The sequence below is a fragment of the Polyodon spathula genome, chromosome 4, assembly GCF_017654505.1.
Source record: "Polyodon spathula isolate WHYD16114869_AA chromosome 4, ASM1765450v1, whole genome shotgun sequence".
In the NCBI taxonomy this organism is placed as follows: domain Eukaryota; kingdom Metazoa; phylum Chordata; class Actinopteri; order Acipenseriformes; family Polyodontidae; genus Polyodon; species Polyodon spathula.
Window position 1 is genome coordinate 15,949,359 of NC_054537.1, and position 144,179 is coordinate 16,093,537.

General features: G+C 36.7%; 3 protein-coding genes, 2 long non-coding RNA genes and 2 pseudogenes across 6 annotated transcripts; 5 read left to right on the forward strand and 2 right to left on the reverse strand.

Moving 5' to 3' along the window:
- Positions 1 to 24,554: 24,554 nt before the first annotated feature.
- LOC121314217 (eukaryotic translation initiation factor 1b) lies at positions 24,555 to 28,196 on the reverse strand. The gene is made up of 4 exons (XM_041247245.1): positions 27,990 to 28,196; positions 27,183 to 27,346; positions 26,781 to 26,882; positions 24,555 to 25,799 (listed from the first exon to the last, which is right to left on the reverse strand). Exons 1-4 carry the CDS (start codon positions 28,018 to 28,020, stop codon positions 25,755 to 25,757), a joined length of 342 nt encoding a protein of 113 aa, XP_041103179.1. The 5' UTR covers positions 28,021 to 28,196; the 3' UTR covers positions 24,555 to 25,754.
- Positions 28,197 to 28,938: 742 nt separating this feature from the next.
- LOC121314218 lies at positions 28,939 to 31,497 on the forward strand (annotated as a pseudogene).
- A 3,587-nt stretch (positions 31,498 to 35,084) lies between these two features.
- On the forward strand, positions 35,085 to 38,138 carry LOC121314219. The gene is made up of 3 exons (XR_005950084.1): positions 35,085 to 35,316; positions 35,552 to 35,608; positions 37,280 to 38,138. It is a non-coding gene; the product is annotated as an uncharacterized LOC121314219 (long non-coding RNA).
- Positions 38,139 to 45,212: 7,074 nt separating this feature from the next.
- LOC121314220 lies at positions 45,213 to 55,262 on the forward strand. Its single transcript, XR_005950085.1, has 7 exons — positions 45,213 to 45,797; positions 46,162 to 46,272; positions 46,743 to 46,866; positions 47,478 to 47,548; positions 48,661 to 48,766; positions 50,507 to 50,670; positions 53,954 to 55,262. It is a non-coding gene; the product is annotated as an uncharacterized LOC121314220 (long non-coding RNA).
- A 1,547-nt stretch (positions 55,263 to 56,809) lies between these two features.
- On the forward strand, positions 56,810 to 66,304 carry LOC121314221 (protein disulfide-isomerase A4-like). The gene is made up of 10 exons (XM_041247247.1): positions 56,810 to 57,166; positions 60,077 to 60,245; positions 61,429 to 61,634; positions 62,054 to 62,192; positions 63,150 to 63,355; positions 63,676 to 63,834; positions 64,059 to 64,210; positions 64,384 to 64,540; positions 64,806 to 65,039; positions 65,571 to 66,304. The coding sequence occupies exons 1-10, from the start codon at positions 57,085 to 57,087 to the stop codon at positions 65,987 to 65,989; spliced, it is 1,923 nt and encodes a 640-aa protein (XP_041103181.1). The 5' UTR covers positions 56,810 to 57,084; the 3' UTR covers positions 65,990 to 66,304.
- Positions 66,305 to 68,236: 1,932 nt separating this feature from the next.
- On the forward strand, positions 68,237 to 76,985 carry LOC121313774 (annotated as a pseudogene).
- Positions 76,986 to 89,761: 12,776 nt separating this feature from the next.
- Positions 89,762 to 137,405, reverse strand: LOC121314222 (progressive ankylosis protein homolog B). 2 transcript variants are annotated; one of them, XM_041247249.1, is made up of 12 exons: positions 136,917 to 137,405; positions 119,739 to 119,955; positions 117,903 to 118,021; positions 115,142 to 115,225; positions 113,555 to 113,725; positions 112,202 to 112,336; positions 110,059 to 110,151; positions 108,449 to 108,544; positions 95,397 to 95,526; positions 94,737 to 94,860; positions 91,949 to 92,048; positions 89,762 to 90,982 (listed from the first exon to the last, which is right to left on the reverse strand). In XM_041247249.1, exons 1-12 carry the CDS (start codon positions 137,010 to 137,012, stop codon positions 90,860 to 90,862), a joined length of 1,488 nt encoding a protein of 495 aa, XP_041103183.1. In that variant the 5' UTR covers positions 137,013 to 137,405; the 3' UTR covers positions 89,762 to 90,859. The 2 variants fall into 2 exon arrangements, with proteins under 2 accessions (XP_041103183.1, XP_041103182.1); XM_041247248.1 differs by having other exon boundaries at positions 89,762 to 90,985.
- Positions 137,406 to 144,179: the final 6,774 nt, after the last annotated feature.

Below are 144,179 nucleotides of genomic sequence, written 5' to 3' on the forward strand. Positions count from 1 at the left end.
ATAACTTTAAAAAAATGTAAGTGTTATTTTTCATAACTAATAAATATTAATCAGCGTTTTACGATGTGTTGAATGTAATATTGGACTATTATGTATAAAGTTAACTCTGTGTTTTGAATCTTGTACAGTTGCGCTGAGTTAATATTAAACATGTTCATGATTCATGGGACACCCTATATAACCACCATATACCACAAAAAGCATGTTTACATACAGGCTAGTATTTTATTATTCCGTATTCAAAATAAGTACTAATAACTATAGCATATTTGTAATAAGATCAGCAGTATTTCTAAAACATTACCCATTTATAAATAATTTGTTAAATGACACAGTGTCCTGCACCAAGAACATGGTCATGTTTCTCATATTGTTACGTTTTATTTTTCTGCACCTTTGCTTCTTTGGCAAAGCGATGAAAGACATTTTTTCTTGGGATCACATCGAGAATTGGACACACAGTAATGCAACGCCATATTTTTCTCACTCCACTGCAGTTTGACTCTGGCAGCCGGTAGCTGATCGCTGCACACCCAGCCTTGTTTTGAGTCTGTTGTGAATAAAGTCTATATAAGAGAGAAGTTTATAAATGGAGAGGTGCCTCCTCTGAGAAGCCAGAACTGCTGTTAATATAGGAATGCTAAATCTAGGATTTTAGTTAAAATGTCATTTTTTTCTCTAATTTTAGACAATATTTTAGTTTTATTGAACATTGTTATTATAATGCTACATGCTATATATATATATATATATATATATATATATATATATATATATATATATATATATATAATATATATATATATATATATAGGGAAAGGGTAAGAATTCAATTCATTCCCTGTGGACACGTAAATAAATAAATAAAAACTTGCAATAAATAAATAAATAAACTGACCACTCTGTCACAGCATCCCTAGTATAAGGAAGTCATTAAATGTCAAGTGTAGTTTCTTTCAACCATGTAACAGAAACATTTAGTCCACAATCAAATTCTGTGATGAAGGATCCAAATACAGGTATGAATATTTTTGGCATTTCATCTTGTGCATGTTACACATTTACAGTTATATTTCTGCCAGCCTTCCTGTTGCAGTGAACATTGTTGCATGTGTCCATTCTGTAAATGCAGGCATTAATACAAACATCCTCTCACTAACAAACAATACAAGATGAATTATGTTTTTTTGTTTAGACATACATAGTAAAAAACCGTCAGCTGGGTTGCCAGTAATATACCATATAAAAAACAGTACTATACTATACAAAAAAAAAAAAAACTTTAAAAACCATAAATTTACAGTAAAATATTATAAAAACAAATGATTAGAAAATTAGCTCTTAATAAAAACAGTTTATATGCTTTACAAAGCTGCTCCTCTTACAGCAAGTTTCAACCAGCAATAACTGCGCTTCAGATTTACCTGGTAGGCTACAATACTACCAGCATTAAACTCAACATAGAATAAAGATATGAATAGAGGGGTAGCCCACTCCAAGATCTGACCTACCACAAGATGGTGACCACACAAACCATGATCAAAACACATAAAATGGTGAGGGAACACAAATGACATGTAAATTTAAATATAATTGTGAAACCGCACAACACATTTAACATACAATAACACAAATAACACAGTTAAAACAATACTATTTTCAATCAGCCTTGCAATGGATTCTGGGATTCAATTTTTAACGTAATTAATGTAATGTTTACAGTATTTAACCGTCAAAAGATGTGGTCTGTTAAAACAACGGAAAATATCTGTTTTTTAAGGAAATGTTGTTAGTATGAAGGTAATTTGCTGTTAAATCTAAGGTAAATTGTCATTTTATAATAGAAGGCAATTTACCTTCACTGTTTACTACAATTTTACCGTTGAATTTGCGGACATTTTTTACAGTGTACTAAATAGTGTATACTGTAGTGTACTCTATAAATAGGGCTTGGAGTTTGAGAGCATTCTAAGATTTCTCAACTTTTTAATATTTCAGCTCATTGCAAAAGTTTGGCTTTTATCTAGTACTTATAATTTACTCCATAATTATTTGTGTACAATTAAATGACCCCACAATAGCAAGGGACTTGAAAGGAAAAGACTTTCTACTGGAAATTAGTATTTCCACAAACTCACTTGGTCAGATGCCTTGTCAGGTTTACAATTATGTGCTGTGTTGTACTGTATATATAACCCCCATTAAATATTAATTTGGTCAATGCTTACTACAAATTAAATGTCTTGTTACATAGTATACAGCAGACGTGCTCGCTGTTAACTTAGAGAGAAGGCACTCCAAAAATCACATTACAAATTCAAACTCTTTAAAAAAAGAATCAGAATTTGTGTAAATATAAAGCAAAGTGGGCTCTACTCACTTAATTTAAACATCAGTGGATCTAAATATCGCCACTGTTTAGATTATTAAAATAGGCCTGTAAAAGTAAAAGAGTACTGTACAGGAAATTTGACAATTTCAAAACCAGTTCACATTCATTAAAGATTGTTATAATATAAGTTTTTTTTGTTTTGTTTTGTTTTGTTTTGTTTTAACACTGCTGTAGTTTGTTTTGTTTCCGTATATATTGTAAAATTGTAAGGTAATTAGTATGGAGAGTATTAGCTAGACATGCAAGTACATTTTATTTTTATTTTATCAGGTTGAAGCATTTTTTTGTTCTTTGTATACAAGTGGTTCAATTTACTTGCAAACTACAGTGTGGTCTATGATGCTATGTAGCCTACACCTGCTGGAAAAATATTTATCCTAATTCTTCAAGTGGTTTATTGTGTGAATATTTTCTTTTAAAGTAAATTACTGTTTGCAGTTGTCAAATCTAGCATACACAAGACTATAGAGACAGAGTAATTGTGTGGTATCGTTTTCAAGACCTTTCACATTGTGTAAATTACTTGTGGTCACTTACTTGTAACCAGTGGGTCCTCATAATTGCAAAAGTTCATGCACTGGTTAAAATATTTGTGTAAATGTAAATCAGATTACAGCCAACTCAATTTGAAATGTCTGTATGAGACTAGGAGTGTATTATTAAAGTTTTGTAAAGATTTGTGCAAAATTAAGCCAATTAACTTCTTCACCATGATATGATTAGGCAAAATTATGAAAGAGGAAGACTGAAGTGACATTGTCAATACAGGTATGTATCAGTGAAAAAGCAGCGTTGCAGTTACTGTGAGCAGTTCAAATTGCCATTCCTGTTCTCACGGTAACATAGGTAAACACATAAAGATTGTAATATTGTATAATGGCAACATACTGCAGAAGCACGTGTACAATAGTAAAACAAAAACAGCTTGGAGCATTATCAGTGTTTATAGACTGTCAGCTGATAAGAAAAACTGCTTCCAGGTCAGGTTTTGGTTTTGGGTACAGCATGTCTAAAAATGTTTTACTTTATTAGTAAATGTACAGGTTTTGTTTTTACATTTTGTAATGCAGCACACAGTCATTGCATAGAATGAGTATGCAGATAATGCAGTTTGAAATTGCTTGTGTGTTCATGTTTTACTTTAGGAGAAATTGAGAATTCTCTAGAATCTGGATGCTATAATATTTTTTTTTTTTTTTGTTTTTTTTTTCTGATTGCCAGCCCTTGATTTCTGAGTGCTGGTACCCTGAGGCAATGCTGCCAAGCTGCCAGTTTGGAGCGTCACACCTTACTGCCTTTAAAGATTGCCCTGCAGAGATAGAGGAAAATGGCAATTTTTACATGATGCAGCCTGGCCACCCAAGAGATATGAGAGTCAGAAATTGTGCCAAGATGTACCCAAGAGAGCAGGAGGACTCTTAAGAAAAACACAGACCTGGGCTAAAATACAGGGATGTGCTTAGGAGCCAGATAAAGATTTAACATTTTTTTTATTTTTATTTAATACACATTAGATCATGAAGATGCATTTGTTGTAGGGACTTTGTATTGAAAAAGTGTGTGTGTGTGTGTGTGTGTGTGTGTGTGTGTGTGTGCATGTGTGTGTGTGTGTGTGTGCATGTGTGCATGTGTGTGTGTGTGTGTGTGTGTGCGTGTGTGTGTGTGTGTACATGTGTGTGTATGTGCGTGTGTACATGTGTGTGTGTGTGTGTGCGTGTGTACATGCGTGCAACCTGTGTGTGTGTGTGTGTGTGTGTGTGCGTGTGTACGTGCGTGCGTGTGTGTGTGTGTGTGTGTGTGTGTTTTAATCTACAAATCACAGTAGATCGCAGAATGTAAATGAGATGGTTATTACACCAATGTTCATCAAGCTGAGCTGGAAAGACTTCAATAGCCTGATGAATATGCATGCAAATTTGTTAATTAAGTTAATTATTCTGCTGAAAATTCATTTGTCTTCCAAGGACATTTTTGCAATGATTTTAACATGCTTGTGTCATTAGTCATGCTCCATGCTATTTAAAACCTCTTTTTTTAAGTTTACTTCAACAAAGAGCTGGTTGAGAAACAACTGTTTTAAATTCACATTAACCCCTGCGCTTCTGGGGCAAAACTCACACGCCTGTGTGTCTCTGCCTGGTACGCATGTCTTAGCAGAGCCAGACTTAATTGGCCGAGTTCTGTGTAAGTCACTTTTGCCACTGAAAACAAAAGAGTTCACACTTTGCATATTTAGATGACGGTCATATTCCTAGTGGCATCTGCATCGCTCAGTGATCAGAAAGTATTAATAACCCCAGCAGCATTTACCAGCACTCCCTCCCTTTAATCATTTATTAAGGCAGTTATTGAGCGTATGCCCATAAACTGCCATTTTAAGTGAAAATTATTGGCTGTACACAATGCCAAATTTGCTGTTTCTATAGGACCTGGGATAATGATCCAACCATTTTAAATAAAAGGTCTGAGAAACAGTTTAAATGATATACATATTGGTTCATTGAGAAAAGTATTTTAAAATACTAAACCTATATTTACATATCAATGTATTACCCTTTCCACAAAAGGAACGCAATCTATTTATAAAACCAGGTAACAGCAATTTCACAATGTGATCAAAACAAACCAATCAAGTGCGACCAAAAATCTGCAAAAATAAATCTGAACTCTCCTGTTTGATTAAACTGGTCTGATGCTTACTGTGTTTGTTCGGTTTTTTGTAGAATACAAATCAATCAAAACAACGCAATTTAGTTTTTAATCTTAACAGGCTTTTCTTATGTGCAGTCAGAAACAAGGGAATCAGGATAATACCAGTTGTTTTGCATGGCATTTAAAATCAATTTTATTTTGTGTCTTAGAAGGTTACCATCTGTATACAGCATTTATGTTGCTGGTATTTGCCTAATACATTAAACCTGTAACTTTTTTCATCATCTCTAGCATTCCTAGCATATCAGTTTTATTAAATATAATGCAAGTGCTACGGTAGTGTCATGGAATATTACAATTAATATAAAATGTAACATACTTCAAAATATTTTACAACCGAAACCATCAGTGCGAGGTATAATCACAGACTCCAATTTATAAAAGTGTGGTACATATTTACTATTTATTTAATTACAATAAAATGTCTTACAGTATATGGAACTTTAAATAGAAAAATAGTATTAAACACCATTCAAAACGAAGCATTATAAAATGATTTTTTTTCATTGGACAACTGGTTCCTCTCTTCGCCTTAATCACTGCTGGCATGTAGACGATAAGGGATTGGATCCACTCCATACCTTGTTTAATCAGTCTCATGGGCCATTGATTCCTACTAGGCTTCCTTTTAACAGTGACTATATTAAGGTGACAAAACATGTGAATATTTTGGTGAAAAGCAAGTTAGTTTTGGATGCAATGTTCATGGCAATTAAGATCTAGATTCTAATTACCAGAAGGCTTTACCAAGTCAGTATGCATTGTTGTTTTACACTGGTACAACCATTTCTGCATAGAAATCACTTCTAAAATGGCCGAAGTCCACTTCAGCTTGAAGTTTTTGTTTCACTATTTCTCAGTAGTTTTTTTTTTTTAGATCCTTATACAGAACTCCCAGTAGTGTTTTACAAAAATCACATGACTTTTTCCTTTGTTGAATCCCATGTTTTCCACATATTCCCCATAGTTAACACTTGCATAATTCAATTACTATTAATTACTATGGATTACTATCAAAATCCTATCACTAGAGGTGGAGGACTTTTAGATGGTAGTTTTTAGTATTATTCTAAGCACTAACCTATCTGTTATGCATTGAAATGAATTGCATTGAATATGGAATCAGAAGAAGAAAACAGCAGGTGTAAACTTGATTTTGTATTTATTCAAAGTTATTTGTTCAGTATTAGATTACTGAGTTGTCACACAGCACCCTCAGAGCCTGACTACAGCAAAGAACTGTGTTACACCAAAGTAAAGCGCAAAAAAGAATGGAAAATAAAATGGCTCATTTAAAGGTACAGAGATTTTCAACAGTTCAAAAATCAGAGCACAAGTTGTTCCAGCTGTTGTATGGTTTTATGATAGGCATGAATGTCTAAGATACCAAAGACTATATCTTAAATAATAATAAACTCATTCATAAAAAAAAAAAAAAAAATGTATACTTTTTTTGTTCTGTAACTAACTTTACAGGATATTTGCATCTGTTATGGGTAATACTTTGCATTAAGTGTCTCTAATTACTGTGTATTTGCACAGTAGTTACTTAGTAAACACATGCTTACTTACATACAATTACAATGTTATTATGCATAGCTAGAAAGTACTAAATGTGTAAATCTTTTTGCACATATATGTAAGTACACAATTGTATCAGGTTATGGTTATATTGTGCAAAGTACATTGTATTGCATAATGCATACTAACATTGTAATTATGTACTTTTTATCAGCTTGCAACGGTGGGAAATCTGAGCATGTATATATTCAGCATGGCATCTCTGTTCTTTATTTTTGATTTCTTTGATTTTTGTTCATCTATTTTGGCTAGCTCACAATTGTTTTCTGGTGTTCATCATAATTAATAAATAAATTATTTAATTCAGTAGGAATCACAACCAAATCCAAGTGCTGAACTCAATATTGGAGTCTGCAGAAAAATTAAAAAAAAAACATGGGTGGAGGCACAAACTGGTTTTAACACACAAGACAATAGCTTAAAGGTATACTTTATGTCATCTACACTATTTAATTCCTTATCAGTTAAATGTTTAACAAAAATTTGTAGATGTTATTATTATTAGTTTATTTAGCAAACACCTTTATCCAAGGTGACTTACAAAGACTAGGGTGTGTGAACTATGCATGAGCTGCAGAGTCACTTATAAGAACACCTCACCTGAAAGACAGAGCTCAAGTGACTTGCTCAAAGTCACAAAGAGAGTCAGTGAGTGAGCTGGGATTTGAACCAGGGACCTCTTGGTTACAAGCCCCTTTTCTTTACCCACTGCAACACACAGCCTCTAGCTTTATTAACTAATGTCCTTTTCCAACAACAGAGGCTGTTTCTGAAAAACGTATTATTTAGTAAGTGCTAAACAAGAATCTAAGAAAAAAAAAACAGCAATAGAAAATTATTCAAATCAAACATAATAAAATTAAACATTTTAATAATGTATGGAATAAAGTATCCCTTTGGTATAACGTATTGCTTTAATCCCTATGTCACTGTATGTAAATGATATGCTTGTTTCACCTGTAGGGAGCAGAGTCCATTAAACACAGCAGTGTGTCACACAAATGGACACAGAACTTGACAGTCCCTTGATTAGTGGTTCCTGATCACATCACATGCGAGCTAAGGTTTGTCATTGAACCTATTACAGAGAACCATGTTTTTTTTTTACAGAACCTAATTAAAATAAGGCTTCAAGATAAGGCCCTATAAGAACCTATTACAGTAAGGCAGGCAGTGGTTATTGCAGAGTAAACAAAGTGGACAAGGAACAAAAGCCTGCCTGCTGTTAAGAACCTGAGAAAGGACTGCATGGAGCTGATGAAAGTTGGCAAGTCACAGGTTAAAAAGAAAGAAGATCAGGTTAATTGGTAATTGGTTAATTGGGTAACTGGGTAATTGTACATTCCATGCTTTCAGAAAGAAAGGTGGGGGACTTCATTAATCAATGATCAGGTAGGAGGATATACAAAGTCTGTTTGTAAGGGTGTCAAACTCAGTTCCTGGAGGGCCGCAGTGTCTTCTGGCTTTCATTCCACCCGAGCTTTCAATTATTTAATTGGTCTAATTATTTGATTAACTGGACACATTCAACACTTATCTTCAGGCCTCAAAATGTTTCATAGGTCATGTTCCTTGAATCAAGTGCATTTTTAAAACTATCAACTGTAAAAGACCTTGAAAAATATTAAATATGTCAAACTGAACAAATAATTAGATCAATTATGCTAATTAAGAGTTTAAGTTGGAATGGAAACCAGAAGATGCTGTGGCCCTTGAGGACTGAAGTGTGACACCCCTGCTTTAGACAGATTGAGAGGCCATGTTTGTGGAAAGTAGTGAGTCACTGTGGTAATGGTGACAGAACTAAGACTGAACATATTGTTAATGTTGTAGTAAAACAATGCTGTAAAGGTTCATAGAAAAAGCTTAGTAAAGACAAGACAAGTATAGTGAAGGAAATAGTTATACTTATTGTGTGATACCGGGATGCATTTATAAAGCCAGAGGGCATGTTTTAATAACCATTAATGTGTGTAATCTGTATTGACATAAAATCGATATTAAAATGAGAAAATATTGGCAGCTAGATGGCAGTACTTTCATTGTGTGCAATAGCTGTGAGTGGTTCAATTATGACTGCATTGATTAAAACTTTGAAATTGAAATCTTCCTCAGTTCCTTTTTTTTTTTTTTTTTTAAAGACTGTCGTACCGTTTGATGAAAGTAGAAATTTGCACATCTGTGTTAATGTTGTGATTTAGAAATCTAAAAGTGTTGTATGAAACTATAATGCAAAATGAAAGTGCCAAGTTGTAAATAACTGACAGTGGCTGTAATATCTTATGTTGAGATGGATTTAAGCAAAGAAAGGTAAAGTTTTCAGTGAATACTATTATAGAAAGTTTAGAAAATGACATTAGGAATATTGTTATAACACAACGCCCTCAATGATATTCTATATAAAATAACAGGCCCTGATATGCTAACAAGTTACTGCAATGGAGTACCAGCATGTGTGGGTTCATACTATTATGCACCCTGGGAAGCAGGTAAACCAGTGCTGCCAGCAGAATGGAGGTCAGTTTGGGAAAGAGTGGTGATAAAGTCGTTGCAGAACCCAACATCATAATGAAAGCTTTAAAGTGTTACAGAACGCTCTACAGTGCTTACAAGAAACGTATTACATTATCTTCACCGTGTTCTGTTGTTTAAAATATGCAATCATACATCATGGGTCACAAATCAACTGGAAATGCATTTCTCTACATTTACTCAGGAGTGTTCACCAGGAGAAAGAGAATTTCTCATAGAGATCATTGTCACTGTGCATCCAGGTCATGCTCCCTCCTGCAACAATGCTGTTCCCACATTTCAATCAGAGCACCAGCTTTGTTGCAGGAGGGAGCATGATTTGGATACACTGCAACAATTATAATTAAATGATCTTGTTTTTGGTGAATGATTCAGAGTCAAAATTAGAAAAAAGTAATTCCCTGGCTGATTTACCTATGATGTGTGAATAAAATCAGGATCACATTGAAAAATATATATATTGCTGCAATACGGACTACACAGGACACAGCAAAAGAAAAATAGTGTGCTTCTTGTAAAAAATGTCAGGGGATCTGTAACTTTTTTAGAATAGAAATGTTAAAAAGGTTATAACTTAATTGCAGGAAGGTAATTAAGGAAACCAAATCAGTTTCTGTTTCATAACTTGTTCAAAAATGTTCAAATAAAAATCCTGTTATGCTTTCAGAGAAATATGGCCTGTGTTTTTCACTGCTGTTTAGAAAGAGTTCTTATCAATCTCTGTTTTTTTATGCTTCGATGTCAGATCTTTTATTTATCTTACAAAATGTGATTTTCAGTTTGTAACATTAATAATCTCCTCTACAGCAGGATTGACCTTTCTATCATTGAATGAGCCTCAATTTTGCATTAAGCCAACATATTAGTCCAAGCACTTCTTGTCAAAACGTCTAATTTTATAATTACAGTTTGGTTTTCGTACTATCTGGGGACTGAAATATGCATTTGTTAGATTCTCTAAGGGGATATTGGTGGACATGTCTATATTAACTACATTATAAAATAGGACATTTTACTTTATAGTGAAAACGAAATAAATTAATTTTCTCCCAGAGCTGCAATATTCTATTTAGTTTCTTAAAAAAAAAAAAAAAAAAAAAAAAAAGGAAACGTCAATGAAAAAGATATCACTGCTTGTTTTGTTGCTTTACAGCATGTGGAGCAGCTGTGCAGCAATGTAGGCCTCAGATGGTTTAAGTCACAAATGAGTGACAGTGTCAGTGTGGAGATATGATATATGATGTTCCATCTCTTTCTGAACACCTGTCACTGCGAGACTGTGGCACAGGGGGTGGTCATTCATATCTTGTCGTGATTTGCACAATAATAAACTAGACTACTCACCCGTTGATTTGTTTATACCACAGGATGTTTTTCACCTTACGGTAGTGAACAGAATGATGAGCCCACCTGCTGAATAAATAGCTGAAGATGGCCTCCAGATCATCCCCAAAATCTAATCTGCACACGTTTAAATACTGTATGATGGGTCATCGCTCACTAAAATTTGAAAGGAATTCATTCAGCCATTATCGAGAGGAACTTAAAAGGTTAGGAGACAGCTAATGTATATTAGATAGGAGTTTTAAGTGGCTGCTCATTGGGCCGCTGCAGATAGGGTTGTAATATTGTACCCTGTACATAGCCAGTGTATTATGAACATGGAAATGCTACGTGTGGAGCTGACCTGTTTGTCATATGAACAGCTAGAGGAGCCTTTCCTTGTCCCCCCCAAAAAATGTTACAGAACCAATATCACATATCAACTATATGCAACCCAGAAATCATGAAACAGTGTATCACACGTCTATGGTATGGGTACAGAATATCAGAGTTACCCTGATAATGTACTTCTCAGTTGCAATAAACGTGCCATTTTAAAGCATCGCCACCATTACATGCAAGTGCATCTAAATTTAACACAGTCTTCAAGTAAGTAAACTTTTCTTTATCTCATCCCAATGTTTAATTTTGGTATGCACAGGTATACATTATTGCCACTAGGTTTTCCTTTACTTATCATAGTGATCTTTAGTGTCCAGTCCTAACAAAATTTGTAAAAATGGTCATACAGAGCAAATGACTCTATTAACAACTAAACCTTTTCCCTGGGAATTTAATAAGGTTGTATTTATCTGTGACTTTATTACTCTAGAATTTCCTTCTCTGTTCATATTAGTTGCAACATATGGGTTCTTGCAAGAAATTGGAGAGCCATCAATATAAACACAGGGATACTTACCCTTGCAAATATAGAATTAACTAAATATGCAGTGAAATTATTTTAACTAAATATGCAACTTGTTATTTGTATATATATATTATATATATATATATATATATTATATTATATATATATTATATATATATATAGTATATATATAATTTGATGCTATTCAAAGCTGTATTTTTCACGGGACCCAATGAATTGTTGACAGATGAAAAAGGTCAATGTCCTGACACTTATTAAATATGTTAATTGGAGAAGCATCCTTTTCCCTGTAAAATGCAACACTTAAAGGAACATATTGCCACATAACAAAATTTGGCAGATATTCACAGTAGCCACTAAAGAACATATGAACCCATGAAAACATAGTGCCCCCTGTTTACAGGTTTAATTATAATTATGTCAATCTTATTAACACAGGCCTCCACTCCCGTTTCTCCTTAATGCTCTTTACATTCACAGTATCCCTGGTGCAAGCTGTCATCTCCCTACAGATGTATTGTTATTATTATTATTATTATTATTATTATTATTATTATTATTATTATTATTGTACCGTGTAAATCCAATTCTTAATGTCTAATATGTGCTGATTCACATGACTCGCTTGCTTTTCACCTTTGGAGTTTAAAATGCGCTTTGGTCATGAATGAAATTAGTTTGGTTTTATTAATCTTGCTTCTGGTGGACATTAGTCCACATCACAAAGCCAACACACTGAGTTCAGAGCATATCCCTCATCTCTCTGGAGCGCCACTTTCAGGATAAAGTAACTCAACACTATATTCAGTTAGTATAATAATGCTACAGCAGTTAAAAATCGGTTTACTATTGTTTTTAGAATATACATTTTAAAAAGGTTATAACTTCATTTCTAGAAGATAATTAAAGACAAATTGGTCTCTTTGTTTATCTGCGTGATCTAGATTTGAATTGTACAGTTTAGATGACAGGGATTGGAGGCATCAGTACTATTTTGATTGGTGCAAGAATGTAATACCAGCATTTTACCTATTTCTAGAAAACGTGTTTTCCTAATAAAATAGAGAAATAAATGAGATAGATAGCTAGATAGCTAGATAGATTGATAGATAGATAGATAGATAGATTAAATCTTACATATTAATTTTACCTGAGAATAATGTGAATGGCAGCAAAATTGAACAAACAACAAGAAATATGCTTATTTCTCAAAAGTTTATTTATTCAAAAAGATCACTTGCACATTAGCAGGGATAATTGTTTATCCAGGCAATGTCATGAGATGGGATTTTATTTTAATCAGAATTAGCAAGAATAGTTTGCCATCTAGAGGTGATTAATGAAAAAACGTAAGAGGTAAAAACAATTTGAAATATCTTTAGCTCTAATAATAATGTACCTAAACCTAATAAATACAGGTGTTTTCATGTGGTCAGGATGAATTTAACCACATAGTAAGTAAAATATAGTTTCGTTCAGTGAAAAAAAATGTTGTTACTGCTTTTTGCAATTCAATTTGCATTAGCTGCTCATCAGATTGTATCACGTTAGTGAGACAAAATGTACTTTAAAATACAGGGTGATCTGTACATATTATCTTATAATAAATCACCTTTGCTTAAAAGAAGAGCGTGTCATGCATATTTTCTTAACAATTTATTTATTTATTTATTGTGTGTGTTTTTATATTTTACATTTCCCAGGAAATTGATTTTGATTGGCTGTAACTTGAGACAGGCAACGATTAATATCGAAGGTTATTTGACTTTGCAAAGATGTGACGGAGCTTTAAAGAAAGCGAATTAAGGTTTTACATTGTGCTTTAAGCATCCAGAGCTCTATATGTAAATAGGAAAAATAATCTAGTAGTTCTATTTATAAAATGATTTAAAAAGTGGCAGACATAAATGGCTGTTCTAGCATTGCATACACCTTTAATAGCTATAATCGAAATAAGCATTGTTAGGTGTTGGTACACAGCAAGAAACAAGATCATTGCAGCGAACCTGGGAGGAGGGGAAGAATCAGAGTAGAGTAGAGGGTGTGTGTGCAGGGGTTGCATGGTGGGTGTATGCGTGCAGTTGCATGTTATGTGTGTGCATGCAGGGGTTGCATGTTGTGTGTTTGTGTGTGCGGATGTGTGTGTAGGGGAATTTGGGTGCACGTTTGGCTCGAAAGATGTGGGGGAGGGGGTCTGAGTAAGGGACGGAGAGAGCGAAGGGGTATAAGGGTGTGCGTGGAAAAGACCTAGCGTGATGAATGAAAACATGAGTCAGCATATCAAGCTTAATAAATGTGTTTTACTTTTATTTTACTGACATAACATATATTACACATAAAAATACAGTGGCTAAAAAAACTAATAATGCGACCGGGTGAATAAATGCATTATCTAATACCAGGATCACCTAATACCAATGCAATGCAGTAAATGTTCTTCATTTTGGTGACCGTTATAAAAAGTGAGATTCCCTGGCCTTTGGGAATTGAATGTTGTATCAGTTAAAAATGTATTAAGCTATATTTGCGTTAAACCTGAGTAATATGAATAGGCACTGTATGACATGGTCAGAATAGCACTTTAGACCATAGCTGCTGTCATACTGCAAGAAGACAGAAGTGTGTTTTGTGTTCACTGTCATGCTTACCAAGGTGTTGGCTTGTAACATGTCACAGAGGCTGTAAATAAAGTACATTATGGTGTTTTTGCTATTACAAAAAAGCATTGTGTTTTCTGTGGTAAACACCTTGATATGTTTTTCATTGGCCAGTTGTGCTGGTCGGTTGAACTTTCTGCAAAGGTGTTTGAGGGTAGCACACTAGTGCATGTATTATAATGGTGACTCAATGAACAATGACGTTAGGCAGAGCTAAAGTGTTTTAAAAAATCTCAGAGCTCTGAAACGAGCATCACAAGAACAGAGAACTGAGGCATAGAACTTCATTCTTTCTTTTGCCCTTCTAACAATGAATGTAATCTGATTGGCAATCTGGAATGTGGTAATAGTCTTTCTTTATCATTTCTTTGGTTTCAGTTGGACACATTTTTTATGGTTCATGTTGAATTGTAATGTGCTGTCATGTCTTCGAATCATCAATATAAATGATCAGTGCTTTACCTGGTGCATTAACAGATCCACATGTGGCAGGTCGTTCAGTGGCCACTGTGCTAAATGCCTTTATGTTGACGAAAGTAACTCCTCTCAAGATGTTGAGGTTGCAACACACATATTCCAGCTGGAAATATATTTACTTGTTCAATTAATTCCACACCTGGACTGCTAATTATTTAACTTAATTAAGTACTGTGTTGTTGTAAGCAAACCAGCATTCTCCATGGGAGAACCTAATTAAGTAAAAAAAAAATATTGATTCTTCTCTCTCTCTCTCTCTCTCTCTCTCTCTCTCTCTCTCTCTCTCTCTCTCTCTCTCTCTCTCCTTCGCTCTCTCTCTCTCTCTCATAACCAATAAACTAAGATACCTTTAAAATGACATATGTTGTGGCTAGGTTTTGAATAGATGGTTAGGAAAGATTTAGAAGCTATTAGAGAAAGGCTACCAAATAAGGTAGTTTAAATGTGTGTAGTAGTTTTCACCCAGCTATATTTATGTAGGTCAGAGCTTTGTAATAAAACACATATTTCAATCAATGTTTTCAAGGAAATAAAACAAAAAAATAATGTTAAAAAACGGCAACATCTGAATGAAGAAATAATCTGTTTAAAGATTAAAAGTGATTTTTAATGTGTTACTTACCATCATTATTTAACAAATATATGCAATAAAGGAACGCAAAGCAGGTGTAAAAGTAATACAGCACAAACAGGTACCAGTGAAAGAGGTGCCAAGTCCAAAGCAGCAGTTACGTAAGACAGTGCTGTTACTACATGAGCTGATCACTCCCTCTGGTGGATAGATGCATTATTACACTTTGTGTGGCTGCTACTCTAGATTTAAAGGGACAAGAAAACATAGAGTATATCAAACAAACTTTGAAAATCTAGTGCATACCGATATATTGTACTTTACAGACATACAATACAAAAATGAGAAAACAAGAATTACCATGGACTAGAAACAAATTTGGCTGTATGGAAACTCTCATCAAGAAACCGGTACAAAACCCTGAGTAATTTCCTCTGTATTGCTTTTTTTTATTTCTTGAATCATTAGAAAGCACCAATCTTAAAAGCTACAATAAAAGCTTCTTATCATTCCCTTTAGCAATCCCCGGGAGTGTGTGTATATGGTGCTCAGATGACAAAAAGAAGCATGTGGTTATGCAGTACTGATACAAAAAGATTAGTAGCATCCATCTACAAAAAAACAAAACAAAAACAACAGCTGGCTACCTGCTGGCAAAAAAACAGTACCGCAAGAAAAAGAAAAAAGAAAAAAAAACAACAACAGTTAGCCATTAAATAGATAAGTTACAAAATAAATACAATTACAATATAAGGAGGTTGTATTTTCTATAGAGTTATTTTATAACCATATTTTATCACAGTAAGGCAACAACACATTGTACTATATTCATTAGTTGCATAACACCAAAAGAACTACAGCATGTAAATTTGAATTGCTGGTGAAAATGTATTTCTTGAATTATGGTGCTGTTATAATGTAGATATTCTAGGTGACCTCTTGTGACATTTTATGAACTGTGACATAAAAATGCCACTATAGCGGGACGGTATACCGGTATATCACGGTTTAAAACTGTGAATTAATCAAACAGTCCAAAAAATGTGATACCGTCATTACCGCGATGACGTCATTACCACCGTGCATTGGGAGCCTAGATGGAATTCCCGACTTGTATTTTATCTAAAAACAGGTCACAAGCCAAGTCAAACGTCGAGCCAAATACTTCAGAAAACAACGATGACCCTTTCCCACCTGCTAAGGAGATTAGGTCGTCTGCGTGAACATATTTTGGTTAGAAAAAGACAGATGGTATAGTAAACTTGAACATTAAGAGTAGCCTACTTAGTTACAGTCTGACACAAAATATTAAAACACTGTCACTTGTTTATCACGTTAAATTGAATGCAGACGCAGCCACGTTATATTACATCATTGTTGAGTTTGTTTTGGCACGAGTGCAAATAAAAATGCAGTAGTCTGCTTTCTTCAGTATTCACACGCATTCAGATAAATGGAAAACAATGCGTACATTTAAAACTGTCCTAGTAAAAAAATTAATAAATAAATTGCAATGCTTTGCTTTCAAATTGACACCAAAGTTGATTTATAAATGTATACTTGTTGTTTTACTTTGTATTATTGAATTGTTTATGTAATTGTATTGGCCAATAATTAAAAAATATTTCCCAATATAAAACCAATGTTACTTTATAATAATTGATTCTGAGTTTCAGTGTTTAAAAATAAAATATCAAACAGAACGAAATTTCAATGTACCATTTGTAATTTGGTAATATGAGAGAATTGGTCAGGGGTCTGAATACTTTTGCAAGTCACTGATATTTACTGACATATAATATTTTCTAAACTTTCTATCAAATAATATTAGTAATAATAATAACAACAACAATAATAACAATAGTGTCTTTGCTTTTTCAGGGTCAGACAGACAGTAAAGGGAGTGGTAGCTCATCCTTACAGTTCTTGAGAGAAGAAAGAAGCTAGAGGCCAGTTCTAGACACATGATCTAAGTTCTGCAGTAGCTTATTTTATAGAAAAAGACATGTCTTTTCAAATAGTGGAGAAACCAGGATTCAAAGTGTTAATGGCAACGTTAAACCCAAAGTATAGTTTACCTTCTAGAAAATAGTTTTCTGAGAAGGAAATATCAAATATGTATATTGATTTAAGAAAGCAGGTTCAAAGCTCAATCTCTGAAGCAAAATATTTTGTATGTACACCTGATCTTTGGACCAGTAGTAGTGGACACCCTTACATGAGCCTAACCATTCATTACATTTCACCTTCTTGGGAGATGGATGCTTTTTGTCTTGAAACCATTTTTATCCCCCAACACCACACTGCTGAAAATGTCAGAAATATATTTGAGGAGCTTCTCAGAGTGGAAGCTGGAAATGTCCAGCCTTAGTTGTGTCACCACTGATAATGCGGCTAATATGAAGAAAGCCTTTACAGACTTAACATGGCTTAGCTGTTTTGGACATAACTTACTCAGTTGGAAAAGCCTTAACACAGTGGTTGGGGCAGTCAGACTTTGCGTAGTCCCAAGCTTTAATTACAGTTGGAAAAGGAAATGGGAGCTTGTGAAAAAACAGGCTGAACTAAATGTGCCACAGCATTCCCTTATTGATGATGTTGTTACAAGGTGGGGCTTTACTTGCTTCATGGTATCTAGATTCATAGAGCAACATTAAGCTGTGTGTGCTACTCTGTTGTCTGACCGGCGCACCTGGCACTTGATTCTAAAGGCAACACACATTTCTACCTTGGAAGACCTTTGTAAACTTCTGGAACAACCGAAAGCTTTCACTGACTCTCTGGCTGCAGAAGACTACATTACTGTCTCAGCCCTGAAGCCTGTCCTCCATCACTTAACCAATGATGTGCTGAAAGAAAAAGCCAATGCTAGTGAGCTGGCTAAGAACATGAAGGTTCTAATCAGGAATTACCTTATTGAAAAATATTCAAGAGAAAATGTGACAAGAACATTAGATATTGGGCATCATGTCTTGGGTGATTTGACCCCAGATTCAAGGCCAGCTTCAGTGAAACTACAGCCGACATTGTCTCCATCACAAAGAGAGAGGCAGTCATGAAGTTTCCCAAGTTCCTGATCAAATGACATTGCTTCAGCAAGAAGTTACTGTTGGATCAGACAACATAGCACCAAGGGGCCAGTTTGGGCTACTGAACATTATTACAATGTAAAAGCTGCAGGAGAAACATCAGAGTGAAGAAGCCTCGAATGAAATCAAAGTTTCAAATGAGATCTCTCACTATTTGGCTTTGTCAAACATCACTGCTGAACAAGATCCACTGGTGTGGTGGAAACATCATAACACAGGTATGCCAATTTTAGCTAATCTAGCAATAAAATTGCTCTGCATCCCGGCTACAAGTGTACCCTCTAAATTGGTTTTTAGCTCTTCTGACCATATTCTGACACCTTTTCAATCAAGCTTTAAACCACAAAAGTTAAATATGTTGGGGGATTTTGCACAAAAAACATGAAATAAAAATATAAAATCACATAAAAAGAGCAAAGGCAAGTGGTATCAGCATGTGAAATGACATCTGTCTCAGATTAATAGTTGAACATAAGAACATAAGAAAGTTTACAAACGAGAGGAGGCCATTCAGTCCATCTTGCTCGTTTGGTTGTTAGTAGCTTATTCATCCCAAAATCTCATCAAGCAGCTTCTTGAAGGATCCCAGGGTGTCAGCTTCAACAACATTACTGGGGAGTTGATTCCAGACCCTCACGAAACTTTGTGTAAAAAAGTGCCTCCTAGTTTCTGTTCTGAATGCCCCTTTGTCTAATCTTCATTTGTGACCCCTGGTCCTTGTTTCTTTTTTCAGGTCGAAAAAGTCCCTTGGGTCGACATTGTCAATACCTTTTAGAATTTTGAATGCTTGAATTAGGTTGCCGTGTAGTCTTCTTTGTTCAAGACTGAACAGATTCAATTTTTTTAGCCTGTCTGCATATGACATGCCTTTTAAGCCTGGAATAATTCTGGTCACTCTTCTTTGCACTCTTTCTAGAGCAACAATATATTTTTTATAGTGAGGTGACAAGAACTGAACACAGTATTCAAGATAAGGTCTTACTAGTGCATTGTACAGTTTTAACATTAATTCCCTTGATTTAAATTCAACACTTTTCATAATGTATCCGAGCATCTTGTTAGCCTTTTTTTATAGCTTCCCCACATTGTCTAGATGAAGACATTTCTGAGTCAACAAAAACTCCTAGATCTTTTTCATAGATTCCTTCTCCAATTTCAGTATCTCCCATATGATATTTATAATGTACATTTTTTTTTCCTGCATGCAGTACCTTACACTTTTCTCTATTAAATGTCATTTGCCATGTGTCTGCCCAGTTCTGAATCTTGTCTAGATCATTTTGAATGACCTTTGCTGCTGCAACAGTGTTTGCCACTCCTCCTATTTTTGTGTCGTCTGCAAATTTAAAGTTTGCTTACTATACCACAATCTAAATCATTAATGTAGATTAGGAATAGCAGAGGACCCACTACTGATCCCTGTGGTACACCACTGGTTACCACACTCCATTCTGAGGTTTTTCCTCTAATCAGTACTTTTTGTTTTCTGCATGTTAACCACTCCCTAATCCATGTACATGTGTTTCCTTGAATCCCTACTGTGTTCAGTTTGAGAATTAATCTTTTGTGCGGGACTTTGTCAAAAGCTTTCTGGAAATCTAAATAAACCATGTCATATTCTTTGCAATTATCCATTATCAATGGTGCATCCTCAAAAAAATCAAGCAAGTTAGTTAGACGCGATCTCCCTTTCCTAAAACCATGTTGACTGTCTCCCAGGACCCTGTTACCATATAGATAATTTTCTATTTTGGATCTTATTATAGTTTCCATAAGTTTGCATATAATAGAAGTCAGGCTTACTGGTCTGTAGTTACCTGGTTCAGTTTTGTTTCCCTTTTTGTGAATCAGTATTACGTTTGCAATTTTCCAGTCTGTCGGTACCACCCCTGTGTCAAGAGACTGCTGCATGATCTTTGTTAGCGGTTTGTAAATAACTTCTTTCATTTCTTTGAAGCATTGCATAGTAAAGTTTTTTTTTTAGTAGTTAACGTTGCAGTAAAAGAGAGGTCTCAGTTTTATGAAGACCAAAATACTTATCTTTTTTGAGTGTTGCTAATTTGGAATTATGTTTTTGATATTATTAATAGAAAATAAACTGTCATGGTGTACAATAAAGAACATTATTAACCACAGATTTGTGTTTGTGTTGTGTGCATTTTAAACTTTTCTTTGAAAAATTGCTTAATCCCGTGAAATTATGATAACCGCAGTATTATTTCATACTGTCCCACGCCTAAATGACACATCCATTTCTATTTTTATTTTTGTTACGATTTGTATTTCAGGAACAAAGCTGGGTCTTGTACTGTATATTCCCAACATATATAATAGCTAAAACAATTATATGAATCTGGTGGTTTAAGGTAGTTTTGCAATGTGAACTGTGGGCATCTAAGAGTTAAAAACAGTATTGATGTTGAGATATAGTAGCGTGGATTATTTAAAATGAGCATATGATTAGTTTTGGTAGTATATTTAAAATATGATTTACAGAAATATGCAGAAAAAATATGACAAACTTTGTTTGACTAAATTCATATATGAATTAGTTGCCTGGTGGTATTCTAAATACTAGTTAACCTGTGGCTATACTGTTTGTGACTGTTCTTCAAAAACAAGACCAAGACATTGCCAAATGGCCTTTTCACATTGACAAACACAATTGCTAATAAATAAATAAATAAATAAATAAATAAATAAATAAACAGGCTTCCCTTACAGCTCAATTAGTAAATAAACATCACGGTAGGAAGACACAAAAAAAATTCCCACAATTCAAACATTACAAGTACATTAGGAAGAGAAGAAAAAAAGAATCTGTGATCCAGGTGACAAGTCTTTAGTAAGAAAGATGCACTGTCACTCTTACATAACTAACCCTGCATATACTGTATCCTGAATATGTTGGTTCCTGACTCCCACCTCCTCAGACTATGCCACAGCAGAGTTGGTAGCAAGTTCAAGGATTTTGATGGGTTTGAAATGCCACATAAAGTTGTGGGAAGAACCAGTACTACACATGGCATGAAATAATGTTTTCTCCCTTTATATGACAATACTATATAGTTAATTATTCATAAACAAGATGAAAAGATTTCAATCTGCCACTTTAGATCTGTAAAACAGACCCTATAGTGCTTCAAATTCATTTTCATAGTTATGGAGGCTCTCCTTTGGTAAAAGTGACCATTTCAAACCAACTTAGATTCGTCCTCTGTGAAGAAGGGTCTGGTCAATCTAGTGCTTGCTGACTCTCCTGACTTTAAAAGGATCACCTGTAATGGCTCCAAAGGTGACATTAGCTGTTGCTGGAAATCTTTGATCCCAAGCCAGAATAAACACTATACAACATTTGTTAAAGTGCCAGCCAAGGGCATCCTTTTCCAGCCACAGTTCTTCTGAAACACACACACACACTAGATTAGGATGGTGGAACACTTAGATTATTATTCTTACTTAGAATATAGTAATGTGTTACTATTTTGAGAGATTATTTTAGGCTAAAACCTAGGCTAATAAAAAAAAAAAAAAAGCCTGATTGCTTTCTGGAATAACTTAATACAGACTCATTATATCCCTGTATTCAAATATATATTTCCCCTAAAATCCTGATTATGCGATGATGTCCTTTGTTTCTATGGTAACCAGGCTAGTCAGGTTATAGCTGGCAAATCTGTGTTCAGTAATGTAACGCCCATTTGTGTTTAAATCTATTATTTTCAGGTAATATTAAAGCTTCCAACTGTTCTGTGATAATCAGTACTTTACAAAAATATTTATGTCAGTACACCCATTTATTTTGGAACAGTGTGTTATAAAATAATATGGTTTTAATTGCCTGCTTTGTTATTATTGCAATTAATTTTATTTGTAATGAGAAGTGCTAGAATTATAGCAATAATATCACAGGCTTGTTCTGAGAAACCAAAGGGAAGAATACATTCCCTGTTCCTCAAATCATTTGTTCCAAAACGTTTAGTCTATTTGTGATCTGGACAACTGTCAACTGAGTAAGACTGCCAAACCCATGTCACTTGTGACCGAAGACCACATTCATTTTTGGATATTGTATTACATGTATTTAACTTTTGAAACCCAAATATCACCTCTGTCTCAAGAAGAACCTCAGAGCTTCTGCAGGGAGAGATCAGTGAACATTATCTGAGACTACTTCTTAGGTTGTAAAGCAACACAATAGGACTTCCAATACCTTCAAAATGTAAGATTTATTACTATAGGGCAGTATAGATACTCAGATTTTCCAAGTAAATCCCTTGAACATGTTTTAGGTTGATCACTAGTATTGCTACCTTTTGTTCAGTTTCATGTCATCTACTGAACATTCTGAGATTTAAAAGTTAGCAGTGGGATCCCTGAGGGGGCTCACCTGGTAAATGGACGGCCAGACAGTGTGCAAGGCATGTCAATAAACGTTGTTTATTTGGCATATTTAAGCACGTTTTGTACAGTGTAACCATCCTCCTAAAAATTCAGATAGTGAGGGATTTGATGAAAAAGATGCATTTGTCATTTGACAAGGGAATGCACAGCTCAATTGAAACTTTATCCTAAAATAGAACCAAACACTACACCGTGTAACAATTTTTTTTTTGTTCCTGGGTAGTGTTATTTCCTAATTGCTTATGCCTCAAAAGTATAGAAAATGGCTATTATTCCCCACAAACTTTGCTTTTGTGACCAGGACAGTGATATTTTGAAATATCACTATTTCCAATGAGAAAACGGGTGCTTGTGTGTCTTTTCGTTCACATAAAGTCAGAAAAAAACAACATATGAATCCAAATTAACATGTATTTATACTAAAGTAATAAAAAAATGACTACAAAAGATTTAGAAGTGAGTAGTTTTTCGAGCTTTACGATTATACTGTAAATACAGTATAATCGTAAATCTCGAAAAACTACTCACTTCACAAAAATTGTGTTACATAGTGCTATCATTGGAGGATTAGTTCACCAAAGGGATTAAAACATATTTTACTTTTCCTCAGACAAATAGACCTCTAACACTAAGCGGTCCACTTATTCAGCGCTTGTCAGGGCATCACGTCCAATTTATTTTCACACGCTGTTTATTTTATACACGGTCGGAGCAAAAAGTTTAAAAGGCTCTGCGCAGCAAAAGGTCATCAGTACTGAATCTCCAGCCAAGCCCCACCCCTTGTTCGCTGTATTTTTCACATCTCTTCATAGTCGTGCATACTGATAAATCCTCTCCCGATCACCATACCACCATACTCAATAATGCGATCCAAGTCATTATTTAATTACTATAATATCTCAAAAAGCTCTGCAAATGTCTGTGATATTCTTTGAGCATTGGCTGCGGAAGCAGCTATCTTCTTTGTCTGTTAACTCTGTGGTGCAGGGGCTATGTGTATTGCACAGATACGCCACCCCCTCCCCCCTTCCCCCTTTTTTTTGGCTTCATTCAGCTCCTATTGGTCTCACTCAGCCATTGAAAGGCTTTCTATGCTTTTTCCGAAGAAAAAACAACTACAGACCTGTGCTCGATATCTTTTTGATGTTGGACAGGGACCGACGTCGGACTGGAAAGGGAAAATTGTAATGTCGGACCTGGTCCGACATAGGACCGCAAAGGGTTACGTGACATCCCTTTCTTTAAATTTAGCATTTAAAAATGAAGTGCTTGACAAGATTGTTCTGGAGTGGGTAGAGCAGTAATCCGGTTATGAGAAATGTAAAAACCTGGCAGTCTTGTCAGACAGGTGAAGGAGTAGTGCGGTCAACAGTTGTCTGGTCCATTAGCACCAATTTCAAAATGCTACATATAACCTCAATGATGTAGACAAGAACCCATCAAATGCAAACCGGTGCAACTTATACCTTAGTAACATTACCTATATGACGTGTGATTAAGTAAATGACAACCACAGGGTTCAACTTCACTGTGAATTAGCAAGACAGGGTGGAGAGGGTTACTAATATATTAAAAAACGAGGGTAGCTAGAATGACACCTATTACCTGCTAATTTCACCTTATATAGATTTTATTTTTTTTAAATGCCAATGTAGCCTACAGAAAGGGACGGGAGAGTAGTTGTTTAGACCCTACATTTATCAGGTTTTTAAATTTAATAAACATTATCTTTTTCTGGTTCCCCTCTAAATGAGGGTAACATTTAATTATAAAAACATAGTGCAATGTAATGTTAAGCATCCCCCCATCACCCACCCTGAATATGTTAAGGTGTTTATAATTGACATATTAAAGCTGGACAAATACTGAAGTCTGGAATTTTCAAATCAAGAGTTTGCAAAGGACAATAGCAATAATATGGCAGACATAATTCACACCTGACTTTATTTGTAAATTTGTTTATACAGCACAGGGTTCAACACATAAAAATAAAAAGGGTGGAAATTAAAGTCAGGACTAAAACATGGCTTATAAAAACAAAAAAAAAAAGAGGAGGGGCTAGTTCAAGTGCCCATCTTACTGCAGTTCTTATCCATTACCGGCCTACAAGAAACACATCTTCCATAGTCATGCACACTGGGTGTCAAACACCAAATGTTCACAGGTTTGATATAGCCAAAATATACTGAACAAAAAAAAAAAAAAAAAAAGTTTAGCAACACTCAATTTCGCATTTGTATGTACTGACTATCAAATGTAAGTTTATTGCTGTGTGCAACATATGAAAACATTCATTTTACCAAGTAGTTCAAAACATAAGCTCTATTGCTCTGCCAACTGCAATAGTATTTCAGTCACCAGGGTGTTCTGGAAGTCCCACTTGCAGTTGAAATAACTGAGCTGAGCAGCAACATCACATTCTTTTGACGAGTCCCTGGACCCAACAAAGAGGAATGGCATGTCACTCCACCTGCAGGGTTTGTCTCAGAGTGTGGAGAAGTGAGGATGGCATCTAATTCTCTCCAGTGGGAACAAGTCAGGAGATAGCTCTGGCCATGGCAGGACACTTCTGTTTGGCAGGAAGTGACATGCATCTTGAGGAATACTTTACAGGTCTCTTTGCCAGTAGTCTAGCTTGTCTCAGTCTGTTTAGCACCATCTGTGGAGATACACGGCTTTGAGTAGCTATGCAAAGTTGTGTGTTCAGGCCTGCTGCCAATCTCTGCTTCCTGGAAGCAGTCACAGGGTATTTGTGCGCCTTCACTGGGGTGGCACATGGATGCTGCACATGACCATTTTTCAGAATGCCAAGTGCACGGTTACGTTCACTTGTGAGCAAGCTTCTCCAATGTGGCATGGCTAATCCGCAAAGCTTTCAGTTTAACCTACTCAGATTGCTGGTGAAGACACATAACTCCTACAAAGGGCAGACAGTGTTGCAGAACCCAAATATAAATCACAGCTTTCAGTCACCCCTGGCTGGATGATAGCTCTCCTAGAGGATGAACCTACAGTATGTTTACAATTTGGCAAATGGTGTTGTTTGTTTATTTATTTATTTTTGTTCAGTATATTCTGTTGGCCAGTCCTGAAGAAAAATCTTTACTGCAAAAACATTTGCATAGTTTTAAAATCCATGAACCTTCAGTTGCTCCTCTTTGACAATGCCGACCTGCAAAACAGATTAACATTAAGTATGGTAAACGACCTTCAACATCAAGAATTCTAGTTACTGGACAGATCCCATTTGTGGTCTAAATACTGTTGCGTCTCCTTTTTGCACTGAAGCTTGAACTTCGTAATTTTCCCAAAGAAATGTTCAAAGCCATACACCTATTATTTATTTCTTCTACCATCATTATGCATAAGGTGCAACTAAACCAAAGCCAAACAGCAGTCCTTAAACTACAAGGCTATAGTCTTCCACAACTAAATCTTTATGGTCACAGGCATTGTTTTGGGGTTTGTGGGTGTGCGCACTACCCATATACCCACATATAATATATATATATATAATATACTGTATATATATATATATATATATATATATATATATATATATATATATTTTTTTTTTCACATTTCACCACAATTTGCAATTCTGTTTTAAATCCTATGTATCTTAACTGTAATGCAGTTTTAAATCCTGCAAACAAGACTCCATTCCTAATTGTAATCTCATTTTAAATCTTGCAAGAAGTGTATCCACTAGAAATGTAGGAATGTGCTGAGGGTTTAAAGTATTCAGAATGAATCAATGATATATACATGTCAGGAAGGAAGGTCATTGCCCAGCTGCAAAGAGGGAAAGAGGTGGTCAACATGGAGTAACCATTCCACTGTTATTTTCATTGTATCAGGGGCATTATTGGTTTCTACCAGTTAAAACCAAAAATCAGAAGCCATAACTACATTGCATTTTAAGTGCAACAGTCAACATGAGAACAGATATCCAAATTTCAAATGTGCCCCATGTAACTATTGCCCTTCCTCCAATTCCAGGTGGTCATGTGTGCAGACCATTAGAAGCCAGAAAATACCAGAAACAGCAAGCCACATTATGCATTGCATTCATTTAAAAACTCTGTTAACCACACTACACACAAGAGATCCTTAATTAACATCTTAAATGAAATACAACAAAGCAACTCACCTCAAGGAGGAACTGGCAAATGTTCTTTCTCTGATCACCTTGAAGCTGGATCACTTCACCGTATTCAGGATGTTCAATCACAGTACCATTACAAGCAAATTTCTGCAAGCCAATACAACTGTTAAACATTTACTGCAACACGCATCATAAAATAGGGATCAGTATAGAATCATAGAAATTGCAAGATGACAATCCTTAAAACCACCTCATACACAAACTGAAATGCATTTACTAGTACTGCGTATAACCTTGTTTCAATTTTCAGATTAAGTACAAGCTATAAAAATGGTAGAGCACGACAGAATCGGTACCCACTGATGTGAAATTAATTTGTTGTTAAAACCGAACTAAAAAAAAACATGTACGTTACTAAATATAACCTGCATGTGGTACTTTAACTACCTTTTTGAAAGCTTTTACGAGTTTCTTTTTATCGTAGTCATCTGCAATTCCCTGAACAGTAGTCAGCGTTTTACGGCCGTTACGTTGTTGGATCCTTATGTGAATGTATTCTTCAGTCCCTGCCGGGAGTAAGTCGTCACCCTTAGTTGCATCAGCAAAGGGATCTTCAAAACAGATAACAAGGTTTAACAAGCGACATGAACAACACACCCAAGTCATGTACTACAACGTAAACTGATTCAAACAAAGTAGTCCAAATGTGGTCTCGTTACACGTTAGTTGCCTAGCTTACTTCTAATAAATAAAGCAAAGTTAGTTTATATATATATATATATATATATATATATATATATATATATATATATATATATATATATATATAATCCTTAGGAGGAAAGGAGGCGGACTCCGCCTTTAAGTCAAACAGTGCAGACTTGAAAGCTGGTAAGACTATGTTCATTAGTAAAGGGCCAATTACCAGTTATGCATTAGATACAAACTATAAACACTACATTTAGCCATAAACTGGGAAACCAATACATATAAAACGGAGCGATGCAACTTGCAGTGTGTAGCTTTCCTTACGAAAACAAAACAGTAGGCCCAAAACAATTTACTTCCAAGCCAGACTTGTCAGAACTTATTACTATAACCCAATTAGTCATTCGTTTATTAATCAAGCGTGGCATTTGTTATTCTTCTTTAAAAATAAGACGATGAACAAGATATATTACATATATTTGTTTTTCTATCTATTGGGTCAGACAAAGAAAGTATAAAGACCTGCGGCAGATCCCAATGACTTACCGAAAGATTGGAGGTTCTGGATAGTGGACATGCGATATTAGTACGACAACTGTGTTGAGATGAAATGTCTCGGCGCGTTGATGCCGTCCTTGTTGATCTGCAGCAATAAAACAGACAAGAAGATAAAAAGCCGAACTGCAAACCAGCAAGACAAGCCCGAAAGCTCTGTACTGGCTTCACCAACAAAATGGCCGAGTGCAGCTAGTTCTAAATACTATATTCTCACTCATTGTGACGTGAGGGAGGAGGGGGTTATTGGACCCTTCGGTGGTCATGGAGATAGTAATAAGCAATACCCATCGATTCCTCTGTTGCTGCTTGCTAAGAAAAAAAAAAAAAAATCCGTAATTCAAGGTAGTACTTAAGAGGTTATTTGGCTCCTGTCTGTCGTTTGTGCAAAGCAAATAGAGTGGCACCATTCTAATACACACCGTATATAAACTAAGTGCCCAGTATATCATTTACCGATGTTTGGACATGGTGTAAATTAATTCAGTGTAGTGGTACGATACGAGAAATAACTCGTGACTTCTGTTTTTCTTAAGGTTGCCAATACGTGCAGTAATATTCATCAAGGTGGCACGACTTTCTCTTGTAGTATTGGTTGCATAGCAGTTTCACGGCCCATTACGGGTGTTGTTGCTACGTGCGCAACGTTAAGCCACACAGCACCTCCTGTGGCCTGTTTGCACTATGAATATTACAGGGCGTTCTTCAGATTGACTATTACATGGAGTTTTCAAGTTTCTTCAGAAATGGGACACAGATGAGATAGAGACAGTGTCCATTCTAAAAGGAAACTCATCCGACAAATGGCGTTTTGATTGAGGTGGTTTGTGAACGGTCAGAAGAGAGTTAGAAGGTTTTATTACTATGTTACAAAATACAACACAAACTCATACTTCTAGAGTACTTGCAATTTTTTGTCTCAGAAATATACTGTGCTGCTGTTGTCCAAATATTTCACAGAAAAATATCTTGCTACATTTTCTATGCTCAAATAACGTACACTTTTTTGTCCATCTTTTCTTGTTTTAAGTGGCATTTAACGTTTTATATAATTTTCGATGTGCACCAAGGGTATTATTTTTTTTTAAATAAAACATTTATTTTCCAATATAACCGTATTAATAAATGTTCAACAGGTCCAATCAGCTTATTTATTTATTTGTTGTAGGGGGGACTCAAATGAGTGCAGCACAAGTAGCGCCATATTTTGAATGGTCCTGATAAAAAAAAAAAAAAAAAAATAGACAGTACGCTCATAAAATAAATCTGTTTACAAAACAACATAAAAATGAGATTTCGAGCTAAAATGATGGACATAGGCTGCCTTAACCATTTTGCACGTGAGTGAATTTGAAAGTGTGTTTATGTAAGTACTTCACTGCAGGTGGGTTGTGGATGTGGATGTAAATTTAATGTAATTTAAGATCTAAGCTACCGGTATGTTAAAATATGATACAGTAACAATCGCATTAACATTGGCCTATAATGGTTTCTTGTGTTTCGACGTACACTGTACTTGTACGAGGTCGGTGGCGACTAGAGGACTTCCCTCTTGACAGTCGGCATTTCATTTCATGATTGCAGCCTCAAGCAATGAGAAGGGACTTTTATACATCTATGGTGTCTTTGCCCAACTCCAGGGCATATATATATATATAAATTACTTTATATTCAATATTTATTCAAGTCTTCCATAAACAACAGGATTGCAACAAGTCCCTTCCATTTAGTTATTAAAATCATTCTCAGTATGACCAAGAATATTTACATGTATTTGGAATGTGACATTGAAGATGCCATCCAAAATTGGAATACACTTCAGATATGCTGGGATACTGTCTATGGGAATTATTGTGGGCCTCTGTTTTTCTTTCTTTTTTTTTTTTTTTTTTTTTTTGGTCCTAGGTGTGGTGAATACAATCTCCAGACTAACCAAGACATGCACACACTGGGACTCACCACAGACAAGTTGTATTTCATCCTGTCTGATACAGTTGCGAATGGGGGTGTCAGCATGTGGTGTGAGTTATCCCAGGTAATCTTATTATGCGCACGGCTGATTAGTCAATATGATGTATTGATCTACTGAAGTGTCTAATGCAATTTTTAGACTTTGCAAACACCATTAATCCCTCAGGCCTCCATTTTTCCTGCAAAGAGATGAATTTACAGTGTCAGGCCCATAATAACATGTGCATTGATCAGTTTCTATTTGTATTGTTTAGTTGGTAGCAGTGTAAATGATGTGCCAGAGGTCCATCGGTTAACAGAGGGTATTGTATCTTACAGGATCAGATATAACAGCTGCTACTGTAATAAATCTCTGTTTTAAGGACATGTGTAATTTTCAAACAAATAAGGCCATTCCACTTGTAATTACCTTTATTCTCGCGACAGGGAAACTTTTTCGATGAGTTTCAGCTGGAGGGGATATCGACTGAACATAATGAGATCTACATGGATTTAGCTGCTGAGAATCTTTCCATGGCTTGAAAACATCCCACAATGACTAGTCACTTAAGATCAAGCTGACAAACAAGCATTGCCCTTGTATTACTGTGGCTGTTGAACTGGTAAGTGCAGTAATAGCTGAAATCTAGCTTAGTGGCTTTTTTTGCCACCTGTAAAAGAGACTTCTGTGGTCTGTGAGAGCCAGACTATTTAAATTTGCTAGATAATCAGTACACATTTTCATTTAAGTGTTCCACAATCTGTATAAAGTAACTACAAATGATCGATGATGAATTTTGATTGCCCTGCCCGATAAAAGAAACTGGAGGTTTTCCTTTAGCCTCCTTCTAGTTGTAGAAATGCTTGTCAAATGACTTTTCATGTAGTTTCACTGATGAGTGACTGGTTGGATGAATTGTACTTAAAAAACTCACCAAACCTGTGTAAACTTAATTAAATGTTCTTATCATGCCTGTAAGACTATTTATGCTGTATACCTAAGTTCAAGTTCAGCCATTTTGCAGTAATACCTGAGTGCTAATAGAAGTTTCTCCTCCCAAAGCCATCCCTGTCAAGAGTCAGTCAAGTTGTCACGCATGACATTCCTGTGGGCGTTATACCAAAAAAACTTTGGAATTAATTCAAGGAGCCGAGTGTGCCAGATTTAGATGTGAGTGATTGGCGTCATTCTCAAATTGACTCAGTTAAGCCCCTTTGTTTCATTTTGATGGTTTCTACTTGTAGTGTAACGGTCTCGATAGGCCTTAAAATGTTTGTAAAAGTTTCAGTTTTCGTGCAGGTGTTTAAAAAATAAATAAATAAGTACAATACTTCTTGCTCTGAAGTGTCGTAAAATGAGCTCCAGCTATGGAGCAAAATGTACCTCTATTATGATGGGCATAACAGATGTTATTTTTTGCTACGACAGGCAAAACAGACGTTCATTTTTGCTATGACACATCATAAGCACAAGTAACATGGTTTATCCCTGAACATTCTCACACGCATTGTGATATATACAATATATATATATATTCTTGATATTTAGTCTGCTCTCCACTCTCCTTATAATTTGAGCCAATTCAGGTACTTGTATGAGCTTTTGTTACACATTACATGTCAATTAACGCTCAGGCACATTCTGAAACCTGTGAAATGTGTTAAATGATTTTGTTTTTATCAACCAAGGTTTTGCAGGATTAGGAGTTTTATCTGGCTTGAGTTACAATGTGATAACTGTTTTGTGGTTGACTCAGGTCAATATAACCTTAGCCCACTCATAGTAACTACTGTAATTGAATATACCACAGAACCCTGGGCTGGCTCTTCAGGCACCTATATATATATATATATGAAAAACTGTGTAAGTCTACAAATAATGTAGCCTTGATTATAAATCAATGTTCATAGTTTGACACTTTATTCGCTGAGTACTCATTTTAAAGGGTGCATACTGAGTAGATGTTCAAGTAACTCTGACATACAGCAACATGTACATTTCACATTTCCATTTTTTATAGTTATGATTTATCCTGTGACATGCACAATTGTAGCAGTTTGTTAAATATTCTTAGTTGAGCAAGGTGGCAGAACAACGTTGGATCATGAGCAATATACAGTAATATAATAATTAATAATACTTTATATTCATTAATATATTAAATGTAACTCCATCAAAGATTTTGGGCTACCAGTCTGCTGTAATTGTGGTTGATCCCAGCTATTAAATTTGACTGAGACTGTGTCTAATAAAACTCCAGTAATTTGTGTAGTCTTGGATATGGAAGCACATGCCAAACAAGTCCCAGCTCAGCTCTCCATCAGTCTGTCAGCTCTGCTGTCTTGTCTTATTGTGAGTAACATTGATTTCCAAATGAAGTTTGTGTATATAGCAATTATAAATAAAGCATGCATTTAGTGTAAGAGGAGATAACAATGTCCTTCAACTACAGGGAACAGTACAATCTGGATAAACAAACATCACCAAAAAAGGTCTAATCATCAAAGGAAGTCCATAGCACTTGTCACATAGTAACTATAAGTGGTGATACTTTGCGTGTACTTTAGACATACATTTCCCTCACTAGTCTATAAATGTCAGCTGCATTCTCATATTTGATCCACTTCTAAGTCTCTGTACACTTGAATATTTAAATATACACTAAACCGAAAATAATGCATGTTCTCATTTTCATGAGAAAAAGATTCTGAAATGTGTTTGACTCTGTACTGTGCAGTATTTGATACTTTAACATGATCATTTTGTTTAATTCTTTTTTGTACTGAAAAAAAATTGTTCCCCTCATCCCCAGGCAGTACGTTCTTTGACCACAAAGACACTGCTAAGGTTCAATAAACTTGGAATGGAGACAGTACAAGATAACCTTAATGTAAAGCATACAAACCTTCAACCTAGTATAGTACTAGATGCATATTTAAAAAATGAAAATGTATGTTTACAACCAAAAAAAAAAAAAGTTTTTCTTTTAAAAATGCACATGTGAGACCCATAAAGCAAATATCAAAGTATGACAGGTAAGATTTATGCAACAGTTTCTATTTTAAAGCCAGGCTACCTATCCATACTACAGTAAATAGCTGCATACAGCCATCAAATGATTATTGTCTATAATATGATTGTTGTCAATGGTTTTTAGCTATACTGTTGCTAATATCCCAACTAGGAACTACTTTCTCTTCCTCTGATTTCTGATTTAGCAATATAAGTGGAAATGTAACACTTCACCTGGAAATCATGGCCTATTTCTCTAATAAGAGTTGAGGGAGCTGTTCTGTCTCCATGCTCATCCAGTTCTTAGCCTTTTATAAGTGTCGCCTCCCCTATGCCATTTGTGCCTTATTTTTGTGTTTTTTTGTTGTTCTGTTCACTGCATAGAGAGCTAAGCAATTTTAAAAATTTTAATTCACTGTGATAGTAAATGCTCGAAACCGGGTGGGAAGTATCTTAACCAACACCAGTGTCTCTGTCCTTTACAGAATGCAGTGTATGTAGCACTGATATCTGCCTATATATAAAAGGGATGGCACACAAGCGCTAATATGTTAAGCAAGATGTTGATAAGAGATTTAAACTGGTAATGAGAATAGAGTCTGTCACCCTGTTTTTATTAGTTGCATTTTTTTTAAAAGGGTGAATGCTTCGCCAGTGGAAGGGATACTGAGGCTTGAAATATCTAGTTCTTGCTATCTAGGAGTTATTATTATATAGGTGTTAAAATAAATACATTTTTAGTAGAAATATGTAATAGTAAAATAAATAAATTGTTTAATATTGGCAAGTGTCACCTGTTATTGTTTTACAATCAACAGATTATCAATTTTTTCTTATAGCTGTTCAGATTTATACAGACAAACCCATCTATGCAGCAGATACTGATATTATATTTGCTTATAAAAAAGCTGAAACCGGCCTGTTGGAATTTGTGTGGTACTTTGGGGATAAACCACCAGTAAGGACAACGTCTAAAAGTATATCCACAGGATATTACACCCCAGACTGGTATGGCTTGAGTGAAGAGTGAAGCTGTTTTTGATTGAGAGAATTGTTGTATCTGGATTTGATCTAATCGTCTGTGAAGTGCACTAGAATGCATTTGGCATGGTGGCACTATATATCCAATTGTCTTCCTTTTTGATATGGCACTATACATCTATATATTATTTGTTCTTTTCAATAAGTTCTCTCTTGATGATTTCCACTTGTCTTTTTTGTTGTGCAATGGCGTATTCAATAGGATCTCCTGTATCAGTACAGTTTCAGCATAGGAAACTCTTCTCGAAAGCTTTTATATGAAGGATGAAATGTGTAGAATTACTTCAACCTTCCGGCTGGAGATCCATCTGACGGCTATAAGGGTATGGAAATAAAAACACAGTTGTCTCGTTTGATGTGGTCTTTGCGCAACTGCCACACAGTAAGTAAGTGCCTCACTGCTGTGTTCACAGTTGATGTGTTCAGACTAGAGCATCCAACCAGATACTCTTTAACCTCATGTACAGTAACAGGTTTCAAGTTAGTTTTATTCTATAAATGCTGTTGTATGTCTAAATCATCGATAACATTATATCACTATGTATGTATAGTGGTCGTATACAACCCTGATCAGTAATGTATGTTGCCCAGCATGCATTGCATGACAATTACATCAACCACTCTGCCCTCTGGTGGTGTTATGCCAGTTTATATTGTACAGCATCCATATTCTGTATTGGCAAATTTGGGAATCATATAACAGACTTACATTTATCATGTTTTATTGCCATTTTTTCAGTTACCATTTATACTGAGATTAGTAATAGATTTGGTGCAAGAACGAAACCATGCCCAGTAAGAGTGACCGTCTTGTCGAGTTTTCAGAGCAACCTGTCCTCCAGCTGCAACCCTGATGAAGAACTGTAAGTAATGTCTTCATGCAAACAATGCAACAAACAAAGTGTTCAGTCCTAGTAGTTAAAAATGGTTAATATTCAGGTTTTTTTTTTTTTTAATGGTGAAATTATTATTTGTAGAAAGGTATATTTTATATTTTAAAAAGTAATTTGAAAGCATATACATATTTGTTTAGTGTTTTATGGATTTAATAAGAGCATTTTAATACGTGTTTATACCAGAAAGGTGACCAAAAAAAAAAATCTTCATATTTTTTTGTAAAGATATATTGATGGCCTAAAAAACCTTTCAAAGCTTTTGCTCATGGGATGTGACCTAGAGATTCTAAACTATGTCATTTTGTTGACCAATGTTCTGAACCGCCTGAGTTTGGAGCCTGGTGCCACAGTAGAGCTGCAGACACGAACAAGGAGTGCCTTAATCGCTTCAGTGTGTGGACTCCACCTCACTCACCAGGTATGAGCTGCACTGGAGTGACATCTCAAGTACTTTAATTTAAACAATGGTGGTGTTTAGATCTTCCAGTGTTTACATTAGAATAGACTGGAGTCAATCAACAAAATAATATAATGTATAATGTGTAGATGACCTGCAGTGTGAAAATAATCATATACTGATAAAGTTATGACTAATGAATGACAGTGGTAAGCTAACTCTTTGTAATAGCATTCTTTTTTTCATCCTCCTCCAGGGAGCACTGATTGATAAGCTGTATATGCTTAATGATTTAATAGAGGTTAAATAGCAGGTAAGTAGTTCTTTAAGGCATGTTGGAGGTGCTTGTTTGCACTTTCTGCACCTTGTATCTCAGACACTAAGATACTGACATTCTGTGCAAACCACATGGTTGCTTCAGCCAATCATTGCACAACAGTAAAAATCCAAACAGCCATGCAGGTACACTGCTAAACATGCAATGCAGGTATACTATAACAATTGATTCAACTTCTGTGCAATAGTTCAGCTCAAACACAGCATGTATAAGTTGAATACATGCCACCTTGCACTGTGCTGGACCAGCTGCCACTGAGCTAGCATCTTTACATCTAAAATCGTACAGAAGTTACTTCATCTTTAATATCGAAAGTGTTGCATCAGTGAAATATAATCAAGCACCATCACCTTGTGCTTTTGACAACGATTACACTCATCCTTCGGCCTACTAATGCTGAGTAACGCATATCACAGAAATACACCTGAATGGTTAAGCTGCTAAAGATATGTCTTGGGAATTTAACTCTGGGAAACTCAATCCCTGTTATATATTGTTGGTTACTGTTTTGGCAATGGAGCTGCATATTCACAGTACAGTGCACTCAGTTTGTAAGAATTACTGATGTAAGAATCAACTGCAAATAGTGATCAAAACCACTGGCACAAAATCATTCCTATATTAACAATGCAAAAATAATCTGCTTATAAGAATCAAGCAATCCGCTCATAAGAATCATTTCGTGGCAAACTGACTACATGTATTACGATACTGTATCAAGTGCAATGACGTGTACAACCAATAAAGCTGTTTTTGGATCTGAATTTGATCACATCTCGCGTGATTAGGCATGTATCCAGTGTGTGCAGTATAATCCCTGGTCCGCAGCGACTACCAGTATAAAAAAAGTAAGTTGTGCAGTTTATGTGTGTCGACATGGCAGGAAAAAGAAAGACGCGTGACTGCACTGCAAAGGCATTTTTTGTGTTCTCCGTTAATGAAAATGTGTTTTAATAAAGTGAATACACATTCGTTGAATACATACATCTTTGTGTGATATGCATGTAGAGGGAGTGGGATTGCGGCGCGGCACGGTGAGGAGGAGGGGGGAGGAGGATTGCAGAGCTTTGCATCTCCGCTTAGTGAAAATCTGTGAGATTTGCATCGCAACTGAAAAAAATCAAGCCACAGATGCTTAAATGCAGTGGTTGTTCTGACAGTAAAATACTGTACTGTAATGTCATTTTAATTCAAAGGCCAATATACATAACACTGCATGACAGTTAAACTAGATGATCGCTTCTCAAGTATACTGTAGTAAAATAGGATTCGGTAGACTTGAGTAAATATAATCATGATCATATAACAAGCTGCTTACCCACGAGGACTTGTTTTGATGAATTTTCCTCAGTGACTGAGCACCATTAATATTTGTATACTGCATTTAAACTGCTGATGCGCAGAGGCACGCTTTGCTAATTGTAATCATATAGTCCACTTTTAAGAATCAACTGCTTATAAGAATCAAATCATCCCGGTTGGGTGTGATCCTTATAAACGAAGTGCACTGTACTTTGTTTATTTGCAATGTGTCATTGTCCTCGAAAAATGATACCCTTGCATATGTATGTCTGATATTGGTTTGTGAGATGTATAACTACTACAGGGTCTTTGTTTGTTTGTTTGTTTTTTTATTCACCAACAAAGATAACCTTCAACAGTGCAAAGCTGGTCGGTCATGTCAATGATCTGTCACAGCACTTCCAGGAGCCTTTTACCCCAGGTAGCTATTATTTTTGGATGAATGGACAATAAGGATCCTGGTGAGTCTGCTGTCGAATGCCATTGAAGTCCGTGACAACACCACTGAAGAGGCATCGAGTTCATCGCTGATGGGACAAGGAGGACTAGAGAGCTGCTGCTGGTGAGTCCCTTTACTAGAACTTCACAGATACCCTCCCAGATGACAAACAATGGTGATGTCAGCGGTGAAAAAAATAATCCATTGTCACGCTGTAAGCCTATGGATTATTCATTACTCTTAGTTGTAAAAAATAAAAACTAAAGTACAACCCTCTTCCAATAATACTCTAAAAATGCAAGTTTGGTCTTTCTTTTTTTAAAGATCTGCATTTTATTCCCCAATATCTGATGTGGATCAAATTTCAACAGTTTATCATGTGTACTGGTAATGTGCATGTTATTTGAAAAATTGTTTATTGAAAAAATACTTTTAACTCTAAGTGCTTTTAAAAACATTTCAGAAATATGTGATTTTTATAAACAACACTTAGTTTAATGGAACCACCAGTCAGATGGAGCTCCAGACTACTCAACACTGCAGCTTTCAGAATGCAGTGGAGGGAACTGGCTCCACAAAATTTTACTTTCCTGACATTTTAAACAAGCACATAACTGCACAGACTGGCAGGAACAGCACGTGCTATAACAGTCAGCTTCTGTCCTTCAAGCAAAATCTTACTTCTGGGGAACAGCACCTGTTAAGGTAAGAGTTATTTAAAAAAAAAAAAAAAAAAGTACAAAGTACTAAAAAGAAACATTTTAACTAGAAGTAGTTATTAATGTATTAATTCATATAGCTAAGTTTCAATTTTTTTCAGCACTTCTGTAATGTATAACTATGTGAAACTATAAAGATGTGCAATGAATTAAAAGTGCTTTCAGATCAGTGCATTCCTGTTTTCCGAGTCAAAAATAAGTAAATAAATTAATCAAATATTTGTACACTTAACAGAAAAACAGTGACACCTGCCGGCCATATAGGTTGGTTGCATAGCCCTGAACAACTGGGTTATTCTGTCATTTTTTTCAGAAATACAGGATCCTGTTTACAAAGCTTTAATTTAATTTGTATTTATAGATTGTTTTTTAAAAATGTGTGTTGAATGTGTGTTGAAGAGCTTGATTACTAGAGAACTGGAAACAAGCCCTGTCTGTGGTAAAAGTCTATTATAAATCTTCTTCTTCTTCTTCTTCTTCTTCTTCTTCTTCTTCTTCTTTCTTCTTCTTCTTCTTCTTCTTCTTCTTCTTATTAATAATAATAATAATAATAATAATAATAATAATATTATTATTTATTATTTTACTCCAACAGACCACTACATTTCATAATTGTATTTCTTTGTACAGGTAATTGTCAGAAGACTAAACCACACAACTTAACTAAAAACAGATACACCTACAGCAGCTTTTGATTTTTAAATATTACATTTAGAAATACTAAACATGCTTTCGAGAATAACTTTACAAGTTGATGAAATGGAGCACCTGATTTCCACATGATTTATGTTAAAGAAAATAGATATATTCAGTCGCTGTAGTCCTACCAGGTTTTATAGAGTTTCTAAACACTTCTAAACACTGCAGCTTGGCAGAGACTGTGCTGTACTCTGATCATTGCTTGTGTGACAGCACTATACCTGATCAAACATCAGAAAACACTCTTATAAACATATATGATTGGTTTTATAGTATTTCTACTGGAATGATACCATTTCTAATAGACAATCGTTGTTAAATGTCAGTTTTTATTAATGGTTTTTGTATTTCAATACTTGAATTGAGGGTTTTGGTATTATGTTGGTATACTGGTCTATATTATTCTTTCCGTGCTCTACACTAGTGAGCTACAGAAATGCAGTATATTTGCAGTCTCCTCTTAGGCACACCATATGTTTATGAACAATGATCTTTCATCATATATAAGGAGTCAGGTTCATTCCAGCCAAGTTTAAAAACAAACCATAAACATGATATATGATGAACAAAAAAAAAATGTTTGCTTCTATTCTTTAGGACACTTGAGAAGCCAACTCCTAGTGTCTACAACTTTAAGCAAATTCACAGCTCAGATTGTCCTACCTGTGGGTTCATTAAAAGGTTAGTTTATAACATCCCCCTTGAGGATAGACTTTCCTAATGATCCCCTATTGATGTAACCTGTTAAATTCACTTCAATCAGTGTAGTTGAAGGGGAGGCGGAAAGGATATTTAAGCCTTGACACAGTTGAGACATGGATTGTGTATGTGGGCCATTCAGAGGTTAAATGGGCAAGACAAAAGATTTAAGTGCCTTTGAACAGGGTATGGTAGTAAGTGCCAGGCGCGCTGGTTGAGTGTTTCAAGAACTGCAACTCTACTGGGTTTTTCATGCTCAGCAGTTTCCTATGTCTATCAAGGATGGTCCACCACCCAAAGGACATCCATCCAATGGCAGGCCAGTGATCGAAAATGGTTCATTGATGAAAGAGGCTAAAGGAGGCTGACACAAATTGTTCAGAGCAACAGACGGGTACAGTTAGCCAACTGACAGTCCAGTCCAACATTGATGCTGAAAGACCAATAAAAGAATGCACAACTCGTCTGCACTTGACACGAATGGGGTATGGCAGCCGACAACCTAACAGAGTTCCACTTCTTTCAGCAAAACACAAGAAACTGCGGTTGTAGTGGGCTAAGGAACGAAAACACTGGACACTGGAGGATTGGAAAAACATAGCCTGCTCTGATGAATCCCGGTTCCTGCTGTTTCATGCTGATGGGAGGACTAGGGTATGGAGAAAACCACATGAGTACATGCATCCATCATGCAGCATGTCAACATCGCAGGCTGGTGGTAGTGTGTTTTCATGGCATACATTGGGCCCCTTGATAAAAGCAACGTTTGAATGCCACAGGATATCTGAACATCATTGCCAATCAGGTGCATCCCTTCATGGCAGCAGTGTATCCATCTGCTAATGGATTTTTTCAGCAGGATAATGCCCCATACCACAATGCCAGGATTGGCCAGGAATGGTTCCGCAAACATGAATTCAGCTTACTGCAGTGGCCTGCCCAGTCACCAGATCTCAATCCAATTGAGCATCTGTGGGATGGGATGGAACGAGCTAGTCAGAGTAGAGATCCACTACCAGCCAACGTGACACAACTGTGGGAAGCATTGGAGTCAACATGGGCCAGCATTCCTGTGGAACGCTTTCGACACCTTGTAGAGTCCATGCCTCAACGAATTGAGGCTGCTCTGAGGGAAAAAGTGGGTGCAACTCAATATTAGGAAGGTGTTCCTAATGTTTTAGACACTCAGTATATATATATATATATATATATATATATATATATATATATATATATATATATATATATATATATATATATATATATATATATATATTATATAAAATACCGTCCAAATACATTGTAATGCAATATATTTCATGGCAGGTTTCTGTGACAGCATCGAGTTGTTCATGAAATGGCAGAGAAAAATTGAGAAAAAATTAATTTTTTCTAATGCACTGCAGCCCATATGTTATTTTTTTAATTAAAAAATATGTTCTTGTTCATGATATCTATCAGTAGTACTCAGAAGAGAACGTACCTTTCCCTGTTCATACGCTAGTCACTGCTGCCTCTTAAACACAATAACAAATGTTGAATTCAGAATGGTATCGTTGCAATCTTTAAAAAGACATCACCTACCGGGTCTGTAAAGAAAAGACAAAAGGCATGTTGTTCAAAGAAATTGACCTCTTTATTTGGCAGCAATCCCAATCCCAACTTTATTTATTTTATCTTTTAAATTAATTGATTAAGCAGATCATCCTGAAATGTAATACATATATTAATCAATCAAAAGGAAATGTCAAGGACACAACCTCCTACTGTAATTTATATACAATGCATGTTGTAACTGGATAATAATACAAAAAAGAAAGGCTAGTATATAGTATTCAAGCCATGGCTGGGGTGCTAATCCCTCTATTCAAATTCTTCCGTTAAGTGCTTGAGTGATGATTTCAATTCATATTGATTTCAGTACTCCTGACAGCCTGGGCACAACAATGGTGGCCAGTCTCCAAGCTGGTGCATCAGCCATGTGATTGCCAAGGGCCTGGTGACTGGCATGAGCTGGTTCTTCCCAGCCGAGTGGTGGCTGGCAGTGGATGAGGGTGATAGGAAAGTGGAGCGAGATCTGACCTCTCTCAGCCAAGGTATCATCTTTATCAGCGAGATAAAATGTTTAAACAGAGCTTCCTTCTAATAACTCCTCGGTAAGAGGCGGTGCTGATGGTGTTTCGCCTTATAAGCAAAATGCAAGTGCAAATGATGTTGGTAGCTCAGTGGGTATATCATGGTCAGATAGTTTTGGGTTCATTATTAGTAAGTTTTCTTTCCTTCAAATGAAAAGTAGTGATACAGACATTAATAGACCAAAGCCACTTGTTGAAGACTATCTTGTTATAAATCAATAAAGGATGCATTGTTTCAAGAATCGATCTGCCACAGGGTCAGATTTATCAAGGTACTCGTCTCAGCCTGGGAATTTCAACCTGGATTCCCAGCCCGAGCCAAATTTCCTCCCCTATCCTGCAAATAAATAAAGCATCATGATCATGTCTCTCCCCTGCATCTGAAACGCCAGTGCTTTTACAAAGTGTATTTTTTTTCCTGTAAATAAATAAGTTGTATTTATCTGGAACACTTTTTTCACCATGCTAATAAATATATTGCAAATGTTGCTGTTTTTTTTTGTTTTGTTTATTTGTTTTTAAATAATGGTATAGGCATTTCTCAGTTGGAAAATATATCTCTTCAACTGAGACTGCATACTCTGTGTTTCTCCTTTTTAATTTATTTCATATTTTAGCTCCTTTACTGTAAGCTGACATAATATTTGGAGGATTTTTACTTTTGGGCTTCTGTGTACAGCTGTCCTTCTCTCAGCCAGTTCTCCACACCCAGCGCCTCACACAGTGCCTTATACTGTTACTGGGCTATATGCTCCTCAACACTGCTCATTTATGTGAAGAATGATGAGGTGAGTATCATTTGCATAGCTTTTTGTTTGCATAGCTATTTCCATGAATGCAAAGTAATGACATCACTTTTCAAGACATTGTGGGGAATATTTTCAAAGTGTTTATTTAACTCCAGTTTTTTTAAAGGAGAAAAAAAACAGGTGAATGCCACAAAATGAGAAACAAACATCTTCTGAATGTTTAAGAGAGCTTGGATTATATTTACTTAGTTATTTGATTCAACTTTTGTAAAATTAGACATTTTACATCTTTCAAAAAGTAGGAGTTCATTAACAATTTGAAAATATGGCCTGGTAGTTCTTATCGGCACTGAGGTGTCATTGAGCCCTACATGCAAAACAAGCTCATTTCTTTTGGTCCTGTTTCGCCTTTACAAAGTAAAGCGGTTACATTTATGAGGCTGGATAGAGTCGTCTTCTTCTTCTTCTTCTTCTTCTTTCTTCTTCTTCTTCTTCTTCTTCTTCTTCTTCTTCTTCTTCTTCTTCTTCTTCTTCTTCTTCTTCTTCTTCTTCTTCTTCTTCTTCTTCTTCTTCTTCTTCTTCTAACCTGTTAACAGGTTCTTATCTGACAAGGTAGCAATACTGGAATGTTATATATGACTTCAGTAACATTTTAAACCCAGAAACTGAAATAAGTGTTCTGTTCTGTGCTCTTATGCCTGTCTGTGCCTGATTTAAGCTCACTGGGATGCCCTGCTGTCAGAGGACAGTACCTTTGACTCTTATATGTCATGGCAAAACCTGCAATCCTGGGCACAAGAAACGTGGCGGAAAAAACATGAGGTACTATACTATCGATTTTGAGTTGTAATAATGATCATTCTCGTTGTGTTTTTATTGAACCAAAGGTATTGGTGAGAATGGGTGGCACAGAGGGCTAAAGCTTTACATTTGTTAAATTTCACAACTGTAGTCTTTATTCATGTTGACATATTCATTGCTCAAAAGATGCATTAAAAGCTTTATAGTTCATTACAAAAAATGCCATATTATTCTGAATACCGATGGAGAGGAAGAGTCTCAGTTACTTGGTGAAATCTGGCCAATGGCAACAAAGTCATTAGGTGAAGCAGATGATTCATTAATGAAAGGAAAGAAAGCATTGAAGTGCATTTCACTCTCCAGGCAGCTGACTGATATGATTTGCAACAAGTGATCTGCTTTTCAGTTTGTTTTGCATACTGTCAATCTAGGTCAGGTTGATTTACCTAGCCTGGGAACCACTCCCTCAAATTTGATAAATCTTTTCATGGACTATTGTTCCGATGTGTTATTTTACATGCAGTGGGTGTTGGGTGTGGTTACCTCTTGATATTTTTGTTGACATAGCAGTAAACAAGATATACTGTACGTTACTAGGGAGGTTATGCAAGGTTAAACATCTGTACCTGTGCTTATACCTGTAGATGCACCTCCACATACAAACCTGTACCTGTCACCCCTACCTGTACCTGCAGTAATAAAAAATAGCTATGTAAATTAACAAGCTGTGTACATTTACATGATTTATATAAGTCTTTTAGAACTCCATCAGTGTAAAATTCTGAGGCATCCATGGAGTAAAAAAAAAAAAGGTAAAACAATCAAAAACAATCACGTTGATAAGCTGTGTGAGGTCGTAACTTCTCAAAGAATTTAAAATTACTTATTTATGTATGCAGGTAATGTGCTTAACTTTCCTAAACCACAGTGGTTTTTTTTTCTTATTGGTGTTACACCGGGGCCTGGAATCCCGCACTCTCTTTGTTGTCTTGGAGCAGGACAGCGAACAATAAGAAGGAAGCTTCTGATTGCAGCTCCAGTGGCTTTTTGAGGACTGCAGCTTTCAAGAGAACAGCAAAGTCCCACCCAAGAACTTTGAGTACAGCAGCAGTGACCTTCGCTCCGGCAGCTCGCTGGGTGGGTTTTGTATCATTGTCTGCTTCAGCTATTGAATTCTACTTGTGCAGGGCCTTCTCACACAAAAAAAGTGTACAAGAAATGGCTTCTTTGACATAATTCACCCTGTTAAATTTGATTATGGGTCTGACTCAAAAGAATAACCATGTAGGGGCAATTATTGTTACCCTCACTGAACTTTGAGCACATAATTTACCTCCAGAATCATTTCTGATACAGACTTCATATTTACAGGGTTTGTCACATACAGTGCAAAACTTTCCAGTGACCATAATTTGCCATGGCTGCCATATGCCACTTTTTGTCATTATGACTAAAATATTCCACTTGTCGGTAGAAACTGCATTCTGAAATAAAATTCACATTATATTGTTACTTTGACTTTGCTTTTAGCTCATAAACATCTTTTTGTTTTCCAGATCGCAGTCTCTATGAAAGGCACCAAGTTTTCAGAAGCAGTGTAATTGTACTTCTCTTTTGGTGGCGCTACCTGGCATGGTCAGCCTGTTTGCTGCTTGCTGTAGTCTGCACTGTGGTCACTGTCCTACTTAAAATATATGTTATTTATTTAAAAAAGATTAATTCTCAGCATTATATCAGTTATTGCAGTGTTATTTTTATACATGTTTTTTATTTTACTTTACAGGTTTAGTGGTACTCTTTGTTCTTCTCCCTGCTTTGCATTTTTGTTGTACAGCCTTGTGGCAAAGTGCCCCGCCCCTGAGTGTTTTTTGTGTTGTAAGTTGTGTGTTAATGTTGGTGTATAGTCATTAGTACACAGGATATAAACGGGTCTTTGTAACACGAGTGTTTAAAATGTATATTTGTATTTAGGCACGAGGATTGCACAGCACTTCATGTGCAAGTAAAAAGTAATAATATGTGAGCACGGGGAATTGCACTTTATTAATTCACGTGCCTAGACTCCAATTGAATGATTGATTAGCAATCGAGTCTCGGTACAGCTGCATGATTTCTAAATATTACAATAGCAGCGGTGGTGTCATTGAGTTACAAGGAACACAGTGACTTTTAGTGAGGCTGAGCCTGTTCTCGAAGCTGTGAAACCCTGGAGTTCGAATGGAGGCTCTGAAAACCATAGTGTACACCAGGAACTTGATTTTGACAGGGTAATATTTCACAAGCCTCTTGTCAGCCTTTTTTTTAAAGCATGTCATATATAGATACAGAACATGAAATGGAATTTAAAGTAGAGTTTACAAAACAAGCATACTGTATTGAGCAATGCATTTCTAATCTAGGTCTTCCTGGAGTCTTATGGTCTCTGATACAAGACCTTACACATCATTGTGCTTCGCAAGCATTCTAATCCTGCAAGGCTGTTTTTAGTTTTTTCCCATTCTAGATCATAGCCTCTTTCCAGTGGGCACGCTACCTCTGCCTTGCTCCTCTGCCCACTCCAGCACAACTGAAGGAAGCCAGAGATAGGATAAGGAAAGAAGGCTTGATACAGCACACTCTGAGGTGGTTTGTTTGATTTAAAGAGGCAGTATTGCGTCTATCTAAGATATAGCAGTACGTCAGAGATGTATTGGACCTTGCTGAGATTGTTTCTTTGCGTATAGGATATTGATGCATTCACAAATGTACCTATCTTTATGTATATTGTGGTATCAAATGAAACAGAGCAGCATTTCACTTTTTTAAAAGAAATGTTTATTATTAGAATTGTTAGGGTTACAACATTATAATAGCTATCTGTTTTGATATTTTATTCAGCAAATTCTGGCCTTTTTTATATGGCTTTATTATTGTAGTTTGTTATAAATGTAAACATATAATAAATTGCTGAAAATCATATGTACTCTATCATCTATTTAATTGGCAGAGAGTTTGTGCTTTACATCATCATGTTGCTCCTGCTCATGTTTGTAACCTATGGAAAATCCTCCAATGACCAATACCTTCTAAATCAGGCCATCAGGACTGAGTTCACCAAGTAAGTGATGAGTCTCATACCAGTGCTGTATGTTTATAGTGCTAAACTGCATTACAGTGTATATGAATATGGATTTAATGCAGGAAGTTAATAGCACATTGTAATGGCCTCTTCTGTATTAAAGATTCTGATAAAACAAAACAGTTAGATTTATTATTTATTTAGCAGACATCTTTATCCAAGGCGACTTACAGAGACTAGGGTGTGTGAACTATGCATCAGCTGCAGAGTCACTTACAACAACGTCTCGCCCGAAAGACAGAGCACAAGGAAGTTAAGTGACTTGCTCAGGGTCACAGTGAGTCAATGGCTGAGCTGAGGTTTGAACAACTGGGGACATCCTGGATACAAGCCCTTTTCTTTAACCACAGGACCACACAGCCTTCTTTAGTTCCAGTCTGATTTTGGTTTGAGACTGATTCTAACAGATCAGTATAACTTCTTGGTATCTGTCCTTTGTGAATATGAAGGAACCCGAAGAAACTGCTTTCTGAAGTGAAAACAGCCGAGGATTGGTGGAGCTGGAGCTTAACAGCATTATTGGAGGGTCTGTATTGGAACACTTGGTATAACAATGCTTCTGCAAGCGACAAGGTAAACCAGCTACTATTGAAATGCTTCTTAACATTTGAAACTATATTATACATTATATGGACAATTAAAGAACTATAAATGAGTCAGAAAAAGAGTTATAATAATATTAATTATTTGATGTGTCTTCATATCTTCAAATTGCTTTTTTTTTTTTTTTTTTTTTTAAGTTCCCATACAAAAAGCCAAATACATGTACAGTAGAAGTAGCTAGAGATTTTTATGAACTTGCTTCTGGGTAGCTCTGTGCTCAATAAGTGTGGATTGCTATTGTGAAGTCACTGTTGAATTGCCAAAAACTACAACATTATGCACTACTAACAACTCCAGCCTCCCTGAAACATTCAAACATCTTTTTGGACTTCATTGTATTTTAAAAACATATGTAGTTAAAGCCATATATTATAAACATAACCAATTATAAAACAAACCAATCAAAGCTGTTGTTGCTGGTGTGAATTAGTTCAGGTTATAATTTACATCGCAGGATTTATACACCTTGTACCAATTCACTAATGGCTATCTATTATTTTTTATGTAAACTATTGCATTTTAACATAAAGAACGCCCTTCCTATCCTATTATCAAACCTAAACAACATGTTGTGTTTGTAGGCTGGTCCCCTTAAAGGAACATGTAGTCTGATTGGTGAACCGGAGCTTCAGAAAATAACACTGGCTGCACGGTGAGTGGTCGTCATTCGCTACACATTTTGGACAAACTGGTATTTTCCATTTTGATTTGACTTGAGGTTATAGGTTAAATTAACCTGATAAAAGTATTTGTCATAATAATGCTTGTCAGTTACCCATTTTATAACGTCCATATCATATGATATTATCCTAATTCCCTTTTTGTTTGGGGTAATTGGAGAAGAAAATGAATAATGTGATAATAAAATGCTTGTCCGTGGTTAAAAATAATAATGGTCTGAAGCCCATAATGCAGGCAGCAAAGAGACCTAAGCTAAGGGTCCATTTGTGTGGTCAATAGAGTGCTATGATGAAAAAGGAACTACTGTCAAACTGGGCAGAACAAGGTAAGGCTTTTTATATTTGATAGCAAAAATTGCAATAATGCTGTTTTTTTTTGTTGTTGTTTTTTTTTTAAATAAGACTAACCTGAATCCAATGCAGGCACAGTTTAATCACAAGTCTTAAATGTATATGTACCTTTAATAAAAGCCAATCCTGATTTAATCCACCTTTTGTTGGTCCCTTCACTAGCAATGTTAATGTTACTCTGTGTTAAATGATTTCAGTGATTTAATAAACTCTCCTGCGGCCGTGTCTCCACTTATTTGTGACCGTCTGGTTCTGGGGGTGCAGATTACCTGTGTTTCAGATTAATACAATTTATCATGCCTGTAGAACAGACACGAAACCACTTATAAAAGTTTTGTACAGTAAAGAGTAAGTGAAGCATAGGTAAGCATTGTCAAGCAGGGGAGGGAGTGGGGGGGGGGGGGGGGGTGGCAAAGCATATTAATAACATGCCAAACCAGGGTAAACTATAGTAAATGCATAGTATAACCATGGAAAAAGCATGGGAAAACTGCAAAAATACTGCACAAAAATATAGTAGCAAACTGTTGTAACGGGCAAGTGACTCTTAGATTTACCCCGACTCCTGTGAGATGTGTCCTTCAGTTTTTAGATTTCCACACCAAACACATCAAACAGGTGTCATTGTACTGCTTCCTTATTGGTTGTCCTGCCCAGGTACCTTACAGTGTTGTATTACAAGGGATCGCAGTAATGTTTTACTCAGAGTTTAATATATTGTTCTGCTCCCCAGCTCATTTTCCTGACTTTGATTCTTCTTCACCTTTACTTCCAAGTCTGTGCAATGCCTCAGAATGGGATTGCTGGTTTACTGGCAGGAACCATGGAATTAGCTTAAGGTGAGCTAGTCATCATATCAAACACCATGTACAAAACATACTGTAAACTGTTCCAGAGGAGATGCCATTCACCTCGCTATGCTCCAAAAATGCTTTGTTTTTGTTAACAAAACAAAAACAACCCATTTCTTGTTATTTTTATTATTGTTAACTTTATGTATTGTGTGAGAGTGTCGTCCCCAACCTAGCGAGGTCTATCATTTTAGGACGTCAGGGTTTACATCATGACGGTCATCTGGTGAGAAATAAAGCAGTGGCTGCTTTTAAATGTGTACCTTATGTGTATTAGACTTTTTTGTGTTTTATTTTAAATTCTGTCCTGCTAAACATATCTTTTACATGTAAAAAAATGTTTATAAATCATACCATCCACACTTGACAACCAGACTGCTTTTTCAGTATAGATGCCTCTGATCGCATTATTTCCCATCACTTCTCTAGGGATCTGCTGTATAGTGTGCAAAAACTCTATAACTCCTGGTAGAACTGCAGTAACCATATGTATAAACTTATAGTAAGGTGTATTTCTTCATGCATAACTTTGCTTACTGGTTTTTAGGTGACCAGCATTATCATCAGTCTATTTTACTACACCTATTACATGTATCAATTTGTGCTTGCTGTGGAAATAATAGATTACCGACAGAGAGGAAACTTCAAAGCATTTGTGAATCTAAGTTTAATCTCATCCTGGGACCAGGTAGGAAATACAATTATTGGGCTTTGCAGTTAGGATTTTGTTTTGTTTGTTAGCAGAGTTAGTTTTTAATGCATCATTTATGTTAAGTACTGTATGATCACATAGTACAGATCACTTAACAAAGCTTTGCACTATGTGATATTTAGGCACAACTTCTCCACATAACCCTTGGACACAAAGGAAATGTCTATAATGTCACAACTTGTCACATTTTGTCTTTACTATATATAATTACTATTCACCAACAAAACACAACGCATTAATCAACTACCAACTTTACCCTTAAAATGTTGACTTTTTAAACATTTTTGAGAGGAATAAAACTTTGTTGTGAGATCCTTCCAAACTGTCCTCATGCACTTCGTGGGAGTGAGCGAGCTTCAGACCCTGTCTTCCATGTACAAAACCAACCAGCTCTCCATTGCAACATACTATGGGACCTTTTTCTTCATTATGTCTGTCCTCTGGATAGGAATGGTAGGTACTCAGTAGGAATGAAGTGAGCATTAATGATAACTACATTTACAACCAGCTATTTCCTTAATATACATTGTGGTAAAGAAGACCTGCATAGTTACTGCACATTCAGCCCAATTTAACTCTAGCATTACTCTGGGTAGGCTAGGATATAAGATACAAATAACCAAGCACTAAACATTATATGAATAGGAGGCCCCATCTTTGTTTCTTTTAGAAGTATTTAAAATGTGTGTGATGCCTGAAAATAACCATAAACAGAATGTATTGTCAAGCAGCAACATATGATTATTTATTTAGCTTTTTTTATTTATTTATTGCTGTGGTTCTCACCTCTTTGGCCCATGACTCAAAGAAGTCTTCCAGAAGCAAACACCTGATCACTCTCACAGAGGTTGTGGTCTATACTCGTGAAAAGTTTCTTGCTTTCATCGGGACAAAAAAAGGAGAAATCGCCAAACAGCCCTACAACAGGGGGCAGTGCAAGAAGACTTCACAAATGCATGTGTATATAGTTTCTTACAGCTTTACATTGTTTTGTTTTGTTTTTTGCTTTTGCACAGAACTTTTACTTGGATGAATTTGAGAATCTCATGGATAAGCTTCTGTTCCGAATGGTTTTTCAAATAGCTTGCACCGTTCTCTACCAGCCAAACAGAGAAACTACCTGGGTGATGAAAGCCCTCTGATATCCCAGTCTGATTATTATTCCAGTCCAGGCTCAGAGGTATGTTTATTTTTGTGATTAACATGCCAACTCCTTTGTTGCTTAAGCCAGTGGCTGCCCCACAGTCAGTGAATGCATCTGTAATAACCCCAACCCCAGGCAGCTCACAGGTAGAGTTGCCAATGACAAAGTTAGTTAGCTGGCTAGTTAGTTGGCTAATTATTTGTGTGAGTGAAGACATATTTGTAAATGGCTTTCAAGCACTAGACAATTTAATTTTACAGATTTGTGCATACAGTAAACAACCCAGATAGCAGGCTAACATTGATTCAGCCTCGCTCCGGCAGCCGAACCTGTAACAAGCCCATTCCCTCTTCCCCTCTCCTGACCTGCTCTCCTCGCACTTGGTTTGCTTGTCTGTCACTTCGAACTGAACTCCCAACCGTCGTTTGGCCAGGCTATTTATAGTTTAAAAACTGCTCATTAAAATGATCCACGAGTGGGAATGTTACCTTCTTTTTTTTTTTTTAATAAAAAAAATACATAATGTTGATTACATGATGCTTTATGCATGGCTAATTCATGGAAGCTTACATTTTTGCTTCACTATATGTGCATTATAAAGTGGCCTTCATGGAAGACTTGCAGCCAAAAAGCCATACCTCCGACGTGGAAACAAGGCCAAGCAACTCAACTATGCACGAAAACACAGGAACTAGGGTGCAGAAAAATGGCAGCAGGTGCTCTGGACTGATGAGTCAAAATTTGAAATGTTTGGCTGTAGCAGAAGGCAGTTTGTTCGCCGAAGGGCTGGAGAGTGGTACACGAATGAGTGTCTGCAGGCAACAGTGAAGCATGGTGGAGGTTCCTTACAAGTTTGGGGCTGCATTTCTGCAAATGGGGATTTGGTCAGAATTAATGGTCTCCTCAATGCTGAGAAGTACAGGCAGATACTTATCCATCATGCAATACCATCAGGGAGGCATCTGATTGGCCCCAAATTTATTCTGCAGCATGACAACGACCCTAAACATACAGCGAAAGTCATTAAGAACTATCTTCAGCGTAAAGAAGAACAAGGAGTCCTGGAAGTGATGGTATGGCCCCCACAGAGCCCTGATCTCAACATCATTGAGTCTGTCTGGGATTACATGAAGAGAGAGAAGCAACTGAGGCTGCCTAAATCCACAGAAGAACTGTGGTTAGTTCTCCAAGATGTTTGGGCCAACCTACCTGCCGAGTTCCTTCAAAAACTGTGTGCAAGTGTACCTAGAAGAATTGATGCTGTTTTGAAGGCAAAGGGTGGTCACACCAAATATTGATTTGATGTAGATTTGTCATCTGTTCACTCACTTTGCATTTTGTTAATTGATAAATATGAACTATTAACATGTCTATTTTTGAAAGCATTCTTACTTTACAGCATTTTTTCACACCTGCCTAAAACTTTTGCACAGTACTGTGTGTGTGTGTATGTGTATATATATATATATATATATATATATATATATATATATATATATATATATATATATATATATACAGTGCCTTGCAAAAGTATTCAGACCCCTGACCAATTCTCTAATATTACTAAATTACAAATGGTACATTGAAATTTTGTTCTGTTGGATATTTGTTTTTAAAACACTTAAACTCAAAATCAATTATTGTAAGGTGACATTGGTTTTATGTTGGGAAATATTTTTAAGAAAAATAAAAAACTGAAATATCTTGCTTGCAAAAGTACTCAACCCCCACACATTAATATTTGGTAGAGCCACCTTTCGTTGCAATAACAGCTTTAAGTCTTTTGGGGTAAGTATGTACCAGCTTTGCACACAGTGTCGGAGTGATTTTGGCCCATTCTTCTTGGCAGATTTGCTCCAGGTTGTTCAGGTTGGTTGGACGACGCTTGTGGACCACAATTTTCAAATAGTGCCACAGATTCTCAATGGAATTGAGATCAGAACTTTGACTGGGCCACTGTAGGACATTCACCTTTTTGTTTTTGAGCCACTCCAATGTTGCTTTGGCCTTGTGCTTGGGATCATTGTCCTGCTGAAAAGTGAATTTCCTCCCAAGCTTCAGTTTTTTAGTGGACTGAAGCAAATTCTCTTGCAGTATTTTCCTGTATTTTGCTCCATCCATTCTTCCTTCAATTGTAACAAGATGCCCAGTCCATGCTGTTGAGAAGCATCCCCACAGCATGATGCTGCCACCACCATACTTCACTGTAGGGATGGTGTGTCTTGAGGCATGGGCAGTGTTAGGTTTGCGCCACACATAGCGCTTTGAGTTTTGGCCAAAAAGCTCTATTTTGGTCTCATCTGACCATAAAACGTTGTCCCACATCACAGCTGGGTCACTCTCATGCTTTCTGGCAAACTCGAGATGTGCTTTCAGATGGTACTTTTTGAGTAACGGCTTCTTTCTTGCCACCCTCCCATACAGGCCAGTGTTATGCAGAGCTCTTGATATGGTTGACTGGTTCACCATTACTCTACTCCCAGCCACGGAACTCTGTAGCTCCTTCAAAGTGATTGTTGGTCTCTCTGTGGCTTCTCTCACAAATCTCCTTCCTGTTTGAGCATTGAGTTTTGAGGGACGGCCCTTTCTTGGCAGTGCCTGGGTGGTGATGTAGCTTCCAATTCCTGATTATTGATCCAACTGTGCTCACTGGGATATCCAAACACTTGGATATTATTTTGTACCCCTTCCCTAATCTATGCATTTGTATTGCTTTATCTCTAACTTCTGTACCTTCAACAGTGGGGTTTTTATCCAGAAAATGTGACAGCAACTTTAATGGTTCACAGATGGAGGCCAATGGTAAGGTAATTGTGTCCTCGTTAGAGCAATTGCTTTCATTGGTGCAAACTGGGAGCTTCCACAGCACAGGGGTTGAATACTTATGCAAGCAAGATAGTTCAGTTTTTTATTTTTCTTAAAAATATTTCCCAACATAAAACCAATGTCACCTTACAATAATTGATTCTGAGTTTCAATAAAAGTTTAAAAATAAAATATCAAACAGAACAAAATTTCAATGTACCATTTGTAATTCGGTAATATGAGAGAATTGGTCAGGGGTCTGAATACTTTTGCAAGGCACTGTATGTTTATATATATATATATATATATATATATATATATATATATATATATATATATATATATATATATATATATATATATATATATATCTATATAAAATGAACAAGGTATCTTGATGGAAAAAACCTACATTTAAGACAAACTGGAACTTCAAACCTGGTGTCTTCTCCCAATCTTTTTTCTAAGTAGGTATTTGAAAAAAAAGCTGATACATCTCTCTTTACTTTAGATCACAGCTTAAAACTGAAACGTTTCGCCATCTGCATCTGAAAAACCATGGCAGCCCGTCAGCGACATCCACAGACAATTCTGAGAACTGCAAGTCCAGCCATACCCACTCCCAAGATAGAGAAGATTATCTGTCAGACTTTACAAAGCCCAGTGTTACTCTCCCTGGAAGTACAAATCCATCAAGCGAATCCTGCACTTCAATGTCAGATTCCTGTAGTTTGCCAGAGCAAAGAGGCAGTTGCCAGACAAGTTGTGCAGTAAACCCAGATAACCTTGCCAAACTCGGAGATGATTTACCCAACGTGCTGTGTGGGACCAAGTGTCCCGAAAAGCTGGCAGCACAGTCTATCGAAAGCAGGACAAGCCACCAGAAGTGGTACACGTCTGTCCCCCAGCAAACCTCTTAAACGATCTCACACCACCATCATCAAGTCCTTAGAGAGCCCCATTGAGGTCACAGACAGTGGAGCTGGCAATAATGATGAGGATGGTTATGCTAGTGAAGAGAAAACCTCTGTATCTGCTAAAGAGACAATGGATCAGCCAACCAAACTGTCAAGCCCTGAGCGATCATCACAGCACAGCAACACCAAAGGTCAGAGGTCAGGGCCAAAAGTGCAGGAACGCGCACAAGATTCAGATCTGCAGAATGAGCTCGCTGTTCTATCAGAGTCACTAAGATAGTGTTGGTGACTTTATGTTTCTATGTTCTTCCCCTAACCTGGCAGTGGACAGGTTACCAGATATCTATGTCTTTTTGCATAATCTGTGCATTACAGTAACCAAAGGGAGAGAGCAGTAGAGCTCATTTATTCTACCCACATAAGTCAGCAGCTATCTGTACAAATGACCTTTTTATTTAGAATGGATTGAAACTTGATTTGGGCGTAATCACAATGTAAGTTATTTACAAAATATTGTCCAAACAAACATTTTGGTATTCTCCTGCTGAACACAATGAATAACGAGAATGTTAAAAAAGAGGGTGGTACAAGCAGATATTCTGGAACAAGTGCTTAATCCAGGGGTGGCTGAACCCAGATCTGGAGGCAATCTGTCACCATCTTGACCTCCCTAGCTATTTTAATTTGCAGCATGTCATTCACTGGCTTACACTCATATGAATGATATGTATTGTATATTAAATAACCACCAGGCTCAAGAGTTTTAAAAGCCGCTCATTTATAAATGTCATTTAAGCTAAGTGCGCATTTGGACAAGCTTTCCGGGACAATAAGAGAAAAAGGGCTTTTATATATTGTTAATGTTTTCTAACAATTAACATTAGAAGTTATGCAACACAACAACTCCAGGTACAGATACAAGGAGTTTCATACTTTGTAAAAAATATAATTAAATGTTGTTATTATTATTATTATTATTATTATTATTATTATTATTATTATTATTATTCCCTTACATGTTTACATAATTTGTAGTTTCTAGAAGAAGGATTTGTGTGCATTTAAATTTTTTATATTGATTTGTGTGTTTTCATCAATTCATTTAAACAGTGTTGTTTTAGAGCACATAGTGATAAACTCTTTATTATATTTGATTTGAGATTGATTTGGTATTGTAATAGTTTAATTAACAAAAATTATATGAGCTCAATAGTCCAGACACACCTATTCCCTCCCACTGGTTTAACAAGATTAACATAGGGTTATTTTAAAGTCAGTCTGCCACTTTGCATTGCCACTGTGAGAATACTGCTCTGTGCAGAACAACGGAACATGGCAGGTGGAGGCCCTGAATGAGGGACAGCAGTATCGCTTTTACTCTTTTTTTGTTTTCTTTCATCGTTTTTCAATGTCCTATTGTAAGTGACTCTGCATACAATGCACAGTTCACAGCCTACCTCTGTAAAGCGCTTTGTGATGGTGGTCCACTATGAAAGGTGCTATGTAAAAATAAAGATATTATTATTATTATTATTATTATGATTATGATGATGATGATGCAAGTAAGAAATGTATCAGATTGTTTACTTAAGAATCGATACGCTGGACTGAGTTCCCGAAATAATCCAACCAGCCGCTATTTCTGCTAAAATGCTACTGCGCCTAATAATATCAGAGTGGAATCACGCACTATCGAAATCACAAATATGTACAGGTGGATGATCATTTTAAAACTATAGTCAGACTAAATGCTGAGCTACTAAACAAAAACTAAATATTTATGCACAGTGGTTTAGAGATGATATAATTGAGTTTTAATTTAGCACTGTACTGTGCTTCACTGTATAATAGTTAAAATCCTTTCTGAGACATTTACACTGTGTACTGTGAATCAGCCCAGCTGCAAATAGGCACGAGTTTGAAATTAAATAAGTCTGAGCCTCTCAAGCATGACATTAGCCACGGTCATCCCTTGTGTACAGAAACCAGATCATCTCAAAGCACTGGTTTCATTATTCTGAAGGCTTGTTAACTCCACAGCAAAGAAGAACCAGAAGCAGCTGCACCTGCCAGACGCTCGTTTCATTTGATCCTCTCATGAACTGGCTTTCAACCACACATTAGCCCTTTGCTGACAAACTCAATTTGCTTACAACTCGCTTTCCTGCGCTTTATTATGTTCTTGTTATTAAACAGATCGTTAAAAAATACATTTTAGTAATTAAAGGAAAGACTGTGTCGAATAAACTCAACAGTTGACACCAAGAATTCTTACTACATCAAAGTTGAACTGTTTCACTCTCCTGAATCTTGTCAGGGCATTCTCTCTCGTTAGCCAATGTTATGCGTCAAGCACTCTTGGAAGCCAATAGCCTTGCTCAACGTGCTCGATTCTCTATTGCGAGTGGCGCCGTTGGATTGGTGGGACCAAACAGGCAACAGCCAATGGGACAGCGGCACCTCAGACAATTTCAAGTTAAACACCCTAAATTCAAACAGTGGCTGTAAATGTTTTTCGTTTTTTTTTAAGTTAACATCCTTATAGTTATTAGAGTGACAACTGTATGTATTTGGTGCATTGATTTCACACATTGAGCGATTTGTATTGACTACGTAGCAAATCGTGTATTGGTTAACCAATTATATAGCAGCTGTAGATTAGAGTAACCAGGCAGGGGATCAGATACATCGGGAAGGAAATCGGAGTAATTTAGACACTGTAAAAATGAAGGGAAAGAAAGCGTTGCTGCTTCTAGCACTGCTTGGTTTAGCGCAACTCACAATCATTGCGCGATGTGAAGAAGATGGTAAGTTATTCCACTTTCTGAAACGTTTTTGTTGAATGCAGTGTAGGAATGTGCATGGGAATGTTTGCAAAACAACGTTGAATTGTTGTTTATATATATATATATATATATATATATATATATATATATATATATATATATATATATATATATAATATATATATATCTAGTAGCAATTAGACTGTGTTTGCTAACATTTCTTTAAAATGTAGTCCTGCTCTAAAAGGCACTGTAAAATGCACACCTTTTGCTGTTAGAACTGCATGCTTAATGTGCAGTCCACAGAACCTAAATTCATCGTGAATTTAGAAATTAATTTAATTACATTTTAAAATCTTCCATGCCCTCCTATTGCATTTTATAAAGAGGTTCGTGCTTCGATTTTTTACACTTTTGGTGCTCTAAAAATAATAAAAAAAAAAAAAAAAAAAAAAAAAAAAACGCAAGCCGGAAGTATCTGTGGGCTTCCAGTCAAATCGTCGCACACCACCTGAGCCGCATTCGTATGATAACCGTGTGTGTGTGTGAGAGAGAGAGAAGAGAGAGAGAGAGAGAGAGAGAGAGAGAGAGAGAGAGAGAGGAGAGAGAGGGAGAGAGAGAGAGAGAGAGAGAGAGAGAGAGAGAGAGAGAGAGAGAGAGAGAGAGAGAGAGAGAGAGAGATTGATTCGGTGCTGGTTTTGTTGCTAGGTTGACATGTGGTTTAACTAACTTAGTTTACAGTGGAGTGAATTTGCTGAAAAAATTAGACGGCCCCTTGAGGTTGAACATGTTTTTTGTTTGTTTTTTAGTGATTCACAAACGTGTACAGGTGGTCTAATTAACAAAAAAAAAAACTACATGTTGCAGTATGAACTCGATTAAAAGCAAACGTATCAGTTTGACATACGTAAGACAGCGTGGTGCAAAATAAAAGATTAACAGTATGTATTTAAAAAGTCCCAAATAAGTTCTAGGATTGATTTTAACTATTTATTGCTTTGAGATATTGGTACTAGTTATCGGGGGGACGGGGGGGGACCATGGAATTTACCGTTTTTCTGAAATCCCATCAAATCAGTTTTTTTGAAGTACTAAAGTAATTTCTATATTTTTTTTGTAACATGCATTCAAAAAAATCATTCTAATAAGGTGATAAAAAGTTAATGTGATACTTGCCTTGAAATGAAGAGTTAACATAAACAAGGGAATCTAATTACTCAACAGGTACAGTATTTACTGTATTTCCTCTTTGTCTTGCCTATTGCCTCACCTGTTTTGTTAATGTTTAGCATGCAGAACTTTTTGTAAAAAAAAAAAAAAAAAAAAATTAAATGTCTGGTCTCTTATCCGTTCCCTTGTTACAATGTAGGTTATATACGGATATAACTTTGTCCTTTTGTTATTGGAACCGGGCACTAGCGGCTGTGCAAACACAAAATATGGGTGTGTACTGTGTTGCAGAACAAAGTAATTAGTTTATCAAAATCACATTCTGAGAGGCATAGCATTATTAAAATAAAAAATTGGCAGGGAGTTAAATGGAATGAAATATATAATCTGCTGCATAACCAGTGTATAATTATGCATGCAGAGCAGTACTGCTTTCTACAGTGTTACACAGTACCCGTGGATGTGGAGACGAGGCCTGGTGGCATTGTTTTACAGCCTGGCTGTTCATAAACATTGACACATTTGATAATAATACAGGGTTAGAAATGAATAAAATTGTGCTACTAGTCCAAAGGACTAGTACCTTTTGAAACTTGCTAGTCCTGATGTAAACTTGCTAGTCCTTATGTGGAGTGCCTAAGTTGGAATCAACAAAAACAGTTGGGGGTCCCTAAAAATAGGCTTCGATTTAATTTTGCTAAGAAAAACAGTGTTATAAATTTAGATTATTTTTTTTTTAATCAAAGCACCTTCGTAAACGCTCTACAGATCTATCAATAACCTGTTTGCACCTTGTTACTGAGCGACTAACTGTACTGTGTGCTGAGAAACTGATACTGACAGCACCAGAAGGGATGACGGAGGAAAAAATTCTCGGCTGTGTCACCTTGCCAACCAAGAAGCTCCGCCTGAAATTGATATAGATGACACAAGTACAATGTTTATTTTATTGTACATTACTTGTGTTGCTATTTACAAAAATGCTGGCTGGCTATTGATTACTATCTACAGTAATTAATGTACTCACACATGGAGGCTTTACTAAAGTCCCAATTTAAAGACAGTACGTTTCACTGTAGCCCTCGGGATGAAATTAAGTGGCTTGGGAGGGAGCAGTAGTTATAGGTGGTCAGTCGTGAGCTTGGCTTGTGAGTGTCAGGCCTTGTATGTACAACCTGTTGATCATTTGCAATCTGAGTGAAGTATCCATTACATAAATAAATATTTATACCTGTGATCACTAGCAAGTTGCTGTTTCCTGCATTCTGAATATCTTGGTGTTCTTGAGAGAATGTGATTGTAGGTGGGGGTAAACTCAGACTGGCCCCCCTGTCACACACCATAAAATAGTCAATAGTCTATTTAATTTTTTTAATACATATTGTACCATAAAATTGCTACTGTACAGCATTGAAAAAAAATATTGATAAGAAACACCTGCTACAAATCAAGGATTACTGTATATCCCAGTAGCTCTTCCATTCTGCGTGCAGGCATCGTTCCATTTTAAAAAAAAATCTAAATTCTCAACACTTTAGGGTGCTTTTCAGTCACATGTGAATGCGCGAAGGCTCCTTAAACCGCAAATGTGAACGGGGGTTGCAGACCTAAATATGAGGTGGCCCTGGGCCAGCACAGTAGTGTCAACAGGGTCCTAGTTAATGGATATACATACTAACAGACAAACTTAGGCTCTTTGTGAGATGGATAGTGGAAAGGGACTCGCTGCAAAAAAATAACAATAAATAAATACATTTATAGATGCCACAGAAGAGGAGGAAGATGGTGAACAGGAAGATGGTGAAGATGAAGAGGAAGACACTGATAAAGATGCCAAAGAAGAAAATGGGGTGTTGATTTTGACAGATTCTAACTTTGATGCATTTGTAGCTGACAAGGATACTGTGCTGGTGGAGTTCTATGCACCATGGTGAGTGTCACTGGGGGTTTGTGTTGCTATTTTCAGTATGAAGAAGTTTACTTTTAAAGTAATCTGTTAGTTACCTGAACATTTGTTCTCATCATTACTTTGAAAATAATGTTATAGTTCAAATACTTCTCAGACACGGTTTACTTTTTACAGCTGTATATTTTTTGTTTGTTCAAGTGAAATATCAAACCCGCTCGTTGCCTCCTGACGTTTTTCTAGTAAGGTGATATGAAAAGCTTGTTCATGTGACGTCAGGTTTGACTTGCGCAGTTGAAAAGTGACTACAGTGTTTTTTCACAAGTAATCTTCACCTGCATTAAAAAGTAACTGTTTCAGTTACAGCTGAAGTGTAATCAGATTTCAGTAGCATGTTGCATGTAATGTTAGTAGCCAACACTGCCTATTGAAGCTATTGCAAAGTCAAAGGCAAGTTTTCAGAGAATACTAAATTTTGAACCATTAAAAGCTAGCAAACTTGCTTTTTTGTTTTACCGTTTCATTCCTCTCAGCAAAATTAGCCTTCTCTCTGTTGCAGGGCTTTGCGGTTTGTGTAAATCCGTAAACGCAGAGATTGGTATTAACACATTAATTTAGTCATAAAGATAACTTCATCACACTGTTCTGTAATACACAGAAATTACCTGATTCTTTCCTTTGAAATGCATATTGTAAGATTTGTGACGTCCTGCTCGAGTTATTGCAACCAGAAGTCTTTCTGTGATCTGTCCTGTATTTTAAACATTATTAAAATAAACAAATCTCTTGAATTATCAAATGTTACTATTTTGATACGTCAGTTTAAAAAAGTATACTTCCAAAAAGCTGGTTTTACAAGTGGAAAATATTAAAATGGCATATCCCTGTAGCTCTACATTTAAGTCATGAATTGACTAAGTTGTCGCTTCTAAAACCGTGACACATGCTCCAATAGAGCACCATGGTGGTAGCTTAATTTTAAAAGGCAAGGCCGTAGCACTGCAAATTTGTTAAACCACCCCAAGTGTCTCCAGTATATGTAAAGTGCATACTATTTGGAATGATAGTGTGTGTGTGTGTGTGTGTGTGTGTGTATATATATATATATATATATATATATATATATATATATATATATATATATATATATATATATATATATATAATATATATAATGTATATCATATATATTTCCCTTTTAAACTAGGTGTGGACACTGTAAGCAGTTTATTCCCGAGTATGAAAAAATTGCCCAAACTCTGAAGGAAAACGATCCACCGATTCCTGTAGCCAAGGTTGATGCTACTGCAGAGACTGCGCTTAGCAGCAGGTTTGAAGTCCGCGGTTACCCCACTTTCAAGATCCTGAAGAAAGGGCAGCCAGTGGATTATGATGGAGATCGATCAGAAAAAGGTTTGTTTTCTGCTTTCAATTTTTGTGTGTGTGTGTTATTATAATATATATGTTATATATTATATATTATATATATATATATCTATATATATATATATATAATATATATATGTTTTACTATTACATAAACCCTTTTGTTGCTGTACCAGGTTGCATATAAAATTGGAAACCTTATTTTATTATGATGATACTATTGTTTTCTCACATAAGATGATTTATTTGCAGTATGTGACTTGGCAATATATTTGTATATACCTACTTTAGCTACACAGTATTTTAATGTTGGTCCCAGCAGAGTATTTCAGTGTGTTAGTATTTAGTGTCTTGCCTCAAACGTGTTTTCCAGTACTCTATCTATCTATGCATGCATGAATGCCAGCCAGCCAGCCGTGGCTGACTTGCTTCCTATTTTGTTTCAGCTATTGTTGCCAAAGTGAAGGAGGTGGCTCAGCCGGACTGGGCTCCCCCACCAGAGGTCACCATGGTATTGACCAGTGCCAACTTTGATGAGGTGGTCAACGAGGCAGACATCATTCTTGTGGAGTTCTATGCACCTTGGTAAGAATCTCCCAATGGACATGCATCATTTTTTCTTGACAGTTTTAGATGCCTGTGCCAGTGTGAGCTGCTTGTTTTGTGATGGAGAGTAAATGTAGAGCAAACTGAGTTTGTTCCAAACGACTTGTTTAATTTGACAGTGGAGGAGGGAATGTGTGTTCTTAAACGCATTTAGATTGCACCATATACCAGTTCGCAACTTGGGCATGTATTTTCAGAAATTACATGATTTATTTATACCTGAAATTGAAATTTCAGGTAGTATAAATGTATGTGTTTCTGTACCTTGAGTTACTTTTTAAAGTGATTTGTTTCCCAAGTAGTCGCATCTAAATAAATCTCATCCTTCCATAAATTTTCATTTCTGTGTCACGAGAGCTGCAACGGAAATAACTACATAAACTACATTTAGATGCAGAGAAATAAATACAATACACATTTATAATGGACAAAGATTTTATGGGCATTTAAAAAAACGCTGAAAACTACTATTGCCCAGATCGTGTGCTGCGCAGCTGTTCTATGACAGCAATATATGGCCTGGGTAGGCTACTTTTTAAAATTTAAGTCAACAGTAAAAAAAATGAATTCCTTTAGAGAAACCCTACCAAGGTTTGAAAATGATTGTGTAAAGCTACATGATTGGATTCTGTCAGCGAAACAAAAAATACCTTCACGTCAGCCGCGTAAGTCAGAGAGGACAACTTTTAAAAATAGCATTTCCACTGTGTTAAGCCCAACATGTGAAGTTTTTAAAATACATGCCTTGTTAAACAGGACATTGAACTCGCAGTGCAGTTTCCCTGTGTCCCTCCTGTAATGCAGCCATTCCATTTGGTTTGCAGGAAGAATGAGGCTGGTCAGTCTTTGTTTTTGTGCGTCGTTCATTGCTTTATAGGTAATTTGACTATCTTGCTCATTTGTGTGGTGGATATTTGACTGTTGCTATTATCACAGGTGTGGACACTGTAAGCAGCTCGCTCCGGAGTATGAAAAAGCCGCCAAGGAACTCAGCAGACGCACTCCACCCATTCCACTGGCGAAAGTTGATGCTACGGTAGAATCCGAGGTTGCCACACGGTTTGAAGTCACTGGTTACCCGACACTGAAGATATTCCGAAAGGGCAAAGCATTTGAATACAATGGACCAAGAGAAAAGCATGGTAACGTCTTTAGCACCAGAACCTTCTAGATTGTTTCTAGAAGATGAATGAAAAATGAGCATCCCATTGTCTTTTTTTATTTCTTCATTTAGTGTATTGGTTAGGTTTAAGAATGGATAAAGTATACAAACAGTTAAAAGATTAAGCAGTAGCACCTGTAGTTTTCCAAATTAAAAATCTCTGTTTTTGTTTTGTAATGCGTCATAGAAGCAGTTCCATTTTGACACCATCTAAAACTTCCTGTAAGTGAATAAATATATAAATACTTTATGTATGTATGTATGTATGTATTCATTCCCCCCCCTTTTTTTTTTTTTTAGGCATCGTGGATTATATGATTGAGCAGGCTGGACCTCCTTCCAAACACATCCAGGCTGTAAAGCAGGTTCAGGAATTTGTTAAGGATGGGGATGATGTCATTATTGTTGGTGTCTTTGCTGACGACCAGGATGCTGCTCTAGAACTTTACCAAAATACATGTAAGTATATGAAGCTTCTGAAAGTCTTGTAATGGAAGTGTCACAATAAATGTGGAACATGTAGATGTTTTAGATCAGGTATGTTAAGTTGTTTCAATACTTTTTGATTCAATGAAGATTTAAATTCAAACTGTGTACTGAGGTATATTGCCTTGATGTTAACTATTGTAGAGTATTTTATAGAAATATATCCTAAGTTTGATACGTTCCTATTTGCTTCTTAGGCAACAACCTGAGAGATGACTACAAGTTCTACCACACCTTCAGTAATGAAATTGCAAAGTATTTGAAAGCTTCTCCAGGACAAGTAGTCATGATGCAACCTGAAAAATTCCACTCCAAATTTGAATCGAAGTCCTATATCTTAACTATTAAAGTAAGTGTGCATAATATTCAACTGGATCAAGTGACTTTAAAACCTCCCTGTGTTTTGCTATGGAAGGAAAACTGACAGAAAAAAGATCAGATATAATGGAAGAGCAGAACTAGAAATGCCATGATTTCAAGGAGAAAGTAATCTAACTCAGTTTATTTATTTTTTCTTCATAGGAATCCACCACCGAGGCAGAAGTGAAAGAGTTCATTGGCAAACATACCCTGCCATTGGTTGGACATAGGAAGCAGAGTAACGATGCCAAGAGATACACCAAACGTCCAATGGTTGTCATTTACTATGGTGTTGACTTCAGCTATGATTATCGTGTTGGTGGGTGTGTGTGTGTATACACAGGTTTTCTGTATTATGTGCATTCTGAGAGATATACATACATTATATTTTTTAAAAAAGATGATAAAAATACTGCATTTAACTTTTTCATAAATTTTATGGTATTCATTTAAATTCAGTGCTTTGGGGCATTGTCTGTTGCAGCAAATAGTTTGTTTGTGTGTTTATATTAAACAAATTGTTGAGGTAGCCAGTAAGCCCATTCCTCTGTAGTAATTACCACTGTGTTTTTTCATTCTTCCAGCCACTCAGTTCTGGCGTAACAAAGTTTTGGAAGTAGCCCACGATTTCCCAGAATACACATTTGTAATAGCTGACGAGGAGGACTATGCAGAAGAGCTGAAAGCACTGGGCCTGAGTGATAGTGGGGAGGAGGTGAATGTTGGAATTCTGGGAGATGGAGGCAAGAAGTACAGCATGGAACCTGAAGAATTTGATTCAGATGTACTGAGAGAGTTTGTCCTGGCATTCAAGAAAGGTATGATCTTATTAGCTGTTGTATGCACCATATGGTTGAACTGTATCTATAAAGCCATGTGTGTCCATAGATACGAGAATTACAGCAATAGCAACTTCAGTTTCCACTTCTTGCCAAATGGAAGAGATGTTTGTGGTCACAAAAACAAGTGTGTTTTATAAGCTTAAGCTGATTTTTGTTAAAAATAAAAAATGGATTGAACTTCTATAAATTTATATAAAACAAGCAAGTAAATGTAATTAATTTTCTGTTAGTAAACATTCTTTGGGTAATAACTGCAGGAAATTAGCCACTTGGCTTTGATTAATTTTAGACAAACCACTTTTACATACACCAAAGGTGGTTTTACTGTAGGCTGCAAACCTCCTCGCACCCTGAAACCATTTGTCACTGTGTTATAAAAGTCAAATGTCTGTAAATCCTAGTTTAAAAAAAAAAATAAAATAAATACATAAATTATAATTGTTTGTGGCCATAAACCCTTTCTTAATTTATTGAATGTTTATGGGTAATGTCACCTTTTTTCTGTAGGAAAATTAAAAGCTGTTGTGAAATCTCAACCAGTGCCCAAGAGCAACAAAGGCCCAGTGAAGGTTGTTGTGGGAAAAACCTTTGAGGAAATTGTACTGGATAAGAAGAAAGATGTCCTCATTGAGTTCTACGCACCATGGTGTGGGCACTGCAAAAAACTGGAGCCAGAATATAATGAATTGGGAAAGAAGTACAAGCATGAGAAAAACCTAGTTATTGCCAAGATGGATTCCACTGTCAATGACATACCTAATGATAACTACAAAGTAGAAGGATTCCCCACTATTTACTTTGCACCCAGCAACAACAAACAGAACCCTGTCAAATTCGAAGGTAAAACGCGAGACGTGGAAAGCTTGAGCCAATTTTTGAAGGAGCATGCAACACAACTGTCGGAGAGAAGTAAAGATGAACTGTAAAGAATCTACTGATAGAGGTGACTTAAGAAAAACCTGTGTCTAGTAATACAGTAAGCAAAACTAAAAAGGTATAGGGTTGGTTTTTTTTGGGTGGGGGGGGTGCAGCACAGTTGCTTGATAACAGCTGTATTTTAGTTGTGCAAATGGTTGGTAATAAGTGTATATGAACTGAATGTGTTGTACCAACAGTTGTGTTAAGAAAATAAAAACTGACAGTGTTCTGTAATCTCGAGGTTCCAGTTTTCGAAAGCTTGCACTGTTTACCAATTGAGTGTTTTGTAATGCAGTCTTTTTAATTAAAAGATTATAAAAAGGGGTCTTTATCCTGGTATATTATTTTATAAATACTTACAAAGGTAATGTGGGAAATTCAAGTTTTACATCTTCTAAATCCAACACCATCAGTTAACTAAAGTAATTTTCCATTTCCTTAAGTCCAGCAGTATAAATGCTAGTTTTTTTTTTTGGGGGGGGGGGGGGGAGATGATATTGTCCTTAACCATCACTTAATGAACTATCAGATATACATTCTCTAGATTAAAGCATTGATGATTCTCAAACACACTACTCTGAAATAAAATGTGTTGGTGGATAGGAATATTTACATATGAGCATTTCAAATTGCGTAGAGGAATCTCCATAAAGATACATGCAACTTCTTAAAACTGCCTTACTTTTGAAGTCGCATATGAAAAGTCTTCATAGAAGCAGCTCTTGTGATTTAGTGTTGCTGGAATTGTTGATGTATTAAAGGTTTTGGAATGAACAACAATAGAATATAGTTCATCTCACACATGTACAGAATACTGAGCAGGTCAGAAAAAATGTGAACCTTTAGAAAATATGATGTATACCTTCAATTGATTTTAAATGATTAAGACCTTGTGTGTTAAAGTTTGCTATCTACACCAAATGTTAATAGATCTTACTGAAATAATTGCCTATTTTGGCAACCAATATTTCAAATTAACCACATCTAAGTGAAATTTTTTGAGATTGTAGTAATGTATTGCTGTTTTTTTTTAATTTTTTTTTTTTTTTTTTTTTTTTTTTTTTAAACTATCTGATACTAGACCAAATCTTTGCAATATTTTGTAGATGATAAAGATACTTTGGATATGAGCGTCAAAACATAAATCGGAATCAAATATGAATCCCGAATGTGTGGCCTCTGATTTTGGGTTTGAATTTAAATGGCTAAATTCTGTTTTTAGAGAATTGGTAAATTCCAGTTGTTGCTGAGAACCCAAAATCCAAACTTCTGTCTTATCTGAGTTTAACTGCAGAAGAATTTGAGACATCCAGATTCTTACATCATTCAGACATCCAATTAAACCAGAGACTGCAGAGGTATCCCCAGGTTTCACAGAAATATAAAGCTGTGTATCATCAACATAGCTGGAAAATGTATGCTATGTTTACAAAATATCTCCCCCACCGGTATCGTGTATAAAGAAAATAACATGGAACCCTAGGGAATGCCGTGGGTAATTGTAGATAATCCTGAATCTCCCAAGGAAACACAATTCAGTCTACTAGTAAGATAAGATTTAAACCAGTTTAGTGCAATTCCAGACATCCCTACCTAGCTTTTATGGCGATCCATTAAAATGGTATAATCAACCGGATCAAACACTGCACTTTAGTCTAAAACAGTCTGCATTTACCAATAAGTCCTTTACAACTCTAACCAGTGCAGTCTCTCTACTATGAGCAGCCCAAAAACCTGATTGGAACTTTTCAAGAACTCTTTGTTATCAAGAAACATTAGGTTGACTGGCTACTACCTTCTCCAAGATCTTAGCTATAAAAGGTAAACTGGAGATAGGTCTAAAATTGTTCGAAACTGTAGGATCTAAATTAATTTGAGTAATGGCTTAACCACAGCAGTTTTAAAAGCAGAAGGTACTGTTGCAGTTGACAAAGATATGTTAATAATTTACAAAAGTCACATAGATCACTAAGAATGCCTTTGATGCTCCCGAGTGGAGTGCAGATGTACCCTATAGCCTGAAGTTCGTCGGTTCAAGTCCAGGCTATTCCACTGCGGACCATGGACGGGAATTTCCAGGGGGCGGCGAACAATTGGCTGAGCACGACCCAGCGGGATTGCATTTAGGTTGGCCAGGGTGTCCTCGGCTCACCACGCACTAGCGACCACTGTGGAGTGGCCGGGCAGCTGCGGGCTTTCCTGTAAACTGCACAGAGCAGCGTTATCCTCCTACGCTATAGCTCTGGGTTGGCTGTATGGAGGACCAGCAGAGTGAAAAGAAGCGGTCGGTAGACTGCACACCTTTCAAAGGACAGCGGGTGTTCATCTTCCGAGTCAATGCAGAGGTGGTAGCGCTGAGCCTAAAATACAATTGGACATTTCAAATTGGGAGAACAACAGGGTAAACTCAATTGGCAACTACTAAATTGAAATAATAACAATAATAAGAATACAAATAATAATAATAAAATGCCTTTGAGGATTTTCATTGGAATTGGATCTAAACAAAACAAGTGGAAGAGTGCCTCTGCATCACTAATTTATTAAGATCTTGTATTGTGATAAGGGAAAATGATTCCATAAAAGTCATTATTAACGTGGTTTGGTTAAAAAAAAAAAAAAAAAAAAAAAAAAAGGAGGGCACTGGAACAGGCGCAGCTAACTTGAGCATGACACAAGATTGCTGATCAAAACAACATGGCCAGCCCCTAACTGGTTTATTTCTATTTTCTGGAAAATGCCATGACGACATTTTTAATAGTGTGTGGGGATATGTAAAACTTTTAGAAAATGTTCAGTATTCAATACAAGCCAGGAGATGCCTACAGCAATATATTATTGGACCATTTTACTGTTTTAAAAAATGTCACTATTGAGTTATATATTGCTGAGGGTATAAATGTGCCTGTTATAAAACATAATTCAGTTTTGCCACAAGGTGGGGGGTATCTTCGTAAGTTTTCTGTGTAGAAGCGACTGAATCTACAGAAAGGGGAAGTAACGAGTAGGAAGTGAGTTTGTTATGAATCTGGAAACATTGCTGAAAAAGACATCTAGAAAGTTAACATACGTGTTAAGTTAAAATAAAATTATAAGTAAAATTTATATATACTATAGCAACTACATTAATTTGCAATTACCAAATTGTTGTTTTTAAAGCTCTTGGGGGGGGGGGGAGCAAATCGAAAAAAAAACAGAGAGAACTAAGAAAAGGGTTCTCTTGTTGCAATAGGGGTTGTGTAAACCATGCAAACCTTGGGCATGAGCATGATGGGATTGTAGTTTTTAGGATGATTTCTACCCTGCAATTTAATACGATTTGTACTACAACTGTAAATACAGTATAATTGCAAATCTCGAAAAACTACTCACTTCTAAATCTTTTGTAATCATTTTTGTATTACATTGGTATAAATACATGTTAATTTGAATTCATATGTTGTTTTTTTCTGACTTTATGTGAACGAAAAGAAACACATTTGCCCGTTTTCCCATTGGAAATAGTGATATTTTGAAATATCACTGTCCTGGTCACAAAAGCAAAGTTTGTGGGGAATAATAGCCATTTTCTATACTTTTGAGGCATAAGCAATTAGGAAATAACACTTACTACCCAGGAAAAAAAAAAAATTGTTACACGATGTTATTTTTGTTTGGGGGGACTGGAAACATAAAGGTCGTTCAAACTCAGTAAGAATTAATGTAGAGAACGATCCAGTAAGGAGGTCGAAGTGCAATCTGTTTCTAGCTGCAGTACTCTCTTATTCAAATCTCTCTTATTTTACGAGTGGAATTAAAACGATGTATCTAATTTAGTAAGTGTTGGGTTGCGGTTGTCAAATTCATGTAAACGATTGAAGAGTTCATTAAACAAAAAAAAACGATATTGGCTTTTTTTTTTTTCTTTCTTCTAAGCTTTAAAGTAAAATGTGTTACAGTTTTGAGTGGATATTCACAGTTTAGTTTAATAATATTACCACAATATTATAAACGTAAAATATTTCACCAGCGAGGAGGTGGGCTGTCGCAGAGATTTCTTCATAATGTCAGAAAGTGTGAGTCTAAAATTACTGAAGTACCAGACTTGAATGTGCTGCTGGTGTTACAGTGTATTCGGTAGGTGTAACCTTGGACTCTTGTGTGTAGACTAGTGTAACTACTAGGGATTCATTATAACATCTCAATGCGCAATGTATTTCACTTGGGTTGTCAGACTCAAATGGCAAAGGTACTGCTGTAAAATTAAGTCCTCTATTATGATGTGTGTATCTCAAAGTAAAATCTTGTGGTTTGCTTTCAACAATTCGGTTAATTTGTTAACGTGTTGCTAGTAGTTGCAACAATGCAGGTCAGTTCCTGGATAAGAATAAAGTTTATTTGTCTTGCCCATGATCTTTTGAATACATTTCAGTTTACAGACCACTTTATTGTCTTGCCTGACTGGGAGTGGGTTGAAATCGGTCTTGTTTGTTTCCATTGGCTCCAGATTATCAGCATGGTTTAATTAGGATTCACTTTATTTTTCCCAGCCAGGAGAATATTAAAGATGCCATGCCAGTCAACAGAGTGGCAGAGGGTGCTGTAGTAATGCCAGCATGCTTAGAAAATTGAGCTGAGGAAGCTGTAGCTGTGCATCAGGAGAGCGAATCTATCAGTCTGCTAGAGTCAGAGACACTGGCAGCTGGCCTGGAGCACACAGCACATACAGCCTTTGCAGGAAGGGTTACTGAAGCCACAGTAACCCATGAAGAACACGAGCAGCCTGTAAGTAAGGGTTAGTCTTAGTTTATGTGGTTTAAGATCTATTTTACAATTGTCCGGTTCCCTGGCCTTCTTTAATAAAAGGTGGGTATGGGGTAATGAAACTAATGAGGTTTCTTGATTTCTCTACTGGTTTGCTGCATCACTCAAAATACAAACATGAATCTCTTCATCTTTCAAGGAAAGCTCCCTCGATGAATGATCAATCAGATAATGCTTTTTGTTTTTAGGATACACACTTCAAATTACCTCGGCCTGGCCTTATGATCAAATACTAAATCCATGCGTTCTTTAACAACAACTAGAGAACCATCAGTTTGACAGAAGCTTGGTGTTTTCTTTTTTACTTGGGTATCCAGAATTAAGAGAATGCCTATTTCATAAATCACCATTCCATTAATGCAGTGGCACAGTTTCATAAATCTTTTTTTTTAACTTTTTTTTTTTTTTTCAGGACTAAATCTGTGATTGCAATTGAGAAAATAAATCAAACTGCTTGCATTGATAATTTGCAGCATGGAAATGGAACCGCAGGGGTAGTCAATGATGCCGTGCAAGAAGACACAAGCGGCTCCATAACAGAGACAGCAGATGAAGATTACTACATTCTTGCCAGCAGTTGTAACAGCGATGCTGTAAGACTTGCAGAGGAGTGAGAGGTATGTTCAAAATACATGGACATAACAAAATAACCACACACAATCCTATCCACAGAGTGATATTGGGGGTTTACTGCTGTAAAATGTGGTTGACCATCTTCACAGTATCTACACCCACTGTAAGCCAAAGCCACATAAATACTTATAGAAAAAAAAAAAAATATATATATATATATATATATATAATAAATAATATATATATATATATAATATATATACACACACACACACACCACACACACACACACACACATACTGTGGAAGAAAACATTGTAGATACCCAAGCATTTGAAAGTCCAGAGCAACCGGACAGTGCTGTGGAGGTAAATATAGTACAGTCTCTGGAAGACATTGGAGACGATCTAACCAAAGGACGCCCAGCATAGAGATGGAACCGGAGAGCCAAAGCGTAACCCAGGAAAAATCAAGTGCCCTAAAGCTTGAGAAATGAACCCATGAGAAATGAGTGCTGCTGTCAAAGAGGAGGCTAACACAAGGTACTGATCATTGTACTGTGACAGGGCAGAAGCCTTGCCTGTCTAAATAAAGACTTATTATTTTAAATTTTAAGTTTGGCAGGGATGAGGCTAATTCCGTCCCTGCCAAATCGATATGTAGAATGTGGCTGGGTCTTGACTGAATAATTGATCATCAATCAAGTCCCAGCAACATGGTGTAAAAGGGAGGCAAATGTTGTCTTAGGACAGTTTTTTTTTTTTTTTTTTATAGTTGTTTATCAGTAGTTGGACGAATACTGTGCATAATTCCATCAAATATCTTTTTTGTTATGTTGTAGTTACAAGATCTGTAGTAAGGTACTGTACACGCCTGTTAAACTTATGTTTTACTGGATTATAATAGCTTAGTTTATGTGGGCTGTTACTGTACATTATTTTACTTTTCATATTGTGTGTTGGCAGAGAATAGTGTTTGTATTGAGTGCATAACTTATTTCAAGTTGGTTTATTTTTCTGAACTTGTTCTGTATTTTAAGTTACTTGTAATAAAATATAAGGAAAAAATAAAGTTATGAATCTGATCACAATGAGTCATATATACATGTACATATAGACCCATTGTCATTGTATCCCATTGTATTCCCTCACTATGGTTATGTGCATACTCCGGTTATGTGCATGACCTCACACCAGTCCTGAGCCCGTGCAATTATGCAGAGTCAACTGTACATCTATCCCTGACAGGAATGCTTCTCACCCAGCTTAGATCTCACTTGAAAAAATCTTACTGATCTCTTCACAGTGAAGTTGATCTGTATCGAGGTGCAGAAGAGATAGAAAAGGATTAGCTGAAAAAAAATGGAGCTAAATATGTAGATGATTTTATGGGTGAGTGCTTCTTTAGCATTGCATTGTATTCCAAAATGTAGCTGATTCGAAACTTAGTGCTCATTGTTCTTGCTTCACTGATCAGATGTATTGAAACAGTAGTATCAAAGAATAATAGACCCTATTCAGAAGAATAGGGCAGAAAGTTTAAATAGATTTTTACATTACAACTAATTTTCTTTTCATTTCTGCAAGATAATTGCAGCATCTCTCCAGAAGTGGACATTTTGATGTACAGTGAAAGTGAGTTGAGAGGGAACACGGCCAGAAGTGTACAGATTAAAAAGGTGAGCTGGAAAGAAAATTGGAATATGGTGTAGGGATCAATAGCAAACCTATGTTGAAATGCCATATCCAATAACTTTGTATGTCTTGCACTTTGGTTATAATATACTGTAGCAATGTCAAGTGGATCTAAATATGGTAAATGCAAGCCTAGTAAATTATATTTATTTGTATTCCTCTGTGTCCATTTACACCAGAGTAAAGCCAATTCATAGCTACTCTGCTGTGTTGCCAGACCCTCAGAGAAGCAAAGCATTTGACAGACAGGGAGTCTTCTGTGTGTGAACTATTGTATTCAGTATTGACGTCAGAGTTGCTAACCTATTGGAAGATTGTTCGGGCAGAGAAGGGTTTCCTAGAAATCATTGCAGATGAGTGGTTTTCTTATCTTAGTTGGCATTTTCTCCATTAGACAGCAGAGACTACTTAGATGAAAACAGGTCAAAAACTGCTGAACTAGAAAATCTGTTTTAATACATCTCTCTGCTAAGCCATGAAAACTGTTTCCAGTTTCCTTTGCTAATATCAGCTGAGAATTCTGGTGTAATCTTGATGCATCTTCATGCACACCAGGATACTGCATGCTATAAATATTTTTTTTGTATTATTATTCAAACATACTATTACAAGTTCTAGTTTTTTAATCTGTACAACTGCAGAAAGCAAAAATAACATAGTAGAGAAATTTGTTACACTTTTTTTATTTATTTTTTTTATAATGAGAATTATTCTATATTCCCTATTTGTTATATATCTTACTATTTTAAAGTTGTAACTTGTTTGTGATCCAAAATGTCCAATGAAAGTAACTGCTGCTTCCTTGACTTGTCTGTAGGCATATGAAGAAGTTCCTAAAAGTTTCAGTTGGCTTTGGAGAGTGCGAGGAGATAATTACTGTGCACTGTGGGCAACGCTTTTCCAGGCATTGATCCAGAGTAAGGAAGTGCCAGCCTGGCTTCAGAGAGAAGACTTTATCCAGGTGTAAGCCCTGAATGCAGGTATTCTTGTGTTTTATCTCAAAACAAATTCGCCACCTTTTTTGTTGTGTAATGATTACTGAAACTTATTTAATATGACTTCATTCAATGACTGTTATTGATGTCTGGATCCCTGGCAATATTAAACCATTCTACCTTGTAGCTGCTACCGAAGGACAATAAAAGCAGTTTGTACTGCTTATTATTGTAAATGTCTGTCACTGTCCTTTGCATACGTGGAAGTGTGTCTGAATCAAGCCTTGTTCCTGAACAACCTCCTTCCATTCTTACAGACTGCTGGTATGTGATATCTTGTGACAGTATTGCCTGCTATGAGGGTCCCTTACATGAGTTTTAAAACTCATATTGTGTCTTTCTGGAGACTGGGCAGGGCATTCAATGTAGTTGGTTGTGTGCCTTGCTTATACTGTATTTTCTGTTGCAATGTCGCAAACCTCATCACACACTTGCTTTTTGGGTGGAAAGCTGTATTTAGTCTTCTGTGGATGATTATGAAGAAGGTGGTCAAGGAGTGAAATGAGCTGTACAACAGTTTATAGGTAAATTGTATTATGTAATAATAAATTGTGAGCAATTTTTTCAATGGGCCATCCAGTTGTTGGCCCATTGAAAATTCATTAACATCAGCAGCAGAGCACAACCCCAGCGCAAGCTAATAACTCACTGGCAGATGAAGCAGAGTAAGCAGGAACTGCAACTCTGGCAGGAAAAAAAAAAAGAGAATTTAGTGCCCACCCTTTGTGGGACTCTTGGCTAGCATCCCATCCCTTGAGTGGGTATTAAATTTTCATTTATTACACACTACGTCATGCATTATTCTCTATTTAATTTAACCTAATATAAGTAAATATTGCCAATGTTCCACATACTGAACTCATTTGAGCATTTCTTAAAAAAAGTTATCATTCTAGAAAATTTAAGTCAAACAAAACATGACTGACTGATGAAAACTTTTCTTTCTGTTTTTTCAGCTGCCTGAAAAGTTAGCCTCCTGTCATGACTGCCTCAAGCAGTGGAGGTTTACATAAGAGTATACAAATGGAAATTTGATGGAATTGCTAAAAGGTCAGCTTCTAAAGAGAAAGGTTGTAAAAGTATTGTTCTTAATCCAGGCTTGATTGTTTCAGAAGAACTCATTTTAATTCAATAGCTAATTCTAAGATGGTGCTTTATCAAGTTTGATTAGATGTTTAACAGTGGACTACAGCATTTAAAGTTTGTTGTTATTAATATAAACTTGTCCATGGTTTGATGCTGTGTTTTTATGTTCCAGTGCTGCTGTTCTATTAGTTTAGTGTAGTCACATGAGCATTGCCGAGCTGTTCTGTTTACACGTGGCAATGCACACGTAAGACATTTCAAAACTTATAGGCCACCCCTGATCGACTGTGTTGTGAACAAAACACCTGCACACAGAAATCCTCTCATGAATGAAGTGAAACACACTAATTGGTTAATTATTTTTAATAAGCATTATTATAATCATAAAAAACCCACAGAGAGCTCCTTCATATTCTCTTATTTTTCCATGGTAAAGTGGTTGGCCGTGGTGGAATCCTCCAGTGCAGAAGAGAGACAAGCCGTGTGTGAAGAGATCTTCAGGAATGAAGAGGAGGAGTACAGTTTGCTGGAGGCTGTGAAATTGCTGATGTTGAATACTGCTATTGAACTGCACAATGATATGCAGCTGGACAAGGACGTGCCCATTTTCTGCTGGCTCTCGTTTGTTCTGGACATTTATGATACCCCCTGCACATTCCTCAGCAACCACCTCAATCAAGTGGGCTTCAGCTGTGGACTTGAGCAAGTCAGTCAGGTCGCTGTCCTTCAGTGCCATTTTCTTGCAATATGCAGTCTGGCTTCTCTGCTTCCTTCTTCATCTGCAGTACTAGTAGCTCCTTGAGCTTCTGAGTATTTGTCTTTACATGTTTAAGAAGGTAACAACTTTAAGATGTACAAGTATCTGTATTATACAAATTATATCTGTAAAATGAGCAAAGCAATTTGAAATAAAGATGATTCCCATGTCTATTTTTTAAACAGATTTAATATGTCATTTACAATGTTTTGCTACTGCAAGTTGTAGCAAGAGCGTACCTATTTAAGGAATGCATACAAAGTTTATCTTAATGTACAAGTAGAGAGCACAGGTGACTAAAATGCATGGATGTTATATTTTTTTTTTTGTCATTTAAAAAATGTCATGCATTTAGAAAATGTCTTGAGCATCGCTAGTCATTACTGTAATGATCATCGCTAGTTATAACCTCATCAGAAAAAACATTAGGCGCTAGATTCTCCACATCGTCATTTTTCTGAAGAGCACCATTTCTTTCTCTCTGAGGGGGGGGGGGGGGGGGGGGGGGGGGGGGGGGGAACGGGACGACACCAATTAGGCATCTAATGTATATAAACAACTTAATACATTAATTCAACCCCTTAATTGAAAGGCTTAGTTGTCTATCTGGTTTGGTAACTTTATTGGTACGACTTTCTGAAAAAATGGTGTTAATGATGAATTGGATCAAATTGCTTTGAGAATTTAGCCCTAAATCAATATATTTTGTTAAACAGCAATGTAATTACAGGTGTGTTGACTTGTACAGCTTTTAACGTTATTTCATTAATGCAAAAAAAAAAAAAAAAAAATACTAACCATTTTTTTGGCACAGATTTGATATATAAAAGTAAAGCACTTGAGGGCAGTTAGACCCAGCACCTGCTGCATTGATCTAATGACAGAATGCTGCTTCTCTTACATGTCGAGATGTTCCCCCTGGGCTACACTCTGGAACTTACAATTCGTGTGTACAGGCTTTACAAATTTGAAACGGATGAGTTTCTCACATTTAACCCAATGATCATAAAGAAGATTGGCCAGCTGTGTGTCTCATCACAGAGGATGACAGACACTACAATGTCCCGGTCGAAAAGCAAGACACAACAAGGTTATAGCTCTTGGCCTTACTTTCACTGGACTTTTACGTACATAGAAGGAGTCTGTCTAGCGTGGCTTGAGCTGCATTGCAGTTGTTATTAATAAAAAGGAGACCAGGTGCATGTGTTGAAACAGGAAAAGATTTGGAGCTTGTAATTATGCATGTTCTTAATTTCAGTCTATACATAAGATCAATAGGCCCGCATTTTCGCTAAATGGGTGCCTGCTAACGGTGTGTTTTTGAGTCATTTTCAGCATCAGATTTCTTGACAGGGTGCTTTTAACGCACCCTGCAGGGATATAATGGAGGCCCCTGTATGAGATACTTACATTTCAGAGAACCTCTTATACACTTGTAATTAGACTTTGTAAATATATTCTTGAGCACCAATATCAGAAGATGGGGATATAAAGATGATCCTGTCTGTATATAAAGTTTTGAAACTGCAAAAGTGCAAAGTAAAACTGCATTTTACTTGTTCAACCATTTGTAGTTAAACTTGGTATGAACCGTCCCTGGCACACATTCTTGATGATAATGTCTTGTTATCTGTTTGGATTATGAATGTTATATCTTCAGAACCGCTGTTTGCATACTATAAATATATCTTTTTCATGGTACTGGCGCCCCATTGATTAATTTAATGAAGGCTATAACTGGAAATTATGTTCTGTCTAGTGGATGTATGTCATGATGGTCTACTTTTTTGTGATGTTGATATATATAAGTAAGGTAGCAGGGAGAGGGGCAAATTCCTCCCTGCATAAAATAGGTGAAAATACACATATTGCTTTATTTAATTTAATTTGTTAATTGTAGTATTTGTTAATTGTTTATCACCCTCACCTGGGAATGATCGACAATTAGTGCTAGGTGCAGTTTATAACTAGTGCAGTCAGTTTGTTCGTGTGTGTGTGTGTGTGTGTGAGAGAGAGAGAGAGAGAGAGAGAGAGAGAGAGAGAGAGAGAGAGAGAGAGAGAGAGAGAGAGAGAGAGAGAGAGAGAGAGGAGGGAGAGAGGAGAGAGAGAGAGAGAGAGAGACGAGAGAGAGGGAGGGAGGGAGGGAGGGAGGGAGGGAGCAAGCACAGCCGTATGGAAAAGTTAAAGGTGGTGTGTAAAACCTTTTTTTCATTGTGTATGCCCGGTTTGGTAGTCGGGGAGATCCTGAGTGTGAAGGTAGTGCTCCGAAGGAGCTAGATGTTTGTTTTGTTTTGGTGTAAATATTAAAAATAGTGCCAAGCACTGATAAACTTCCATCTCTGGGTCCTGCTTTTAAAGGGGTGAACAAACTGTGGTGAGGTGCAATCTCCACGTTAGATAATGTGATCTAATATATATATATATATATATATATATATATGAGATATATATATATATATATATATATATATATATATATATATATATATATATATATATCATTAAAAATCATTAAACAAACAAGCTATGATCTATGTTAATTATGTAACAAATAGTTCACAATTCAGATTTACAATGATGTATTGTACAAGCAGTTTATTTTTGTAGTTCCTACATGTTTTAAATGTATGGACTATGAACGTTATTCGGTTTCCTTCGGATTATTTTTAGGTCTACATTGTGTTGGTACTGTACTAGAATGCACTTCTTAGCACCAGGGTTCAGCGTGTACTAAACAGCACTCTATATTATTGTAAGATAACTGACTGGCAGCAATTAAGCATTCTGAGCTAACAACAAGGTCATTTTTAATTTTTTTAGAAGTTAATAAAAGTAACTTTTTCCCCCTTTTAATAATACGTACAAGCTGTAAACTATGTGTTAGTTAATGAGTAATGATGCTGATAAATTAGAAATGATTGATTGTTTCGTAAGAATGACTATGGATTTGTCTAATGTACAAGGTAAAAGTAGGTTTATGGGCAGATACCTCATTCATAGTGAGAAGGTTAAACTAGAAAATGAACTGAAGTCGTGGTCTCCTTACTTACTGAACTATTGGTGGATAAAGAATTTGGCTGGAATCTTAAGGTATTAGATAATGGATATAACCTGTAAACTACATAGAAGCTGGTACTCGGACTAACTTAAGGATTGACCTTATATAGGATAGCTGATTTCAGCCTATTAGATACGACATTTACCTAACAAGTGATGATAGCCTGCAATTAGCTATCCCATTCATACCATGTATTTTATACTGCATATGTAAATTTAATTTAATTTCATTTATTTTGTAGAAAGCTGTTTTATCAAATCATATTTTCAAAGAGTTTACTCCAGTCTTTAATTAATTCCTATTTTTTTTTAAGGATGCAAATTCAACAGTAATGTACAAAACTGAGTAACAAATAACTGGAGAGTGCTTAAGAGACTTTCAATTACACGACTTACATGTTGGATACTAGTTTTGTAAAAATCAGTAGGAGTTCATTAAAGACTGCAGTAACTGATTAGAAAATACGGCCCTCTGTAACTAAGCAACCACCGGGTTTTCATTGATGAGCGGCAGTTGGGGAGGAAAGTTTCACGGAAGGAACAAGTGCTAAGCTGTCCGAGTCATAAATCAGAGTTTACATGCTTTTCGGTGTGAACAGAAAATAAACAACATTAACAACGTTATCATGGTGAACTAGCCTGTGTTTATGACATGGCTTTCATTCCCTTTTATGGGATGCAATTTGTAGACAATAAATTATCAAGCAACATATAAATAAACAGCACATGCTTTATTTCCATGTTCTGTGGAAACATTAAATCAAATTTCCAGAGGCACACTTTAATATAAAGGATTTCTACTGTGGGCTATAGAGTAATTATTAATAAAGCATCCATTTTACAAACTGACAAAGGCCCACCATCAGAATTGTGTGCAAACAGTCAGGACTTTGTTTGCAATAAAGCATTAAAGCAGAAATTGAAGCAACATTTTCTTACAGAACTTTATTTTTAATCACGTAAAATCGTATGCATTTATATAAACCAGTCAATTAAGCATTTGATTGATTTAGTTATTTAGCGTAAATCATAAAGCAAAGCCTAAATGTCATTTTAAATGCATAAATGTCTGTTACATAGAGGACACTATACATATAGTCACACTGTATACAAAGTAAAGCATAATGCCAATGCAATACAGCCTAATTAAGCAATATAAATAATGGACATTGAAACTACCTTTAATACTATACTACATGTTTTAAACATTTTACAGCAGGTATGGATTTTTTGTAGTTTGGATTTACAATGGTTTACTGCACAATACATTAATTTTTGTAATTATTTTTTGTTATAATTTTTGTCTTATGAATATGCACTTTATTTCTTTCAGGTTAGACTTATGTCTGCACATTTTAAGTACTGTACCAGAATGTACTTCTTAGTATCGTGGCTTGACATAATTATTCCCCTTCAGGACCTTATTAAACATCACTCAACATAACCCATTACTGAAAAATTGGTATCACTTAAAAATAAATACAGGAAGTGTTTGCCTTATTGAGGCACTACCTGTTTGTTACCCAGCTTGTAGGAACCTAGCAGTCGGTTGAGTTTGCTTCCAGTAAATGACTGAACATGAACTGTCACGCTCCACAAGCAAAGAAGGCACCAGCTGCATCAAAGATTGGAAATATTTTTGCTAAAGATCACTCTGTCCAGTACAGGAAGGGGGGGCATTGGTCCCAGTGAGGATTCCTCAATAATCTCTACACGTATATCCTCCACCTTCAATTCACCTTTTCCTGTCACAGCCCTGCTCTTGTGAGTAGTTACCTCTTTTTTATTTCTATTGTACGTTATGTGATTTTAAAGCTGTCTGTCAAGTCTCTTCCAAAACCAGATTAACGGCGTTCTAACACATACGTTAAACAGCATTAGCAAAGAGCTAAAAGCTCCTTCCTGTATTTAGAGCAGCAAAGTACTCCAAATATTATTTTAGATAAAAACGGAAACTGTTGTTAGTCATGACAAATAGGATAAAATAGATTCCACTTAAATTGAACATAAACCCATCACAAATAAGGCACATATTAAGCAAATGTTCAAAATCTCTATTTGGCTATAAACAATACCAAACACCAAAAGGTTTATGCCATAAACCCTTGAGAGAAAACTGTAAGCATTAAAAACCCAGATTCACATACCATCTGAAATTTTAAATTGTAATGTTTATGCAATGATAGTGTAGCGTGATCCATTGCTTTTCATTCATGATTCCATTAAAAGCAGTGTTATTTAACAAGCCGAGAATGTGTATGATGGATCTCTCAAGAACAGCATTTTTCCCTTTAAACATAAAGACCATTGCCTGACCCACCTGCAGGTGTCAGCAATGAGGTACACAATACTGACACTTACATAAAATCAAATATTTTCTGCTTTGACTTTTTAAATCTGTATCTAACAACACAAGTCAGGAGAAGTTCATTCATATTGCCTTGGGCAGCACTATGAAACAGAACAAACTGTTCCAGCTCGGTTTTATACCAACCTCAAGTCGTTATTTATAAACAACACATTTATCAGAACAGCAAGTCAACCCAGCAGCCTGATTAATGCTCATCAGCCTTTTCTCCCACAAACACTGAGCAGTTGTTTTTGAAATGGTGGAAATATGCCTGGTATAAATAATGCATATTACTACAAGATTCAAGCATTACTGCCATCACCATATTATAATGCTCTGAGGTTATTCTTTACAAACACATAAATGTGATGCTGTGGATTGCTAGTGTTTTTAAATTAGCATAGAACTGAGATCTAGGTGACAAGTTTATGCTACATTACTGTATCATCTGATACACTGGCTGCAGTGCAGCACAGGTTAACTGAAAAGCTCTAATTTTTCTTTAATGCAGGACTCAGTTTTAATGAAGAAAATTGCTTTATTTTTCTCAACTTACATATTCCAGAGTACAGTGTAATTAAGCAGTTGGCACTTATCTATGCTGTGACTATATATAATATCTCTTGTAATCTTAAAAAAAAAAAAAAAAAATGTTATTAAAAATAAAATAATGAAGTACTACCCTTTGAGTACTAAAACTGTAGCTTTTACAGGCGTTTTAATACTCGGTGCATTACCATCGGTATACAGAATCTGTTACTATGCAAAATGACAAGTTGAAAAACAAGCTGTGCAAATACTGTACAGCTCTCATTTATTGCATCAAAAGCATGTGATTAATGCAAGCTGGATTACCACTGACTCACACTGTGTCTTATGGCAAGGATGTCTGGTTATAATATCTGTAGATTGCTTACTGCATTTTCTAGCTCTAGTAGACTAGCAAATACAATTGTACAAAAATGACAAGAAGTTCTCTGTGGTAGAATGGTTTTAGAAGGGCATTTTCCAAGACAGATTGTTGTGTTTTGGAATGAGGAGTGTGTACATGTTAGATTTGGTTTATTGTCTTGTCTTGGATGGGTGTGTCTCTTATTGGTGGCTGGCCAACAGAAGGTAACATGGGAGGAATCAAAATGCAGTTCTATGAAAACAGCAATGTAATATGCTGAATGAAAGCTGCACACAGTGCTGATATCACCCCCAAGGAAAGGCTGATAAAAAGGTTCTATTGGGGTCTGCTGTGGCTGCACAAAATCTCCCTGGTGTCCTAATTTCAGAAACACTGGTTTGGTCTGTCCCGGAAAGAAGGTGGTTACACCAGTAATACAATTTAAAATAAAAAATAAAAATACTGTCCTAACTTTAATAGGAATATATTGATTGTATACTACAACGGTTTGTAAACATACTTTAGTGTTTTCTGAAGTACATGTGCGTCTTTCAAAACTTATATATATGTACATATATGACCAACAAACTACAACAGGTACAATTTACAAAGCTATTTAATTAGCTATACACCTTGAAAGCTGCACCATCTTACTATAATGGCTTGTTATAGATGCTGCCAGCCAAAACTCTCTTAATTTCTAGTCCACTGTATTACTCTAGTAGTGTTCTTGGTTCCTCCTGCCCCACATCTTCACTTTGGGTCCCTTGGTGGATTTTCACACCCGTAATGAGCAATTTGGTATGGGTATGAAATACCAGTCATCTTAATGCATGTGTTCTTGTTTAGAATCACTTTGTATACATTTTCTATTTCAGTCATCAAGTCCTGATCACAAGTTCAAAGCCCCTCCTGTGGCAGCAATAGACTGCTAAACCAGGTCTTCTTTGCTTTTAAGACAATTGTTAAATCAATTTCTTTTGAATTCTGGGACATAAGAAGAACAATTGTGTGTAAGAAACATATTTATTGACTTGTGTAAAATATTCAGTTTCTTTTAACCTATAGATATACTTACTCCCCCAAACTGTGTATCAGTGAAACATTTCTCCACCTTTTGTGGAGGCTTTATAGTTCTCATGTCTCATGTTTCTCAAACATTTTCACATAAAAATTGCTGCAATGTTTTGTGACTTGGACCCATAATTTATATCCCACGTATTTGAATAATTTCAGTTGTAGTTTTTGTAGTTATTATTGGGGGTTACATAAGCTTTTTTTTTTTTTTAAGCACATATCATTTTGGTTCTCGTTTGTATATATTATATACAGTATATTCTTGCACACAGTTGTAGTCAAAAGTTTACATACCCCAATGGAAATATATAACTTCTAGATATTTCTCGAAAATATTATTAATAGAATTATTTATTTCAGTAATTTCTTTTGCAAATCTCCAAAAATGCTAATTCCAAAAACCTATCAAGGAAAATTAAATTGATAGCAAGTTGAGGCACTTTTAGCAATAATAACCTCTTTTAAATTGGCATGATTCTTTAGTGATTTTTGACCATTCTTCAATGCAAAATTGTTACAGTTCATTCAAATTCCGAGGACTTCTCTTGTGCACAGCCTTCTTCAAATCATACCAAAGATTCTCAATTGGATTTAGATCGGGACTTTGACTAGGCCATTCCAGAACCTTGATTTTATTTTGATCTTTGATTTGCATTGGATCATTGTGTTGGAATGTCCAGTTGTGCTGTAAACGAAGTTTTGTAGCAGAGGGTTTCAGATGATTGTCCAGTGTCTTTTGGTTTGCTATGGAATCCATTTTACCATGTATTGGAACTAAATCTCCTGTGACTGTAGAGGAAAAACAAAGGATATTACCACTTCCATGCTTGACAGTAAGTATGGTGTTCTTTCATTGTACACCTCACCAGACTTTCTCCAAACGTAACAAATATCAGCGTGACCACATAGCTCTTTTTGTTTCATCACTCCACAAAACCTTTGACCAGAACTCATATCCATCATTCAAGTATTGTATTGCAAACTTTAAGCGATTGTCGTTGTGATGTTTTCCTAAGAGTGACTTTTTCCTTGGCCTGCGAACATTCAGACCTTCACCATTCAATACTCGACCTATCGTTGAAATGGAAACCCCAATCCCACTTGCAGCCAGTTCACTTTGAATATCTTTGACAGTCAATCTCAGATTGTTATTAACCTTCCTCACAATTCTTCTACTTGTTACTGGTGAAAGCACCTTCTTTCTTCCAGACTGAGAGAGTGTTGTGACAGTACCATGAGTCTTGTACTTCTTGATAATAGAAACAATAGTTGAAATTGGGATACGCAAATGCTTGGAAATCTTCTTGTACCTTACTACAGCTTTATGACAATAAACAATTTTCTGCCTAACGTCTTCAGATAGCTTTTTACTTCTTCCCATATTTACTTATTGGTAATGACAGCAATCATCCTATGCCTAACCCTTTCATACTCTTGGAATTTTCACCTACAATCCAGCATTTTCTAGACTTTTCTAAATTTAGGTTCTGCATTATTATATTGAAATTTCTAGCACCTTGTAGACAATACTATCATAGCATCAAAGGGTATGAATACTTTTGAATTAGCATTTGGAGTTTTGCAAAGAAAATTGCTGAAATAAATAATTTTAGACATCTATTTCTTGTAACTGTTTTTCATCATCCCCAAAAGGAAAACTTTTGCTATAAAAGATCTTTCCTAAAATTCTGTTTTCGAGAAATTTCTAGAAATTACACATTTCCGGTGGGGTATATAAACTTTTCATTGTGTGTGTGTGTGTATATATATATATATATATAGCTCTGGAAAAAATTAAGAGACCACTGCAAAATTATCAGTTTCTCTGGTTTTACTATTTATAGGTATGCGTTTGGGTAAAATTAACATTTATGTTTTATTCTATAAACTACTGACAACATTTCTCCCAAATTCCAAATAAAAATATTGTCATTTAGAGCATTTATTTGCAGAAAATGACAACTGGTCAAAATAACAAAAAAGATGCAGTGTTGTCAGACCTCGAATAATGCAAAGAAAATAAGTTTAGATTCATTTTTAAACAACAGAATACTAATGTTTTAACTTAGGAAGAGTTCAGAAATCAATATTTGGTGGAATAACCCTAATTTTCAAGCACAACTTTCATGCGTCTTGGCATGCTCTCCACCAGTCTTTCACATTGATGTTGGGTGACTTTATGCCACTCCTGGCGCAAAAATTCAAGCAGCTCGGCTTTGTGTGATGGCTTGTGGATTTACCGCTTCACGGTACATAGACACAGTCCTGCACCCTGTAATAAAACATGAAGACTGAAGAGTGGGCCAAGATCCACAAAATGTCCTCTGCCACCTGATTAGAAGCATGCCCCATTGATGTATATATTGCATCATAGCAGATAAGCGCATACTGTATACTGACATTCATGTGGACCAATTTTCCATGGGGAGGCATGGTTTTGTGGAACAAGCCAACGTCACCGCGTTGCTAGGAAACAAACCTTTCGGCCTCTGGCTTGGATAAGTCACATCAGTTAAATATTTTAGGGTTGTGTTCGAAGGTTCGTTCGCTAGCCAGGGATTCGAAGATTGTTTTACTCCTTCGAAGGCTCGTCAAACGTCATTGATGCACTTTTTTTTTTGTCCTGTTAAAAACTGTTTGACAATATATGAATACTATAAAATCACACATTAAATGTTACTCTCATGCAAAATTCGATCTTTTGATTTGTATAATTCATATTACATAAACAAAAGTTGTTCTATTAAAATCCGCTACCAAATCGTTATACGTAGCAATTCTATGGTTGTTACCTAATTAACCTTTTGTCACCAGTTATTGTTAACAGGTGAGGGTCCATGATTACTATAAATATATGCAGCATAGGCACAAGTTTGTCATTCCTGAATGTAAGAGAGCAGAAAATGGCAAAATATGCTCAGTTAAGCAAAGTGTCTGTAATTACTTTAAGAAATGAAGGTCAATCTTTAAGACAAATCGCAAGAACTTTGCAAGTGTCTGTAACTGCTGTGGCCAAGACCATTAAACGATTTGAATTAACTGGCACTCATGAGGACCAAACAAGATCAGGCAGACCAAGGGTGACCTCAGAATCAGAGAACAAGTTAATTCGAGTCACAAGTCTGCAAAACTGGCGATTAACTGCCCCTGAAATACAAGCTCAGCTAAATGCTACTAGAAGTGCAGATGTTTCAACATCAACTGTTCAGAGGAGATTGCATGAAGCTGGCCTAACTGGAATAATTGCTGCAAAGAAACCATTGTTAACAGTGCAGAATAAGAGGAAGAGACTTTCCTGGGGCAAAAAACACAGAAACTGGACGTTTGAGGAGTGGAAGTCGTTCATATGGACCAATGAGTCAAATTTTGAAATATTTTGGTCCAACCACCGAGTATTTGTAAGACACAGAGAATGTGAGTGCATGAGTTCTGCATGGAGGAGGCAGTGTCATGGTCTGGGGTGTCAGCGTTGGTGATCTTTATCAAGTCCATGGCAAGCTCAACCAGCATAGCTATCATAGCATACTTCAGAGGCATGTCATTCCATTAGAATTACGGCTAGTTGGCCAGTCCATTCTTCAGCAAGATAATGACCCAAAACACACCTCAAAGTTGTGCAAGAACTATCTGGCGAAGAAAGAAAGTGAAGGACAACTCAATCTAATGACCTGCCCTGCCTAGTCTCCGGACCTCAATCCCATAGAACTTGTATGGGACGAACTGTACAGAAGAGTCAAAGCAAAGCTACCCACAAGTGCCTTACATCCCTGGGAATTGCTGCAGAACTGCTGGGAAGACATGTCGGGTGATTTCCTGCTGAAACTTGTTAACCGAATGTCTTGTGTTTGTGAGTCTGTTATTAAGCCAAAGGGTGACTATTTTGAGGAATCCAAGATTTAGAGACAATTTTCAATTTTCTTGAACATTGCTTTGATACTCCTTATGTTTTGTTTTGTATATTGTAACATGCGTTTTCATTTTCAAGTATTTACAGAAACGTATACGGCGTAAAACATTGTCAATTATGAAAAAAAAACTAGTTTCCAGCAAGTGTACTCAAACTTTTGACTGGTACAGTGCCTTGCAAAAGTAATCAGACCCCTGGCCAATTCTCTCATATTACTGAATTACAAATGGTACATTGAAATTTCATTCTGTTCGATATTTTATTTTAAAACACTTAAACTCAAAATCAGTTATTGTAAGGTGACATTGGTTCTATGTTGGGAAATATTTTTAAGAAAAATAAAAAACTGAAATATCTTGCTTGCATAAGTATTCAACCCCCACACATTAATATTTGGTAGAGCCACCTTTCGCTGCAATAACAGCTTTAAGTCTTTTGGGGTAAGTATGTAGCAGCTTTGACACAGTGTCGGAGTGATTTTGGTCCATTCTTCTTGGCAGATTTGCTCCAGGTTGTTCAGGTTGGTTGGACGACGCTTGTGGACCGCAATTTTCAAATAGTGCCACAGATTCTCAATGGAATTGAGATCAAGACTTTGACTGGGCCACTGTAGGACATTCACCTTTTTGTTCTTGAGCCACTCCACTGTTACTTTGGCCTTGTGCTTGGGATCATTGTCCTGCTGAAAGGTAAATTTCCTCCCAAGCTTCAGTTTTTTAGCGGACTGAAGCAGATTCTCTTGCAGCATTTTCCTGTACTTTGCTCCATCCATTCTTCCTTCAATTGTAACAAGATACCCAGTCCCTGCTGATGAGAAGCATCCCCATAGCATGATGCTGCCACCACCATACTTCACTGTAGGGATGGTGTGTCTTTAGGCATGGGCAGTGTTAACTTTGCGCCACACATAGCGCTTTGAGTTTTGGCCAAAAAGCTCTATTTTGGTCTCATCTGACCACAAAACCTTTTCCCACATCGCAGCTGGGTCACTCTCATGCTTTCTGGCAAACTCCAGATGTGCTTTCAGATGGTACTTTTTGAGTAACGTCTTCTTTCTTGCCACCCTCCCATACAGGCCAGTGTTATGCAGAGCTCTTGATGTGGTTGACTGGTGCACCATTACTCCACTCCCAGCCACTGAACTCTGTAGCTCCTTCAAAGTGATTGTTGGCCTCTCTGTGGCTCCTTTCACAAGTCTCCTTCTTGTTTGAGCGCAGAGTTTTGAGGGACGGCCTTTTCTTGGCAGTGCCTGGGTGGTGTGATGCAGCTTCCACTTCCTGATTATTGATCCAACTGTGCTCACTGGGATATCCAAACACTTGGATATTATTTTGTACCCTTTCCCTAATCTATGCATTTGTATTACTTTATCTCTAACTTCTGTAGAATGCTCTTTGGTCTTCATTTACCTTCAGATTCACAGCCTTACCAATGATCCTTCAACAGTGGTGTTTTTATCCAGAAAATGTGACAGCAACTTTAATGGTTCACAGGTGGAGGCCAATGGTAAGGTAATCGTGTCCTCGTTAGGGCAATTTCTTTAATCGGTGCAAACTGGGAGCTTCCACAGCACAGGGGTTGAATACTTATGCAAGCAAGATATTTCAGTTTTTTATTTTTCTTAAAAATATTTCCCAACATAAAACCAATGTTACCTTACAATAATTGATTCTGAGCTTCAGTGTTTAATAAAATATCAAACAGAACGAAATTTCAATGTACCATTTGTAATTCGGTAATATGAGAGAATTGGTCAGGGGTCTGAATACTTTTGCAAGGCACTGTATTTGTGTGTGTGTGTATATGTGTGTGTGTATATATATATATATATATTATATATATATATATATATATATATATATATATATATATATATATATATATATATATATATATATATATATATAATAATGGACTGGAGTTAAGGCATATAGTGGAAAGCTATTGAGTTGCTTTATGTATTTGTTTCTGTTATTTTTTTTTTTTTAGTTTAAAACTGCATTATGGATGAAGATATTGATTCCATGGTCTAGGTGCTCTGCCTCACTTCTCTGATGTGTGCTGTCTGCTTTCAGAGCCATACTATTTGCTGGGTTCTGTTCCAGTATATAATTTTCCCATATGTTCAAAGACGTTGCCTTGTCAAACTTTAAGCACAATTCTACAGAAAAGAGCCACAGATACAAATTAAACGGATTTCCACAGCTGGATGTTTGATTATTTAACAGTACCAGGGAATCACCCTGAAATGCCTCAACCCCCTTATTTTTAAGGCTAACCAAGGATAGGTGGTTGATCCAGCTGTGGCTTATCCCAATGTGTACTGCTCAAATATATCTGCATAGTCAGCTACTACTTGATGTAAATAAAAAAAAAAAAAAAAAAATATATATATATATATATATATATATATATATATATATATATATATATATATATATATATATATACTAACCATCCCTGAAACAACATTTTTTAATTAATTCTCTGTAGACTACTGGTTAGGTAAAAGCACACAACATGATTTTCAACTTTAAAAAAATGCCATTTCATGCACCATTTTATCACAGTTTAAAACCAGAAAAGGGTGTTTTTCATTTAGACTCTTTATTTCTAAGCACAGGGACATAAACTCTTTCCGTCTTGAAACCACCAAAGCAAAGTTACATCTAGACGTTAATGCCCACAGTGTGCGGTAGACACAGGGATATGAAATACACTTGTATGCCACAAGTGTATAATAACACATTTAGATGCTTTGGCTACTTTATGAGTTCAGGGGCATTCCTAAGCTGTAAATGTGTGTTTTAACAAGTGACAGCTTAATGTTATATCTATTAAAAAAATAGATTCTCAGATTCAAGAAACTTGTGCTGACAAACATGATAAAAAGTCAAGCAGCCAACACTTGGCTGTCTGACCCCGGGCATTGCATTTACATCTCAGCCTTACAAAATAAACCATTAACAATACTTAAACACTTACAACTTTTTAACCACTATATTATTTAAAAACTCCCTTTAAATGTAATTTAAGTTAAGCACAAACCCTGCACACCCAAGTTTTTAAATACTGATGGTTTCAGAAAATGAGTTTGGTACTTAAATAAAAATGAAAAATAAGCCTCATTCTAACTGCTATGCCAGTTTTTTACCAATTACAGCTCAACTGGTAATTAGTAGCACTATGGCAAATAAAAGCGCACAGGTCTATATAGAGACCTCAATGCATTTCTTTTTTCTTCTACATTCAAGATCAGAAGTCTTTTTTTCAAGCAACTAAGATATGATATAAAGTTTTACACTTGCAGTTTTTTTGTGTTTTCATAAAAGTATAGGACGGCAGCGCAAAATAACAGCAGACAAGAGAAATGTAAAGGTGGATGAATGACAGTGCTTTGGTACAGGTATCATCTTTTCTGTCTTGTGAAGACAGTATCCGCTGGAAGCTACTCTGAGGAGGGGGGGTGTACTGTGGCCTGTTCACGGCTCTCATCAGCAAGGGAAATTGATGGAACACGCAGCCACCTCATGCAAGCAAAGGCCTCTCGCTGTATCCCCCCTGGCAAGCACTCCACTGTACGCAAACAGAAATGGGACTTGAGCAACGTTGAGCTGGGGGAGAGAAAGCGGGCGGTGGCAGAAGCAAGTTCAGACTGTTCCTGCAGTCTGCTCTCCCCCTCCTCTCTTTATTCGTCCTCCTCCCTCAGCTCCACAATGTCATCAGTTTCCTCACTGGCCCCGACTTGATTCATTGGAGCCGAGTCTTCTCCCTCCACTGCTGTCTCATCATCGCTATCGTCCTTCTTCTTCTTCTTATAATAAAAAGAAATACCAATAAATAAATGTCATTGCCTGAACTTTTTTTGTAGTAAGATTCAAATTACTTGAGCTCGACTTTAGTTTACACCTGATTATTTTACACACTTCTGCATGTCTGTGGTACAGTAAGCAACGCAGACTTCAAAGGCCTAAATTTCCAATCCAGTAAGTTAACGAGAGGGATTGCCTTCACAAGCAACACATAATTACAACTGTAATAGTAGAGTTTTGTTATATTAATACTTCTGTGGTATTACTAGAAAATGCACAGACATAGTAATATATCTTTATTTATTCAAAGTAAACTTGCCAAAAATTGCACTGGGAAATGTGACACACTATAAAAACTTTTAATAAATGTTATAGGCAACTAGAACATGTGAAACTTACTGTTGAACTATTACACTTAACACTCTGATATCTAATCACATGAATAACTAGCTTGCTAAGCAGTGAATTAAAGTAAGTGTTGTTAACAAAATAGGTGCATATATTTTCTTCACCATCTGCATCCATTTATTATATTGGTCTAAAATGTGCAGTTCTAAAAGAAACACACAGCAAATCTGTATTTCAATTTTAAAAATATCACATCTGTTAGTACGCTGTGTAAAACAAATATCTGTTTCCAAGCCATGCTTTTATACTATCTTGCACTTAGGTCATTTCACCTGTCGGATGCCATTGTCCCCAACCCTTCAATGGCTTCTTTCCGGCAATAGCCAATCAGCTCCTTCCCTTATTGACTGACATGCTTTCAGACAGTAACATGCTTTGACCCAGCATACACTGCTGGGGTGAAATGACCAAGGAAGTAAAGCAGTAACAGACTTCCTGAGATGAAGGCAGGCTAACTCAGAACTATTGTAAAATAAAAGCACGTTTGCTACTTGAAACCCACGTATTCTTTTGTTAGCTACAGTCATGTTAAAGTAAGAAGATGTGGTTTGTTGTACCTGTTTCCGATATACATAGAAGGCTGCTACTGCTACCATGGTGGATTCCCCCAAGAAACCAGCTAGCAGGGAACCAACACCCAGAGTGGCTCCATGAACCCTGCAAATGAAACACACATCCTTATAAAACAGAAAGGTCTGCATACCAACGGAAAGGAAGTGGAAACTTCTAGCAAAATCTGCATTAGCGCCTGGCTCACTGTAAACAGTGGTTTACCAGCGTGTTGTGTTAGTTAATGTAATCCAAGCAACTCAGTTACGAATGTATAATGAAATGGTATCGACTCTTGTAAAAAGCAATTTAATAAGTCAATATTACGCACAGCTAAATGATACGACAAATTTAAGACACTTAGGCTGTTCAGTGAGAAACCTTACAAAATGTGAGAGTTGAAATCATCGTGGTATTGCTGTCCACGAGTACCTAATTAAGTGAGGTCCAAGGCAGTATCCAGAGGAGAACGTTCTATGGAAAATTCCATGATCTGTAAGTGCATGCTATAGAAATTCCTGTCTATCAAGTACTGCTTGAGACCTAATGTGTCTTCTCATGCTAACGGGCAGTTCCAAACCTGTACTGGCACACACCAACGCCTCATATTATTAACACATTGTAAATAACAATACTAACCATCATACCCAGAGGGATAGGCTTTGTCTACAATTAGTAAAGATCCAGAAACACCACTTACAGTAGCTGAGTTCATACAAGTCTGTAGGAAGAAACTTACAGGGTGGAAGATTTGTTTAGAGCCAAAGGGCAATATGAGGCAAATCCAGCTTTGTGAATGTGTGTCCTATGTACCATAATCAGAGTACAGGACAGGTGCAGTTGCTATATACAGTACGATGGATTGTGGTTTCAGACCAGTTTTTTTTTCCCATTTAAAATGTTCCCCTTAATAACAGGACAGCCTGCCAGGTACACAAATCTAATATTCAGGATTTTAAATCCTAAGGCTTTTCTAACAAGCAGATAAATGTTTCTTGCACAATTTGCCTTAGCTCTGCAAAAATCTTCTGTGGTTTGTTATTTTAAAAGGGTGCTTTCAATAAGAGTAGTCCACAAAGGTGAAACTTACACCAGCTCCATTCTCCCTTTCACTCTGTAAGCTACTTTCACACAGTGACAGTCAAAGAGGTAAGCAACAGCAAGCAAACCAATTTCGCTGGGAGGTAAAGATTTATATAAATGGAGGGCATGCATTCAAAATGCATTAGAAGCATATCTGTGCACATACTCATGCTCCCTCATGTCACACTGCTACACTCACATGTTTTTTTTATTTTTATCAATCCCAGTTCACCTCTGCAACCCCCACGTGGCTCGGGGAACGGCGCCTGACCTCTGAAACGTGTCCCTGCCTAGCCGTCTTTTTTTGCACTGCAGATCTACAGTGAAGCCACCAGGCATATAGTGTCGGAGGGCAACACAGATCTGAATGGCTCCACAGCAGACCCACAGGCGTCCTATCAGCCACAGGAGTAGCTGGAACGTGGTGAACTGTGGATTGCCATGCCGACCAAACCCTCCCTACCCGGGCGGCGCTCGGCCAATTGTGTGCCACCCCTGGGAACTCCTGGTCACGGTCGGCAATGACATAACCTGGATTCAAACCTGCGATCTCCAGGCTATAGGGCGCATCCTGCTCTCCACGTGGAGCGCCTTTACTGGATGCACCACTCAGGAGCCCCCACACCCTCATATCTGGAATATATACAGACCTACTTCACTCACACATTGGACGATTGGTCATTCCTGCCCCCTGTACAAGCCTGCTGTGCATTCTAAAGGCTGTATAAATTCAGTATCAGCTGGACACAGTGGAATACAGCAGATACAGCCAATAGATGGCACAGAGGGCTGGACCGATTCTGAAATGGTTAATCACCATTTAAGGTTTCATTCAACATCATCCTATTATTTTCCTGTGTGCAACTTGTAGTGCTTTGGTTATGGTTTGACTGAGCAGTTGAATAAATATAATTTGCAGAAATAAAGACAAAAATGTAGCCATTTCCGAAAGAGTCTAGGTCCATGTTTTCACAAGTTTCCTAAAACCCTCCAGCTTCCAGGGGCCACTCAGTTATTATTTACCCACTTCATCAATTCATCACCTACCATTTCTTTAACCCCACTAACCACCACTGCTTTCACAAATCCATAGTAAAATAAATATGATTTTAGCCTGGAAGGAGTTAATTCACAATTCAGAAAAATCCATTTAGTAAAAATCTCTTGTACAATAGGTCTCCTATGCAGTCTGGTTTGTAATGTACTGCTCATTTTCTGATTTCATGGAGCAGGTCTTTGTCATCGGCTCCTTGTTTAGGCCATTGATTTTCCAGACTATAAAAAATGTTCAGGAGTAAGGCTTTCTGGCCAGCAAATGCTAAATTCCAAATGGGGTATAAAGCAACTTTCTTCCTAACACAGTTTTATTTCTTTTAACATACTAGTATTGCTTTTGTATTTTACTCCGGTCTCCACAAACCTATTTTCACCCTTTCAAGCATATCTTGAAGTCACCAGGCAGCTACAGTTTTGTATGTATTTCAAATTGACTGTAAATAAAATACTGCATGCTATTATGTAACTGGTTTGTGTGTCCTCGAGTCGCAGCTCATTATACAAAGTGATTGGTCACGCATATCTAAGGATGTGAATGCACTGATTTTAATTTCTGTTTGCAATCCATACAAGATTCGTTTTGTCAGACGAATGCTATTCCTTTCCATGACAGTACCTTACAGTAGTGGACACTGTGCTGGTTGTAGTTGTACCTACCCCACATAAGGTAGCACAATGAGGCTGGTGATGAGAACAATGATCCGCAGGACTGAACTGGGCGCCAGTACAAAGGTCTTCTTCAGTGTCATCAACCAGCCGGTTAGGTGTGCTCGCATAGTGACTGCAGAGACGGGAAAAACAATTACAAACATAAAATGGGGTTATGCAGTACAGTATACCACGTAAATTGTGGCATTGGTATAAGGCGACAATGGCAAACACCATGCTAAAAGGCTGTACCAGAGCACTTTCGAGGAATGAGTCTTTATGGGTACTCACATCTCTACTGGAACTAGACAATGCATATACAATTTTCAACAGTGAGGAAATAAATAAACTAGATATGAACTGAATCTAAACATTGGGGAGTCCAAATACTGCTGCTGTTCAGATCATTAAGAGTGCATACTGTACAAACAGCATGGGCATTGTTAAATTTCCAAGTATGTAATGATCCAATCTGTGTCAGTATTTAGGTCTAGTTTTACTACTACCTCAGTCTGGCTAGGTACAAGTCATTGCACTTTTTGCCTTCACACACATTAAAAACAAGCTTTGCTACATCGATACATTCGTGAGACTGGGAAGACGTGCAAGGCCCATTCCTGTCAAGCCTTTACTTGGTATCTGAACGCTATCAAATGGAATACACTGTACCTGGTATTGGGAAAAAAGAGAAGATACGAAGAGGAACAACACAGAGTTCAGCGAAAGCGAGGTCCACCGCAATAATATCCACCAGGATCTTCTCAGAAACGTGCGGGGTCCAGAACACCAAAAAGCACAGCTGGGAAGAGAAGACAAGTACAACCATTAGGTACATTAAAATGTTCTCAACATCATTTTTTTGTTTAAATGAGGAAGTTCTCTTTGCATTTTCAATGAACGGCCCCATAATGAAAAGCAACAGTCAGTTTATATATCAATATGACATCGTTTTTTTGTTTATATCTGTTGACCTATAATAAATGCCAAAACAAGCTGTGTTTGCTTCATCTAAAGGGAAGCGACCTCTTTCTCAAATGATCCGGTTTAGTGACCGCTATTAACTGTGAAGCTGCATTCACATAGGATTTATCTAGAGAATAACCAGATTCAACACAGATAATCGACAGCACAGCTGCAGTGATGAAGCATCTTGATCAACACTGCATCATACTGCTACATCACTGGGGGGGGGGGGCGCAAACATGGGTCAGTGATACCACCTGAACCTGGGATGTACAAACAGGCGATAGGCAAAGTACTCTGGCTGCCAGTCCTGCCATTACAGAAATTTCTGCAAAATACGATTGGGATGTCATCATACTACCCAGATATTGTCCTTCAGAAACTAACTGTAATGGTTCTGCAGTGGATTACTAGTGTGATACCATTGGGGTGTGTCTAACACACACACACACACACACACACATATATAGCTAACATCACAGAACCATTGCATTGCCATTACAGTGTAATTCAAATCGAGAGATATTACTTCTGCAATCTCATGTTAATTTTTTTAAAAATGTGTGTTCTCCATCATTCTCTATTGCTTTTCATGCATAAACTACTTTTAAAAGCTGAATTTCTGAAATGAAGTGTTTTGAAAAATTATCACTGTTGCTGTCAGTTCATTTCACATTGCACATCACTAGTGGTCATGTGGTCAGGAATAGAGAATGATAGACAATACACATATCTAATAGAATATTAAACAGGTAAGAAATTAAAGATTTAGATCATGTAGATGGTACAAATTAGCCAATCTAGTAATTTGGTGCTCTCATTGTCTTCTGAAATGGAAAATGGAAATTATATAGTAGTAAATTTACATAATATCCACAGAACAATTCCACTTCGAATCAATTGGAAAACGGGAAACAAAAGGACTCAAATGTTTTGATTAAAAGCTAGGCAATCATGCTTTTTCACATCAACATGGACACAAAACATGTATCTTATTCCAATTTGTTTTACAGTTAAATCTTTAATACAGGAAACGCTTTTATTATTATTATTATTATTATTATTATTATTATTATTATTATTATTATTATTAACACAGAACATAAATAACATGAAATAACACAGAAAACATCAGCTTCACAGATATTTGATGGTCCCAGTGTAAATGAAAAATCCTCATTTATAACCAATAATGCAAATGACAGCCATGGAGTGGGTATTACCCCAAGTCATGGTGTGAAAAATAATTGCGAGGATGAGGGCTGCACTATTATTAATAATGCAGCCCTACAGATCCCAGGAGCCCACGTTACCATTGGCTACAAGACACTGGGCCTGGGAAGCATTTCTTCCAGCTCCGTTCTGCCTCATTAGAGATGGCAGTGTATAATTTAGGTGCAGTAGTGAATCTGGCTGTGGGGGTTTATGAGAAATAACTGAAGTTGCAAACTGCATTTGTGAGTGATTTAAATGGACCCACATTCGCTTGGCTGTATCTATTAGTGTAATTTTACCTTATCTTGGCTTAAAGGCAGCCCGTAACGTTTAGAAATGTAGTTTTGATTTCTTGCACAGGCTTCTCTGTGTTCTGTGTTTCCACACTTTGTTAAGCTCTTACTGAGGTACAGTATTCCACTGTAAACTTGTCTAGGAGAGGAAACACCAAGGCTTTGTTATAGGAGTTCACAATGATTTAAACTACAGCTCGAGCATTAGCCCACTGTATTGTGTGTACCATTTCACACCTAGGGTGTCACAAACAAGGGCTGAACAAACAATTTAATACACCTGCCATCTGAAGCACACAATGTTGTCAGGGCTGGAAATAAAGAGAGCAGTTTGATTAACACCTGGTTTTACTGGGAGTTTAATAAGACACACCTGGGCTTGGGCTTGTTACCTATACACTGTGGCTAAGCGGGCTCATTTTAAAGCCTGGCTTGAGGAAACTAGTATACAATAGGAGTCTTCTTTCCATTCCTGTTGTGCAACTGGGCTCTCACTCACATGACTGCTTAATGCACATGGAATCCCTGACATGTAATCTGTAACATTTGAAAGCTGAGGTAAAGCTTTTAAGAAAGACAAACACACAAATGCCTGCAAAGGTGCTATGTCAGCATATTTCCTTAGATTTACCCACGCTCTGTCAAGCTGTTATGCAGGCTGTTTTTCCTAACCCATGCACTTGACACACACACACACCCTGCTAATCCGATACACTGGTCCAAGGGCTTACAAAGCACTGACAATATATCACACCTGAAGAAGGAACGTGTTTTTATTAGTACATTACATTTCCACAAGCAGGCTTCAGGTTGCCTTTACATTGAGTTAAAGAAAATACACAGACAAAGCATAGCAACATATACAAAAACAACACCTCATCTTGGAACAGTCTGGACAGAACTTGAATGGGTGACCTTCAAAAGTCTGGAGCTGTAGGACGTTGTTACTGGTTTAGCACTGGGCTCTCTTTCTACCGAGCTAGAACTCAACCAATGTGTCCTCATGTTTGAGTTCATATCCTGTGGATGAGACTCCAATGCATCCTTTTGAACAAGAGTAGAGCTCAGCTGCATGAGCTATGGGCAAGTTCAATTGAGTTTGGTTTTAGTGTAAGCCTTTACATTTTTAAACTGCTGCATATGCAAATGAGCTTGCATCCAAGTCAAATATATTCAGATGTCATGTATGCTTTTATATAGCTTCACAAAATCTTCATTTATAATGAACAGCATATTGTGCTATTTCTTGCTAGCTTTTAATTTCCAAAAGATTATTTTACTGTATGCATTTGGTTGATTGTAGACAAACATACACTTGTCTTGAGCATCAGGAAGCAATTATTTGCTACTCAAGGCAGTGTTTATAGCAGTCTTCAGGCCTTTGTTCTGTGTTTACAGCAATCTACAGCTGCCTCTTACTGAAAGTTTGTTTATATAATTTGTGTTTCTGGAAACCTGCAACCAGTCCTAGAACTTACATAACCATAATACATCGTAGGTGAACAAAATTGCAATATTTGACATAACAATGGCAACAGGACGTGGGCCAGGATGAGACTTAGTTGACGTGACAAGTCTGAAAGGTGTGCACATCGTTCTGATAGATAAGTGACCATTCCTCAACTGAAACTAATGTCTTGAGAGAAGTTACTCTGAAAAAATGGGCATGCCAATGAGAAAATAATTTTGTATAGAAGTTCAGCTAAGTTCTCTTTACAGTCAACTGCAAAACTGAATTAACACATCAAGGCAGCAACACATAAACTACCTTCATCCAGGAATGTATTTGCAAAGAGAAGCAGTTCATTAATTAGTGCTTTAGGGTCTTATTGGTCAATGTGTACACAGATCAAAAGGCTACAACGTCTATCACAGTAGCAGGCTTCAGGTTGCTATAAATAATACACTATAAATAACAGAAATAAAGGATGTCTGATTGACATGAAAATAATTCTCTCAACCTAATGTAATTAGGCATTATTAAAGCATATAGGATGCAGTAAACAATTATAATATAACTTACAACCACCATTTCCAGTCTACTTCCCATGAATTAATCATTTTACAGTCAGGATACAACCTCAAAATCAAATCTGAGCCTAGAACTATATTGTGAGCGTTAGATAATCTATAAGCCAATCCACATTAAAAGGCAGAATCTGTTTGCACATTCTTTCAGAGATTTAATCTTTTTTAGCATCTCATTCTGGCAGATAAGACGAGGTTCAGCCTGCACACACTGATTGTAAGCTATGAAAGGTCAAGCATATTTTTTTTGTAGCTCAGATATATCTTGCATATTGAGTTTTTTGACCTTATACTGCTGGGATGTCAATCTTCTAAAAATCAATGGGTAACAAATTGGTCACCATGGTGATCTTTCTAATTCATGCATGATTATTCTAACTCCTTGACATGCCAAACAGTCCCAGCGCACTCATTTTGAACTCTGGGTATAACCTGCTGGTGACTCCTGTTTCAAAGGCAACTTTGGTCTCCCAGAAATGCATAAAAAAGTACAATTACCAGCTATAATGACAATTGTACTGTTGTAAATGCTATGCAGATGTACAGCTTTGCAGGTCTTATCTATATAACAGGTGTTATGATTTTCTTCACATGATCATAAACTGCATCATATCTTATTATAAACAGGTATGGTAGAGTGCCAGGGGTCCCCTATCGTCTTTAAATATATGGAGCAGTTTGACAATACACCATTAGACAATACACTCCCTGCCTGGGGGAGTTTGCCTCTATGTTAACAATAATGGGGGCAAGTTCCCTTTGGCAAATTAGGGCCGTGCTTTTTATGTTACATTATTGAGAGGCGACACACGGGATGGGTTTGGGATCTAGTCCCTTAGCATGTAAAAGAGGAGCTGGGCTCATGAGGCAGCAATGCTGCACCCTTTGGGGTGGAGTCATGGCCAATTAAGGCTACATACTGATAAAACCAATGCAGGGCTCTACAACAAAGAAAACAGAGAAGGTTCATACACCAGACCCAGGTGTTTGAGGGTGGATTACTGACTTCAGTGTCCTCCTTCAACACCATAGACTGCCTTGTGTTGCTTGCACTTTTACTGTACAACTACCGTACACCTTTGTTGGATAAGCTCTTACCTTCTTCAGATTGAGCAGTGCTTAGTTACCTTGTACATTGTACATTTGCTGATACATCTCCAAATGTAACATATTGGTTATTGCAGTGTGCTGCTCACAAAGTTATGACCTTGTACGATGTTACAGCTACCTATATATATATATATATATATATATATATATATATATATATATATATATATATATAGAGAGAGAGAGAGAGAGAGAGAGAGAGAGAGAGAGAGAGAGAGAGAGAGAGAGAGAGAGAGAGAGGTAAAATGACAGAAGGAAAGTAGGTTATCCTGAGGTTATCCAAAGCTCTGTTCCTTGTGTAAAGACTGCAATACCAGTGGATTGACCAGTAAGTATCCACGGGCTGTCAAAATTAGGAATCTCAGGGCAACACCTGAGCTTAACCGCAAACAAGGTAACAAAATAAAAAAAAAATAAACATATTAATTTATTGTTAAGCAATTCAAGTATAAAAAGCCACCATTGTCGTAGCTCTGGGTGGGCAGTAAGGAGAAAGATGAGTGGCGTGGCAGAGTGTAGGGTAAACAAAGGTTTACAAATTCTTAAAAATCACAGGAAAACAGCTCAGCCATCCTGTTGTTGGTAGGAGTATGTTAGAAAAGGGTATTTAGTTCTCCAAGAGATATATTTAGTTTTGTTCCAGATTAATATTTTTATTCTACAGAAGTTAATAGCACAATTGTAACTGTACACCATTATGTGACCAACAAGGATTGCCCTTGTATAAAAAAGGACCCAAAAGCCCATCCAAGTCTCTTTTATTCTTACTTCCCTTTTTTGAAGCTGTAAACCAAGAGGATTAACAGCCTCTCTGTGTAGATTGCAACCAACTAGCTATGCAACGCTGCTTATTCTGCTACAACACAGCTAGCTGAACAGTAGTACTGTACATTGCCCACGAGCCAGACAGAGATCCTGCAGGGTTTGTTCTAGCTTGACCTCTTTTGGCTTTGAAGTGGTCAGCCCTGTTATTCATTTGGCAGGCGCCCCTGGTTCATATGGGCCCCAGCCTCAGCTTTGCATGTGCAGATCGCTCTTTGTTTACAGGAAAGGGATCCAACATCTGGCAGAGTTAGCAGCTGCTAAAGTCCTCCTGTTTTGCTGCTACACAACCAAAAGCTGATTTTGCCCTATTAACATCAAACCCTTTTCACAGTGCTTACCTAACCTCTGTTATGTCTGTGTTGTGAGTCTGAGTTAACTAATAATAAATACAGCTGTGTTCTTCCTCAACCTAAACCATAAACAGTAACCCTTTTGCCTGTGCATGTGTTTGTTATACTCTAGGTCTACAGTGTCTCTAGTAAACACAGATACCTGACTTCATATTTATAGTACGTATACCTGCCTCCCTTCCAACAGTGTTTTTATCAATTCTCTACATAGCACTTGGAAATTGTTTTGACACATTTTTCTTCAAACACTTAATTTGTTGTTTTGTTACCATTCAGAAACAACAGTGGTCTTTTACATTCCACGGTACTACGATAGACTACAGAAATCCTTTTCTTTTTATATCACCTACTGGATCTTGTCAGGCTTCCATGGAAACCATCTTAGTCTTGAAATCAAAGGAAAGCTAACATAATCCATGAAGGAGATACCTGTACAACTGTTAATAACACACATCGAGACATGCATACATTTCAGTCATCAGTTAAAATAATTTTTCAAAACCCACTGTCCGTCAGCATCTATGTTGTGTGTTAAGCGAGCACACTTTGCCTGGAAAAATTGCAACGTGTGTATCTTGCACCCTGAGTTTAATCTGCTGTAATTAGGTTAGTTTGAAGATACATCCTTCAGAAACCCAACCAATCAAAGATTTCACCATGACCTACATTCTAATTCCCTTAAAAGCATCCAAGTTTCATACAGTTTTCCCTGATTCAATTTTTAAAAAATATATATTTTGCATATTAGGTGCACATAAAATTACTGTAATACAGGACCTTCATGAATTTATTGAGTGCAATTCATTGAAACACCATAAAACCTGTTTTTTGTGCAGCGGATTAGTAGAGACTGTATAACCTGATGTAACAACCCTAAACGTGAGATGTCCAAGACAGTAAATATGCTATCAATATCCAACACCTGCCCTATTGGAGAGTGAATTGGAAAGACATATATAGAGTCCCCCTAGGTCCATACTGGAAGATTTATTGTGCATATGGCAGGACAAAAAATAACATGAAAATATCAAGGTATTTGTAATACTGAATTCAGGAATATTTTTTTTATTCTACATGAAAGATAAGCGCTTAAATCAAGCAATTGCAATTACAAAAATATGCAAGGGTTAAACTCTGAAGTTAATAGATTTGTTTTCCGTCCAACTAATTTGCTTTTCTGTCGTTAATCTCACTGAGTGCTGACAACTAACAATTAACGGGTTCCACCATGTTTGAATGGAGAACCCCGCTTGCTCTTTAGAAAACCCTGCCTACACTTGCAGACAGGTTTGAAATACCAGCTGTTTACTTGGTTAATCATCAACGGTCTTTGCCATCCACTTTGGGTTAATTCATTGTTTTCCCAAAGCAACCGCTGTAAAATGCTACCTGGCAACCACGACAGCTGTTGAAAAAATTAAAACAGGGACTGAAACAATGTTTGGAACCAACTTTTGTTCTACATTATCAGTCAACAACCTTGGTTCTTCTACATTAGATGTTTATAATGGCAAGGTACTTTAAAATATAGCTTAGCACCACAATATGCTTCTGATGTGGTGCAAGCACTCAGCTCTTCAGGAGAACTCTCTGTGGCAGCTGCTTGACAACAGCACAGGAGCATGGGGCGAGCAGTTTGTGTATGCCTCCTGAAAGAGACTTTATTTACCTCGGGGATTCAGATTTCACATCTTGGCCGTTGCATTTCAGGGCTGTGTTTTTGACTGACCTCAATGAACTCCAGCCCACAAATGGGTCAGATTTAAATGTTATTCAACAAAGCTACTTTAGGAGAATGATACAATGCAATCCAATAGAGTTTACTTTTTAGATAAGCCAGTAAAGCAAGGGGGGTTCAGTGAATCACTCTTAAAAGGTAAAATAACGGGATGCAATAACAGAACTGAACTATAAGAGTTCTTACCCTACACTGCAAATCAAGCAAGTGTGAGCTTGCAAACACCCTGACTAACTTTGGTGGGCGGATGGTGTACAAATCTTTTTTGTTCACTCATCCTTATGAAGCTATACATACACATTTTCAGATCAATCCACCAAGGCTTATTGAAGTTATAACCCTCACGGTTTTGCATAGAAACAAACACCCAAAACAAATACACACAAAGCCATATTTCTGACATGATATAAAATATGAATATATTAACCCCACATAATTTGTGCTACCTCTACAATGCAACCTGTCTCTCAACAACATTAAGTAGCTCAGACTCCTTTGACTAAGTTAAAGATGAATCACAAAAACTGGTACTGGTAGATATTGACATTCGTTATCACTAAAAATAATTCACTATTTCGAGAGCTGTGAATTATTCAACACGTTGTTTATGCTACTTAAACCATTTCTTTCTAATTGATACTTGTTCGATGATGAGATTCAATTGATTGTTAATTTGGTAAATGGATTTGGTTTTTGCTCTTTTGTTATGCTGAGTTCAAGCAGTTAAAATGTTTGTCTTTCATATTGTGGCATTGTTGTCCTGAGTTCCTCTGAGTTAGACAAAAGTCTTGGTTGTAAGTGAAGATTGTAGCTGGGACTATGTTTTTTAAATTTAGAACATGAACGTGGCATTAGAAAAATAAAAATACAAAAAACAAAGCCGAGTTGAAATCTAACGTCTGTGTGATTGATCGAGATTTACTAAGCGGTGATGAAATTGTTGTTGTTCCTCAACCTGTCCAGACGATATGTGGGTAGGGACAAAAAGAAATGTAGTTGAGGGGGGGAAAAAAGTGTGTAATTGAGGAATGAAAAAAACATCCCCCAGAATGCCATAGCTATCCAAGAACACTAATTGGCTGGCAATCAAAGCTAAGCTAATCCACCTGTTTGTAATTTAACAAGCCAGGCAGGTATACAAGGACAGGTTTCAAAAGGCAATAGCTGTCTGTGTGAAGGTAAGGACCTGTGTATAGACCTGGATATGGTGTACGTTAGAACAAAGTATATTAAATCTGTGCTTTGTGAATAATATTAAAAGGCAGTAAACCGGATTAGAGGTCTGACTAAAAGTTAGGGATCCTGTTAAGTTTAGGTAGGGCTCCAAAACAGGAGCTAGGTGTTTTTTTTTTTTTTTTTTTTTTTAATTTTATTTTTTGAAGTAGCCATGTTCCCACTGGAAAGAGGACTCTGCAGAACAAATAAACATACAGGTACCGTCCTGTTTAAACCTGTCCTTTGTTGTCGAGAGTATTTTATCCACCAAAGACAGTGTTAGGATCCCAGAAGTGAGTTCAAAGTTATACTGTAAAAAAAGAAGCTTTGTCACAATTTGTAATTATAAAAAAAACTTTTTTGAACAATATGAAATGATAAACTGAAATCGCAAGTCTTTTTATAGTGTTATGTTTGAAATGTGTAACAGTATAATTAACTAATTGTTGAAATGATTGTTGTGTAATTAAATGGTATTCGTTTTTCTGTTGAATTGTTCCGACTGCGGTTTAATTGATGAAGCCACAGTTTTATGTGAATTCGTAACACAAACTGTGGATTTGTTAATCAACAATATATCTGCCCGCACTCCCATTCTCTTCAAAGCCACACAGCCACTTTTAGTTAGAAGATTCATAGAATTCAATCAATGAAAAGATTTTATTTCCTTTGTGATAGTGTGCTCTGTCTGTGATGGGAGTTAAAGGCCATATCAACTAACATTTTGTTTATTTCAATACTTTTGTATTTCACTGTTTGTCAGTTTAGCATCATTGTTACATATTTTTATTAGGTGTAAATTAACACACTAAATGTATTTATTTTATTAACAAACTTCTAGCTGCAACTTTTGCATTCCTTTAACAAATGTTTAAGTTTGGGTTTTTGTGTATTCCTACTAGTACTAGCACCAGAAACATCAACAAACCTCAAAAAATAAAACAGCCCTAGAGATCTGCAGGGTTGGGTTAATTCCTGTCCCAATTCCTTTTTAAATCAATTACCAATTTCAATTCCAATTCCGTCCCTTTTATTAAATTCCAACATTATTGATCAAGCACTATTCTGCTAAAATGAGCTTCTCAGTGATAATTAGTTAAGTCACTGCTAGTCAATTAAATTGGCTTCAAATGAAAGCAGCTGAACAACAACAACAAATATTATGTCTCTAGAATATAAATATAATTCCAATTCATTCGTAGGAATTGGGAATTGACTTTAAAATGGAACTGGAATTGAAAAACAGGAATTGACCCCACTCTGGACATCTGAACACTCAAAGCATGAAACTGCGGTTATCCATACTGGGGCTGTCAGAATCAATCAGGTAAGTCTTGTCTTAACTTTGCTGAATAAAATGGCTGGATGCAAATGCAGAAAACACTACCATGCCAAAATATAACAACTGGTAGAGTTATGTTGGTCTTCAGCATTTCTGGGGGTTTCTTCCATAACCTGTTCAGGCACATTTCATATGTTTTAGCAGAATTCATCCCTAATAAGAGCCCCTTCAGTATTGTTTTTTGTAACAGCGGGACCCTCTGTGTCTTACATAAAAATAAGTGTTACAAAAGCGATGCAGGGGCATACCCAACCTAGTAAAAGTTAACCATGTACATTTTTATAGCGATTTTGCAGTTTTCCCATGCCTTTCTCATGGTACTGTGAATTTGCCATAGTAAGGCACACTTTGCCATGTCTCTGGGCTTTAATGTACAATGCTTTATTATACTTCCCCTCTGCTTCATTACACTTTGCTATGCTTTTACTTTGGGAAAGTTTTATAAGAGCAACTACTGTGTTAAGTGGAGTTATTGTACAAAAATTCTTCAGTTAAAGCTTTATGAAAAGGGCCCAGCAGGGCCTGTTTCTGGTCCACTGCTCTAATGCACAAATTATTTTTGCCACTGTACAGTGGTTGTCTGTTGTCAATACTTAATTCAGGGGGAGGTTTTGATTTCTTCCATAAATCAAACGTGCAAACAGTTATACTTCCCGAAGTCTAATCTTATAGACTACAGTTTTTAATGATACTTTACATGTCATTAAATCTCCCATAGGGTCGAATGACTACCAGTTTGACAGAGTCAAATATTTGAGATAAACATGTCTGGTGCTCTATGTGTAACTGTTTCATAACACCTTGCTGTGCACTGTTTTTTAAAACTGCTTTGTTAAAAAAAAACTTGCTGTATTACTGTTCAGACCACCTAAAACCATATTCTTCACAACTACGTGATGTGTGATTAGCCAGCTACCAGTTTCTGAGATTGACTGTCACTTTTCTATTTGACGAGTCTACTATTCGGTGCGTATGTGTATTTAATCACCTACTGAAGTCCTCTTCTCAGCAATTCTAGACACTTTCTTCATCACAGAGACTGCAGGAGCCCTTCACTGTTAATTATTTTCTGCATGTTTTGGGAGAACAGGTGGGTGCATATAAAGTATATCAGCCACCTAAAGATTCTCATAAACCTACTAATACATTGTAATGTTGCTTGTTCCTATCTTTGAAGTGAAATGAATGTAATGCCCTTAAATTCTGGAATTTTATCAGCACTCGTGAGTGTACTCTTAACTGCAGACACAGAGGAAAGAGGAGCAGGTTTTTTGAAAGCCAAAAGCAAATTCATATTTTATTCAGTTCCTTTTGCTATTCGTTTCCACATGACCAGTCAGCCTTTGAAGACTCTTACAAATGAAAAACAAATTAAAGAGAGGTACTGCTATGAGGGTGTTGTAACTGCCTTTACCAATATTACATTAGTGTTTAAACTTGTTCATTTCCCCACTTTGGCACTCACGTTTCTAAAAAGCAAATCCATGAATGTTGTGTGTGTTTTTTTTTTTTTTTTTTTAAATAAATAAAATCCAGTTTGTTTTTATGACACTGCTCTAGACTGTCATTAACCTCTTCAGCAACAGTGTAAAATCTCGAAATCAACTATATGAAGTGAAATAACTACAAATGTTCAAACGGCCTACAGAGAGTTTAAATTACCAACTATCATCCAGAGGGAAGTAGCCAGACTACCCCAGAAAGAGCTGAAATCACAATTACACTGAAGAAGCAATAGCCAAAACCGTTTACATTTGTCTGCATTGGCAAAGAAACATGTGAATACTGTTAACATATTGAATTATATACCACTTTGTAGTTTTCCATATACCTAACATGAAATACCGTACTACTATTATGACTTCCGGTAGACTTTTGCAATATCACACAGTTTCTTTGATTTAGACAATGTTAAATAAAAGATCTAAATTATGTTCATATAGTTTATTTTGTAGTATGTCTCAATCCTAAAATTCTAGGTGAAGCAAAATGTTTGGCCATAGCTGTACACTCGTGTGGTACTACATGACATAACTTTCTAATATTATCATGCACTGTTACAGGACATTTGTTTTAAACTCATCACTATAATTATGAAGGTGTAATTTGTTTTTACTAAGCAAAGCAAATTCAGGAAGTGGCTCACCCCCTTACCATGTAAAAAAAAAAAACTTCCCCTACGGTAACTCATTCTAGTTATAGAAGCTCATCACTCCCACTGATAGCCCCCTCTGCTTGCAGATGGCTTGTAAGATCCCACCACAGAAACACACAACCTGGAGCGCCACACTGAAGACTGTGGGTGAGTGTTATTGCTGACCAGCAGTTGCAAAATTAAATGCATGACACATTTATTTTCAACAGAAATGACTGCCCTCTGGGACTCGGGCAGCTTCAGACCTGTAAGATCAAATCTATCCCATGTGGGTTTCATTTGGGCTGTACATATGAGAGGAATGAGCTTGTTCATATTACATTGGAGCCAATTTGGATTTCTTTTTGCGTTTTTTGAATAGAGTAATACTTTTTCAAAATGTGACACACCAGATGCTATTCTAACACAGTATGCTATGCATCAGATATGCAAACTTCGACCCACTAGAAAGCACTACTGTACCAAGCACATCAGAAAACCAACTTACTGTCACTGAGAGCGCCAGACAGAAAAAGGTGAACTTCTTGATGTGTGCCTTGGTGACAGTTATTCCATTGTTCACCAGTTTATTGCTGGGATTATTCTAGGACAAACAGAGAACACCGTTACTAGCTATTTTTAAATTCCACCATTGAGGTCATTCACATTCAGTAGCTTATGTAGCTCACTGTTTCATACCAACAGTCTAAATTCGACCTACAAGCTCTGTTATAATAATGGTTTTGATACTGTTATATAACGATTCATTTGACAGGTAATATAAATTATAATATTGTATGCTTTGTGTGCCAGGTTCAAGCAACAGAGCCAAAGCATAAATTCTATATTATGTGTAACAGGCAGAGACTGGGCGTGAACTGGCAACCCAGACACTGCAAGCTTCTTAACCGCTATGCAAAAGAGCCAGGCTCATCTGCATTCGTGGTTATAGAGCTTCTCACAAATGGGGCAGAATCCGTAATGTCTCCACTGACTTGCTGTAAACTTAGTTTAATTCATGGTTGATTTCTAATTTAAAGCGTTAACTGGAGCAAGATGTTCTCCCCTTGGTAAGACTTTGAATGCTACCTGAGGATATCGATATTTGAAGGACAAAGTTAGTGTTCTCCTTCACAAGATTCAATTAATTACTAACACCAAAATATACTGTTTTTAAAAATGTATAGTTTGATAAAGCTGATGTTGGCATTCTTTACCAAAAATATAAAAACAGTAATTTTCATAATAAAAAAAATAACACTTTGTAACAAATTTTTTATTTTTTTTTGGTTCCTGGGCAGTAAGTGTTATTTCCTAATTGCTTATGCCTCAAAAGTATAGAAAATGGCTATTATTCCCCACAAACTTTGCTTTTGTGACCAGGACAGTGATATTTCAAAATATCACAATTTCCAATGAGAAAACGGGAGCTTTTGTGTCTTTTTGTTCACATAAAGTCAGAAAAAAACAACATATGAATCCAAATTAACATGTATTTATACTAAAGTAATACAAAAATGACTACAAAAGATTTAGAAGTGAGTAGCTTTTCGAGAGTTATGATTATACTGCAAATACAGTATAATCGTAAATCTCGAAAAGCTACTCACTTCTAAATCTTTTGTAGTCATTTTTGTATTACTTTAGCATAAATACATGTTAATTTGGATTCATATGTTGTTTTTTTCTGACTTTATGTGAACAAAAAGACACAAAAGCTCCCGTTTTCTCATTGGAAATTGTGATATTTTGAAATATCACTGTCCTGGTCACAAAAGCAAAGTTTGTGGGGAATAATAGCCATCTTCTATACTTTTGAGGCATAAGCAATTAGGAAATAACACTTACTACCCAGGAACAAAAATTGTTACATAGTGTAATCATTAAAAAAAAAAAAAAAACCTTAATTAAAGAAACTACAGAATGATCTTTTACATGCAGTTTAAATATTGTTAATATTTTGGGTTATCAAGTAAACAATGTTGCAATATTTAAAACAAAAAAACAAATGTGATGCGTTAATAAACAACATTATCCATTAGCTTTTAAACATAAGCACATACGTGTAAAAAAAATAATAAATACAATTATGCCACAATGCTTTTTAATTATGCTTACCTTGTCAAATGCAGGATAGACGGCTCTCAGCTCTGTTAGCCAGCCATAGGGCAGGTGACCCACTGGGTATGTTGCTGTCAGGACCGCTACAGCCTTAACAAGAATGAAAGCAGACAACACAGGAAGGCCAAGGTTACCAGCTGTATGCTATGTTTAGAATATAACTGGAATTAAAGCACTTCAAAGTGACTAGCCTGCTAGGACCCTGAAGCTCCCTGCACAAGTGGGTCAATTGCAACACATCAATTTAGAGCATAAGGTGTTAACAGGCTTTTTCAGCTTCAACGTACCAGCAGTGGCTATATTAACAGTGTCTACCAAAATGCTGCTTTATTTAAACACAGTATGTAAAATTCTATAGGTGCGGCTATAGCTAAATGGTGTTGGTGTTACTATGCATGAACGCATGCAGCAGGACTGTGGTTTAACGCTAACCACAAAACAGCATTTTTTGTTAGGTGCTGCATCCCTGCTCGTTTTCCAGACATTGCTGCTAAACTGTGTAAAAAATGTACAATATAGTCATTATTAAATATAGTCTTATTTTAGGTTTCGTATAGGCCTAATCAATATTACAAGATACAAAGTACTTACTGTGTAGATGAATTCGCAAGGGACAGTTCATTTGTATTTAACTAGCACTGGTTTAAAACAGGTATAAAATAAACCACTAAATGGGTAATGCTAAACCAATTAATCAATTAAAGTGTTTGGTTAGTTGGAGTAGGGTTTAATTCAGACAAATGTAATGGTTTAACAGGGGTTGAACCAAACCCGAGTTTAGTACCATAATAGTCTGAGTAAGTAGTACATTGTAATTGACTCAAGTGTGTCTTGTCCAGTGTTGAAGGTTAATGTGATTTAGGCCAGTGTAGTTTGTCATAACACATTGCATACTTCTGCAGGCGTGATGTATCATGATGTCTTTTTGTTGGTCCATTTATTCACGGTTGAGGGATGAGCTGGTTTCAAGGGCACATCACTGAAATCCTTCAGTGCATAACCCCCCCCCACACACACACACACACACACACACACACACACACACACACACACACACACACACACACACGGCTTGGTCATGTGACCACATGGCATTCTATACATTTGACTACTTGGTGATTATTTGTTTGTTTTAAATAAAGAAATACTTTGATAAATAAATACATTATTATTATTATTATTATTATGGTTATTATAATAATAATAATATGGCATTCTATACATTTGACTACTTGGTGATTATTTGTTTGCCAGCAAGTAAAGCTAAGCAAGAACACTTGGTTTGCACTGGATACATGCCTTATTATTAATTATCTGCCATTGTTCTTTCCTATTATACATAATAATTTGAAGTGTTTAAAACGAAAGACAGAAAAGACAGAAATAGCAGGTGCTACATAGAAGGGTGGATTGGCAATGATGAGGTCACCATTAGACAGCCAGCAAGTAAAGCTAAGCAAGAACACTTGGTTTGCACTGGATACATGCCTGGTTTCCCTCAAATAAAAATCTGCCAGTGTTCTTTCCTATTACACATAATGATTTGAAGTGTTTAAAACGAAAGACAGAAAAGACAGAAATAGCAGGTGCTACATAGAAGGGTGGATTGGCAATGATGAGGTCACTCTTTGTACAGAAAATGAGACACGGTGGATTGGCAATGATGAGGTCACTCTTGGTACAGTAAATGAGACACGGTGGATTGGCAATGATGAGGTCACTCTTGGTACAGTAAATGAGACACGGTGGATTGGCAATGATGAGGTCACTCTTGGTACAGTAAATGAGACACGGTGGATTGGCAATGATGAGGTCACTCTTGGTACAGTAAATGAGACACGGTGGATTGGCAATGATGAGGTCACTCTTGGTACAGTAAATGAGACACGGTGGAGTAGAAAAAACAGTAAAGAAAAAAAAAACATGAAGAGCTGCCTGAAAATTGCTGAACCACTTCTAGTGTTTAACTTGAACCAGGAACACGATTAGCAATCTACTTAACTTTAATTACGTCCTTGTTTTGCACTAATTATTGTTTTTCCAACTAGCTAATCACCAGGTTGCTTTTCCAGAACCTTAGTAATCTCAGTGGAGCTGCTGTCTATTGACTAGTGTTTCCGCCCTCTGAAAACTCATTTACCTCTGTGGCTGCTGAGCTTCCCTTAAGATCACGAGATACAAAGAGATTGACAATGGGTCTGCTTATTCTCTGTGTAGCAAGGATTAATGCCAATGGCCACCAGAAGTTTAGCATCTTTTTGAATGTGGCATCTCCCTAAAACATGAGAAGACAAATTATATTTACACAACATTCACATAATATTTAGTGAATTATCTGTATTATTAAACAGAGTGACATACAGTAGCTGAGTTTTTAAATCAGGAAAAAAATCATTAAAACATGTTTTGTACCTTAATTAAAAAACAAATAAATTTCCCTCCTTCTTATGAAGGTGAGACCCTTACTGTAATCTTGAATTTCCTGTTATTGTGATTATTATTGTTAATGATATTCTAGTGGCGATAGAGCTGTGGGTTTATTGTGTATTGTGCATGCTGTTGATAAAGTGTGTTTGGTATATGACAGTGGATTACTGTATTTAGATTAGGGCGCTTCCCTAATGAAGTTGCCATAGCTACACATGTGAGACAAGGGTATGATATAGCCATATGTTAGGTAATCTTCCAAGAGAAGTGGTAATGCTAATGTTCAGTCTTCACTGGTAATAGTTTAAAGGACTAAAGAATAATAATGACAATGATAATAATAACGAATAATCAATATAATGCAACAATCATGTTTGTAAACGACAGTATTCATGCAGGTTAAACAAATACATAGAGTATAAATTAGAAGAAACATATTTAACGTAAAGTATGAATGTTAAATGAGTTTATTATTGTATAAAATCACTCCAGGTGTAAGTGTTTATTGAATAATTCATCCTGTTAGGAGTAGGCGGGGCTGGGGATTATATAATGCCATGTCTTTAGGAGAGAGGAGTATTAGGTCAGTCATGATCTTGTCTGTCTGAATGTCAGTCAGTGTATTTACAATCTGCTAGTCTGTGAGTATAAGCTGTCATAATTTGTGCGCAGTATCAAGTGCCACAATAAATATTTATACCTGTAAACACTACCACGTTGCTGTTTTCCTGTGTTTTAGAGACCTCCATGTTCCAGAGTAAATAATGTGATTGTGGGTGGGGGTAAGCTCGGACCACCACCCTATTACACTGCTGGATTTCCAAACACAAAGCATAAGCCACTCTGTCACCTGACTTCACCCAATTCACAAAGCTTTGATAACTTAGTTTTGTGATTATGAATACAAACTTGGCTTATCCCATTAAGTGCTAAATGTAAGTTAAAATAACAGGTACTGTGATGACAGTTAAAATGAGGACATTGGCAAGTAATGGGTTAAGAATAGTCAACAAAAGTTAATACCAAACTGGGGTGGAAGGATTGATGATTGTGATGTTTATCATACCCCAACTTCAGGCCCACAGCTGTCAGGGATTGTGTCATGGATGTTCCTGTAGTAGCCGAGGCCCACGATGGTGAAGCGCACCAAGGCTCCCATATAGAGGGACAGTATAGGGATGAGAAGAGGCTCCAGGCACTCGAGATGACTGTGAAGCAAAATGGCTACAAAAGCAATCTGTAAGAGAAGCCATGAAACATACATATTAGCCCACAGGATCTGACAGCTGCGACAACAGCCAGACCGGAAGTTATCAGAAGCATTTCTAAGAAAATTGGTCTTATATAATGCACGAGAGATGTGTGATCCAAACCTCTACACTCTGCTGCATATTCAGTAGGGCTCCTCGTGAAACTGTAGTACATTTCTGTATCTCCCTTGCCATACTCTTTCACAGGACCGGAAAGGACAAAGGACTCCACTGTTTGAAGTACTCCTAGTCAGAACATTTCATGATCTCTTACCTCTAACAGTGATCACATTTGCAAATATAAATTAATTGATCTTTGAGACAGCTGTGTATTATGATTTGTTATCCTTGCAAATAGCAAGGTATTTAAGACTGAGACATACTGGTAATTAAAAATTAAATAAAACATATGAACATAAAAGTATCTCTTTTTTAACATCATGTAATCAAAGAAACTACATAATGATATAGCAAAAGGCTATTGGAAGCCATAATAGTAGTATAGTACTTCATGTTAGATTTAGAAATGTCACATTGATCAATTTTTTACTAAGCATATGGAAAACTACAAAGCGGTGTGCAATTCAATATGTTAACGTAACATTACTCAGCAGGTTCGTTCAACTTTATGAAGCAAAATTAGTTAATTCAATAGGTTGAGGCAAAATGAATTAATTCTAAAGGTATTAGAACAGCTGTAACATTCTCCAGCAGAAAAAAGAAAAAAAACTATACCAGTGTATCCAGATCATGCCTCCTCCTACAACAATGCTGGCACTCTAATTGAAATGAAGTAGCACATTGTGGGAACAGAAAATCAGCTTTGTTACAGGAGCGAGCATGATCTGGGTACACCTTGAGGTTTAGAAGAAACATTCTCCTGGAGGATACTCACAAGTAAATGTTGAGAAATGTATTCCATGGTTGATTTCTTATGACACATGACGTGTTAAAAATAGTTGGCGATATGATTAGAAATATAACTCTCTGATATGGCCAACATGGGACACAGCTAAGGTCATGCAATGCAGGGTGTTCTATATCAGAGAAGATTTTGAATAAACATCTTTGAGAATCTACTTCTATGTATTTTAAAAATACAGTACTGTACATTTAATAGAATCCAATGTATGTTTCAGTTCAGGGGGTGCTGTATATGCAGCATCAGCATACAACACTATCAGTGTACAGCAGTCTAGACATGCTTTTTGGTTCAAAATAAATAAAATATGTCTAAAAGAGAGTTGGCTGTAGTGATAAAATATGTTTGTTATTGGGAAAATTATAATATTTACAGACTATTACAGGATGTAGGACATTTTTATCTTTAAATTTAGAGACATTTTTTAGAGAAAACCTGAATTCATTAGTTCGGTCCCTCTACCGAGTACCTTACACCATACCTGAGCTATGACATCAGAGACAGAGGCACATCCCACTAGAAAACTGAACTTGTGTTTCAGCAAAATGCCAGCATGAGTCCAGGCCTGTAATAAAAGCAATAGATTTGACATTGGGTCTATCAAATACAATAACACATGTACTTCACACAAATGTATTTCATATAATCTTTTTAGTTGTCCATATTTCTCCAATGCTGTTTTCACTCTACGCTTTAATACAATACTGCGGCACTTAGGCTACTGCCGTGTCCATCGTCACACCAAGGAACGATTTTAAAAAACAAAAAGACAAAAATCACAAAGTGAGGGCGAGTGCAGTGCAGTAAAAGTGCCATCCTATTCCATTACTCCCATCACTAGTGAAAAAGACCCATTGCCAGTGATAAGAGAACATTTTAAATGATTACAAATGAGGGTTTTGGCGCGTTAAAAAATCACAGTAGAAGGGCTCAAATACATGAATGATTTATTGTGCTGTTGACACTGTAGTGCATTGAACAGATACTGCAATCCTAGAAAAGTGAGAAAACAAAACATTTGCACAGGAATTCTCAGGGGTGAATGCTGCTTCCTTTTTTTTTTCAGCGGTGCTAAATCCATCAAGGCATGTAAAATATAAACATACTAAGAAAGGCAGATGTGTATTTCTACTCAAAAGTAACATTGTGGAACTGGAATGTACTAGAAACAAAGCCCAAAGCTAGTCTGCTAGGATCACTGCATTAAACACTACCTGATACCTGTTCAATGTGCCATTATTTGCAATATTGTTTTAATGAATAGTATTCCCAGTTTGTAATGGTTGTATTTGTAACACGTAATACCTTCTGCCCCAGTGTACCGGGACACTTTGGAAAAGAGATTCTTCTTAATAGGATTTTCCAAAATGGGGTCTACTTTAATGGTCATAACAGTGGGGATCTTCAAATCACTGTTTGCGAATAGGGCCAGGTGTTCAGCAAAAAGGGGCTTTTTACCAGATGGCTTAAACATGCTGATGTCGGCAAGCTTATCACTGACAGCCATTATGCATCCTCTATACATACTGTGCTATATGATCATTTATCCTTGAACAGAACATTAAATAGTTTAAAATCTCCAGAAAGCACAAACTGTAGATGAATGCGTGTGATTTTTTTTCTTCATGGTTTAAATTAATTGGAATTGAGTGCCTGTTTGTAGTTAGTTTTGTCACAAAGGAACATGTCATAAATGCTGCACACACCTTTACCAAGAATCTGTAATGAAAGTAATTGCTGTAAAACTTTAAATCAGTGTTATAGCTACAGGGGAGGGAGGGTTTGTTCTTCTGACTGGAACAGAACATTTGAATGGCACACAAGACAAAATACAGAAAACAACACAATTAACCTAGACATGAGGAGCCATAAACACATGTAATTCATTAGTAATAATGCTTCCAGGGTGATGCTCAACTCAGTGTTTCCACCAAAGGATAGGCTAATTTCACATGGCTCCCTGATTATCCTCAATGGTCCCATAAAAAACAATGTGCTTGTTTAGGAAGCAAAACTCAAGAGACCAGTCCTTCTCTTTGAACATTTGGAGAACAGATAGAGGCTAAAAGTCTCTGTACATAGGTTGTATTGATTTGTTTGAATGTCACAATATCACAGCTTAGCAATCCACACAGACTGTGTGTATATTCAAACCACACAGGCAGTGTGTATATTCAAACCACACAGACTGTATGTATATTCAAACCACACAGGCAGTGTGTATATTGAAACCACACAAGCAGTATGTATATTCTAACCACACAGGCAGTATGTATATTCAAACCTCACAGACTGTATGTATATTCAAACCACACAGACTGTATGTATATTCAAACCACACAGACTGTATGTATATTCAAACCACACAGGCAGTATGTATATTCAAACTACACAGGCAGTATGTATATTCAAACCACACAGACTGTATGTATATTCAACCCACACAGGCAGTGTGTATATTCAACCCACACAGGCAGTATGTACATTCTTCCATCGGAAAGGATAGTTCGGAGGGCCACCCATTTCAGAAGGATTCTTTATTTTTTTATCGCATTACTGCTGCAAAACCAATGGCTTATATATTTACTTTACATGTTTTCACTACATTCACTGATTCACTGTATTTTATGAAAGCCTTGTTGTGAGTGTTTCACTGTGCATCATTCATGTCATATTGGTCTGTCAGAGATTGGTTAGACCAGTAAAAATGTAAACAAAACAACAACAAAAAAAAGGGGCGGGGGGGGGCGATCACACTTTAGTATTTGTATGTATCTCTGTCCATTTGACTGTCTTTTTGTACAGTATGCAATTTCACAGTTTTGCGTAGATAACCACTTGTCCATGTAACCTAATGTATCATAAACTTGAAGGTATGCATGTCTGTCCAACTGCCTGTCTGTATCACACACTGATATTTTTTATATAGTTCAAGAACCACTCATGCAACTGTGATAAAACTGAAAGAAGACCTTAGGTAGCAAGTTATTAAGAGTACCAGAATCTGGGGGTTCAGGAGGGCACCATGTTTGGCTATATGTCACATTTATATTTACATAACTGGACACAGAGATCAATTTTGTCTATTAGCTCATCCCACATTTAAACCCAGTCTTTGGAAATGTCAAAATATGTAAATAATAAGAATGAGTTTTAAAGGGGTCTTTCACTTCAAATACTAGCAAGGTAGAAACTGCTGAACAACCTTTCCTCATAAACAGTAAAGGTAAACAGTAACTCACCATAGCATCTAGCAGGGGGAAGGCAGCCAAATACAGAAAGGCCTTTCTAGTTTTATTCCCCACTGAATCATCTACATGATGAAGTTTATTAATGATGTAATACCCCAGGTCCGTATAAGCTGTAAATAGAAACAGAAGGAGAAGAAAAAATTAAATCCACACCACCTCAAAAATACAAATGTGATGGTTAGGAGGAAATATTCAATGATGGCATCTTCCTGGTTGGTAAAAGCTGTAAAAACAAATAGGACTAAATCAATTATACACTTTCTACCATGAACATCCCTGTGACAGAGAAAGAATGAACTTTGGTTATAAATCTCTGTCCTGACCTGGGAGGGTGCTGTGTAAAGGGAACAGAGTGCCCTGAACTGGACGGTCTGACAATTCATTCCAGGGAAAGGTGGAAGTAAGCAATCTAGAATGGAGGCAGTGCCACAGTACATGAAGTCATCGCCCCAGAAGAGAAGCGATTTGGCAACTGTGGATTGGTGAAACGGTTGCAATCGCTAACCAAGGGGGCTTGACTGACGGTACAAAAGGGGACGTAGCTAGGCGATCTGTTCCTTTTGTTATGGTTGCGAGAGAACTTCTAAAGAAGAACTAAGACTGTACCGTGAGTATTTAGTGTTTGTTTGTTTTGTCATGTCTAATTATACTTGTTTGTTTATTAGATGGCTAACATATACAGAGAGCTGTCGCTAAAGGCCAGCACCAACCTGGACAACACCTCACAACTGTGCACTAATAACTTGTATTTCACCAGTTGCACGGTAGCACTCACTCTGGACTTGTTATCGTGTGTGTGTCTTTGTGCATGTGGTACTGTGTTTATTATTTCAGGACTGTAACCCGTTGTTTGGATCAGTGCAATACACATTGCGGTGTATTGCCTGGAATTATTCTTTGCATTCGCCAGACCGGGATTACAAAAATAAACGTCTGTTTGGATTACAAATTTTGTTGTCTGTCTGTTTTGTAATCACATAACCTCTACATATGCCCACTGCAAACCACTTTGCCACAGTCCCTTTAAAAGTTTACCAGGGTAAATTTGCAGTTTCCAATGCTTGTCCCATTGTTATAATGTGAATTTATACCATCATTTTCTGTGGCTTTACAAAGCTTACCTATGCTGTACCACATTTTCACTATACTTTATTACACGTTGCTGTTCTTTTACAATGGAAAACCTTTCTAAGGGGTACAATTATAAATAGTGAAGATTAATATAGCCAACGTAGGCTGGTGTCTGATACCTGCAGCTACAATGTTAAGGTTTGCTACTGTGACTGGAGCTTGTGTGAACCTCATAAAAAAATGCAGTTCTTGACCACTAATCAAAGAATATGAATGAATACTTTTCTCTTGAGTAGAATCCGCTCTAGATGAAAACCAATTTAATCCATTTCAAATCTGTGTTGACGAAACCCTTCTCAGCAGTTGTTAAGGAACCCAACAATAAAACAGTTTCATAAAAACAAGATATTTAATTTAGAATGGCCACGTATCATTTTCCTACACAACTTTGACAAATCCTAGATGTATTTCTAGTTCATACACTGTCTTGTACAAAGTTATGTTTTTCCAGCCTGCCCTGGGCAAATGTTCTTTTGATCATTATGGAAGACGAACCCCTGAAAAGCCGAAAACAAACACAGCGCCTTTTCCAGTTTGTGTTATTATGTATGCTTTGAACCAAACCTAAACATGCAATGTTAACAATCTTCATTGGGGCCTACTCTAAGTTTAACAGTATGCAGTATTAACAGGGAAATGGTCAATAATGACTTGCTCATCTCTTGTCTTGAGCATCAGCATTTTCATAGCACCTACCTATGAGTGTATGAAAAACTATGGCCACAGTGCCAGCTGCGACCATGCAGAGGACAGCCTTGTTGCGGTCCCGCTTGCTGTTCACAAATACGAGGCCCACGTTCTTGAAATCGCTCATTGGACCCGTGAAGAATTTCATCAAGGAATAGGCAAGCCCATAACTGGCCAGCATCTCGATTGCATCTTCTTTAACAGCTGCAATGCCCCTATTCAAAGCCTGCAAAAAAAAAATAAAAAGGTAAGGGCATAAAAAAATACTATTTTAGAAGATTAATCTATTTTTTTAAAACATTCATCAATTTAAAAAATATATAGTAACACATACAGGGTTTCAATTGTAAAGGTTTATTTCATGAGGCACCATGAACTAGTTAAGGCATCTCTTTAATTTGTACTTTTCTAAGATTCTTTGAAAAAAAAAATTACAATAAAAAATGTACAAAAACTAACAGAAATGCATGCCTATATGATAGCTTTGTACTGCATTTTTATTGGGGCAATAATTCTTGACTCACAGCAGCCTGCCGCCCCCACTGTGTCTGTCAAGACATACCTGACATTCTTTCCTTACAAAAGTTTACCAAGGCAAGTGTGCAGTTCTCATGATTATACTATGCATTTACCATAGATTGTCATGTTTTATATGCTTTACCTTACCTGTCTTTTACAATGCTTACCTATGCTTTATGCTTTATTACACTTTGCTATGCTTTTACTGTGCAGAACTTTAATAAGGGTTATTAGTGGTATACCATTATTTGTTAATAGTACTGCTCAGGAACATACAATTAAACAAATAACCACACCAATTTGGACACTATATTGTAAATGCCCCCTTTGTTCTCATACCCAGAGACACGTGCTGCACATACTGCATCTCTTTGCAAAGGGGAATACACAGAACAAACAGCACTTTGAGCACTAGATTTTAACTTTATTTAACAATATATTGCATCACTTTTACAATATACCAAAACACACAGCCGCAGCATTCATTATTGTTCTGTATGCACTGCACAGTAGTGCTGGTGTCCTGTCCTTTACAAAAGTCTGGTGTGGTATACCATGACGAAATAACACAGTAACCTGTTACCATGAGAAAATAACACAGTAATCTGTTACCATGACAAAACAACACAGCAATCTGTTACCATGAGAAAATAACAGCAATCTATGGTAAAGAACAGCAAATGCTCAGGCCATACTCATTTTTATTTTTTTACTTTTATTTAGAGATTGTTGGATGATGCAACATCCCACCTTGACCCATATATACATACAGAATTTTTTTTTTTTTGGGGGAGTGGGGGGGGGGGGGGGGGGGGGCGGGGGGGGCGGGGGGGAACATAAAATTAACTCGGTGACGTCTTAATTTCGACTCGAAGGTTTTTGAAAGCGGTCCATATGTGGTTCATTTTATAAAACTAAAACCAAACAAACTAACACTAAATCCACTCTCAAGAGTTTGTTTTCTCCTTTTCAAGAGAAAAGTTAAAGAATTTCTTACCTCTTTACGTGACATTCAAAATATGTGTTTTTGCTTCAAAATATGTATTTTTACTGTTGCCAGTGAAATTATTTAAATTTCCCAAAAGAGTAATATTTCGTAAGCAATTCTACATATCTCCAACCTATGGCAGTCCAGACTGAGGAGAAACCAACTAGTATTGCTAAGCAGTTATAGTATTGCTAAGCCTCTAGGAAACTTCATACAGGCTTGAGCAGGCTTGAATTTACCCAGGCTTGATCCTAACATAAACACCTGTGCTTTTAAGCTGGATTTTCTCTTCTTCTGGATGCTTATACCCATCAAGCTAGACAGAACATCGTAGATTACTAAAAATGGAATCCAAGTACCTTTTAAAGTAGAAACAAGTAGCAAAAGGTGCTAGTGGAAGAGAAAAAAAGCACCCAATCCACTATACATTTTATCATTCGAACAACATGCATACTTGTACCACTCATGTCACATATACAATCCATTGATAAGCATACTTAGCAACAGAAGAGCTGTGAGTCTTCCCTGTTCTCTCTAATTATCTGCAGGAGGCTATTTTTAAAGCGTGTCAAAGAACTGGGATGTCCCAAACGTTCCACATAATACCATATTATATGTTTTATTTTCTGTAGAAATAAAATAACCACAACAGGGTAGTGTGGTGCATATACATAGCCACGATGCAAAGCACAGAGGGAAAGAAAACACCCTGTCACGTTGCTTATTTAGCAGATGCCTTTATCCAAGGCATCTGCTAAATAAACAAAGATACTAGGGTTTGTGACGTACACACTTACAACAACGTCTCACCCAAAAGATGGAGCACAAGCAAGACTTTCTCAGGGTCACACAGTGAGTCAGTGGCTGAGCCGGGATTTGAACCAGGGACCTGCAAACATCCTCCTATATTTTGGTAGTACTTTGGTTTTAGCAGACACTCAGGGTGATCTATGCAACTGCTACTGCAGAGTCTCAAGTTTTCCTACAAAACCGTAGCTTTAGCAAATCCAATCCTTATAGTCTACTAACAGAGCTAAAATACTGTACCAGCACTTTATGTTAATGACATAAAAATTATGTTTAGTATAGTACATTTTTTTAAATGTTGGTAGTAAATCAGGCTACCCTATTCACCACGTTTTCCGCTACATATTATAACAACAACAACAACAACAACCTACTTGAATCTGAATCCCTCAGTGATAGTGCAAGGCTCTCGCCAGTAGAACGTGGTTATAATATAATATATTTTGTTGTTATTGATGAACCAGTATATCAGTAGTCCATGAGTTCAACACATTTCTGAGTGCTGTCCACCGGGACCTCTGGAACTTTGTTTGTAGTATATTAGTCTTGCAGCAAGCTGCTTTTAAACCCTAAGTTTATCTTTTTTAACAAATTCGTGGAATAAAGTTTATTTTTATTTTTATTTTTTTATTTTTTATGTTTTCGTACTTTTAAAACAAATCTTGTTCAATGAATTTGCTCAAGCCCAGTGTTGACGGTAGACGGCAGCAATAACACAGCTACACTAATTTAGTACATATTTTGGTGCAAACGTGACTTCTTAGGTACCCATGATAAATGGTACTTAAGCTAGTGTACAACGAATTGCATCATATTGCTAAGGGGGGCAGAACAATCTAGGCTAAAGCAATCAGCTATCCGGTGACCAATGACAAAGATAACAAAAGTAAGTGCGAAGAAGGGCTTCATTATTTATTTATGTATTTATTGCAAAGGGTTTTTTGTAGTATTCAATATTTTTAAAACAATGCATAAAACAAATGAACTCTAAAGCACATTTTATGATTCAAATGACAATAATCTAAAACAGTGAATAAATAGCATCCCATACAAAAAAATAAAAAAAGACAAACTGAAAAACACTGTCTCTAAACCCCTTTTACTATTTTTTTTTTTTTTTCCCATTTCGTCAAAGAAGCTTGCCAATAAAGGATTGCTTGGCAGGGCCTTCAGTTCTAGTAGAAAGTGCCACGAGGTTATGTCACATGGGATTTTCACTGCTCAAGTCTGGAGCATAATGCACAGCACGACTTCCGGACATGTTTCCATGCAAAAAAAAAACAAACAAACAAAAAACTGTTTCTGGTCAATTGTACAGCTTTTTAGTGTGAGAAGGTGATTTCCCATGCCTTTAAAGTCGTGCAATGTTTTAGATGTTTGCTTCCTATAGCGTGTGAAATGCAAGTGGTTGTGTGCGTGTGCGACAGGATGACGTCGCAGCCCAGGCTGGCGAATATGCCGCCTCTATATTCCTCGCACATTCACACACTCTGCACCAACACGAACATACATACATAATACACAAAATACGCACTGAGGCAGGTGGACCCCGCCATAGGTTGCTACGTCACATTAATAATGAATATGGAGCGAGAATGACGGCTTTCTACGCTGCATGGAAGCTAATCTGTATTGACACAAAGTTCCCCTCTATATAAAGCCTGCTGAGCCCCGTAAGCAAACTACAGTACTTCCAGCAATACATGCATGTGTCTGGTGCTGTGTATTTTACAGATTATCTCTTTACAGGCTGAACAAGTTGTCTCTATCTTAAACACATTTACTTAAGTACTGTAGCGATCTTGGTTCCCGCAAGCAGGCGCCTCACACAGGGCGAGGCAATCCACACACGAGCGGAGGGCGGACACGAACCCGGGACCTCTCGCACTAAACCACAGCGCTGAGACAGCTGCACAAAAGAGCTGGCTCCTTTGTACAGCGGTATCGGCGCTATGCGGGAGTGCGAGAGGTCCCGGGTTTGTGCCCGCCCTCCACCTGTGTGTGGATTGCCTAGCCCCTGCTCATCATTATGAAGATAACAGTTTACACTCTCAAGTAACCCAGTGTAAATGGTACAATCTGCATGTGCAAGTTTTCCAAATGAGTTAATCATTTACATCATATCTATACTGTAGCCTGCTATCAAAATTGTGCTTTTCATTACTAGTGAGTTTCAAGCAAGAAATAATGCATAAAGTTCAGAGACCTTTATTTAAAATGTATCAGTCAATTGCATACGTCAGTAAAGTGATTTTTATTTTTCAGATGGTATTCCACTGCAGGCACCATATTTAATATACTGTACTTTATTTTCAGGTTTCAGGTTGTTTGTCTTTAAGCATCTGGATGCAAGTTTATATATTGGGATGCATGTTGTTTTTGTCTGTAGCTAAATTCAAATAACTGAATGCATTTTTCCGTGACTGGAACATTCTACATAAAAAAGGGGCAAAACAGCATAATGTTTAACATAAAAGTACACAGTTTGTTTTAGCAGGTGAGATGCCATGGACCTTAAAAAGGACAAAACACATTTACTGTAGGTGTGTGAATACGGGTCTAACCTTCTGGAAGTTCATGTAAAGTTCATGTAAATAAGCACAACACAACACAACAATCATGTAAATAAGCACAACACATTTAATCATGTAAATAAGCACAACACAACATCTATGTTGCTGAAATAAAAATACAGCCTACAGGAGGGGACCAGAGAACACTAAAATGCCAAATTGGGACACATATTGATTTAATAAGTTTATGTAGGTTGGAAACAACAATTTAATCCAATCCCTCGCACTTATTTTAAGGACCATTGGGATTACCTATCAGTGATAATTATTATAATTACTTCAGCAAAACAAAAGAAAAATCCCATTCTCGGCAGAGTGCGGCTCCCATGACATTTTTATTTTTTAGATACGTGTATTTCTATTTTAAACCTCACAAAATAAGCAACCTCACTGAAGTAAACCTGATGGCATGACTGACAAGGGTGGGCTGGGTAAGGGTTTCATTTCCTGAAGCTCCAGACCTGTCTACAAACTGTAGGCAATGCCTACAGCTTCTGAAAATAGCAAGTACCTTACTGCCACACAGGTCTGATGTAATGAACCGCAATAATTTGTTCTAACGTATAACAGTCAATTAGTAAAAATAGCTTTATCTACTGAGACAACAGGCAATCAAGCATCAAAACAAACAAATTAATGTACCTAAATGGAGAAGACTCAGCTTTCCCTGGTACAGATAGAGATACAGATTCACCCAGCTCTGCTCTGGCACCAATAAATACCGCAAACTGTTTTTACAGCCTGCAAGAACAACGACAAGAGGCTCTAAGCAATTCCCAAATACGCTCTTTATAGCCAGAAAAGGAGAGGTTGTCAAATCCCATCTTCATACTACAAGTAAAAGAGTTCCACTTTTTTGGGAAATGATAGGTGATAGTTCTCCCAAACGTGTACGAACCCTTGGGACTGCCAAACTAACAGAATCCTGAGAGCGCAAACTATAGCCAGTACAGTGTATATAATTATAGTTCTGAATTTGTGATACCAGACATTGAATGGATAATACTGTACATTTACAATGGATTCTATACAATGGATACAATGGAACCCAATGCTCCGAAGATCAATTTGGATCAGCTAAGCATAGACAAAACTGTCTGCTCTATTATTAAAATATAAACTCAATGAATTGCACGCCATCTGTCTGTAAATCAACTTCGTCAACCACACAGCCATAAACAACCCATCTTACAGACTTTTAATATCTGCTGTGAGGAAAGCCGTTACTCACAGCACAAACTAAGCCATGACATAATCACTCAAGTACAGTAAAGTCCCTGAGCTGAATTCTGTTTCTTCACACCCACAAAGTGTGGAGCTGTAGCTGCTGATAATTCAACCGCCCTGATTCAAGTGAAATGCACATAGCATGCTGTTGGCAGAGGGAAGACTTAATCAGATCTGGAGTCTTGAACTAGAATGCCCTTGAACTGCAGCTTTTCCTGAGCTTATTCCAGGTCTAACTTTGTAGCACTTCCAGCAGACACAAAAGGGAATGAATGTCATGATACATATTCAAACAACCAGTAAGTCTACACCTTAAGAATCACATTGACACAGTGATGCTGATAAACTGTGTTTACCTCAGTTTTGCTATTGTGCCATAACTAAAATGCAATGTTAGTTTAGTTTTTCATACTGTAAGCCATGCCAGTCACGTTTAAAGGTCTTACTATCTTTGCAGTCCTTAAACCCAGTCTAATTTTAGATTGCCAGCATTGTTCTCATACTGAACCCTCATGAAACCTGATGGAATTAGAGGGGTCAGAGAAACAGCTTTCATGTTAGACATAAAAGCACTGTCATGCAAGGGCGCTGGAACTAGGGGTGCTGGGGGTGCGGGAGTACCCCCCTGGCTTTGCATGACTTCCATCATATACAGGGGTTACAGTTTTGTTAAATGGCTTTCAGCACCCCCATTTTAAAAATTGTTCCAGTGCCACTACTGTCATACCAATAAGTGTTTAATATGCAAATAGCAGAGGAACAACAGCTGCAATATAAGATCTGCAGCATAACTCCTATGCAGGTGGCAGTAAGATCCCAACTGATTGTCAGAAAGATCTGCCCAACACCTAGACAGGTCCTCCACATTTCACCATTACAAATTCAGGTTCCATGGAGGTTGAAGGCAATTTGTTGTTCAATTACACATCTTAAACATAGTAAGGATTATTAGACTTTGTTTTTTTTTTCTCCTTACCTACTCCTTTTTACAATAAGAAAAAGGAAAAGCAATGTTTATAAATTAGCCATCCTTCGACATGTGTTCTGGAGTGAGATGAAAGCTAAAAGGCAGTGCAGAATTAAGACAACAGCACCTCGTCAAACAAAAATACCTTGAGGCTGTCCAGAATGTCCCTGAAGCTTTTTTATTTGTTTGTAAAATTGACCTACTTGCCTCAGCCAAAGCATAGCCAAGTTGAACTGTATCTGAGGAATAACATTATTTTCATGTAGAGAATACAGTTCCCAATTTCCATAGTATTCAAATCCCTGCTACTCAATTGCATTACTCAAATTCAAGATAACTGTCCTGTAAAAATAAAAAGCAATGTTTACAACCAATTTAATGCCTACTGTAGTCGGGCAAACTTCAAAGAAACGTACGGGCTATAAAAAGATAATCTTTTATTATTTTGTCGAGTTACTGCAGAATAGAATACAGAAAGCACATTAGAAAAGAAATAGAAAAGTTTTGTAATATTAAAAAAAAAACAGTTTACCTTGAAGAGGGCATGCCAGTGATCAGATCACTCTTTATAAGCGTAAGTTGATGTAGTTTGTCATGTGTTATTGGGGACGTCACCCAATGGAAAGGACAAGGTGAAAACAGTTTGTTTGCTCTAATATTTTACATTGTAACCCTGTAACACCTGTAAGTCGCTTTGGATAAAGGCTTGGGCCAAATAAATACTAATATCAAAAATATCTTCACTAGGGCAATTTCCATGGAAAAACTAAAAATAAAATGTCATGTTTTCCTCACTCTGTTTTGGTAGTACCTTCAGTTGTCTGTGTTTCCATGTACCTCTCTTTTAGCCAGATAAATATTTAAATGTTTCTGTCTGACTTCCAATTTGGCCTTGTGTGGCTTCCAGACATGTTTCCATGCAAAAGAATCTGAGTTTCTGGTAAATTGCACGGTTTGTTAGTGCAAGAATGTGATTTACCCACCATTTTAAGGTGGTACAATGTTTTAGACGCACACTTCCTATACAGCGTGTCACATAAATAATGACTGTGGAGAGAGATTGACGACTTTCTAAACCGGAAACCCGGTCAGTCATTTATTTTCCCTACTATAGGCTGCAACTGCTTTCCTACCTGTATATAATTGAATAAACAAAGCAGCAGACCACACTGACTTTTAGTTGTTGTCAATACAGGCAAACAGCTTCTAAGTGTCACGTCGTAAGTATTCTCTTACATTGAAAGGCCGGGTCAATGGTTTCAGAGGGTAACCTGAGCTTGCTGACAATTTGCAATAGGTCCGTATAAACCTAAGCCGAATCAAATCATCCCAGATCTAATTTATAGCTGTATATGTAGTCTACAAAATGTGATAATCCAGTCACAAATAATGTAATAGGTTACTTTTCAGACATTGCAAACAGCTGGCTTGATATCTGACAGCCTTTAGGTTGCTGGTAAATTTCAGCTTCTTAGATGAGTTTCATGGGCTTTCCAACAAAACAGATTAATTGTCCTATAGTAAAGGTGAAGCAAGCTCTCCTTAGGAATTAAGCCATACTTCTGCTTTATTTATACCCAGTGTTGGGGTTGTTACCAAGAAAAAAAGTAACGTATTAGTCATTATTCGTTTCTTGAGAAAAAAGTAATAATATTAGTATTACATATTAGTTAATTTAAAAAATAGCATGCTATATTACTGCTTATATTACCCACTACATTTCTTCCTTTTGCCCTGTGAAACAATGCGTTTTTTAAAGGTATGCCAACTCTTATGGAAAAAACATATATTTTTAATATATGGTAGAAAAGTATGATCATTATATTTTTCATATATAGAAAATAGCCCCTTTTTATATATTTAAAATATATGGGATATATTTAAAATATATTTTAGTCTGTAATCCATATATTTATTTTAAATATATGGATTACAGTAGGGATCATTGCGCACTCCACAACATCTCCTGCACGAATTCACACTCCTCACAGCATTCTCATTAGCTATGGAGGCTATTAATGTACAAAATAAATTAACACTGTAAAATCAAACTAAATATTGCAATTTGCTAGCTTCATTATAACAGTTCAGAAAACTAACAGCACTTAATTATTTACATTAATTGAGATAGCGTTTATATATATATATATATATATATATATATATATATATATATATATATATATATATATATATATATATATATATATGAACGCAGACATTAAAATAGTGGCACTTCTCTCTAACTCGCCCATATCAGGAAACAAAAAATTAAAAAAAAACAGAAATCTTGGCAAAGGCTTATGGTCACTGTTGTCTGTATTAAACTACATGAACTTTGAACAGTGTTTTTGAATCCGTCCTCATCTTTACTGCGTATCGCATCAATTGCAGTATACTACAAAGCATGTGGTTATTTTCTCAATACCGGTAAGGCTATTTACTGCCGCTTGCTTCCGATTTAAACACCACATCATTTAGATGTAGAACATATAATGCAGCGAGAAAGCACTTGTTTATTTTTTACAGAAAGTAACTGTAATATTACTACTCAAATTAAACCTCTAAAGCGTTATATTAACTCGTTATTGAGAAATGTAATATTATTACAGTAGCACGTTACGTTACTAACGTGTTACCCCCAACTCTGTTCACACCATGCTTACTTGTGCTTTATCATGCTTTCAATATGCAACACTGTTCTCTGAGTTTACCACAGTATGATATTAGAAGACATCTGTTGTGATAATATTACGGTTTCTAATTTTTGGTTGTAACAGAAATGTACTTACTGTTAGGGTTTCGTCGAAGCATTGTGACCATTTGGAAAGTAATGGTAGTCCTATTAAGAGTAATACAATAGATTGTAATGTGTAAAGATCTGTGCCATTGAAGACAAGGTTTGTTTGAACCGACAGTCGTCATTGCGGTTTTGCTCCCCAGAAAAATGGTGCTTGCCTAGATATGTGACATTAGTTATTTAGAAATTCAATAATGTGGAATTGGGGAGGTCGGGGCTGGTAAAAGCAGTCAGATGAATTAGGTATTGGGTTCACAAATGCATTTAAAAGTAGCTTCTGATGAGGTTGTTTTGAAAAACCCACTAGCACTTGAGTGTGAGATTAAAACTGACATCCAGGGAAACCGCCTGATCATGGAACAGACAGCTGATCCCTGAGGAAATGAAACCATCCCTTGGCACAGAGCCCAACTTATAATTAAAACACCCCGCTGATGTACAACTCAGCATGAAGCCTTACATGTGAAGGTTCAGAAAAATTGGTGACAACAAAAAAAAAAAAAACAGGATATGTTATTGTTATTATTATTTACTAGACATTTTTTAACTCAAAACATATATAAATAATAATAACAGTAATATTAAATAATTAATTAAGGGTTTCATTTTTAAAAAATGGTTAAGTAGTGCCAGTTTTCTTACACTGTGCTTGACACATAGAATATGGTATAGGGTGCTGTACGAATTTTGGATGTGAGAGACATTCTCTGTTTCCTGGAGAACGCTTGACTACTCAGATAGACAGCGTTCCCGTATGAGACAGTCAACTGTACAAATAAACATATTTCCCAAGTTGACCACACACCAACAAAAAGAAAGCTCAGTAATGCAGCGTGGCTAAATCTCTGATTACAAAACCTCTCTCACTGTTGGTGAAATTAGCTTCAGCGCAATACAATACAATTCACATTTCATGCCTTTCATCACAAGGATTCCAAAGCGCCTCACACAAAAAAATTTAAAGTAAACCATTAAATTATAAAAAGTCTAATGCAAAATTGTATAAAATTGAAATATAAACGTGTCCACTTGTGACCTCGAGGAGCTGGTTTAATACACTACAATCAGTACTAAATTTGATCTAGGTTAACTGATGATCCCAATGAGAGAATCAACTTTTGGTACTCTGCAATTGGGATTTGCAAGTGTACTGACATTAGCTCAAGCTGACGTAATCCCCCTGCTGTGCACATTTTGGCCTATAAAAATGTTATTTAAATCACACAGTCAACAAATATCCCTACAGCACATCCACCAAGAAAATATGATAATTACTGATTGTCTGAACCAAATCTTAAATCAGAAATCTCATATAGATGTTTGAAATTTGTCACCCACAGTAATATTCTCATTTAGCACATCACTGGATCAAATACCACCAATATAAATTTGCACACAAACCTTACTGAAGATCACATCATTTATCAGTTCTCTCTCAAAGGACAATACTGTGCAATCAAACAACCTAATTGAGCCAGTCTAAATGACTGAATACTAAAAGGCAGCCCTGCATTTTCACAGCTGGCCAAATAAAACAGCAATCTAATCCCACTGCACTCTTTATCCCACTGCAGGGATATTATGCAGGTCAGAAGTCACTGCGTGCTTCAACATTATTTCAATATACAAAATCAAAAAATATTGAGCAAGCAAAGATGATCCAGCAACCACATGACCTTGACAATCAAAATTCAGAATGGCTCAAACAACCAGCCCTGTCTCCCAGTATCACTTTATACTGTATGTTTGCACCCTGTTGTTTTTATCTTTTGTCCATAAAATAGAAAGCACTACTATATGGCATTTTTATTGTTATCTTAATTACACTGGGTAATTTTGGATGCTCTTTAAACAGTTCTTGGAAAACTGAAATACACCTTTGAACTGAATTTATTTTACCGTCTGCATTACAATTGATTCAATTGTAACAGACTCAATTCTAAATGACAGAATGACCAAGCCATTCGCACTGTTTCAAACTGAGAGGCAAGGGCAAGCCCATACAAATATAATAGGACTGTTTATAGATCATGGGCTTCAGATTTTTGGTTTAAACCAATAAACACCATAAAACACACCCGATACAAAAAAAAATATGAAATTGTGCATATTAAACGGAAAAACACTGGAAATGGTTACTCAATTCATGTTGACCACCTAGTTCCCAATGCAGTTATGTAATAGCCCTCCTTCTGACTTGTACCTAGCATTGGCTCTTTCTGAATACTTTAAACTAGTGCTGGGACAAATATCACAATATTCAAACTAATATTTTTTGACATGTATTCGGATAGAAAAATCAGATATTCGTATTCACTACAAATGATAAAAATATCTTGCACTTATTTACCGCTTCAATAGAATTTGCGCAACTGGCAAATGAAAAAGAGCTCTGTGTGATATGTGATGAATGTATGTGTATATATATAAACAAAAAAACACAGATTCAACACAGCAGCTTGAGCCTCTATTTAAAAGTTTTAGACAGCAACAAGTAAACAAGAGCAAGCCAGAATCTCAGAAAAATGGCAAGCACGTCATTCTGAAATGCCTGGCTTACACGGTATCCAACTTCCTGAAAATGTTGTAGTGATTTTTATAGACTGTACATATTATATATTTTGTTGCGACTTTCTGTTATGTGGAATATAATAAACGATAACCAAAACGGCCGTATTTTCAAACTGAAAAACAACGTTAATGTCACAAAATTGTAAAATGTGCTTTGGAGACCTGGGTTTTGTTGCTTGAAGAAGAAAACTACGGGAAACAAAACAAAAACCAAGATAGCATTATGCAAATTAACGTCACACACCAGACACGAAGCGATTTTTTAATTGGCGACGAGACGCTTTCGCAGCAACTTGACCACACACCAGATGCGATGTGACAGGTTTGAAAACTGCCAGATCTATACAACTATTCAAAATTGCTATTGACAAAACTATGATCAAGACTGGTACATATTCGTCAACATAAGTATCGTCTCTGACGGTATTTCAACATATATGGTAATAAATCACACACACCAGGCTTATTATCTTTAAAATCTGTATCTTGATAATTGTGATGCCCTTTGTCACAAAGCTCTGGGTAGTTTTTCAAAAAGTATTATAGTTTCCTCTGTTACTTGGATACTGCTTCACCCTGCTGGACCACGTGCATTGAAGCTGTTCTCTGATTGCTCAATGCCCTAGTTGGCACGCGTCAAATAGCAGAAAAATAGGACTGAATCCTATTTTATTTTGCGTCGCTTCTGCAGCGTCGCCCTGGTGCCACTCCTGCGTCGCCTGCAGTGTGAAAGACACTTATAACAAATATAGGCTCTATTCATTAGGACGCATCCCTGCACAGTTCCGCTTTACGCATCGCCTCTGGTGGGTAGCAGCCTTTAGGGCTGCAACAAAGGGTACGCATTTTGACCTTCAGAGGTTTGGAACACATTACTGAAGGAAGGTAACCTTCGATTGTACTAATTAGCATAATTCACTGGTGATGTCACCACAGCTACTTGTCACATTTTACTTATACTACGACTAATAATAATAATAACAATAACTAGAATTGCCAGGCAGTTTTACGGCTCCTAAGCCCCAGTACCAGTACCGAACACTTAAGCAATTACTGGAAGAAGCAAGTTTAGTTTTTAATATTTGACTAGTTTGAAATCAGTAACTTAACCAGTTCTCCAGAAGAAGATGTTTAAAGTTTTTTTTTTTTTTTTTTTTTTTTTCCAAAAAATGCAACAGGCGGCCATCTTGGTTCACGCACAAACACCAGTTTTGAAAAAGTCAATTGTACTGATACAGGCATAATGTCTTTTTCAGGTTTGGAGCTAATCAAGTAAACCGTTTTTAAACTGAAACTGTTTTAAATTCAAGAAGATGTAGGTCTGGTGGCCATCTTGTTTTACAAAAGAACGCCATTTTGCCATATTTGAATTCCATTGTCCTCAAGATGATGCCTACCAAGTTTAGAGTTAGTTGGTCAAACGATTTACAAACAGAAGCAATTTGATGTTTGGGGCGCGTTTTGGCGAATTTGTCGGCAGACATTTTGACAGTAAAATTTATCGCAGCAACTTTTGTTTAGCAAACTTGAAGCGGGTGTGGTTCCTGAAGACGTATGCAAAGTTTCAGATCAATCGGTTCACTGCTTCTCAATAATAAGACTTTGAAAGGTTTTTCCAAAAAAATACATGGCAACGGCACATATAGAGTTCTTACTTATAACGATGTAGTAGTGGATTGTAATACATATTTTGTTAAAGTAATATGCATTATACAAATCAAAAGATCGAATTTTGCATGAAACATTTAATGTGTGATTTATAGTATTGTAGTTTGCAAGGGGGGTGCAATCAAATATGAAGACATAAGCCTGAAAGCAGCTCCTGCAAGTGAGCCTGCTCTTTTGCACAGCGGTATCAGCGCTATGCTTCAGAGCAGAAGGTCCCAGGTTCGCATCCCACCTCCATCTGTGAGAAACCCCTGCCTGTGGGAACCACGGGTTCTCCACAGTATTCACACATCGTCAAACGGTTTCTGTTAATAGAGGAAAAAAAACACACAGTGCAGGAATGCCGCCTGACGAACCTGTGAAGGTTTAGAATGAATACCTGTCAGCGAACGAACCTTCGAACACAAATACAAAACATATAAAAACAGCGTTCCATAAGAAAGTACTGTGTACTCTGTGTATTATTTATTATTTACTGCATATTTATTATACAAAGTTCCCTACAGAGCTGGAGCTTCAGCAATTCTAATTGAACGGCGCTAAAATACCAGCATACTTTGTATATAGGCTAGATATTAGCCAGTCCAAATGTTTAGTACAGTACATTTTTTAAAGATCGGGAGTATATCTACAACAGGCTACCCTACTCGCCCACATTTCCCACTACTTAAAGTTCTACTACTACGACTACTACTACTAATAATAATAATAATAATAATAATAATAATAATAATAAATACGTGAATCTAAATTCCAAAGGGGTGGTACAAGGCTTTCGCCATTATTTGTCTTTTGGAACAAATTTGTGGAACTGACTTTTTTTTTCATGTTTTTGTACTTTTAAAGCAAATCTTGCTCAATGAATTAGGCTCAAGCCTGATGCTGTTGATAGCCCACAGCAACAATAACACAGCTCTGCTAATCTAATATTTAGGTACAAACATGACTTTTCTTTTTCCTTGGCAGGTACCCATGATAGATGATGCTTCAGGCTAGTGTACAATGTATTGCATCTTATTGCTGAGGGACAGAACAATCTAGGCTTAAAGCAATCAGCTATCCGATCGGCTTCATTGTTTATTTATGTATTTAGTTATTTATTGCAAAGGGTATTTGTTTTTTATTTGTAGTAGCTTCAGTATTTTCTACAACCTTGCTTATAAACCACCTTAACTATAACACACCTTTTATGAGTCAAATGGCAACTATTTGAAATGTTGAAAACACAATGAAGGTCTCTAAACCCTTCGCACTGTATGCTTATCTTTTCCTAATTGGTAAAAGAATCTTGGCAGGGCTACTTCCAGCAGATCTCATTTTAATAAAGGATTGCTTGGTATGGCCTTAGTATTTTACTTTTTTATTTATTTTTTGACCAATTTACAAGAACTTGAACTCCCCGAAATAACTTGAGTGTCTTCCTGACAGGAACCAGTGTTGATGAGTGCAAAAGACATTGAACACCACTGTATTTGTTCACAAATAGGTGTGAAACAAAACACCATTCAAAATAAAATACACATTCAACATATATAGCAAAACATATAGAGCAAAATGTGAGATCTCCAAAGCAATGCTTATAAAAATTAGACGAGGTCTACTGGAACTGTTTTGTTAGCTCTATGTAGAAGATAAGAGATCTTCAACTACATAATACATACTATCCTAACCCCTAGGTTACATTCCTTCTACTGTACATCTCATCATTAAGTTAAGGCATTTCACTGCAAAGCAACGGTTTTGTACCCAGCACTGAATAATGTACAGTACTGTCAACACATTTTCCTCTGTCAACGATGACAGTCGACTTGACAATACAAACCATGTAGTGTGCTGATTTAGCAAACAGGTGAGGGAGAAAACAGGTTTTTAAAAATGAGGTTAAAAAAAAATTCTGCAATGTAATCCAGTTTCTTCCATTGTTTTCATAAACAGCCAGCGAGCAACTTGGTGAAAGGAACTGTCTGAATGGGTTTGAACTTTACTTTAACCATACATTTCTTTAAATATATAATTCAATGCAAATCCACCAACTCAAAAGAGGCCTGCGTTTTTGAGGCTCACTGGAGCTCCAAGAGTGGAAACTGTGCAGTTAATAAATCCACCAGTCAAGCAAACTGATATATAATATATATATATATATATATATATATATATATATATATATATATATATATATTATATATATATGTGTGTGCACACAACAAAATCAGAGTGATTCATCAGTCACACATACAATACCTGATGGTGTTACACTCTGAAGCCTTGTGCTATTCTCAGAAACAGAAAACGGTAGTGTACTACAGTAGTGATTTAATATTACAGTACATGCCTATAAAACCACACATGTAAAAACAGATTGAACCATTTTCAGCAATCCTGTAGTTAGGTATTTAATTGAACTTCGAACGATGTTGCCTCATTTTCTAAATATTGAATTTCCACTTGACAGCTAGGATTATCCCACTAAACCTTAACATCGTTGAACGCACTAGCGTATTGCACTTGACACGTCGGGAGGATGCAGTTTCCCACCAGATGTATTAAGACAATTTACGTTTTTTGTTAGACATAGTGACTTATTCTTGTGATCTGCTTAAATGGCTTGATCATTTAAAAAATTGTTTTGTTGAAACAAAACTACAGATAACAATTTGAAAACTGATTTCCATTGGTTTGAGCCGATCGGAAAATTCTTGTGCGCATTTTGTGACAGCACGGCCAACCCCCCTACCCCCTTTCCAAAAGCAATACAATCCTCGATAATTGATAAATAAATAAATAAATAACGCAAAAACAGTGGTTTGTCTTTACCCGTTGCTACACAGACTGAGATAACTGTAATGCAGTTACGTTACAGTGATGCGGGATTCATGCACTAGGGGCAGGGAAAAACACATAATACATCCTATAGGATAAACACATATTAATGATGATTTCGTAAATGTGTGTTTATAATACAAAAAAAGGCAAAAATATCAATAATGCACAATTCACAGTGTTAAACCGGACATAAATGTCAGGTGACTGCTTAAAGAATAAATAACACAAACGAAATGTTACCAACCTGTTCACCGAGGTCAATGGCTATATTTGTAATTGCCAGAGGTACCAGAAAGCGGATGAGAGGCCAGTAATGTGTGAGTGCTGGTAATTTCACCATAGTTCTGCTTGAATGGCAACTCCAAATGCATCTGCTGTTGAACAAGGCAAATAGAATAATATAGTGCAGGTCCTCTGCGTGTTTTCTAGCAGAAATCCAAAAAGATCAGATCCATCCCTGCACTCCTACACAACAACAGCATCAAAAACAATGATCTACCGCACTGGAAAAGAGGAGGGACACCAGAAATTTCTGCTGACAGCTTTTCCATTGTTCACCGGGAGGAACAAAAATACAAACAGACTGGAAAAAAAAACAATATGACTTAGCCGCAACGTCCTTCTCTTGTGCAGTTTAGAGAACCGGCATTTTCAGCACAGTCGACTGCTGCTACTGAGTCAGATCAGGAAGATCATACAGTAAGCGACTCTCCTTGGACGATCATCTCTTAAAAACACGTGGGGCTGACACATAAACCACTCCTCTTCTAAACGTCACTGCTGTTTAAACATGTACATTGAATAAGACATTTGTATAGTTATCACTCGCAAGATGTGAGTTTTGGGTCTGTATGCCGCGTAACTTTTTTTATGGAACTGTGGGGTTACTCTTGCCACCAGCCTCAATGTTTTAGTTTTTGAGGAATTAACCTACCGGCCTAGGGATTATTAATGAAACCGGCATTAAAATGCTCTAATTGATTACTGTGATTCATCGTTGCTGGTGCTGTGCTATATTAACTAAACTACAGTGACCCCATGTCATCTATTGCTTTGAAAACCGACCCCCCCCCCCCCCCCCCCCCCCCCCGGTACCCAAACCCGCACAAAGTAAAACTAAATAAGAAAATCCCTACTTGGTGGCGTACCCCAGCGCCTGTCTGTGTTGCAGTTAACCATTTGGCTTGAAGCATGAACACCCAGCGCTCCCCACTTCACTGCCATGTGCTCCATCCCACCCAGAGCTGCCAGATTTCTGACTGACAACCTCGTGCTTCAAAACAAGCGCAACTCTAGCCACGCCCCATGTCCGGTGACGCTAAGAAAAACAAACGACCAGGATCGAAAACGAGCCATAAATACTGGAAACGAAGCATTATTATTATTATTATTATTATTATTATTATTATTATTATTAAATGAGAACATTAAAATCTTCCCAGTTACCAATAAGTAGTTATTGGTGACCAGACTGCTCTTCTGTGCTCACCAGGACAGTCTGACCAGTTTAGGTTTACAGACTTCCATCATCATCACTCCATTTAACAGAGAGTTGTGTAGGGTTTCTGGTTTTCAGTCTTTCGCCCCGACTTTTCTACTCGCCAATAAGAATTATTCAGTTGATCCCTAATAAGCCATTCGTATATCTCAATTACAATTGAGAAAAATATTAATAATTAAATTAATTATTTATTTATATTTTAAATTGGCCAAGACTTTTTAAAAGCCTGTTTAGTTGTTTCACAGCAAAACCCTGTAAATTAAACCTGTTTTAATATTAATACATTTCTCAGTTGTGTAATTGAGATACATGAATGTCTTATCAGGGATCGGTTTAATTATTAATGGACAGTAGAAAAGTCAAGGGACCACACCGAAAACCAGACTGCATTCGGCTCCTACACACCAGATGGGATGTGATTTTTCATCGGGTGACAAGATACTTTGACAGTGACATGACCATACACACCTGAAGTGACACAGGCGTGATGCGACAGATTGGAAAACTGCCAGATCTATAAAACTATTGAATAAAGTGATACTTTTGCAGCGCCACTACCTTTCACACCAGTGGTGACAGGCACAATGTGATAGGCAACTCTGCTCTGATTAGTCATTGGTCAGCACTCCAGCTGTCACATGACAAAATCAAGTCCCCCTCAGAACTTCCCACATGACACAAACCTTCTCTCCTGTGAGTGTGGTTGGGTCATGTGAGTAGCCTAGACCTAATGAGAAACTACCATCATCTATGGTTGCTAAGGAATACAAAAAAAATAAATAATAATAATAATAATAATAATAATAATAATAATACATATTAAAAAAAATTAAACATGTCTACTGGCGCCAGAATTTGTTGTTGCTGGCATTATATGAGCTACCCTAGCGCAAGAATCTAGCACCATAATACCAACTTTGCACCCGTCATATACGAGGACTCAGTGATTGCACAATAAAAACTGAATTAGATACTTGTTGATTTAAAAAATGTATAAAATAATGACTAGCTTGCCTAGGGCAAAAAATTGAACAGAACAGGCCCAACCTGTGGTGCACTAACGTTTAGTAAACTGTCTGTATGGCAGTGGTATTGGCAGTTAGGAATTGGACCACTAGACTGTTTCCATGCTTAGCATCAGCCCCTATTCAGTTTCTGTTTAACACACTTATGACTGCGCCAGTTCTCCAGTAGGATTAATTCAGCACTATTTATTGGAAGATATTTAGGATAAGTCAAACATGATGCCACATCTACTGTACAAAGGTTGAGAAACTGAAAAAGTTTTGAATTAAATGTGTCAGGGCAGGGAGTAGAGCCCCTTGTGCTGGAAGTAATCCAGGATACCAGTGGTTAACATGTTGTCTTGCCATGGGATCTGTAATGTGTAGAGATTAGGCTGGGCCTGTTTTTATTTTCTATCCAGTGTAGACAATGGTTATGTTTACATCAACCTTGGCATCCAGAATGGAACATTCTTTTTACAGAATTGTGATGTCATAATACTATCGTTGTCATTATTTTTCTAAATCGTAGAAATGCGCTTCTAAAGCGTAGTGCGTCTAGAGGGATAGGCCAGTTCCATTTTAGCTTGATTAAACATCTTAAAGTATTGACAGTGTCAGCCCAATGGATTTTTTCGACCTGAAAAAGAAACAAGGGCAGGAGTCACAAATGGAGATTAGATAAAGGGGCATTTTACTCAGAGAATTGTGCGAGTCTGGAACCAATTCTCCAGTAATGTTGATGAAGCTGACACCCTGGGATCCTTCAAGAAGCTGCTTGGTGACATTTTAGGATCAATAAGCTACTAACAACCAAACTAGTAAAATGGGCCGAATGGCCTTTCGTTTGTAAACTTTCTTATGTTCTTCTTATGTTCTTAACCTATAAAAAATATGTAAATTTGAACATTCTTATACTGAGACAAAAAATGCTCTTCCTTATCTTTTGAAATCCTGTGGCAATTATTTTGCTAAGACATGCTATTGCATGTGGTATGTAGATCTGTCAATGTCTAGATCATTTAGTTACACCCCAGTATTTCCAAGAGCACTCTAACACACTGCTGGGGTGTTGGTTGAGATCTGGTATAGAGGAAAAGTGCCCCAAAAACACAACTTTTTGCAGAACTCCATCCAAGTATACAAACTTGTCTAATTTCTGATGAATCAAGAGGGTATGGCTGTAGGTATAAGAGTGTGGCAGAGCAGAACCAGTAGGTGCTCTTCTATCATCTACTGTTGCATTGTTGTGAAAAGCCTGTGGTGGGAAATATATATTATTCACTTACATTGGAAGAAGAAAAAACCCAAGACAGTACAAGGATTAAATTGTATATCAAACACAAGATAACAACCTTAGTTTTCTTTAGTGATCAGGAGAGGCGTGTGCATTGTTCATTGTGCATTGTGCACTAACAGTTTTATATTGTTCTAATACATTTGCATTTCCGTGAAGTGAAATGTTTCAGTAAAACTATGTGTTATACAGTACTACTGCTGTTTTGTTGGTGTCTAACAATATCCTTCCGACAATCTTTCTCATGGAAAACACATTCTGTTAACGGGGCCTTAACCTTCAATGAACAGAAAACAAATGATTTGCCTCAAGAGAAAGAACTTCAGTTATGTTTACCTCCTCTTTTAACCTCTTCCTTTCCATATATAAATATATTGTTTTAGCAGTTTTCTTGGCTCTCTAGTCCCTCTTCTCTTTAGCTCTCCTTGGCTCTTTTTCAGTTTATGTCTTAAATTTCTCTTTAGTCTTGTCCTCTCTCTCTCTCTCTCTCTCTCTCTCTCTCTCTCTCTCTCTCTCTCTCTCTCTCTCTCTCTCTCTCTCTCTCTCTCTCTAGCCACCAATCCCAAGCATGCACAGACTTCCCGCTCTTGATCCATTGTTTCCCGCTTTCGACCCCTTGATTATTGTAACATGTCAAGCCCCTTTTCTGTTACAGTAGTGTTGCAATAGGGTCCCGCTCGGGCTGCATGCCAAGCTTCCAATTGGAGGCAGTTCTCTCTTCTCTGACGTCCCTGAACGCCTGCTGCAGTGAACCCTTTACTAGGTCATTCTTTGTCCCTGAACGCCTGCTGCAGTGAACCCTTTACTAGGTCATAGAACCTTCCTGAATGAGGTCACAGCAGACCCAGGGTCGTTACAATATGTATAAACTTTTCAAGTTATTATGAAACTTTTACTACTACTGCGACTACTCCAAAGAAGAAGAAGAAGAAGAAGAAGAAGAAGAAGAAGAAGAAGAATGTTGTTATGGCTAAAGATATGACAGGCTGCTATTTAATTGGGTTGTTTTGGACAATGCCATAATCTATGAGACTGAAAGTCACCACTATAATAACACATATAACAGACAACATGAAACACAAATCACAAAATACACACAGGGGCAGGGTACCCCTGCCACAGGGTCTAAAACAATAAATTTGGCTCTTAACAGGACAGAATTAATTGATACAGAATGTAAATATATATAAGACTGAGAATTCAGTTTTACTTTTTACATGCTGTCACTTCATGTAACTGTCGAGTTTAACCAAGTTAAATAAAAGAAACCAAGGAAGCAATGGATCTGTATGATGACTGCACCACTAAAAAAGCTGAAAAAAGTTTTTTTTTTGCTGACCTCCAAATCCAGATTGTGTTTGTGTGCGTTTTTTTTTTTTATTGTCTCGGGTTAACATGAGCGGTGTAAAAAAAAACAAAAAAAAAACTGCCAGATTACTTTGGCGTAGACTAAGAAAGCAGGTCAGAACTGTTTTTGGGCTCCTGTTTTGTAAACTGACAAATGCTTTAGTACAGAGGTTTGTTTTGATTTTCTTTGTATAGAATACATGCACTACTGTACTTTGGTGTACACACTGACGTACCTGACGTTGTTCGTTTATAATGCCCCAACATTTATAAAGCAACTACGATGTTAGTTTTACATATCCGATGGACCCCTGGAACCAGTTAAATAGCATAGGACAGATTCTGCTGTATCTGACCTTCAAACTCCCTGTCTATTTGTGTCTCAGTAACACATGTTTTCTGTAAGCTCAGTGATTTCTGCCTTACTTCATAATTTGTATGAACTCTACCTTCAGTCATGTCTCCATCTCCCTTTCTCTCCCCCAATGCAGAATACAACATGTGTTTGAAACAGTCTGGCTCGTGTTACTTGTGTAAAATCAAGGGGGTGAAATATTACTGTGCTCTTATTTTTCTATTGCTTTGACATGTTATACTTGAGAATGTTTCCAACTCTCACACAACCTCTAACAGCAGGCCTAGAGGTTGCAAGTTTGATACCCAGCCACGGTTAGTTTATCTAAAGGTATACAGTGGCTTGCGAAAGTATTGACCCCCCTTGGCATTTTTCCTATTTTGTTGCCTTACAGCCTGGAATTAAAATGGATTTTTATTTGGATTTCATGTAATGGACATACACAAAATAGTCCAAATTGGTGAAGTGAAATGAAAAAAATAACTTGTTTAAAAAAATTCTAAAAAATAAATAACGGAAAAGTGGTGCGTGCATATGTATTCACCCCCTTTGCTATTAAGCCTCTAAATAAGATCTGGTGCAACCAATTACCTTCAGAAGTCACATAGTTAGTTAAATAAAGTCCACCTGTGTGCAATCTAAGTGTCACATGATCTGTCACATGATCTCAGTATATATACACCTGTTCTGAATGGCCCCAGAGTCTGCAACACCACTAAGCAAGGGGCACCACCAAGCAAGCGGCACCACCAAGCAAGCAAGCGGCACCACCAAGCAAGCGGCACCATGAAGACCAAGGAGCTCTCCAAACAGGTCAAGCCACTGTACACGAGTATCTGGGGCAGGCAGGCATTGTCAGGCTGTCTAGAAAGTATGTACTGCATGAAAGCTGTATGATAGGATGAAGATGACATAGATGCTACAGTACTGTAAGCCACTTTTCCACTGCACTTTAGTAATACCATTTATTAGGATTATTATATTCTGCGACCCTGATTGTCATGTAAAAAAAGTGCAAAGTTGTAAATCACCCCCATCTAGTGGTCTTTTTTTATATTGATATTTAATTTTGATCCCACAGCCGGGTGTTGGAGGGAGAGTGATGTTTCTTTGTGTCTGAAGACAAATACATTTTTAAATAATGATTCTGTACGCATTTGGAAGTGAGGGCTTTTTCTGTAAGCCATGCTTCACATGTTATGTAGTTGTGTTTATTATTGCTGTACTGTAGCCTGCATGTATGGTACAGTATATCCATTATAAAAGTTTCCCATAGTAAAAAAACAAGAAGTACTAAAGTAATAAAGGTTAGTGAAAAATGGTACAGCATAGGTAAGCATTGTAAAACAGAGACTTATGGTAAAACATGAAGAACTGTGGCAATTAATGGTAAACTATGGTAAATGCATAGTATAATCATGGGAAAAGCACTGGATCTTTATAAGTGATATTATTTATAACTATTAAATGCTCAATAGTCCTACATTTAGAAATATTTAAAAATCTAAGGAATTCAAACATTTCAGTCTAAATGTGCATCACTGAAGTTGCATTTAGCAGTTTTAAATGTATTTGAAATATCTAGTATTCAAATAGCTTGCTCTTGTACGCTATAGTGTTTTTTTAAATTATATTATAATTATATTATATTAGGTTCAGATTGGGTAATGGAATAGATGTAGCTCATTGTGGCAAAGTGGTTGATTGTGTACAGGTGGAGGAGTGATGCAGTGCGCAATGAACAGACAAAGATTTGTAATCCAGTTGGAAAGGGTTTTTTTATTTGTTTATAATCCTGGTCTGGTGACCAAACAATAATTCCAGGCAGTACACAACAATGTGTAATGCACTGGAAACAAAAAACAGGTTGCAGTCCCAAATAATAAACAAACATATCTTTCCCACAATGTACAAACACGGTCATCAGTCCTGGGTGCGTGCTGTAGTGCTCGTAGTGGGTGATACAATTTTATTCATGACAAAAGTGAAGTGCTGTTCCGGGT

What these genes read in the sequence shown, in the direction of transcription:
- LOC121314221 (XM_041247247.1), top strand. Translation starts at nt 57,085, where the DNA reads ATGAAGGGAAAGAAAGCGTTGCTGCTTCTAGCACTGCTTGGTTTAGCG. An exon ending in GTGGAGTTCTATGCACCATG is followed by an intron (nt 60,246 to 61,428) that starts GTGAGTGTCACT and finishes CTTTTAAACTAG; the next exon opens with GTGTGGACACTGTAAGCAGT. An exon ending in CCTATATCTTAACTATTAAA is followed by an intron (nt 64,211 to 64,383) that starts GTAAGTGTGCAT and finishes TTTTCTTCATAG; the next exon opens with GAATCCACCACCGAGGCAGA.
- LOC121314222 (XM_041247248.1), bottom strand. Translation starts at nt 137,012, where the DNA reads ATGGTGAAATTACCAGCACTCACACATTACTGGCCTCTCATCCGCTTT. An exon ending in AGTTTTTCATACACTCATAG is followed by an intron (nt 118,022 to 119,738) that starts GTAGGTGCTATG and finishes TTCTATTTACAG; the next exon opens with CTTATACGGACCTGGGGTAT. An exon ending in GCTGTGGGCCTGAAGTTGGG is followed by an intron (nt 112,337 to 113,554) that starts GTATGATAAACA and finishes CTCATGTTTTAG; the next exon opens with GGAGATGCCACATTCAAAAA.
- LOC121314217 (XM_041247245.1), bottom strand. Translation starts at nt 28,020, where the DNA reads ATGTCCACTATCCAGAACCTCCAATCTTTCG. An exon ending in TCGTAAAAGCTTTCAAAAAG is followed by an intron (nt 26,883 to 27,182) that starts GTAGTTAAAGTA and finishes ATTGGCTTGCAG; the next exon opens with AAATTTGCTTGTAATGGTAC. An exon ending in TTTGCCAGTTCCTCCTTGAG is followed by an intron (nt 25,800 to 26,780) that starts GTGAGTTGCTTT and finishes TCTGTTTTGCAG; the next exon opens with GTCGGCATTGTCAAAGAGGA.